This window comes from Neoarius graeffei, chromosome 15, assembly GCF_027579695.1.
Source record: "Neoarius graeffei isolate fNeoGra1 chromosome 15, fNeoGra1.pri, whole genome shotgun sequence".
NCBI classification, from domain to species: Eukaryota; Metazoa; Chordata; class Actinopteri; order Siluriformes; family Ariidae; genus Neoarius; species Neoarius graeffei.
In genome coordinates this window covers 57,013,128-57,121,071 of record NC_083583.1, presented here as the reverse complement: position 1 = coordinate 57,121,071, position 107,944 = coordinate 57,013,128, and the positions used below count along the sequence as shown (strand labels likewise).

Genomic DNA, 107,944 nt, shown 5'->3' with positions numbered 1-107,944 from the left:
GGGTATAAAAAGAGCATCTTGGAGTGGCAGCGGCTCTCAGAAGTAAAGATGGGAAGAGGATCACCAATCCCCCTAATTCTGCGCCGACAAATAGTGGCGCAATATCAGAAAGGAGTTTGACAGTGTAAATTTGCAAAGAGTTTGAACATATCATCATCTACAGTGCATAATATCATCAAAAGATTCAGAGAATCTGGAAGAATCTCTGTGCGTAAGGGTCAAGGCCGGAAAACCATACTGGGTGCCCGTGATCTTCGGGCCCTTAGACGGCACTGCATCACATACAGGCATGCTTCTGTATTGGAAATCACAAAATGGGCTCAGGAATATTTCCAGAGAACATTATCTGTGAACACAATTCACCGTGCCATCCGCCGTTGCCAGCTAAAACTCTATAGTTCAAAGAAGAAGCCGTATCTAAACATGATCCAGAAGCACAGACGTCTTCTCTGGGCCAAGGCTCATTTAAAATGGACTGTGGCAAAGTGGAAAACTGTTCTGTGGTCAGACAAATCAAAATTTGAAGTTCTTTATGGAAATCAGGGACGCCGTGTCATTCGGACTAAAGAGGAGAAGGACGACCCAAGTTGTTCTCAGCGCTCAGTTCAGAAGCCTGCATCTCTGATGGTATGGGGTTGCATTAGTGCGTGTGGCATGGGCAGCTTACACATCTGGAAAGACACCATCAATGCTGAAAGGTATATCCAGGTTCTAGAGCAACATATGCTCCCATCCAGACGACGTCTCTTTCAGGGAAAACCTTGCATTTTCCAACATGACAATGCCAAACCACATACTGCATCAATTACAGCATCATGGCTGTGTAGAAGAAGGGTCCGGGTACTGAACTGGCCAGCCTGCAGTCCAGATCTTTCACCCATAGAAAACATTTGGCGCATCATAAAACGGAAGATACGACAAAAAAGACCTAAGACAATTGAGCAACTAGAATCCTACATTAGACAAGAATGGGTTAACATTCCTATCCCTAAACTTGAGCAACTTGTCTCCTCAGTCCCCAGACGTTTACAGACTGTTGTAAAGAGAAAAGGGGATGTCTCACAGTGGTAAACATGGCCTTGTCCCAACTTTTTTGAGATGTGTTGTTGTCATGAAATTTAAAATCACCTAATTTTTCTCTTTAAATGATACATTTTCTCAGTTTAAACATTTGATATGTCATCTATGTTCTATTCTGAATAAAATATGGAATTTTGAAACTTCTACATCATTGCATTCCGTTTTTATTTACAATTTGTACTTTGTCCCAACTTTTTTGGAATCGGGGTTGTACTGTGAGTAGAGAAAAATATAATTGCAGCTTTGTTATCAAGTATTTAAAAGAACAAAAATAGCTAAAAGGGGGGCGTCGTGGTTCAGGTGGATAAGGCGCCATACCATAAATCCGGGGACCCGGGTTAGATTCCGGCCCGAGGTCGTTTCCCGATCCCTCCCCGTCTCTCTCCCCCGCTCATTTCCTGTCTTTGCACTGTCCTATCCAATAATAAAGGTGAAAAAAGCCCAAAAAAAATCTTAAAAAAAAAAATAGCTAAAAGAATATCATCTGTCGTCCCCCCCCCAAAAAAAATAACCCCTCCTATTCCACACTCCAGCCCAGCTGGTGCCAGTAATACACCTTTAAGTTGGTTTGCCAACCAGCAAAAAACCCTAAAGAAGAACAACAAAATGGTGGAGTATGTTGCTGAACCAACCGAGGACAAAACAAAAACTCTACTCAAAAACAAAACCCCAAAAATACAAAAAAAGCAACAAAATATGAAATAAAAGTATTTGATGTAAGAACGTGGCTTTTTTATTTTTCAAGAATTATCATTAAAGCATTTTTCACAAATTGCTACTGTCATTTTGCCAGTTTGTTTACATTCTAAGCAGAAATTATTTTGTCGGACGTTTGGTATAAAGTTTTTATTCATCAAATTTGCAAAAAATTAAAATGCTCTGTTTCTCAAAATCCAGTGGCTGTAGATAGAATAAAACAGTTATTCCACTCAGTTTTGTCGTACATGGCTTATAGCCATGTACAATATGGCTATAAATGTCATGTAAACAAATTGGCTCCAAACTGAGACTCCATAGTTTTGAGTCCATAGACGTCACCTGTGATAGTCAAACCCTTGCCAGTAAAACTTGTGTTCGATATTTAGGCGTTGTTCTTGACCAGTCACTATCAGGGAGCCAAATCGCTGACACTGTCATTAGCAAATCCAATGCTAAATTAAATTCCTGTATAGGCAGACCAGACAATTCAACATGGCTACCAAAAAGCTTTTAGTGTCAGCTCTAATACAGTGTCATTTTGACTATGCCAGTGCTTCTTGGTACTCTGGTATTACCAAGAAAAAGCAAGATCGTTTGGAGACTACTCAGAACAAAATAGTTCGATATCTACTCAGTGCCCCTCCTTGGACCCATATAGGTCATGTAGAGTTTGAGCAGGTCAGGATGTTGCCAGTGAGCCTTCGAGTCAAACAGCTTAAACTAAATCACATGCACAACATCATTTATGGTAATGCTCTACAATATCTAACATCTGCCTTTATTCCAAACTCTTCCCGCCATAATGCCCATTCAGGCCCCCTCTCTCTGCTTATCCCTTCTGTTAGATCTTTTGGACAGTCCTTTTTCACGTATACTGGTGCTTGCCTTTGGAATGGTTTACCTAGTCATATACAGTCTCAGTCTAACAAAAGTGCTTTCAAAAATCTAGTCCAAACCTTTTTATCTCAACAGCTTTTAGAGGAAGAACTCAACCCTTTTATTGTCATAATCTAACTAGTCCTCTGTTTTTATATTGTCTTTGTCCTGTTCATTTTTACACATGTATTTGTTTCCTCGTATTTTGCTCTAAGTACTTTTGTACAGTATTATCTTTTCATACTTATATTTATACTACTCCTGTTATTAATGTAGGGCGGCACGGTGGTGTAGTGGTTAGCGCTGTCGCCTCACAGCAAGAAGGTCCTGGGTTCGAGCCCCGTGGCCGGCGAAGGCCTTTCTGTGCGGAGTTTGCATGTTCTCCCCGTGTCCGCGTGAGTTTTCTCCGGGTGCTCCGGTTTCCCCCACAGTCCAAAGACATGCAGGTTAGGTTAACTGGTGACTCTAAATTGACCGTAGGTGTGAATGTGAGTGTGAATGGTTGTCTGTGTCTATGTGCAGCCCTGTGATGACCTGGCGACTTGTCCAGGGTGTACCCCGCCTTTCGCCCGTAGTCAGCTGGGATAGGCTCCAGCTTGCCTGCGACCCTGTAGAACAGGATAAAGCGGCTAGAGATAATGAGAGATGAGAGAGACTTATATTTATACTACTCATGTTATTAATGTAGGGCGGCACGGTGGTGTAGTGGTTAGCGCTGTCGCCTCACAGCAAGAAGGTCCTGGGTTCGAGCCCCGTGGCCGGCGAGGGCCTTTCTGTGCAGAGTTTGCATGTTCTCCCGGTGTCCGCGTGGGTTTCCTCCGGGTGCTCCGGTTTCCCCCACAGTCCAAAGACATGCAGGTTAGGTTAACTGGTGACTCTAAATTGACCGTAGGTGTGAGTGTGAATGGTTGTCTGTGTCTATGTGTCAGCCCTGTGATGACCTGGCGACTTGTCCAGGGTGTACCCCGCCTTTCGCCCATAGTCAGCTGGGATAGGCTCCAGCTTGCCTGCGACCCTGTAGAAGGATAAAGCGGCTAGAGATAATGAGATGAAATGTTATTAATGTATATCATTTTTTCTTCATATTAATTTTACAGTCTATGTGTCCCTTCATTTTGTCATTTGATTTTATGGACCACAATGGAAATAAGTGTTTTCACTTTCTTGTTTCTTGTGTTAGGTGTTGATCTGTCTGTACCAAAGGTTGAATTGACAAAGTATGATCTAGGAATGTAGACCTCTGCCAACTAAGAGATTCTGCCTCATGGATCCAGGAGAAACATCTCTGAAGAGCTGTGTCTGTGACTGTTTGCTCCCAGATCTGTGAGGCAAAATCTCTTAGGCAGCAGAGGTCTATATTCAGGTGTCTGAGGGCTCATGTACGGGATCTCCACATCAAAGGTAAGAGAAAAGTTTTTTAATTACAGTGGATATAAAAAGTATACACACCCCGTTAAAATTATAGGTTTTTCTGATGTAAAAAAATGATAAATAATTTAAACACTTTTCCTACCTTTAATGTGACCTATAACCTGTACAATTCAATTGAAAAACAAACAAATCTGTTCGGGGTAAAAAATAAAAAAATGTACAATAAGCTGGTTGTATAAGTGTGCACACCCTTAAACTAATACTTTGTTGAAGCACCTTTTGATGTAATTACAGCATTCAGTCTTTTTGGGTTCACACCTGCCATCAATTAAAATGACTCTGATTAACCCCAAATAAAGTTCAGACATTTACTCAGTTGCCTCCTCCAGTAAAAGCCAGGGTTCACACAAGCAGCAAAGGGATCTCAGTGTTGAAAGGTATCAGTCAGGAGAAGGGTACAAAAACATTTCCACAGCATTAGATATACCATAGTGGGAATGGTTGTTTGTCTCTATGTGTCAGCCCTGCGATGACGTGGCGACTTGTCCAGGGTGTACCCCGCCTCTCGCCCATAGTCAGCTGGGATAGGCTCCAGCTTGTCTGCGACCCTGCACAGGATAAGCAGCTACAGATAATCAATGGACGGATGGATAGATGTACCATGGAGCAGAGTGAAAACAGTCATCAAGAAGTGGAGAAAATATGGGACACTACCGAGAACTGGACGGCCCTCCAAAAAGACAAAATGAAAACTGGTCAGGGAGGCTGCCAAGAGGCCTACAGTAACACCGAATGAGCTGCAGGAATTTCTGGCAAGTACTGGTTATGTACTACAGTACATGTGACAACAATCTCCCATATTCTTCATATGTCTGGACTATGAGGTAGGGTCAAAGAACAACATCCAGGCCTGGCTAAATTTTGCAAAAAAAAAAAAAAAATCATCAACTCTCCCAAAAGCATGTGGGAAAATGTGTTCTGGTCTGATGAAACCAGGGTTGAACTTTTTGGCCACGATTCCAAAAGGTAAGTCTGGCGCAAGAACAACACTGCGCATTAACAAAAGAACACCATACCCACGGTGAAGCATGGTGGTGGCAGCAGCATGTTTTGGGGTTGTTTTTCTTCAGCTGGAACAGGCAAGGCAAGGTAAGGCAAGTTTATTTATATAGCGCATTTCATACACAGTGGCAGTTCAATGTGCTTTACAGAGGTAAAAGCAAAACATTAAACAATAGAAAATAAAATTACATAAAATAAATGGGGAAGAAGAGAGAAAAAAAATAAGAAGAATTAAACAATAGTAGAAATAAAATAATAAAATGAAGTAAAAGTTCAGTAAAAAACAGCAGAATAAAATAGAATAAAAGTTAAGTAAAGTTTAAAACATGCAGAGACTGTAAAAGTTCAGTAAAGTTTAAAACGTAAAGATGACGATATTTATCAGTTAGCAGAAAGCATCTGAAAACAGCTTGGTCTTTAATCTAGATTTGAAGCTGCCAACAGCAGGAGCATTTTTGATGTCCTCTGGGAGTTGGTTCCATAGCTGTACTGCATAGTAGCTAAAAGCTGCTTCACCACACTTTGTTTTAACAACAGGTTTTACCAGTAAATTTTGCTGCTGCGATCTGGTAGATCTGATTGGGTTAGGCCGCTGCAACATATCAGAGAGGTAATTGGGCCCTGTACCATTTAGAGATTTGTACACCAGCAGCAATGCTTTAAAGTCAATTCTGTAGTTTACTGAAAGCCAGTGAAGGGACCTTAGAATTGGAGTAATGTGCTCTGTTCTTTTTGTTCGTGTGAGAACCCTAGTCGCTGCATTTTGAATCACCTGAAGTCGTTTGATGATCTTTTTTGGCAGACCTGTGAAAAGGCCATTGCAGTAATCAACCCTACTAGAGATGAAGGCATGTATAAGTTTTTCCAGATCATTTTTTGACATAAGTCCTCTTAGTTTGGAAATGTTTTTTAGGTGATAAAATGCCGATTTAGTGATTGCTTTCATCTCATCTCATTATCTCTAGCCTCTTTATCCTTCTACAGGGTCGCAGGCAAGCTGGAGCCTATCCCAGCTGACTACAGGCGAAAGGCGGGGTACACCCTGGACAAGTCGCCAGGTCATCACAGGGCTGACACATAGACACAGACAACCATTCACACTCACATTCACACCTACGGTCAATTTAGAGTCACCAGTTAACCTAACCTGCATGTCTTTGGACTGTGGGGGAAACCGGAGCATCCAGAGGAAACCCACACGGACAAGAGGAGAACATGCAAACTCCGCACAGAAAGGCCCTCGCCGGCCACGGGGCTTGAACCCGGACCTTCTTGCTGTGAGGCGACAGCGCTGACCACTACACCACCGTGCCACCCAAGTATAACATGCTTTCTCTAAATGTTAACCATTGTGATGCTTGATGTGTAAAACTGTTTAGTACAAAAGCATGTTCATGGACATTTTGCTGTCACATACATTTTGAAAATCAGGTTTCAAATCATATAAATACCAAATACCCGAAAAGCGATATAATTTCCGTGAGGCACAAATTGGCATCAGGTTTATGACATCTAGCATAATGGGAGACATCTTGTGTGTTGAAGTAAAGGCTAAAGGGAGTTCCTAATACCTCTTTTGAATAACTCCCTGCTAAAATAACCTTCAGTAAGCTCAAACTAGAGGTTTATTTTAGTTTAATGGTGCACAGGGCGTCCAAAATCAAGTCTATCTTATTAGAGGCTGGAGTGGAGCCCAAATGTTATATGTAATGGAAAGGCCTAGCTGTATCTGTACAAATATTTGAATTGTGCCAGTTTGGTTGTTATAAACCTGTATTAAGTCCACTTTGATAAGTCGGTAACTAAGAAAAAAAATATACACACACACACACACACAGAGTAAGAAAAAGTGAAGAATACTTATTTGACTTGACTATTTTTCAAAGAAAAAAAATGGAGAATATTTTTCAGAACGCAGGGGGAACCCTGGATCATCTACAAAATGTAAAATTGAGCCAAGTATCAAAGCTTAAACAAACTCTTGTAGCTCTGTGGCTGCAAACCAGTGTAGCTCTGCTGCAGTCTAAAATTATAGGTTCATTAATATGTAAATATATTTCAGTACTAAAGGCTCTATTTATGTGATCATAACACAAACCAGGCCCTAGATTGCAGCTTTGTGTGTTATCAGTATATTCGCTATGAATGCTGCAGGAGCTAACGTGGGACAGAGCTGTGTAATTGTAAAAGGGCTTGGGTTTCAATGTGTACATTATCAAGTGGTGGGGGTTTTGTGACATGCAATAAAATATGCTCTGCTCATTACCCGTAACAACTGAGCGCATGCAGCTCAGCAGAGTGGCGTCTGCATAATGATTAGCTATCATATACAAGTATACTGTTGAAAAGTTGTCTTTTAGCAGATACAGTTAGGTCCATAAATATTTGGACAGAGACAACATTTTTCTAATTTTGGTTCTGTACATTACCACAATTAATTTTGAACAAAACAATTCCGATGCAGTTGAAGTTCAGACTTTCAGCTTTAATTCAGTGGGTTGAACAAAATGATTGCATAAAAATGTGAGGAACTAAAGCATTTTTTAAACACAATCCCTTCATTTCAGGGGCTCAAAAGTAATTGGACAAATTAAATAACTGTAAATAAAATGTTCATTTCTAATACTTGATTGAAAACCCTTTGCTGGCAATGACTGCCTGAAGTCTTGAACTCATGGACATCACCAGATGCTGTGTTTCCTCCTTTTTAATGCTCTGCCAGGCCTTTACTGCAGCGGTTTTCAGTTGCTGTTTGTTTGTGAGCCTTTCTGTCTGAAGTTTAGTCTTTAACAAGTGAAATGCTGCTCAATTGGGTTGAGATCAGGTGACTGACTTGGCCATTCAAGAATATTCCACTTCTTTGCTTTAATAAACTCCTGGGTTACTTTGGCTTTATGTTTTGGGTCATTGTCCATCTGTATTATGAAACACCGACCAATCAGTTTGGCTGGATTTGAGCACACAGTATGTCTCTGAATACCTCAGAATTCATCCGGCTGCTTCTGTCCTGTGTCACATCATCAATAAACACTAGTGACCCAGTGCCACTGGCAGCCATGCATGCCCAAGCCATCACACTGCCTCCACCGTGTTTTACAGATGATGTGGTATGCTTTGGATCATGAGCTGTACCACACCTTCGCCATACTTTTTTCTTTCCATCATTCTGGTAGAGGTTGATCTTGGTTTCATCTGTCCAAAGAATGTTCTTCCAGAACTGTGCTGTCTTTTTTAGATGTTTTTTAGCAAAGTCCAATCTAGCCTTTTTATTCTTGAGGCTTATGAGTGGCTTGCACCGTGCAGTGAACCCTCTGTATTTACTTTCATGCAGTCTTCTCTTTATGGTAGATTTGGATATTGATACACCTACCTCCTGGAGAGTGTTGTTCACTTGGTTGGCTGTTGTGAAGGGGTTTCTCTTCACCATGGAAATTATTCTGCGATCATCCACCACTGTTGACTTCTGTGGATGTCCAGGTCTTTTTGCATTGATGAATTCACCAGTGCTTTCTTTCTTTCTCAGGATGTACCAAACTGTAGATTTTGCCACTCCTAATATTGTAGCAATTTCTCGGATGGGTTTTTTTCTGTTTTCGCAGCTTAAGGATGGCTTGTTTCACCTGCATGGAGAGCTCCTTTGACCGCATGTTTTCTTCACAGCAAAATCTTCCAAATGCAAGCACCACACCTCAAATCAACTCCAGGCCTTTTATCTGCTTAATTGAGAATGACATAACGAAGGAATTGCCCACACCTGCCCATGAAATAGCCTTTGAGTCAATTGTCCAATTATTTTTGGTCCCTTTAAAAACAGGGTGGCACATGTTAAGGAGCTGAAACTCCTAAACCCTTCATCCAATTTTAATTTGGATACTCTCAAATGAAAGCTGAAAGTCTGGACTTTATGTCCATGTCCATTATATAACTATAACTTGAATATGTTTCAGTAAACAGGTAAAAAAAAAAAAAAATTTGTGTCAGTGTCCAAATATATATAGACCTAACTGTAGTTGTTCCAAATAAGACACCGCTTGCAAAATTTATGATTTATCTACCTTTTACTCAGGATATTTTAAAAATTAAGCTGCATGGATTTTTATCACAGGACGGCACAGTGGTGTAGTGGTTAGCACTGTCGCCTCACAGCAAGAAGGTCCGGGTTCGAGCCCCGTGGCCGGCGAGGGCCTTTCTGTGTGGAGTTTGCATGTTCTCCCCGTGTCCGTGTGGGTTTCCTCCGGGTGCTCCGGTTTCCCCCACAGTCCAAAGACATGCAGGTGAGGTTAACTAGCGACTCTAAATTGACCATAGGGGTGAATGTGAGTGTGAATGGTTGTCTGTGTCTATGTGTCAGCCCTGTGACGACCTGGCGACTTGTCCAGGGTGTACCCCGCCTTTCGCCCGTAGTCAGCTGGGATAGGCTCCAGCTTGCCTGTGACCCTGTCGGACAGGATAAGCGGCTAGAGATAATGGATGGATGGATTTTTATCATTCCAATTAAATTTAGAGGTTATTGATTGCCATTCCCTGAAGTAATCTTTTAAGGGAGAAATAGGAAGCACTGAGAACAAAGATGGCTACAAACATTTATTTTAATTCCTGTTGTTCTTCCTTGCAGTGACAGCTTTAACGTTGGCCATCTGTACCAATGTGACTGCAGATTATTCTTATGCTTGATAGAATTATTGGCGTGGAGCTGAGAGAAGTGAGGAGGAATACATACACCCATAAAAAATCTGATCAATGCCATTGCAAGGGTATGAGATCAGACAAAGAAATGTTTTTAGCCAGTTCATTTATTGGAACTGAAACCAGCAGAGATTTTTCCCAGGTTATCTTCTCTCCAGAGTACGACTTCCATTGGATTACACGTAATTATGCCGGAAGGGGGCAAAGTAATGCTGATACAAGCAAAATGTGTCATCTTTGAGGCCAAAAGTCGACCTGGTCTTTCACCTTTGTGGTAATATGTTAGTCTAGTGTGATTATTGATTATGCCTTTCCGAAGGTGGCAAGTCTCAGTCATGTTAAACCTGTAGGTGTTTTCCTAAAATGCAGCTCAATTGCTTAAATTCACGCACAAAAATAGAAATTCAAACTATATCTCTCTCGTCAGGTCACTGAAATTAACACAAGCGGATTGTTTTTGACCAAAAAGAGTTTCATGGCGCTGGCAGAACTGAAAGGTCACACCTCCTGTTGCACCACTGTGCAACTACAGCACAGGCCTCTGCATTTAGGACGATGAAAATATCATCAGAGTGAATGCAAAAATTGTTTTCTGCCCAATCAAAACGGCAATTACGCCAGCATTAACCAGCCAATTCCACTTGCATCGGAATAAAAAATAAATAAAATTACAAATGCAGTTTGGGCGGCACGGTGGTGTAGTGGTTAGCGCTGTCGCCTCACAGCAAGAAGGTCCTGGGTTCGAGCCCCGGGGCCGGCGAGGGCCTTTCTGTGTGGAGTTTGCATGTTCTCCCCATGTCCGCGTGGGTTTCCTCCGGGTGCTCCGGTTTCCCCCACAGTCCAAAGACATGCAGGTTAGGTTAACTGGTGACTCTAAATTGACCGTAGGTGTGAATGTGAGTGTGAATGGTTGTGTGTCTATGTGTCAGCCCTGTGATGACCTGGCGACTTGTCCAGGGTGTACCCCGCCTTTCGCCCGTAGTCAGCTGGGATAGGCTCCAGCTTGCCTGCGACCCTGTAGAAGGATAAAGCGGCTAGAGATAATGAGATGAGATGAGACAAATGCAGTTTTTAAAGGAATTTGACAATTCCCAATAGGCAGCATATCAAATAAAACCTGCAAATGAAAGTACACTGTAAAAAAAGAATAGTTGAGAATACTTGAAATTTCAAGGCAACCGTCTGCATTAAGAATTTTATGTTTTGCCAACGATGTGCCCATGATAATCCAAACTATGATAACACTGTTATCTTTATTAAGAATTCTTAATTGTCAATTTTCAATTCCTCATTCTGCCAACATAAATTTCTCTTTTTGCTGAACAGTGGCATTCACAGTAGTACAAAAAGGCAATTGAGGTTATCACAATTTTGGGGGGGCTTTTTTTAACCTTTATTTGGATAGGACAGTGTAGAGACAGGAAATGAGCAGGAGAGAGAGACACAGGGAGGGATCAGGAAATGACCTCAGGTCGGCCTCGAACCTGGGTCCCCAGATTTATGGTATGGCGCCTTATCCACCTGAGCCACGACAACATGAACTTCAACTGGAGAGAGAACCACATTGCCCAGCCCTTGCATTTGGGAGAGGAAACCCCGTGTCTTGGTCATTAAGAGCATGCGCTGAATAAACATCTGTGGCAATTATGTATTTTCAATTCAGATTATTCACTATTGTATATTTACACATCATTGAGGTGCACCCTATCAGTTTGATGTGGATTTTTCTGTTCGTTAATAATTATTCATATTTTCTTGTCCATTCAATTGTGAATATGGAATTACTTGAACAAAGCATAATTCTATTTTTTACAGTGTAGGATATACTTATTGGTCCTGTACTGTATGTAGTTATCTGATTAATGCTGTGTGTGGATACACTTGCATACTGGATCTTACCTGGCAGGCACGGCAGGTTTCCCCTTGTTCCCAGTCACAGTTAGTTCCACAGCGGCCAGTAAACGGTGGACTGCCACTAAGCAGAATATACAGGATCACCCCGAGGCTCCAAAGATCACAGCGCTTATCGCAGAATAAGGCTTCATCTGTAAATACTTCCACCACCTTTGGAACCATGTACTCAGCTGATCCACACTAAAGAGGAGGTGAAAAGAAAAGAAAACAAAGTCATTTTTGAAATGCAGACTTTCAACGACCTGGCTCATTTTCATGTTAAATGATAAAAAAAAAAGCTTAAAGTGTGTGTTTACGGGTGTAGTAAGTTCAGGAGTAGTTATGGTTGTACAGGCACTGTTCAACTTCACACCACTTCCCAAGTCAAAATCACAGATCTTCACAGGAGACACCTACAAAAACACAGATATCATTACCACAGCCCATCAGTCGAATCTAATCCTGAGGTTTTAAAAACTGTCATCACATCGATATTATCTAGGCAAAGCAAGGCAAGTTTATTTATATAGCGCATTTCATACACAGTGGCAGTTCAATGTGCTTTACAGAGGTAAAAGAAAAACAGTAAACAATAGAAAATAAAATTACATAAAATAAATGGGGAAGAAGAGAGAAAAAAATAATAAGAATTAAACAATAGTAGAAATAAAATAATAAAATGAAGTAAAAGTTCAGTAAAAACAGCAGAATAAAATAGAATAAAAGTTAAGTAAAGTTTAAAACATGCAGAGACTGTAAAAGTTAAGTAAAGTTTAAAACATGTAAAGATGATGATATTTATCAGTTAGCAGAAAGCATCTGAGAACAGCTTGGTCTTTAATCTAGATTTGAAGCTGCCAACAGCAGGAGCATTTTTGATGTCCTCTGGGAGTTGGTTCCATAGCTGTACTGCATAGTAGCTAAAAGCTGCTTCACCACACTTTGTTTTAACAACAGGTTTTACCAGTAAATTTTGCTGCTGCGATCTGGTAGATCTGATTGGGTTAGGCCGCTGCAACATATCAGAGAGGTAATTGGGCCCTGTACCATTTAGAGATTTGTACACCAGCAGCAATGCTTTAAAGTCAATTCTGTAGCTTACTGGAAGCCAGTGAAGGGACCTTAGCATTGGAGTAATGTGCTCTGTTCTTTTTGTTCGTGTGAGAACCCTAGCCGCTGCATTTTGAATCACCTGAAGTCGTTTGATGGTCTTTTTTGGCAGGCCTGTGAAAAGGCCATTGCAGTAGTCAACCCTACTAGAGATGAAGGCATGTATAAGTTTTTCCAGATCATTTTTTGACATAAGTCCTCTTAGTTTGGAAATGTTTTTTAGGTGATAAAATGCCGATTTAGTGATTGCTTTCATGTGACTGTCAAAGTTTAGCTCGCTGTCAATGAAAACACCAAGATTTTTAACCATATCTTTTGTTTTAATCCCCTTTGTGTCAAGAATAGTGGTAATCCTGAGTCTTTCATCTTTTTTCCCAAATAGAATTACTTCTGTTTTATCTGTGTTCAGCTGAAGAAAATTTTGTGACATCCAGTTGTTGATTTGGTCGATACACTGGTAGAGACATTCAAGGGGGGCATAATCATTAGGTGATAGAGCAAAATAAATTTGGGTGTCATCTGTATAGCAGTGATACAAAATTGAGTTGTTCTTGATAATTTGTCCAAGTGGGAGCATATAAAGGTTGAATAGTAATGGTCCAAGGATCGACCCCTGGGGGACACCACAGGTCAAGGACATTGATGTTGAGGTACAATTTCCCATGGTAACAAAGAAGCTTCTATCTTTTAAGTATGATTTTAACCAATTGATAACTTTACCAGTCAACCCAACCAAGTGTTCAAGTCGATATAGCAGTATGTTGTGATCAACAGTATCAAAAGCTGCACTGAGGTCCAGTAACACCAGGACCGATGTTTTGCCTGCATCAGTATTAAGACGTATGTCATTTATAACTTTAATCAGCGCTGTTTCAGTGCTATGATTGGCACGAAATCCTGACTGAAAGTTATCAAAACAGCTGTTTGATATCAAGAAGGCAGTTAATTGATTGAAGACAATTTTTTCAAGGATTTTCCTGATGAATGGTAGATTTGATATTGGCCTGTAGTTGTTTAATACTGAAGCATCCAGATTATTCTTTTTAAGTAGGGGCTTTACAACGGCTTTTTTCAGGGACACAGGAAAAATGCCAGTCTCTAGGGATGTATTTATGATCTGAAGCACATCTGTAATTATGAGGTGAAGAACAGACTTAAAAAAGTTGGTGGGCAGAATGTCCAATTCAGATGTTGAGGAACTGAGATTTTGTACAGTTTTCTCAAGAGTCTCGTAATCAATCAAACAAAATTCTGACATTGTGTTGAAATTGTCTATCTGTGTCACTGGTGATTGCAGCTTTTCAGTTATTTGCAACCGAGATATATTATGAGCAATATTCTGCCATATTTTATCAATTTTACCTTTGAAGAAGGATGCAAACTCATTGCATTTATTAACTGAGAGAAGTTCAGGTGCTAATTGTGGTGGGGGATTAGTTAGCTTCTCTACTGTTGAAAATAGCACACGGGCATTGTTCATATTCCTGTTGATGATGTTGGAGAAGAAAAACTGTCTTGCTTTACGAATTTCATAATTATATTTACAAAGCATCTCTTTATGGATTTGATAATGGATGTGAAGTTTAGATTTTGCGCCATTTTCTTTCAGTCTTCCTACATTCTCTCTTTAGCAATTTAACAGCTGGGTATTGCTTCCATGGTGCTTTCTGCTTGTCATTTACTCTTTTTTTTATTTTAAATGAAGCAATATCATCCATAATTTGGGTCATATTTAAATTAAAAATTTCCAGTAAGTCTTCTACAGAGTCTGACATTTTAGTTTAGATCTGAGAGAGAGCTTGCTCAAAGAGAACACGTGTTGTCGTTTATGACTCTCCTACCCATAGTCGTTGAGCTGTTCTGAATGTGAGGGGACATAGACTAAGGCGTAATTTTGGGTAGGGATGCTAGGGACATGTCCCTACCAATATTCAGCCTCTACTGTGTAATCACGATCAATAAAACCGATGTCCTAACCTGAGCAATGATTATATGGCACACAAAGGGTTAAATGTATGACACTGCTAATAATCCCCCCTCTAACGTAGATATACATTCTCTGATTAGCTACCTGTTTCTCGCTAACTTACATGGTTGGCTATCTCAGCTGTCACTCCATCTGCTGTAAAAGCAGCACACTTCTCACAGCAGTCGTGACTACCCGCCCATCAACCCCCCGTATCTCCAGGGGCGGTTTTAGGAAATCTGAGGCTCTGGGCAAAGGACAATTTGGAGGCCCCCCTCAACCCCAACCCATACATCTGTAATAATAATGAGATGATGAATCATACGTACTGACGAACAATATTTATTGTGAACACATGGAAATGATTGAAAAAAACCCCAATAAAGATCACTGAATATCTGAATATAAGCTGTGTGTGTGTGTGTGTGTGTGTGTGTGTGTGTGTGTGTGTGTGTGTGTGTGTGTGTCAGTAGAGGAGAGTGTGTGTCTGCCTGTCTGTCTATGTGCGCTGCTGTCAGTGTGCCCATCTATCAGTCTCATGGGTGGTGGTGGCTACAGTGGATGAGACCTGCACAGAAAAACAGGGAGAGAGAAAAACCAAACGTGGATTAATATACAGTGTAAGATTTAAATAAATGAAATTATTAGTTATTAATTATTATAATTTTACTTACTGTGTGCTTAAAACTTGATTTTTCTTGCTTTAGCATTGGCAAATGCAGTAATGACATCTTCCATGTCCAGTTTCCTTCTCACGGCTTGCTCAATGGATATTACCACCAGCAGCCAGTTTCACTAAGTTAGACTATGACTTTAACTTAGACAGCGGGTATAGTCGGGCTTAGCATAGACGTCTAACAAATACTGTTGCACAAAGCAGTTAAGACTCCGACTATCTTAAGTCGTACTATGCTGCAAAGGATTGTGGGTATTTTAAGACTCTTTTCAAAACAAAAAAAAATGGCGGACAGTGGTCGTTCAGTGCCGTTTAGCCACTCGGAAAATCTGGCTATATTAGAGGAATTTAATTCCTACAAAGACGTTTTATTAGGCAAATTCAGCGAAGAATGTAGCAATAAGAAAAAACATGAAGTGTGGGAAAAAATAACATCGTCTGTGAATAGCGTTAATCCATCTGCGAGATGTTGCTGCCGTGCGTAAAAACACCCCCACTGGAGGAGGGGGTTTGAAGAAACTAAAAGTAACCACCGAAATGGTCATCAACATTTATGGCGACGAGTCGCCCTTATTCTGGGGAGTGAAAGGAGAGCGGAGTAACCGGCTTCGCCAGACCCAGCAACTCCCTTAGCAACGTTGAAGCTGAGGCTCCTTCACCCTCGGAGTTGTCATCACCCAGTACCTGCGCGGATGTGACACTACACGAAGAGCCTACCAAAAGGAAAGACTGCAACTTAAATTGAAGAGACTCGCGCAGATGGAGGAGTGATGTAGTAATGTGTGTGTGTGTGTGTGTGTGAGTGTATGAGAGAGAGAGAGAAGTGATGAGTGGTGATGTAATTATATGCATAAATGAATTGATATTTCTCATCTCATCTCTCATCTCATTATCTCTAGCCGCTTTATCCTTCTACAGGGTCGCAGGCAAGCTGGAGCCTATCCCAGCTGACTACGGGCGAAAGGCGGGGTACACCCTGGACAAGTCGCCAGGTCATCACAGGGCTGACACACAGACACAGACAACCATTCACACTCACACCTACGGTCAATTTAGAGTCATCAGTTAACCTAACCTGCATGTCTTTGGACTGTGGGGGAAACCGGAGCACCTGGAGGAAACCCACGCGGACACGGGGAGAACATGCAAACTCCACACAGAAAGGCCCTCGCCGGCCCCGGGGCTCGAACCCAGGACCTTCTTGCTGTGAGGCGACAGCGCTAACCACTACACCACCGTGCCGCCCTGAATTGATATTTATATTATTTATATATATTTATAAGTAATAAAATGAATAAGCTGGCATTACACTGTTTGTTCTTTATTGAATACTTTATAGTTAGATTATAATAGCCTAAATTTGTGTATTACATACTTGCAATGTACTTCACTGCCTTAACATTTCAAGCTTTCTTGTAGTTATTGACACTGATGGCACTTATGGCTTGACTTTTTTTTTTTAAATTAAATTTTATAGCCCTTAGACCCATATTAGACTGGGGGGAGGGTGTCTTACTTTTTAAGCCTAAAATTAGACTTAAAAAATTAGTCTTAACTTTTGTGAAACTGTCTTACTTGCATTAGACTGGTCTATAAAGAAACTTAAGACCAATCTTAACCCATAGACCAGTCTAAACTACTTTAGTGAAACCGGACCACCCAATGCAGGGACCCACAGCACATCATACAAGACTCTTTGTATGTTCCATGAGGTTGAGAGGGGGAAGGATTGGAGATGTCATGTATTTTTTAGATGGTGAAAAAGACTGGTAGCCAGCTGAAAGTCCTGGGCGAACACAATTCAGTCTGTTGGCCTGTATACTCCTGTTTGCACTACCTCAATGCACTCTGTGTACTCTGTCATGTATATTTTTGGCATATTGTGTCTTGTCTGTAAATATCCTGCATATTATCTGTATATGGTGTACTGTTTATATTGTTGATAGCATACATATTTATAACGTATACTGTATATTTTCAAGATTATTATTATTATAGATATTTTTATGTATATTATAGATATTGTGTATTACAGATAGATATTATATGATAGATATTTAGATTATAGATAGATATTGTATAATACAGATATAACCCAAATTCAAAAAAAGTTGGGATGCTGTGTAAACTGTAAGTAAAAACAGAATGCGATAATTTGCAAATCATGGAAACCCTGTATTTCATTGAAAATGGTACAAAGACAACATATCAAATGTTGAAACTGAGAAATTTTATTGTTTTTTTGAAAAATATATGCTCATTTTGAATTTGATGCCAGCAAAACATTTCAAAAAAGTTGGGACAGGGGCATGTTTACCACTGTGCTGTATCACCTCAACTTTTAACAACACTGCAAACATTTGGGAACTGAGGAGACCAATTGCTGTAGTTTTGAAAGAGAAATGTTGTCCCATTCTTGCCTGATATACAATTTCAATTACCCAACAGTTTGGGGTCGCCTTTGTCGTATTTTGCGCTTCATAATGCGGCAAATGTTTTAGTCTGGACTACAGCCAGGCCAGTTTAGCACCTGGACTCTTTTACTATGGAGCCATGCAGTTTTAATATGTGCAGAAAGCGGTTTGGCATTGTCTTGCTGAAAGAAGATTGCCTTCCCTGAAAAAGATTTTGTCTGGATGGCAGCATATTGCTCTGAAACATGTATATATCATTCAGCATTAATGATGCCTTCCCAGATGCACAAGCTACCCATGTCATGTGCACCAATGCGCCCTCATGCGATCACAGATGCTGGCTTTTGAACTGTGCACTGATAAGCCGGATCATCCCTCTCCTCTTTAGCTTGGAGGTCATGGTGTCCATGATTTCTAAAAATAATTTTTACTTTTGATTTGTCAGTTCTCGGGAGCCCTTATCAAAAAGAAGTATACTTCAAGTTCATTTTGTTAAGTATACTTAAGTAAAGTTAAAATATATTTCCTTAAGTATACTTTTGTGTACTACAGTAAGTATACTGATATCAAATGTACTTACAGTATACTTGTAAGTAAACTAATCTAATACTTCTTGGGACTAAATTGGCCCACTTTTAGTTTATAAAAAGTATACTTTACGTGTTAGGATTTAAAGCCATGATTTAAGTTGGTTTTATAGCTACACGTGATTTAGGATTGTTAGACTTTATGATTTTAATATTTTAGAGCTTTTAAGATTCTTTATTTTAGACTAACCTGACCTTCCTCTTTGCTAGACATAAACATGGTGTCTTGTTTAAAATTGTTGTGAAAATATCTCGCACGCTTTGATGTGCATAAATGCTGAAATTGCTGAATCGCTGATATGAATATTATTTTGCTTATGATTGAAGGTTTCATTCACACACACATTGTAAGGTTTTATTCCTTTGTAAGGATAAAAATTGTAAGTAATTATTCTTGACTAAGAAGGCAGTAATACTTAATACTTATTCTTAATATTGTTCTGTTCTGTTCTATTTTATTATTTCAGCACAGTGGTGTAGTGGTTAGCGCTGTCGCCTCACAGCAAGAAGGTCCTGGGTTCGAGCCCCGGGGCCGGCGAGGGCCTTTCTGTGTGGAGTTTGCATGTTCTCCCCGTGTCCGCGTGGGTTTCCTCCGGGTGCTCCGGTTTCCCCCACAGTCCAAAGACATGCAGGTTAGGTTAACTGGTGACTCTAAATTGACCGTAGGTGTGAATGTGAGTGTGAATGGTTGTCTGTGTCTATGTGTCGGCCCTGTGATGACCTGGCGACTTGTCCAGGGTGTACCCCGCCTTTCGCCCGTAGTCAGCTGGGATAGGCTCCAGCTTGCCTGCGACCCTGTAGAAGGATAAAGCGGCTAGAGATAATGAGAATGAATGAGTTAGAAGGCATTGAATTCTGTGTAACTTGTAAGTTACTGTGTGACCTTCTGTCTAAGCTAGACACATTGCTCGAGACGTGTTTTGGAACATTCTATCAGAACATAAGGTTGTGCGTAAATGTTGATATCTGTTAGAACATCTGAAATGTATACAGGATATATTTTCACTTACACACATACATATTAATGTAATTAAGGAATTGGAATTAAGATGTGATTTGCTGACTTAGCACAAGATATCCACACACTCACATACGCACACACATAACACACACATCCTACACCCACCCCTCTCCGAGGTCACACCCAAACACACACACACACAATCCACACACACACACACACATTCACCCCTCTCACACACACACATACAGACATAACACAAATCTCATCTCATCTCATTATCTGTAGCCGCTTTATCCTGTTCTACAGGGTCGCAGGCAAGCTAACAAATACAGAAGATAAACAGCTTTTGGGATATTACAAAAGATTGTGTGAAATATTTTAACTTTGGCGAGAAAACTGTGAATAAACAGCAGTGAAACCGATCTCTGGTTCTCTGTTTTTTTTCGCGGTGTTTTCGCTCCAGAATTCTGCAGGTGGCACGAGGGCATTGGTCTCGAGAAGTTGACCATTCCAGCTGGGGGAACCCTTTCAATTTGGTGGCCCGTACGGGGAATACTTCCAATCAGGTAAGGGGTCTCTTTTAATTGATTAGTTGGGGGGGACTTCCGCCTGGTTGGTAGTATCAGAAAAACCCAGTTATCTATTTATAAGATTTTTGTTTGGTTATCCTTGTAATTGGTTTACGGCAGGGGTGCCCACAATATTTTGATTCGCGAGCTACTTTTAAAATGACCATGTTAATATGATCTACTCGGACTAGGTTGTTACCACTACTAGGCCTACTATGACTACTAGTACTGCTACTACTAGGACTAATAATAATAATAATAATAATAATAATAATAATAATAATAATAATAACAATAATGACACTTGTTTTGATTTATAAACATTCATATGCAATTTGTTTAATAATATGCAAACATGCATACAAAAAGGTGACTGAAATTTACATTCAAATTATGTTAAATGCATAAGCTTTGTACTCCTAAACGTATTTTTGTTCAAATCACTGTTAACTTTTATAAACCGCAAACTACTAATATGTAAACATGAAACAAGCCCACTGTAAAAAAAAAAAAAAAGGGCTATGTTTAGAAAAAAAAGTTAAATGCATCCAGACAGGCATTGTAAACCCCAAAACATTTTTGTTCACATCAGTTGACTTTTGTATAGCCTGCTAGACAGAGATTTGACATTTACAACAATTTTATATAAAAAATTTTTCCTTCTTTTATATTTTTTTCCTTCTTTCTTTTCTTTTTTTTTTTTAACCGTGGAACTTAGCAACAGCACAACTTTAATACATAGCATAGCATACTGATGTAGGCCCTAAATCAGATCTTAATCCGATGATGATCGGCACTGGAGGGAGTCAGAGAGGGCTGCATAGTCCGGACAGTAGCTGCTGGTAGCGAGCCTCAAGCAGGCCTCGAGATGATCGTCGGACAGACTGGAGCGGTATTTGGACTTAATGATCTTCATAAGCGAAAAGGCCGACTCGCACAAATAAGTGGAGCCGAACAATGCGGTTAAGGAGGTGGCACATTGCCGCATGTTCGGGTACTTCGCCTCCGTGAGTAAATTCCAAAACGGCCCATGCGCCCTGGACTTCAACTCGATGTCAGACTGCAGCATCAGCATCTCGTCTTCCACGGCAGACGTGTTCAGCTGAAACAGTGCCGCAACTTTTGAGGCGAGGGAATCCACCTCAGGATCTTCCCCGAATGGGTGGCACATGAATGTAGCTAGTGGCTCGAGCAAAGCAAAGCCTTGAAATCGCTTCTCAAACTCTCATCTCATCTCATTATCTCTAGCCGCTTTATCCTTCTACAGGGTCGCAGGCAAGCTGGAGCCTATCCCAGCTGACTACGGGCGAAAGGCGGGGTACACCCTGGACAAGTCGCCAGGTCATCACAGGGCTGACACATAGACACAGACAACCATTCACACTCACATTCACACCTACGCTCAATTTAGAGTCACCAGTTAACCTAACCTGCATGTCTTTGGACTGTGGGGGAAACCGGAGTACCCGGAGGAAACCCACGCGGACACGGGGAGAACATGCAAACTCCACACAGAAAGGCCCTCGCCGGCCACGGGGCTCGAACCCAGGACCTTCTTGCTGTGAGGCGACAGCGCTCCCTTGCATCTCCAGCTCCGAGGCGAGGTTTCGGAAGTTTCCTAAATCACGGCGCTGCATCTTTGAAACCAGCAGTTTCATTTTGCTGGTTGTCATGGTAACCTAATGTAACAATTTTTTTGACGCAGCGCTTGGCTGACATTTCGCTTCAGGGAAAAAGCAAATTTGTTTACATGTAAAAATGACCACGACGTTTTTTTTTTTATTATTTCATAACAAATATATTAATATTTACATATCAATCATGAGATATACCATCCCTGCCTTCGAGATCGACCGGTCGATCGCGATCGACGTAGTGGGCACCCAGGGCCGGGAAGATTTTTGTTTGGTTATCCTCGTAATTGGTTTACGGGAAGATTTTTTGGTTATCCTCGTAATTTGTTTACGGGAAGATTATCCTCATGAAGTGAATGAGCTGTCACGGGAAGAGCGCGCTTTATGAGTTAAACCCATAATAATTACCCACAATAATTAATCTTGAGACTGATTCCTTCGTGCAACCATTATGGGGGGTAACTGTGATAAGGAGGCATTCAGACCCGATCCTGAAGAAACTCCACGGGATTGGATGAATCGAAGTGATTTAGAATTCTACACTACTCCGTGGTTAGACAATTTAGCCGAATGGACAGAATTACAGCCTCGGTCTTTAATTTATCCTCGTGCCGGAACTTTTAAATTAAACTACCTCGCTTCGGCACATAAACAGATATATGAAGGATTTGGCAACCCAGAATGGGATTATGATTACATGACCAAAAGCTATTTAGAATGGATTAAAATGAAATCAATATGGGACGATTTTCATGGAATTAAAGAAACTAAAGAGCAAAAGAAATCAGTACCATGCCCTAAGCCTGACGAGAAAACAAAACCCGCTTTGTCTAGATCATAGGTGGCCAACCCGCGGCTCGCGAGCCGCATGCGGCTCTCACCTTCACGTCCAAGTTGGTGTTCGTTTGTGGTTTTATGTGCGTTTTCGCTTCACTGCAGTTAATTACGGTTATTTTATTAAAGCAGGGATGTGATTTTTCCGCGAATTCGCGGAATTCTGCTTTTTTCACCTCAAAACTTGAAAAAAAAAATGCTTCCGATTTTTCCCTCAAATCCACATTCGTATCCTATTCGTTCCGACTTTGTTTGAAAGATGGCAGCCTCGGATTTGCATCTTTACGCCTCGATCACGGAGGCTGCCATCTTTCAACTCTTTGTTCGAAGCAAGCGCATTCATTGGTTGTTACAGAGCGATGGGCCAATCATGTACCTCGTTTCATCTCATTGACGTAATTACGTCATTTACGCAATTCCGTCATTGAGATGAAACGAGGTACGTGATTGGCCCATTGCTCTGTAACAACCAATGAACGCACTTGTTAGATAGCTGTACGTAAGCTCGCTTCAAACAGAGTTGAAAGATGGCAGCCTCCATGATCGAGCGTAAAGATGCAAAGCGAGTGAGAGAGAGAGAGAGCGAGTGCGAGAGCGAGTGAGTGAGAGAGAGAGAGAGCGAGTGCGAGTGAGAGAGAGAGAGCGAGAGAGTGAGAGAGAGAGAGAGAGCGAGAGAGAGAGAGAGAGAGCGAGCGAGTGTGTGTGTCAGAGTTGCATGTTGACCATTAAATTGGCTTGAATTTGTTAATCATGACAAGTTTTTTCTTGTGTGTTTGCTTGCCATTTTAGTACAATTTTTAAGTCAGAAAACCCAGGAGCTTTGGGGGGCTTCCCCCCTTGTCCCCTCACCAGGGTGCTGCCCTGGACCAGCTGGGGGCCTGCAGCCCCCAGACCCCCGCTTAAAATTTTCAGATAATTTCACCAGCCCAAAATCACATCCCTGTTAAAGGTGCTTCGCTTAGTTTCATTACGGTATTTTCACATCATAACAAATGCGCAGGTGCGTGAGATGATATGCTAAATTTCAGATCTCAAAATGGCAGGGAAAAAATGCACTTCAAAAAGAAAATATGAAGATGAAAATAGGACGTTTTTAACAGAGTGGGAGGATTTATATTTTTTCGTTGAACGTTATGGCAAGCCATTCTGCCTTCTATGTCAGTCGTCATTGTCGCATTTCAAGGCTTCAAATCTTCAGCGTCACTTCAGCTCACTACATGCTAAAATCGACCAGGACTTTCCGAAAGGGAGTGAACTTCGTAAACACAAGTTAATCACGTTAAAAAGTCAATCACAAAAGCAGGTACAGCTCTTCAAAAAATTTACAAAACAATCAGAGACAGTAACACATACTGTTTGAGGAAATTAAATTAGCACTTTGTAATTTCCATTTTCCGACTGACTGTATTTATTTGAATACTTATTTATTTGAATGCAGGTCTTGTGCAGGTCATGCAATTGAGAATTCAAGCTGAATCAAAATGGCTTTTGCATTTTCGATGTTAAACAGGTAACTCCAAAATGCACTAGAATACAGGAAATTGCATCTAAGAAATCCAAAATTTTTCGGGGGAGGCCCCCCGGAACCCCCCCAATGGGGGGAATCCCCACATGTAAACAATGTCTGCCTTTGTGCCCCACCTACAATTTTCTTCACCAGTCGCCACTGTTGAAAATGACTGGCCTGTGGTCTTGGTACTGCAGTAAATGTATCATTATCATGTTGGTGTGGGGCATTGGTTAAGTTGGAGTGTGACATCAATGTGGCTGTGTGTGTGTGTCCGCGCACGCAGAAGGAAGGGTAATATTTGTGTGCCCATGTTCATGTGCTGATGTGGCTCTTTGCCGTAACACAGTAAGAATTGTGGCTCTTGGGCTCCGACTGGTTGGCCACCCCTGGTGTAGACATTCCCAGCTGGTCGGAGCAAATTACCGCTTTATCCTGCATGCCGTTCTAAGCGATCGTTATGAAGAAGTTGCATTGTTAGCTGCAGTGCCCTGCTTAGGCCCTGAAAATGATGATTATGAAGTAATTGAAATTAAGGCAGAAGAAGGTGGCAAAACCACCACAAAGCATGAGCTTAAGTTCTACTGGAAAGATACCGATAGAGCCATGAGAGAATTAAAGGACCAATTGACGCGTTATCTGCTCTCACGACAACAGGCTAGCCGTGATCTTTCACAGGTTACTAATTGTAAACAGGAGAAGGCTGAACTCACTTCAAAGTTTTTGACACGTTTTAGCGAGACGTGGACTTGCCTGGGAAATATGCAATTAGATCAACAACAAGCCAATCCGCTCTTTATTTCGACATTTTTGAATAATTGTCGTCCTGATATCCAGAAGGTTCTGAAACATCATTTAAGTGACCATAGTAATATGATCGTGAGAACCCTAGGGGAAAAAATTAGAACTATGGAGGGAGATGATATTCTGGATGGTAAGCAGGTGGCCTGCCTTTCTGTGGTCGGTGGCTACTCACAGCCCCCTGAGGACATGAATAGACAACAAAGGAATCGGAATTGGGGCACCTGCCCGCAGGACAGGGTGCCTTGGAGTAGGGTACGCCCTGGAGTGTGCTATTATTGTGGCAGAGAAGGACAGTGGGTACGTGAGTGTCGAAAGAAAAAGGCGGATGAAGACAATGCACAGCATATGTTTCCCCGTCCTCCTTCTAATCTTCAGCAGCATCAATCTTCTGATATGTTTCCTCCTCCTCCTGCTCCCCTTCCTCCTTCTAATCAGTCTGCCCCTACGGCAAACCCGTTCGCGCAGCAACGCCCCGCGTGCCCATATCAAACTTAGAGCTGCCTACAGAGCTGTGACCCCGTGATGCTACATTGTTCTTTCGACTCTTATCTAGCCAATGATTTGCCTGTCGTAGAATTGCTATAGATGGAAAGGTGCTTCCTTTTCTAATTGATACTGGTGCTACGATGTCCTCTGTGGGAGAATCCTACGAGGGTCCGATTTCTAACAAAACTGTTCGCTCTGTGGGAATTGATGGGGTCCCTTTCTCCCCCCCTTGCACTCCTCCGTTATTGGTAACCTGTCCCGCTGACACAGCACTTCGTAAACATCACTCTTTTGTGTTGATGCCACAGTGTCCTTTTAATCTAATGGGGCGGGATCTAATGAGTCTGTTACATTTATCCATTTCGTTTCAGGGATCAAAAATGATTATTTGCACTCCTGACTCTCTGCCTCCTGCCTTATCTTATCTTTCCTCACATCTGACTGTTCCAAATATCTCTGCTGTTTGCATGGCTTCTGTAAACACTGTTGTTTCTTCTACAGATCCTTCTACAGACCCTTTTAATGATCTTCCCTCCTCCCTTTGGGCTGAACACAAGGACGAGGTTGGCCTAGTTCATCGTGTCCCTTATGAAGCTAAGCTTAAACACGTGCTTCCTGTTTATGTTAGACAGTATCCTCTCTCTGAAGACAAAGCCAAAGGAATCGATGTCATCCTGCAGTCTCTTCTTGAGCAAGGCGTGGCGAGACCGTGTACCAGCTCGTACAATACACCTGTCAATCCAGTACCTAAACCTGATGGTACCTGGCGTTTCACGCAGGACTTACGTAAGATTAATGAACTGATTGTCCCTGTGGCACCCATTGTACCTGACGTTTCCTCTGTAATGTCACAAGTTCCTGTTCATCATTGCTGTTTTTCCGTTATTGATCTCTGTTCTGCCTTTTTCAGCGTTCCTGTTGAAGAAAACACACAGCCTTTGTTTGCATTTACGCACAGAGGGAAGCAGTATACTTGGACACGCCTACCGCAAGGTTTTATTGATTCTCCTGCTGTTTTCTCAGCCGTAATTCCTAACGCACTTTGTGACCTCTCCCTCCCTCAGGGCTCTGTGGTCCTGACGTACGCAGATGATCTTCTGGTATCTGCTGAATCACCAGAAATCTGCCGAGACGCCTCCTTACGCCTGCTCCAACATCTGGCGCACAAGGGCTTCAAGGTTTCCAGAACCAAGCTCCAGTTTTGCATGGACACTGTTAGGTACCTGGGTTTTGAACTTTCACAAGGTTGTCGTAAGCTGTCATCTGATCGGGTGTGGGTGATTCTAGACACAAAATGCCCTGCAACTAAACATGCACTGATGTCTTTTCTGGGTCTTATCAACTACTGCAGACAATGGATCCCTGACTGCTCTTTATATGACAAGATTCTCCGTTCTGCAATCTCTCATCACGATCCACTGCAACAGCCCTTGACCTGGACTGACACTATGATGGACGCTTATCACTCCCTCAAAAGCGCTCTCTGTTCAGCTCCGGCGCTGGGTTTACCTGACTACTCAAAGCCCTTCCATCTCTATGCCTGTGAACACCAAGGCACAGCGTCTGCTGTTTTGGCCCAGGAGCATGGGGGTGGGATGCGTCCGTGTGCGTTTTTATCCAAAACATTAGACACTGTTGCTCAAGGCTTACCTGCGTGTCTAAGGGCTGTCGCCGCCTGTGCTCTGATGGTTTTAGATGCGGAAAAATTGGTTTTGTCTCACCCACTGATTTTGCACTCATCACATCAAGTTAAACAGGTGTTGCAAAATTTACAGACCCAGCATATGACTGCACAGCGACGCTCCGGATATGAAACCATTCTCTTTTCTACTGACAATCTCGAAATTCGTGCCACATCCTCTTTCAATACTGTAGGTCACGCTCTCGCACGCCTTCTTAATTCTCAGGACGACAGTCTGGAAGACACCGATCATGATTGTCTATCTGAAATCTTGCATACTACCAGTATCAGGTCTGATCTCTCCTCCAGCCCTCTAGGGACGGGGGAAGTACTCTTTGTTGATGGCTCTTGTTCTAAACCCTCAGATGGTGTTTTCCTCTGTGGTTATTCTGTGTGTTCATTGCCTGATATTGTGCATGAGGCCTATGCTCTTCCTTTCTCTTCGGCTCAGGCAGCCGAGTTGTATGCGTTAATGCGTGCTTGTATTTTGTTTCAGGGCAAAGATGTCACAATCTGCATAGACTCTCGTTACGCCTTTGGTGTGGCTCATGATTTTGGGAAGATTTGGCAGTCTCGAGGCTTCCATGCCACGGACGGGAAGCCCATTTCACACTCTACCTTAGTACAAAATCTCATTGATTCTTGTCATCTCCCTAGGTCACTCGCCATAGAAGCGCATGCCTCGGGGAACACACCTGAAATCATGGGTAATTCTCTTGCTGATCGTAGTGCAAAACTTGCTGCTGCTTCTGGTGTCATGTCTCCTGGCCTAGATCCTTCACTATGTAATACATCTTGCCTTGCTAGTACATTGATTCCCGATTTAGATCTTCTTTCTTTACAGGCTTCAGCCTCTCCAAATGATTCTGCCTTTTGGCAGTTACAAGGCGCTTATGTTGCCTCTGATGGCCTATGGTACAGTCAGGATGGCCGCCTTTGTCTTCCATCTCATTGCCTTGCCTTCCTTGTGCGTGAATTTCAGGGCGTGACACATCGTGCACGAAGGGGGGTGAAGGGGGACATGAACAAACTTTTTTGTATAGCCAATTTAAACAGTTTGGTGGACTCAATTCTCGAGAGATGCCTCATCTGCGCTCAAAATAATCCCTCTAAAGCAGTCGCGAAACACGAGTGTTTACCCATACCTACGTCTCCATTCCTACAATGGCAAATCGACTTCACACACATGCCTCCCTGTGGGCCGTTTAAATATCTCCTGGTGATTGTGGACAAATTCTCTAAATGGGTAGAAGCCTGTCCTTGTTCTTGAGAGAACACGAAGATAGTTACTCATATTCTGGCAAAAGAAATAATACCTCGTTATGGGGTTCCAGACGCCATAGACTCAGACAAAGGTACCCCTTTCACCTCAAAAGTCACACAAGACCTTTGTAAGTATCTCTCACTAAACTGGGGTTTTCACATTCCGTACCACCCTCAATCCTCTGGTATCGTAGAACGTACTAATCGAACATTGAAAGACAAACTAACTAAGGCCATGCAGGCCACAGGTTCGAAAAATTGGGTAGACTTATTGCCAGCCACTCTGGCTGAAATTCGCATGACATCAAAACCTAGTCTAGGGGGCTACTCTCCCTACGAAATTATTTTTGGAAGACCTTTCCCTCTCCCCTGGAGAAAGGGGACTCCGGCTCTGGGTACCTCTGATTTGAAAACACATATGGATGAGTATTCTGCAGCCCTTATGGATAAGTTGCATAAAATTTGTACTAAGGTCAATAGTACAATACCATCTCCACCATCAGCACCCACACACCCCTTCCAAGTGGGAGACAAGGTGCTGGTGCGACTTTTTAAACAATTTGGACAATAGGGAGAACCTAGATATAGCGGGCCTGCAGAAATAGTCGCCATTACTCATACTGCTGTTTTAACTGACCTTTTCCCACAGTGGATCCATGCCACGCGATTGAAGAAGGCTCCATAACAAAGTTGTGTTACAATTACAAGTTTGCTATTAACGTTTTTTAGACCGAGCTGGTGATCTTTCTGCCACATTAAGCCAGAAGAGGGGGGAAAAAAATCACAGCGTTTGTTTCAAGAACCAAAAGATGTAAATATCCTATGCCTGTTGCCTTTCCCAGATGTGACAAATACTTGTTTTGTAATGTTGAGTAGCTAGTCTGATAATAATAAGAAGGAATTTGGACTTACCTGAAGTAGGCTAAATGTAAACTAACAGCATTCTAGGCTGTAGGTGAATATCTTTTAATGTTGTTATTTTTATGTATAATGTTATTTTAGTAAGCAGCAACTGTTAACTGAAATTATGAGATTCAAGATGTTAACATTGTCCTCCTGGCCTGCAGGCAATCCCTGGTGGGGTCAACAATGAAAAAACAAAAAACAATTAGCTACAGCGTTTTTTCAAAAACCGAGCAATGTTGACCAGGTAGGCCTTTGTCTACCAATGTTCATTCAGTTAGAAAACTCACAATTCGAATGTATATTGAAGCTTCAGTACACACACACACACACACACACACACACACACACACACACACATTATATATATATGCATTTACACAAAATGGAATCATTTGCTGACAGCTCAGTCCCCCCCAGTTCAAAAATCCTATCTGCGCCCCTGTGTTTATACTGTTTGTGTTGTTTATTTCAGTTATTCTATTTTTATTTATGAGTGTTTAGTCTGTTGAGTTCTTATCTAGAGTATTTATACTGTTTGTGTGGTTTATTTCAATTATTCTATTTTTATTTATGAGTGTTTAGTCTATGTCCAGTTCTTATCTAGAGTGTTTATACTGTTTTTGTATTGTTTATCTCAATTATTCTATTTTTTATTTATATTATTGCCTGTTTGCACCGTGGGTCAGAGAGGACTGTAATTTCATCTGTGCTGTATGTCAAGCATGCATAGCATATTTGACAATAAAGTTGACTTGACTTTACTTGAATGGCTTTTTGCTAAACAACTTTATTTAACTATTTGGTCAAAAAAAAAAAAAAACAATCCTGAGCAATGTAATAACATTTTTTTCAAGGAATATAGGCCTAAGGTACAATTAAGCAATGTCATTTTTAAAAGTACTCCATCCCCATATCATCAAATATCAAATCATCATAGTAAGAAATAATGTTATTACCAGTGGGAATAATGTACAATGCATCACTAACATCTTAAACTGTCAAAGTTGAGCGTAATGACTATGAAATTGAGGGAGAGGTTATGAATGTTGGATTTGGTTAAAGGTCATTCCATTTCCATTTGGCTTTAGTCATTGGAGAAGGGACACTGTATACTATGTGCTATCTAGGTAGGTAGTAGGTGCCCTATGTGCATCCCAAATGACATAAGCCAAATGAACATGGCATAATAGTGAATTGAGAGAGCGAGAGGAAAGGCACACTACATTCCCTAAGGGTTGGACAATAGGGAAGAAATATAGGAGGAATTACATAAATATAAATGAGGTTAATGAAACATCACGTCATATTGGTATTTATTGTGATCAATAATTATGTTCTAGCCTCCGTTGAGGGCCATTTGGAGGTTTTTGTCACCAAGATTCAAGATTTTTATTTGTCATACACAATAACAGACACAACGGTTTATTATTGGGTAATGAAATTCTTATTTTTCAACTGCCCGACCAAACTACACTTACCAATATAAAAAGAAATATTATATTTCATATTTATATATATATATGTAAAAAATGAAATATAAAATATAAAGTGCATATGGAATGCAAAATATAAAGGTAGAGTGAAAATGAAGATAACATTAAAAAAAAGGAGAGGCAAACAAACAATGTGCAAACATAGAGGTAGATATACTGTGCAATGTCTTGTGCAAAATTGCTAATATAGTCTGTGGTTCAAAAGCCTGATGGAAATATGGAAATATAGAGGTCGATGGTGATTATAATCCATGGTTCAAAAGCCTGATGGCCTGGGGGTAAAAACTGTTTGTCAGTCTAGTAGTCCTTGCTTTCATACTCCTGTAGCGTCTGCCAGATGGTAGGAGCGTGAATAGTCTGTGTTGTGGGTGTGTTTGGTCCCTGATGATGCTCTGTGCCCTTTTTGTGACCCGGGTGTTGTAAATGTCCTGTACTGGGGGAGGACAGCTCCACAGATGAACTGTGCCATTTTAATGACACGCTGGAGAGCCTTTCTGTCCTGAGTTGTGCAGTTCCCATACCACACAGTGATGGAATTTGTCAGGACGCTCTCCACTGTGCACCTGTAGAAGTTGCTGAGGAGTTTGGTGGACAGTCCAAATTTCCTCAGCTTCCTCAGGAAGAAGAGTCTCTGTTGAGCCTTCTTGATGGTCTGCTGTGTGTTGTGTGTCCAGGTGAGATCCTCACTGATGTGAGTTCCGAGGAATTTAAATGTTTTCACCCTCTCCACCTGTGTCCCGTTGATGTGCAGCAAGGCGTGCTGGTCTCTCCTCCTCTTCCTCGGGTCAATAATAATCTCCTTGGACTTCTCAGCATTCAAGGTGAGGTTATTTTCCTGGCACCAGGAGACCAGCTGAGCCACCTCCTCCCTGTAGGGCCTACAGTGTACAGTGTAGGCGCTCTCATCTCCGCCGGTGATCAGCCCAATGACAGTGGTGTCGTCAGCGAACTTGATGATGGAAGTGTTGCTCTGGGTGGGGGTGCAGATCTCTTCTTCGCCAGCATTTCCTGAATCTCTTCACTGTTTTTGTCGAACCAATCTTTGTTCTTCTTTTTGGTGAAACCGAGGACTTCTTCAGATGTCTGTAGAATGGCTGTTTTCAGTTGTTTCCAAAGACTTTCTGGAGAGGAATCTGTGGGGCAGCTGGATTCCTCAAACTTTGACTGTAGACCTGCCTGGAAGTCAGCTTTCACTTCAGCTGACTGGAAACTGCTAATCTTGAGTTTCCTCCTGCTGGGTCCTCTCTTCTTTGGTTTGGGTTTGAAGTGAAGTTTGAGTTTGCAGTGGACAAGGCGATGGTCAGTGTGGCATTCTGCGCTGGGCATTACTCTGGTGTGTAAGACGTCATTCAGGTCTCTCTGGTGCACTAGAACATAGTCAAAGAGGTGCCAGTGTTTGGACCGAGGATGCATCCAGGTTGTTTTTAAACTGTCTCTTTGCTGGAAGATGGTATTTGTGATAACGAGTTGTTGTTCTGTGCAGATCTCCAGCAGTAGGCGCCCATTTTCGTTGCCGTTTCCAACACCATGTTTCCCAAGAACTCCTTTCCAGGCTTCTGAATCTCGGCCCACTCTGGCATTAAAGTCACCAAGGATGATAACCTTGTCAATCAGCAGGGGTGCTTTGCAGGAGCCTGTGCAGGTTGGAAAAAAACTTGTCCTTTTTTGCTGGATCTGCTTGGAGAGTCGGGGAATACACACTAAAGAGCGTGACGTGCTGTTGGGTACTGAGTGGGAGGTGCATGGAGATGATGCGGTCAGAATGACCAGTTGGCAGAGTTTCAAGCTTGGAAGCGATGGAGTTTCTAACCATGAAGCCGACACCAGAGAGGCGTCTCTCTGTTGATGGTTTGCCTGACCAGTAGAGAGTGTATCCAGCACCGTGTTCTTTGAGGCTGCCTTCCTCTGGAAACCGGACTTCACTGAGAGCAGCGATGTCAACATCTAGACATGACAGTTCATGTGCAATAAGAGCAGAGCGACATTCTGGACAACTGCAGACAGCTGAATCAAGCATGGTTCTGATGTTCCAGCATGCAACTTTCAGGAGTGTGCAACGATTCTTCTTTGAATTTGATTTTGTTCTTGTTTTTGTTCAGCTGCTTGTGAAGATGCCTATTGACCGTGGCTAGCCAACTGAGTGGCCAGGAGACGAGCTTTTTTTAGGCCAGCTTTTCTAGGCCCCTCTCCATGTGGAGCAAGCAGTGCTATCCCTAGAAAAGGCTGCTTGGCTGTTCAGGGTGCTGCCGAGTGATGTTGTCGTCTCCGGGTCAACATCAGGCGACCAGTGTCCTGAACCACCTGTATGCAGGATTGGGATTGCGGCTTCCAGTGTCATCTTCCACCTGTTGTTTTCACCCCTTTCCCATCGCTACAGGTCTTGGAAGAGCTGGTGGTCGTGGACGTGGACACATCCTTTGGCCTGCACAATGGAGTTTTGTAGGTGAAGTACAGTGTGTGCAGAACTGGCCCCACCCTTTACACCTGGGGATCATCTGCCATAGCTTAGCAAGCTGGGACGGTGACAGCGAGGTCTTCGGGTCGTAGGTTTTATATCGGAGTGTCCTTCTCCTAGACAGGTTGCCTACCATGGCTGACGAGCCCCATCTGCCCAGAGTGACCTGGTTATACTGTGCCAGGTACCTGCAGTTGTCCTCTCCTGTCGGTTTTAATCCAGGTGACACCATGAGGAGGTCAGAGTAGGACTTGAGGTCTGCGCCACTCAGTGGATGTTTTAGATCCAGTATGGAGCTCACCCATACCAGCATCCAGTGACTATGTTGGCCCCCATTTGCCCCCACAAATATACCACAAGTAAACTTATATACCAATAGCTTACTAGTTCTATACTTGTAGACCACTTTTTAGTTTACAAAAGCATACTTCATAGTATACTGGAAATATACAATGAGTTTACTTGTTTTATACTTCTAGTCCACTTTTTAGTTTATTAAAATATACTTTGTAGTATACTGGAAATATACTATTGGTTTACTTGTTGCACACTTCTAGTCCACTTTTTAGTTTATAAAAGTATACTCAATAGCATATTGGAACTATACCATTAGTTACTGGTTATATACATCTAGTCCACTTTTTAGTTTTGAAGTATACTGCAATTACCCTTCTAGGTATACTATTAGTTTTCTAGCCCGAACCCTTACCTCATGCACACTACCAGTAGACGACTTAAGTGTTTTGTACCTTAAGTTACAATGAAGTTATAAAGGTAAGAATTCACAAAATAACAACAGACACTCAGGATTAAGAACATATTCATTTTCTTTAAAAAACTTGATTTAAAGCAAGATTGTATTAAATGCCAAAGTATAAAAACATGGAAATGACAACTGAAATTGACATCCAAGCTCTAAAGAAAAATAAATAAATTAAAAAAAATAATTATCCCAGGGCGGCACGGTGGTGTCGTGGTTAGCGCTGTCGCCTCACAGCAAGAAGGTCCTGGGTTCGAGCCCCGGGGCCGGCGAGGGCCTTTCTGTGTGGAGTTTGCATGTTCTCCCCGTGTCCGCGTGGGTTTCCTCCGGGTGCTCCGGTTTCCCCCACAGTCCAAAGACATGCAGGTTAGGTTAACTGGTGACTCTAAATTGACCGTAGGTGTGGATGTGAGTGTGAATGGTTGTCTGTGTCTGTGTGTCAGCCCTGTGATGACCTGGCGACTTGTCCAGGGTGTACCCCGCCTTTCGCCCGTAGTCAGCTGGGATAGGCTCCAGCTTGCCTGCGACCCTGTAGAAGGATAAAGCGGCTAGAGATAATGAGATGAGATGAGATAATTATCCCACTGACCTGGCGACTTGTCCAGGGTGTACCCCTGTAGTCAGCTGGGATAGGCTCCAGCTTGCCTGCAAGCCTGTAGAACAGGAAAAAGCGGCTAAAGATAATGAGATGGGATGAGATGAATTATCCCACTCAGGAGAATTAAAAAAAAAAAAAACTTATATGGAACCACAGACATACCTAAGAGTCAACAATGCTGAAGCACAACTACAGGGCAAGTACACTTAAACATAAGGCACAAATATTTTAACACTTTATTACACTTTTGTTAAGTATATTTTGATCAAAAGTTTAAGTATAAGCTTTTCAGTATAAGCCAAGTATACTTATGTATAACTTCATTAAGTACAGTATATCTCTGATAAGTAAATAAAAAGTAAACTGAAAGCATACTCTCTTATTTTTAGTTAAAAAGAAGTATATTAGAAGCACACTTAAATAAACTTCTTTTTTGTAAGGTTTTTTGACAGTTTTCCACTTTGCCTCAGTCCATCGTGAAAGACCTCAGGCGGTGTTTCTGGATATTGTTTATATCTGGTTTTAATTTGCATTTGCGGATACAGTAATGAACTGTTTTCACAGATGATGGTTTTCTGAAGTGTCCCTGAGCCCATACAGTGATTTCCACTCCAGACACATGTCTGCTTTTAATGCAGTGTCTCCTGAAGGCCTGAAGATCACAGGCATCCAATGTCAGTTTTCAGCCTTGTCTCTTGCATACAGAGATTTCTCCAGATTCTCTGAATCTTTTAATGATATTATGTACCATAGATGATGTGATCCCCAAATTCTTTGCAGTTTTACATTGAGGAACGTTATTCTTAAATTGTTGCACTATTTGCCCATGCAGTCTTTCACAGAGTGATGAATCCCTCCCCATCTTTACTTCTGAGAGACTCCGCCTCTCTGGGATGCTCTTTTTATACCCAATCATACCTGTTGCTAATTAACCAAATTAGAGGGGGTTTTTTTAGAATTACAAAACTTTTTCAGTCTTTTGTTGTCCCTGTCCCACCTTTTCTGAAATGTGTTGCTGACATCAAATTCAAAATGAGTATATATATTTTTCAAAAATCAATACAATTTCTCAGTTTCAACATTTAATATGTTGTCTTTGTACTATTTCCAATTAACTATAGGGTCCCCATGATTTGCAAGTCTTCACATTCTGTTTTTATTTATTGTTTACATAGTGTCCCAAATTTATGGAATTGGGGCTTGGTGCAAGTCCCTGAGGTGGGTGGAATACTGAAACTGGGCAGGCGGGAAATGATAGTGACGCAAACCTTTATTTTTTCTATTTGCTTGCTTTTCAGTTTCACTATTCTCATTCACTTACTCACACACATGCACACACACATATGCTCTGGTCGGGAGAGATCGCCTCTCTTTGCTCTCTTCCTCCTTTTCTATCCTCCCTCGTTACCCCGCCTCTCGCCCATAGTCAGCTGGGATAGGCTCCAGCTTGCCTGCGACCCTGTAGAACAGGATAAGTCGCTACAGATAATGCATGGATGGATATTTATTTTCATGGGTGAATGGCACAATGGTGTAGTGGTTAGCACTGTTGCCTCACAGCAAGAAGGTTCTGGGTTCGAGCCCAATGGCTGACGAGGGCCTTTCTGTATGGAGTTTTCATGTTCTCCCCGTGTCTGTGTGGGTTTGCTCCGGTTTCCCTTACAGTCCAAAAACATGCAGGTTAGGTTAATTGGTGGCTCTAAATTGACCATAGGTGTGAGTATGAATGGTTGTTTGTCTCTATGTGTCAGCTCTGTGATGACGTGGTGACTTGTCCAGGGTGTACCCTGCCTCTCACCCATAGTCAGCTGGGATAGGCTCCAGTTTGCCTGCAACCCTAAAACAGGAAAAGCAGCTACAGATAATGGATGGACTTTCATGGGTCTGAAACATCTATTTCAGCTAGCCTACAATTTAAGAGTCTGTAAATCTAAACTATGTACCCATACCAGAGATTTTCCCATTGTCTTTAATTAATGTTAACCTAAAGCAGTTGCAGAATAGACCTACAGTGCACTCAGTGAGGAAAATCTCACTTTTAATGCAACACGTGATCAAAATACATGAAAACCAGAAATGTCCCCCCGTTTTATTACAAAGATGAAAACAGTAGATGTTTTAATGATATTTTCACCACCGAACCAAAAATGTCCCCGGTTTTCTTCTCAGAAATCAAGTCAAGTTTATTTTTATAGCGTTTTTAACAATAGACATTGTCACAAAGCAGCTTTACAGAATTTTAATGACTTTAAACATGAGCTAATTTTCTCCCTAATCTATCCCCAATGAGCAAGCCTGTGGTGACGGTGGCAAGGAAAAACTCCCTCAGACGACACAAGGAAGAAACCTCGAGAGGAACCAGACTCAAAAGGGAACCCATCCTCATTTGGGTGATAACAGACAATGTGATTAACAGTTTTAACATGAAGTCTGTTTCATTGACGTTATAAACTCTTCATTGATGGAAACTTGAGTGCAAAACTGTTCATGACAACTGCAGTCCTAAAGTTAGCAAGTCAACTGTAGTCCTCAGACATTACTGTAAGAGTCCAGAGCATCTTCCAAGTATGGCTTTCAACTGTCCATATGGGGCCGTCCTCTACAGGAGTGATGTGATGAGACTTCAGCCAGATGTAGGGTACCAGGATGTCTCAGGCAGGTCCGAGGAGCAGAAGAGGTCACCATCTCAATAAGAGTTTGCTAGCATGTCAGGTGGCGTTTCACTGACTAACGAGCTTAATGTTAAACCAGCATGATGACACAGCATGCGTTCATTTTGTGAATTCACATTTCTGTCTTTGGTAACGGCATTAGGTTTTGTAAGCGTTGTGGCAATAATACAACAATGTGTTGACAGAAAATGTACTTTTAATACTTAAGTATTTTAAAAAGCAAGTACTTCAGTACTTTAAGTAAAAATTTGACTGGACAACTTTCACTTGTATCGGAGTAACATTTGACCAGTGGGATCTGTACTTTGACGTTTTATTCCAAGAGAAAGCTAGCAATAAAGTTGTCTGTGCTTTTAGAGTTAACAATAATGTTGCAAACGTACAGTACCTATGTAGTCTGGTTAGTCAAATGACTTTTTCTATGGATTTGCCCACCAAGTTGCCATCGCCTTGTCTACGGCTAATGATAACACATAGCTAGTTAACTTGGACACTGTTAGTTAGCATGTAAAAACAGAGTTATGCTAACATAAATAACATTAACTTATCTGAAGTCCTTTCAGAAATATGTTTTAGCATAATCGTGCCAAATGAACAAAATGGAGAAATATTTCTTTTCTAGTAGCGTTAGCTATGCAATATGATTCCGAGTTTGAAAAGAGTTTGCTAGCATGTCAGGTGGCGTTTCACTGACTAACAAGCTTAACATTAAACCAGCATAATGGCACAGCATGCGTTCATTTTGTGAATTCACATTTCTGTCTTTGGTAACGGCGTTAGGTTTTGTAAGCGTTGTGGCAATAATACAATGACGCGTTGACAGAAAATGTACTTTTAATCCTTAAATATTTTTAAAAGCAAGTACTTCAGTACTTTAAGTAAAAATTTGACCGGATAACTTTCACTTGTATCGGAGTAACATTTGACCAGCGCGATCTGTACTTTGACTTAAGTAATGAAGTTGGGTACTTTGTCCACCTCTGTGTATCCATAACTTACATATACACATACCTTCCCCTGTATCACTAGAGAGACACTAACTGCTGGAACCAAATTCCACCGTGGCGGCACGGTGGTGTAGTGGTTAACATGGTCGCCTCACAGCAAGAAGCTTCCGGGTTTGAACCCAGCGGCCGGCGAGGGTCTTTCTGTGTGGAGTTTGCATGTTCTCCCTGTGTCTGCGTGGGTTTGTTCCAGGTGCTCCGGTTTCCCCCACAGTCCAAAGACATGCAGTTAGGTTGACGTGGGGTGGCCTTGGGCTGAGGTGCCCTTGAGCAAGGTACCTAATCCCTGACTGCTTCCCGGGTGCTCTAGTGTGGCTGCCTACTGCTCTGGGCAGGGGTGGAGCTAAAGGGGGGGGCGGGCAGGGCCATTGCCCCTGGGCCTTGGGCCCTCCCCCTAGCCGTACAGGGCCCCACCCTTTGAGCAAGTTCTGTTCTAATATAGCCTGATTATATGCCGCAGGCCTTCTGTTTGTTTGCAATTTCACCATGGCTAGGTCCAAAGGCTATGCTCTTAAAAACTTTTTGTTAGATATAGCCTGAGTAGGCCTATATGCCGCAAGCCTTCTAATTTGTTTGTTTGCAATTTCGCCATGTGGGGGGGCCCTGATTGGTGTTTTGCCCTCAGGCCTTGTGTGCAGTTGTTCCACCTCTGGCTTTGGGTATGTGTGTGTGCGTGTGTTCACTGCTTCAGATGGGTTAAATGCAGAGGATGAATTTCACTGTGCTTGAAGTGTGCATGTGACAAATAAAGGTTTCTTCTCTTCTCTTGTGTGTGTGTGTGTCAACATATCAATAGACATAGCCAGCCAGTAAACATGATTCTGACTCTGATTCTGATTTTTATGCTGTATTCAGTGAGTGATAATTCTGTCAGATGGTGGCGGTGTGTTTAGGGCGAAGAGGACCTGTGCATTTCCTTGTTTCTTGGGGTGGACACCCCAAGTTTGTGGTGTTTTACTGCCCCCTATATCTGTTTAGAGTGTAGAGCATGAAGTCACCAGGTGGCCAAAATGCTTCCATTCCACACTGCACCTTTAAAGATGGTAAAAACCCAACCAGGGCTACGTCATGTCTGTTCAAGGGAACGAAACAAAAGAATGACTTCATTGTGACGTCATAGCGATCCAAGAACACGCAGAAACGTTGTAGTTACTGTTGCTAGGGCAGCTTTTATAAACAGTTGAGACATTCGTCATATCTGAGTACGTGTTAGCGCTCAGTGTTCTCATCTGCTTTTCATCATCTAACACGGTATCGTCTGATATTATCATAATGGCTTCGAGGTTACAGCGCAAAGTAGGGCCTCTGGATGGATGGTACACGTTTTCCAGTCGTCCCCACGCCGCTCTCAGCCTCCTCAGGCACACGGATCCTGCCATGCTGGAGTAAGAAGCCCATCTGGGTGACTGAGCTGAGTGCACTCAGTGTTTGTCGATGCCCTCTGGAGCATGTGTATAGGGTTATACAGAGACAACTGACTCTGAATGCGCTTAGCTAAGTGATAGATGTCTAACTGGTTTATGTTTTTGAAACTAATGGTAATCACTTATTTTTTCACGTGATACAGAAATGAAGGACGACCAGGCTATGGAAACATTATGTATGATCGACGTGTTGTTAGAGGAAATACCTATGCACAACATCTGCCAGTCGTGAGTATTTATACACACAGGAATCAGACTAGTGTCAGAAATGTTTACTATGGAGTCACATTACTGCCATGAAAGAAGTTTTGAAACATATACATTACCGTTCAAAAGTTTGGGGTCACCCAGACAATTCTGTGTTTTTCCATGAAAAGTCACACTTTTATTTCCCACCATAAGTTGTAAAATGAATAGAAAATCTAGTCGAGACATTTTTCTGGCCATTTTGAGCATTTAATCGACCCCACAAATGTGATGCTCCAGAAACTCAATCTGCTCAAAGGAAGGTCAGTTTTATAGCTTCTCTAAAGAGCTCAACTGTTTTCAGCTGTGCTAACATGATTGTACAAGGGTTTTCTAATCATCCATTAGCCTTCTGAGGCAATGAGCAAACACATTGTACCATTAGAACACTGGAGTGATAGTTGCTGGAAATGGGCCTCTACACCTATGGAGATATTGCACCAAAAACCAGACATTTAGTAGAATTTAGCTAGAATAGTCATTTACCACATTAGCAATGTATAGAGTGGATTTCTGATTAGTTTAAAGTGATCTTCATTGAAAAGAACAGTGCTTTTCTTTCAAAAATAAGGACATTTCAAAGTGACCCCAAACTTTTGAACGGTAGTGTATAAATCCTTACACGGATTGTACCTACAGTATGGCCGTAGCCTAGGGTGCATCAGTTGCCCTCACTTTAATAAAATCTGATGCATTTTTGTTTGGGTGTTCCTTTTCACCAATAAAGACATCCTGTAAAATTTTTTGACCATATTCAAAAGTCTTAATGGTGGCACCATGAGGTTCTTTTTTTTTTTTTTTTTGCCAAAAAACGCTTATTTTGTTTTCGCGTAAGGTTTGAATCACAATGTTGGACTCCATTTATTGATTTCTTGTGAGCCAGAGATCATGTTAAGAACCTTTGCAAGGGATTGAGAAGCATTAATGCGATTCATAATACATTTGTATTGTTTAAAAGTAGTTGAACAGTGATTCAATGAACAGCTAAAACTCAAACTGTGCTTGATAGAATATTTAGAATATGTACTAAAAATGTGTATCTAAGATATTTGGTATACTCTATAAGGTGCCATAACATTTCATGAAAAGTGATCGAAATTTTGTCATAAAAGTCATAAAATAGCAGCTTTTTCCATAACTTTGAGCTCCTGGTGCCAAAATTAAACTTTTGAGTTTTGTCAAAATATTTCACCCAGTGTGTTTTCTTACCAAAAGGAACATAAAAACAAAAATGCATCATGATCGGAGGAACTTTTCATTTTTAGGGGGCAACTGATGCACCCTACCGTAGCCAGCTATGAGGCCACCGAGGTCATTTTTAAGAGCTGAAAATACATTTGTACGGGCAGCACGGTGGTGTAGTGGTTAGCACGGTCGCCTCACAGCAAGAAGGTTCTGGGTTCTAACCCTGTGGCCGGTGAGGGCCTTTCTGTGTGGCGCTTGCTTGTTCTTCCTCCGGGTGCTCTGGTTTCCCCCACAATCCAAAGACATGTGGTTAGGTTAATATGGGACGGCCTTGGGCTGAGGTGCCCTTGAGCGCGGCATCTAACTCCCATCTGCTCCCCGGGTGCTGTTAGCATGGCTGCCCACTGCTCTGGGTATGTATGTATGTGTGTGTGCTCATTGCATTGCAGTGCAGTAGACACGTTTTTTTCATGGTAACCATCAGTGCACTTTCATGAAGCTGTTAAATTTACATTTTCGAAGCAGCTCAGTTGTAGCCTACCTTGTTTGTGATTTTAAAAATGAATCATTCGATAAGCCAAAGCAATAGAGTGGAAAGTTTCAACTTGTGTTTGCCTTGGATAACTTTGCCTTGTGATATTAGAGAGTTTAAGAGGATCTTGGTGGGATTGGGTCCTCTGCGTCTGTATCTTGCGTGTGTGGGAGAGCAAGAACAGAAAAAAACAAGAAGATAGGGCAGGCTATGAGAGTGTGCGAGTGCGACCCCCAAAAGAATGCAGTTCTAGACACTGCGAGTGCTCATTCTAGAGCGTGTGCATGGTAACCATCAGCGCACTTCCATAAAGCTGTTAAAATTTAGCCTACAGGTTTTCGAAGCAGTACAGCTTTGTTTGTGAACTTTAATAAATCATTCGGTAAGTCAAAGCAATATTTGTAAGAAGTGTTCTGACTTGATTTTGCTGTGGTGTAAAGATTAAAGGCTGACAGTGACACATGTAGAAATGATCTGGACATGGCTCTGGCCTTGTAGTAAAGGTTGAGGTTTTTATTTAAATAGGCTATAGGCCTCGATTTGGATAACTAGTGTTTTACAGACAGCACTGACTGAATTAAAGATTATTATATGGTCATTTCACCCCTCTCATTTAAATATGTCGAAAATCTTTCACAGACCTCTGTGATTTTAAAATGCTGGCTATGGCCCTGGACCAAAGCTGTCATAAGAGGGGACTGTGAGGTGCAATTTAGATGTACAACATTTCCCCAAATTGTGTTATCAGTTCAGGGATGTTTGGAATGGAATAAGCTACCCATCAATATCAGAGAGTGTCTGTCTTTTGGGACTTTTAAAGTACAACTTACAGATTGGATCTTAGACAAACAAACCTGTGAGCATCTATAATCCATGTTCAGTCTGGGCTCTCCCTTGTGCGTGTAACTGTATGTTGCACGCACAGGGGAGTTTGTTCATATGTTTATATAACCGATATTTGTGCAGTCATGTATACATATACAGTCATGTATATATATATATGTGTGTGTGTACATGATTGTACATTGTACACATTTATATGGTTTTGGCTTTTTTATTTATTGGTCTATTGTGATTTTGTGATTTTTTTTATGAACTTGTATTGTTAAGTGTTTTATATTTCTTGTTTGGGGACTACGGATGGAATTTAGCATTTTTGCTAATTCCGGTGTATTTATAGTGCATATCTCATGTATGCAGTGTTCATTTAATATGCATTGTCCTGTCTAAATAAACAAATAAATGAAATGTAATGAAATGAAAAATTAACCCCCCATCAGCATCAGTGTTGTGGCCTCAAGTCACATGACTTGGACTACAAATTTGCTTACTTTCGAGTTTGACTTTGACATTAACCTGGACTCGAGCCCAATGCCTTGGAAAGATTTAATACATTCTCAAAGCCAAAGATTTTAAATTATACATTTAAAAGTGTGGGTGGTGTCGTGGTCCGCGCTGTTGCCTCATGGTGGGCTTGGGTTCAGGCCTGATGGTCAGCAGGAGCCTTTCTGTGTGGGGTTTGTGTGTTCTCTCCGTGTCTGCGTGGGTTCCCTCTGGGTGCTCCGGTTTCTCCCACGGTCCAGGGACATGCAGGTTACGTTACCTGATGGCTCTAAATTAACCGTAGGTGTGAATGAGTGTGAATGGTTGTTTGTATCTAGTATGTACAATGGTGCTGAAAATTTGTGAACCCTTTAGAATTTTCTATATTCCTGCATAAATATAACCGAAAACATCATCAGATTTTCACACAAGTCCTAAAAGTAGATAAAAAGAACCCAGTTAAACAAATGAGACAAAAATATTATACTTGGTCATTTATTTATTGAGGAAAATGATCCAATATTACATATCTGTGAGTGGCAAAAGTATGGGAACCTTTGCTTTCAGTATCTGGTGTGACCCCCTTGTGCAGCAATAACTGCAACTAAACGTTTCCGGTACCTGTTGATCAGTCCTGCACACCGGCTTGGAGGAATTTTAGCCCATTCCTCCGTACAGAACAGCTTCAACTCTGGGATGCTGGTGGGTTTCCTCACATGAACTGCTCACTTCAGGTCCTTCCACAACATTTCCATTAGATTAAGGTCAGGACTTTGACTTGGCCATTCCAAAACATTAACTTTTATTCTTCTTTAAGCATTCTTTGGTAGAACGACTTGTGTGCTTAGGGTCGTTGTCTTGCTGCATGACCCACCTTCTCTTGAGATCCAGTTCATGGACAGATGTCCTGACATTTTCCTTTAGAATTTCACTGGTGTAATTCAGAATGGGGTGGCACAGTGGTGTAGTGGTTAGCGCTGTCGCCTCACAGCAAGAAGGTCCGGGTTTGAGCCCCGTGGCCGACGAGGGCCTTTCTGTGCGGAGTTTGCATGTTGTCCACGTGGATTTCCTCCGGGTGCTCCAGTTTCCCCCACAGTCCAAAGACATGCAGGTTAGGTTAACTGGTGACTCTAAATTGACCGTAGATGTGAGTGTGAATGGTTGTCTATGTGTCAGCCCTGTGATGACCTGGCGACTTGTCCAGGGTGTACCCCGCCTTTCGCCTGTAGTCAGCTGGGATAGGCTCCGGCTTGCCTGTGACCCTGTAGAACAGGATAAAGCGGCTAGAGATAATGAGATGAGATGAGAGAATTCAGAATTCATTGTTCCATCAATGATGGCAAGCCGTCCTGGCCCAGATGTAGCAAAACAGGCCCAAACCTTGATACTACCACCACCATGTTTCACAGATGGGATAAGGTTCTTATGCTGGAATGCAGTGTTTTCTTTTCTCCAAACATAACACTTCTCATTTAAACCAAAAAGTTCTATTTTGGTCTCATCCATCCACAAAACTTTTTTCCAATAGCCTTCTGACTTGTCCACGTGATCTTTGGAGATCTGGAGATGAGCAGCAATGTTCTTTTTGGAGAGCAGTGCCTTTCTCCTTGCAACCCTGCCATGCACACCATTGTTGTTCAGTGTTCTCCTGAGGGTGGACTCATGAACATTAACATTAGCCAATGTGAGAGAGGCCCTCAGTTGCTTAGAAGTTACCCTGGGGTCCTTTGTGACCTTGCCGACTATTACATGCCTTGCTCTCCGAGTGACTTTTGTTGGTCGACCACTCCTGGGGAGGGTAATAATGGTCTTGAATTTCCTCCATTTGTACACAATCTGTCTGACTGTGGATTGGTGGAGTCCAAACTCTTTAGAGATGGTTTTGTAACCTTTTCCAGCCTGATGAGCATCAACAACGCTTTTTCTGAGGTTCTCAGAAATCTCCTTTGTTCGTGCCATGATACACTTCCACAAACATGTGTTGTGAAGATCAGACTTTGATAGATCCCTGTTCTTTAAATAAAAGAGGGTGCCCACTCACACCTGATTGTCATCCCACTGATTGAAAACACCTGACTCTAATTTCACCTTCAAATTAACTGCTAATCCGAGAGGTTCACATACTTTTGCCACTCACAGATATGTAATATTGGATCATTTTCCTCAATAAATAAATGACCAAGTATAATATTTTTGTCTCATTTGTTTAACTGGGTTCTCTTTATCTACTTTTAGGACTTGTGTGAAAATCTGATGATGTTTTAGGTCATATTTATGCAGAAATATAGAAAATTCTAAAGGGTTCACAAACTTTCAAGCACCACTGTATCAGCCCTATGATGATCTAGTGACTTGTCCAGGGTGTACCTCGCCTCTTGCCCATAGTCAGCTGGGATAGGCTCCAGCTTGCCTTCGACCCTGCACAGGATAAGCGGTTATTGATAATGGATGGATTTAAAAGTGTGCAGTGAAGAAACTATTCTGTTTCCCAACAACCAATTAATTTTCATCCAATCAGCATTGATCTACATTTCAGAGGACAATATTGAACTAATTAGACAGCCAATCAATGTGTGCTAGACAAAAACAACGTACAAAGAGGCATTTTTATGATAGCCATGCTCCCCAGGATAGGAGCTTTTGTCTACAAATTTTGTGTTGGTACAACCCCGATTCCAAAAAAGTTGGGACAAAGTACAAATTGTAAATAAAAATGGAATGCAATAATTTACAAATCTCAAAAACTGATATTGTATTCACAATAGAACATAGACAACATATCAAATGTCGAAAGTGAGACATTTTGAAATTTCATGCCAAATTTTGGCTCATTTGAAATTTCATGACAGCAACACATCTCAAAAAAGTTGGGACAGGGGCAATAAGAGGCTGGAAAAGTTAAAGGTACAAAAAAGGAACAGCTGGAGGACCAAATTGCAACTCATTAGGTCAATTGGCAATAGGTCATTAACATGACCGAGTATAAAAAGAGCATCTTGGAGTGGCAGCGGCTCACAGAAGTAAAGATGGGAAGAGGATCACCAATCCCCCTAATTCTGCGCCGACAAATAGTGGAGCAATATCAGAAAGGAGTTCGACAGTGTAAAATTGCAAAGAGTTTGAACATATCATCATCTACAGTGCATAATATCATCAAAAGATTCAGAGAATCTGGAAGAATCTCTGTGCGTAAGGGTCAAGGCCGGAAAACCATACTGGGTGCCCGTGATCTTCGGGCCCTTAGATGGCACTGCATCACATACAGGCATGCTTCTGTATTGGAAATCACAAAATGGGCTCAGGAATATTTCCAGAGAACATTATCTGTGAACACAATTCACCGTGCCATCCGCCATTGCCAGCTAAAACTCTATAGTTCAAAGAAGAAGCCGTAGCTAAACATGATCCAGAAGCGCAGACGTCTTCTCTGGGCCAAGGCTCATTTTAAATGGACTGTGGCAAAGTGGAAAACTGTTCTGTGGTCAGACGAATCAAAATTTTGAAGTTCTTTATGGAAATCAGGGACACCGTGTCATTCGGACTAAAGAGGAGAAGGACGACCCAAGTTGTGATCAGCGCTCAGTTCAGAAGCCTGCATCTCTGATGGTATGGGGTTGCATTAGTGCGTGTGGCATGGGTAGCTTACACATCTGGAAAGACACCATCAATGCTGAAAGGTATATCCAGGTTCTAGAGCAACATATGCTCCCATCCAGACGACGTCTCTTTCAGGGAAGACCTTGCATTTTCCAGCATGACAATGCCAAACCACATACTGCATCAATTACAGCATCATGGCTGCGTAGAAGAAGGGTCCAGGTACTGAACTGGCCAGTCTGCAGTCCAGATCTTTCACCCATAGAAAACATTTGGCACATTATAAAACGGAAGATACGACAAAAAAAGACCTAAGACAGTTGAGCAACTAGAATCCTACATTAGACAAGAATGGGTTAACATTCCTATCCCTAAACTTGAGCAACTTGTCTCCTCAGTCCCCAGACATTTACAGACTGTTGTGAAAAGAAAAGGGGATGTCTCACAGTGGTAAACATGGCCTTGTCCCAACTTTTTTGAGATGTGTTGCCATGAAATTTAACATCACCTAATTTTTCTCTTTAAATGATACATTTTCTCAGTTTAAACATTTGATATGTCATCTATGTTCTATTCTGAATAAAATATGGAATTTTGAAACTTCCACATCATTGCATTCCATTTTTATTTACAATTTGTACTTTGTCCCAACTTTTTTGGAATCGGGGTTGTAGATTGCAAATCTTGTTACAAAGATCGTACCCACGGACTAAAGGTTAGAGAAGCAGCTTTGGGACTGAAAGGTTGTTGGTTCGATTCACTGGACTAGCAGGAATGACTGAAGTGCCCTTGGGCAAGGCACTTAACCCCCAACTGCTCCCCAAGCAGCCAACCGTTGTAGGTATGTCAGGGTCCTGTTGTATGCCGCTCTGGGTAAGAGCATCTGCTAAATGCCTGTAATGTAATATAATGTACTCTAGATGCCCTGCAGGGTCACTGGAAGAGAAGGGACTTGTGCCCTCTCTTGGTGATAACTGATTTTGTTTTCTGGTGCAGCAGAATATGCCACTAACATACAGTACCAGTCAAAAGTTTGGAAACACCTTCAAATTCGATGGTTTTATTTTTTTTCCTACATTGTAGAACAATACTGAACTCATCAAAACTATGAAATAACATCTGGAACATATGGAATTATATGGTAAACAAAAAAGTGTTAAAAAAACAACGTTTCATCTTTTAGATTCTTCAAAGTCGTCATTATTTACCTTGATAACAGCTTTGCACACTATTGGCATTATCTGAACCAGCTTCATGAGGTCGTCACCTGGAATGCTTCTCAATTAACAGGTGTGTCTTGTCAAAAATGGAATTTCTTGCCTTCTTAATGCATTTGACACCATCAACCAGTAAAGAGTAAATAATAAAAATACAGTTCAACAACTGTAGTAATCCATATTATGTCAAGAACCACTCAACTAAGTAAAGAGAAATAACAGTCAGTCATTACTTTAAGACACGAAGTGTCTTTTAGTTAATTAAAATAAAGAAAAAACATCGAATTTGAAGGTGTTTCCAAACTTTTGACTGGTACTGTCATTTTAGTGCTCATAGTTACAGTAACATTATCAACAAAAACAACCATTTAATTACAGTAATAAACATTCTGCACCCCCTGAACTGTCAGTCAACCTAAAATCTAGCCTAGGGCTCCAACACTGTCAGGGTCGGCCCTGTTCTTATAACAAGAAAAACATTTTGTTATTACTAGAAAAGTATTTTTAAAAATTGCTATAAAAACAACATAATTGATCTTGCTTTTACAATGTATCCTACATTGTTCAAAGTCCCTCCCACTCCAGGATCTGGTCTTCCCAGGCAGTCTCCTGTCCCAATACTACCCAGCTCTTTGAGGCACATGGGCGCAGCGCCGATCTCCATTTCTATAGCCTTTGGCCTCTTGCCTATAACTAGGGTTACAGTGGGGGGTCTAGTCCTCTGGTATATTGGAGGCCATGGCCTAACAGTTAGAGAAGAAGCTTTGGGACCAAAAGGTCACCGGTTTTAGTACCTGGACCAGCAGGAATGGTTGAATTGCCCTTGAGCAAGGCACATAAACCCCACCTGCTCCCCAGGCTGCCCTGATTATGTTGTACATCACTCTGGATAAGAGCATCTGCTAAATGCCACTAATGCAATGCATATGCAGTACTGACACAGATACTAGTAAACAATCCTACCGTACATGGTTACCAATGGTTACATACTTGGAGAAAACCACAAAGATTTTAATATCCCTGAACAGTGTATATGCGATTGACAATAGTACAGACACATTACAAAGACAGATTCTCACATCCCAGTGTTTATACAGATGCAACACATTGTTCAGACCTCTTAGACATTGATTGTTTTCCAGCAGATCAACTTGGATGACTTCATGGGGAACTTAATGGTTACAAATTACAGTGTATTAAATGACTTCAGTCTGGGTATTTTATTAAAAAATTGGATCCTTGTAATCCTTGCAGGAATCATCTTTGACACATGTTGTACTTTGGCTCTAGCAATCATAATCAACAAAAAAAATGTCTGACCAAGTTTTGCATCTGTATGAATGCTGTAATTTGGGAATACTTCCTTTATTTATGTTGATTCTATGTAATATTTATCTCATAATAATGAAGTGTTTTCTAATAAAGATGTCTTTTCATTATAATGAGATGCTAATGGGATTTTTTTCCTTGTATGATCCAACGGCAGCAAGAAGCAATGCGACGGTCAGGAAAGCGGAAAAAAGACAAGTTTCACACAAGAAGTCCTGGCATATTTGAGAACAGACAGCACATTGATGTTCAGACTGGTAGCTATTCATGAATCTCATTTGCAATGATTACTTTTTGGATGTTTTCTTTATCACTATACTCTTCATTTTCTGTTTGGCATTGTAAACAACAGTGGAAACAAACTTTTGGTTCATTGTCAGCCCTTTCTGTCATTGCTTCCAAGACAGCCAATAAATCCACTGTAGTCTTAAGAGTTTCTCTTAAGACAGAACTTTGCTTTTGGCAAGGGGTCTTAGAGATTTTGCAGACAGGGATCTCATTAGCTGTCAAACACTACAATGACCGGTCAAATAAGCTAATAGCTGTAAAAACCTCAATAAATATAACAGTATAATGATGGGCGGCACGGTGGTGTAGTGGTTAGCGCTGTCGCCTCACAACAAGAAGGTCCGGGTTCGAGCCCCGTGGCCGGCGAGGGCCTTTCTGTGCGGAGTTTGCATGTTCTCCCCGTGTCCGCGTGGGTTTCCTCCGGGTGCTCCGGTTTCCCCCACAGTCCAAAGACATGCAGGTTAGGTTAACTGGTGACTCTAAATTGACCGTAGGTGTGAATGTGAGTGTGAATGGTTGTCTGTGTCTATGTGTCAGCCCTGTGATGACCTGGCGACTTGTCCAAGGTGTACCCCGCCTTTTGCCCGTAGTCAGCTGGGATAGGCTCCAGCTTGCCTGCGACCCTGTAGAACAGGATAAAGCGGCTACAGATAATGAGATGAGATGAGATCAGCCAGATTTTTCCTATATTCTCCAATGTAAAGCTGATCCAGATTACGCTCCATGGTTTGTTGAGCAGATGTGGGATCACATGTAGCTAGGGCAAGACAAAATAAACCTTTAATTTGTGTTGGTCAAAAGTAAAATAGATTGGATTTGTTGAGCGGACATGGGCTCACATGGGGTCAAAGTAGACCTTTAAGATACTGTATATTGGTCAAAAGGTAGAAAATTTCAGAAATAAAACAAGAAGTTTCGAAGGAGTCAAACAATTCCAGAAGGTGGACCAAATGTCATGAAAATGCCACCCCTTACAGAAAAACCGCATGAACTTCACATGTATTTCACATGTGATCACGTTACCACGTGGAATACATGGTATCAGATTTTGTAACATGTTACCATGTAGAGCACATGTGGAAAACATGTTACCACATGTGTAAAACATTCCCACATGTGATTCACATAAAATTGGGCCAAAACCACGTTTCCCATGTGCAAATACTGTAACATGTTTCCCATGTGCAAAACACATTTTCCACATATTTCACATGTGAGAAATCACATGTGAAGTTCATGTGGTTTTTCTGTAAGGGACATTATTCAACAATACAGCAGATGCAAATCAAGCCTGTGGGCCGTCTTTTGAAACTAAAGAGAAAACTAGTTGCAGATCTAAGATTCTGCGTAAATATTTAAAATATGTGAATCATAATAGACCAGTTTCTTTGATCAGGTGTTTTTCAATAAGCATATGCTATCTGTGCAACTGGCTAATTCTGATTTGTGTCCTAGAATTATACTTGGAGGAGCTGAGTGATCATTTTGAGAATACCAGCGTGGAATGCCAGACAGATGCTTTTCTGGACAGGCCAGCCACACCTCTCTTTATTCCTGCCAAATCTGGCAAAGATGCAGAGACACAGATAGAAGAAGGAGAGGTATTCCTTCTTCATTCTTAATCTTATTCATTATTAATCAACATGGTGTATGGTTTTCTGCTTAATAGTTATGGCCACTTTTAAACAGGTTTGTGTATTGCCACATTCCTTACAAGTAGTTTGCACTTTACGGTTTCTCAGATACCACAATGGATACAATTACATGAAAAAGAAAACAGTACAATGAAATCATATTACAATAAGACATTACAGATGTCCCTGCAACATGCGTATGTGTTTACATCTAACAGTCTGATTTTGGATCATTGTCAGGCTAGCTGTTTTTTTTTTTTACAGCGATTCAGAAAGGATTCAATGTGATAAGAGTGTAATAAAGTTGATGTCTTTCTTGGTTACAGCTGTTTGATTTTGATCTGGAGGTGCAGCCATTGTTGCAGGTGTTAGTGGGAAAGGCCATGGAGCAGGCTTTGCTGGAAGTACTGGAGGAGGAAGAGCTGGCTTGGTTGAGGGCTCAACAGCGTGCTTTCCAGGAATTGCGTAATGCTGAATTAGTGGAAGTTCAGCGAATGGAGGAGCAGGAGAGGCGCCACAGGGAGGAGAAGGTATAATCAACTGCATCATGTCCAGCTAGAATCCTCATGTTGCCCATTTCCCATTCCCAGAAATGATGTGGTCAATCTTCAGCAGTTCTGGATAGATAATAAATAAGAAATTGAATTTACATGTTTTAAATATACCTAGCATAACTGACCAATTTTCAGTGTGTTTCGATACATAGGTATACTGTATGTCAGGGGTCTTCAATCCTATCCGCAAAGGGCCAGTGTGGCTGCAGGCTTTCATTCCAACCAAGCAGGAGCTACACCTGATTTCACTTGTTTAATCATTTCACCCTCGTCTCCAATCAACAATCAAGTGAGCCTCCAATTTGGCTGTAATGAAAGCCTGCAGCTACACCGGCCCTTTGCGGATAGGATTGAAGACCCCTGCTGTATGTTGTTCAGAACAAAGTTGATATGACATCTTTGTACAAATTGAGCACAAATTTGACCTGTATTCTTAAATGCAGGAACGGCGAATTAAGCAGCAAAGGTTGATCTTAGAGAAGGAAAGAGAAACAGCAGAGAAAATCGCTGCAAGGACATTCACTCAACGTTATCTTGCAAACCTGCTTCCCTCAGTCTATGCAAATCTGAGAGACCATGGATATTTCTATGACCCAGTGCACAGAGGTGTGTTTCTAATTTATTTTAATGCAAGTATTAGATACTAAAATGTGTTTTAAGTACAACTGTATTAAATTTGACATGAATCAGCATCTAACACTGAATGTCCCTCCATAAAGTGACATTTTGCCTTTTACAGCAAAATTCCTAAGAAGAAATGTGCAATCTAATATAGCATAGCTATTAATGTCACCAAAGTACAATGTAAATCGACTACTTCACCAAACATTTAAATAGATATAAATGATTAAATCCATAACAAATTACACAAACAACTTAAATGTGGCTGGTAAATGTGAATTAGATGGTTAATATGTCCAACTATAGTGCCATTATAGAGATGAGGAATGAGCCGATATAAACACTATGTCCGAGGGTGTTTCCACATTTGACTGACCGCCCACAAATGCACGCAAGGAGAGAGGAAACCAGTTACAAAAAAAAAAAAAAGTCAAATATCAACACAAAATGTGTATTTCAGAGTAGACAGAAAAGACATTTGCTAAGTTATTCTTGTACAATAAGGGTACGCTGACACTTGCACGATTCCGTGGCACGCATTGGCACGACTCGAGTCGTGCCAGTGCGCAAACTAGTCGTAAACTGGCGTGAAGTGTGCGTAAACCCGTCGGGACTGCGTGCCATGTCGGGACGAGAATTTTGAAATGTTCAAAATTTTGGTCACGACAAAATTTCGCGACCGGGTCGTGAACTATGCGCAAACTGTTCGTGATCTCGTCGTGAACTCGTCGGGACGATGCGGGAGGATGCGTGCCAGTGTGTGGAAGTGCGCGCCATGCCACGACTGTCACGAACTGCCACGAATAGTTCACGAACAGCTCACGTCGAGTTCACGAATTGGTGCGCGTCGCAGCGTGGCCGTGCCTTCCCACTGACACAGTCACGCATTGATGGCACGAGCAGTTCACGACTAGTTTACGCACTTCACGAACAGTTTGCGCATGGCACGAGCAGTTCACGACGAGTTCACGAGCAGTTCACGACTACTGCGCGACAGTGGCGCTCGCGTCGGTGCGGGGGTATATATAGGGCTTCCCGGACACTTCTCGCCATTCGCAATTTTTTTTCTTGCTTTTTTCTTTAATGTCTTTTATTTTCTATTCCTTCATGACTTTTTTTTTTTTTGGGGGGGGGGGGGGAGTTTCGTTTCTTTTATTTCAAAAATGGAACAACTGTGGATGCAGCTCATGAAGCTACTACCATTCTTTCTTGCCAAGGGACAGCACCAGCAGGGGACATGCAGTAATGTGACAGGTAGTCTCGCTGATCCTTTGCATCCTTCTGGGTATGATGGCCGGTTAGAGGCAGCAGCCCCTGCAGGTGTCGGTCAGTCCTCCATCCACCAGGGATCAGATCATGTGTGTCCGGATCTTCGCGGTCCACTTCTGAAATTGTGTGTGGGTATCTGATGAGGATGAGGTTGTGCATGACACAGGCGTGCCCAAGTCGGCACGACACCGTCCGAATTGCGCAAACTCGTCGTGCCAATGCGGGAAGTGCGTAAACCATGCGCAAACTATGCGTGAACTCGTCGTGCCAGTTCGTGAATGTGGACGGGCACGCATTCGTGAACTCGTCGTGAACTATGCGTGAACTAGTCGTGAACAGTGCGGGAGCCTCCCAGTTCGTGCCCCAAAATGGCACGACTTGCCACGACAAAATCGTGGCCAAAAGTCGTGCAAGTGTCAGCCTAGGGTAAGTTATGAATAACTGCTAAGTTATGTTAGCCAGACAGTTCATTCTACCACCAAAATATTGACATCCATAAATGAACTCTAATCATGCTGTGCCAAGATGCACACTTGGTCTTCCAGGGATTGAGACGCATTCATTCGATTGTCCATCAGAAAGCCACAACTTTTAATATCGTGTTCGGTTTCATATATTTGAACAATTCTAACAAAAATGCACACAAATTTGATTGTGCCAGTGCTGCCATCTCATGATGCCAGTGACATGCATCTCATTTTCTATCTAGACACTGCATTTTTCTTTAATGTAATATATACTAATTTTCTGTTCAACAGATGTTGAGACTGGATTCCTTCCCTACCTGATGGTAGAAGTCAACAATACTTTGGAAAAGAAACAGGCTGTACGAACAGTGTTTGATAGTGAGTACACATTTACCATTGTATCCGTTGTGTTCTGCATGAATTCTTTTTTATTCTATTCCACATCAAATGTGAAGTTTTCTTTAGATAGTTTACACACACACACACACACACACACTATATATATATATATATATATATATATATATATATATATATATATATAAAACACAATTCAAAGTTTTTGGATTCTACATTTGTGCTTTTGAAGTTCCAATCGAAATGACCTTACTGTAGTACAGTACTGTGCAAAAGTCTTAGGCACCCTATTTTTTTTGCATACAAACTTTGTTATAGATTTCTTTTTTATGACTTCTACATTATCAAGTCAGTACAAAAACATTTTAGATTTCCAAGCATTCATTTTCCAGCACAAAATTCAGAGGTGGCAAAAGTACTCAGATTCTGTACTTAAGTAGAAGTACAGATACTTGTGTGAAAAAATACTCTGGTAAAAGTAGAAGTACTGATTCAACTCCTTAACTTAAGTAAAAGTAAGAAAGTACAGGCTCTGAAATGTACTTAAGTACAAAAGTAAAAAGTGCTAATGAATTTTTACCATCAGTGATACACAATACCTCTTTTTATAACTCGGCAAAACGAAAAAAGTTCTAGGCACACAAAATAGAATAGTTTTCCTCTTTGGTTAACAACCTGCATGGTGCTGGTACAGAGAAAAATAAAATTACTGGACACAGTCTAGTTTTGCTGCAAGCCAAATTTCAGACAGAATAATCAAGACTGAACTGACCAGAGGTCCTGCATGAGTACCTGGATAATTTTTAACAGCTTTGGTACTCCCAATCCTATACTTAATGCACTGTATATTACTTTTAACAACATTTGTTTCGTTTGAAGCACTATATTGAAAAACTAGCAAAGTTTTGACAACCTTACTATATTCCAATAGGCAAATCAGTTTTCAGCAACAGAACTTGAAACATTATGATCAACATGGAAACTCTAAGTCTAGTCAAGTCTTTTTCCTTTTGTGAGAAATTCACTCATCTCTACCACACTACCAAAATCTTTTATTCAGCCTCAGCAGAAGCTGGTTTTCAAAGTTCTTTGAGTCAAGGTGTGCCCTTTTGGGTCTGAAAATCAGTCCTGCAGTGCTGAAAACCCTCTCACAGGCAGCCAAGGCAGGTAGGGGTGTGTTGAGCTTCAATGACAAATTGCACACTGCTGAGAAAGATTTCAGGACATCCATGTTATCAGCTGGGCAGGCCAGGTAGGACTCCAGCTGCGTGGAGTTTTCTTGAGCATTTCCCTGCTTGATGGGGGGAAAAGAAGTCCTCCTCCTCTGATGAATGGGAAGTGTCACTTGGATGCACCACAGGTTGCTCCTTTAGATGGCTTTTGATGAAGTCAAGGCCTATGGAATACAACACCAAAGGATTAAAAAAAAAATTTTCCATAAATATCACCTTTGTAATACCTAGATTAAAAAAAATCATGGAATTAGATTACAATATTTGACAATACTTTGCAATAAGGATACATACAAATCATCTCATCTCATTATCTCTAGCCGCTTTATCCTTCTACAGGGTTGCAGGCAAGCTGGAGCCTATCCCAGCTGACTACGGGCGAAAGGCGGGGTACACCCTGGACAAGTCGCCAGGTCATCACAGGACTGACACATAGACACAGACAACCATTCACACTCACACCTACGGTCAATTTAGAGTCACCAGTTAACCTAACCTGCATGTCTTTGGACTGGGGGGGAAACCGGAGCACCCGGAGGAAACCCACGCGGACACGGGGAGAACATGCAAACTCCACACAGAAAGGCCCTCACCGGCCCCGGGGCTCGAACCCAGGACCTTCTTGCTGTGAGGCGACAGCGCTAACCACTACACCACCGTGCCGCCCCATACAAATCATATACTGAAGTAATTCAGGATGTACAACCCCGATTCCAAAAAAGTTGGGACAAAGTACAAATTGTAAATAAAAACGGAATGCAGTAATTTACAAATCTCAAAAACTGATATTGTATTCACAATTGAACATAGACAACATATCAAATGTCGAAAGTGAGACATTTTGAAATTTCATGCCAAATATTGACTCATTTGAAATTTCATGACAGCAACACATCTCAAAAAAGTTGGGACAAGGGCAATAAGAGGCTGGAAAAGTTAAAGGTACAAAAAAGGAACAGCTGGAGGACCAAATTGCAACTCATTAGGTCAACTGGCAATACGTCATTAACATAACTGGGTATAAAAAGAGCATCTTGGAGTGGCAGCGGCTCTCAGAAGTAAAGATGGGAAGAGGATCACCAATCCCCCTAATTCTGCACTGACAAATAGTGGAGCAATATCAGAAAGGAGTCCGACAGTGTAAAATTGCAAAGAGTTTGAACATATCATCATCTACAGTGCATAATATCCTCAAAAGATTCAGAGAATCTGAAAGAATCTCTGTGCGTAAGGGTCAAGGCCGGAAAACCATACTGGGTGCCCGTGATCTTCGGGCCCTTAGACGCCACTGCATCACATACAGGCATGCTTCTGTATTGGAAATCACAAAATGGGCTCAGGAATATTTCCAGAGAACATTATCTGTGAACACAATTCACCGTGCCATCCGCCATTGACAGCTAAAACTCTATAGTTCAAAGAAGAAGCCGTAGCTAAACATGATCCAGAAGTGCAGGCGTCTTCTCTGGGCCAAGGCTCATTTAAAATGGACTGTGGCAAAGTGGAAAACTGTTCTGTGGTCAGACGAATCAAAATTTTGAAGTTCTTTATGGAAATCAGGGACGCCATGTCATTCGGACTAAAGAGGAGAAGGACGACCCAAGTTGTTATCAGCGCTCAGTTCAGAAGCCTGCATCTCTGATGGTATGGGGTTGCATTAGTGCGTGTGGCATGGGCAGCTTACACATCTGGAAAGACACCATCAATGCTGAAAGGTATATCCAGGTTCTAGAGCAACATATGCTCCCATCCAGACGACATCTCTTTCAAGGAAGACCTTGCATTTTCCAACATGACAATGCCAAACCACATACTGCATCAATTACAGCATCATGGCTGCGTAGAAGAAGGGTCCGGGTACTGAACTGGCCAGCCTGCAGTCCAGATCTTTCACCCATAGAAAACATTTGGCGCATCATAAAACGGAAGATACGACAAAAAAGACCTAAGACAGTTGAGCAACTAGAATCCTACATTAGACAAGAATGGGTTAACATTCCTATCCCTAAACTTGAGCAACTTGTCTCCTCAGTCCCCAGATGTTTACAGACTGTTGTAAAGAGAAAAGGGGATGTCTCACAGTGGTAAACATGGCCTTGTCCCAACTTTTTTGAGATGTGTTGCTGTCATGAAATTTAAAATCACCTAATTTTTCTCTTTAAATGATACATTTTCTCAGTTTAAACATTTGATATGTCATCTATGTTCTATTCTGAATAAAATATGGAATTTTGAAACTTCCACATCATTGCATTCCGTTTTTATTTACAATTTGTACTTTGTCCCAACTTTTTTGGAATCGGGGTTGTATCATAAATTACTGCTGCAAATGATCATGTCACTATATTTTTACATGATTAGCTCACACTTAATATGATCGTCAGCTAAGGAATATTAATTGACAGTTACTTCATATATTATATGCTATCAATTGGCTGGATTACAGTTGCATAGATGTTTATTTCAGACATTTACTGTATTTGCTCAGCCTCAGTGCTGCTTCTCATAGAACTATAAGGCTATCTTTTAATCAAACTGGTCGTTAGATGCAAACATTTACATAGAACAAGATTACATAAATAAAGTTACATAAATAAACTTTTATGTAACTGGAATCCAGCTAACTGGTTGTGTATCAATTGATGTATGAAGTAACTGAGTTTATATTCATCGACTGATAACCTATTAAGTGTGAACTATTCACATGAAGTCATAGTGACTTGATCATTTAGGCAAGGCAAGTTTATTTATATAGCGCATTTCATACACAGTGGCAGTTCAATGTGCTTTACAGAGGTAAAAGCAAAAAGTAAACAACAGAAAATAAAATTACATAAAAAAATAAATGGGGAAGAAGAGAAAAAAAATAAGAAGAATTAAACAATAGTAGAAATAAAATAATAAAATGAAGTAAAAGTTCAGTAAAAAAAACAGCAGAATAAAATAGAATAAAAGTTAAGTAAAGTTTAAAACATGCAGAGACTGTAAAAGTTAAATAAAGTTTAAAACATGTAAAGGTGATGATATTTATCAGTTAGCAGAAAGCATCTGAAAACAGCTTGGTCTTTAGTCTAGATTTGAAGCTGCCAACAGCAGGAGCATTTTTGATGTCCTCTGGGAGTTGGTTCCATAGCTGTACCAGGCACGTGCACACACAGGTCTTTAGGGGTGCTTGAGCCCCTGCCCTTTTTGCCTCTAATTAAATGTTGCCCTTTTAAAATAATAATAATCCTAATAATAAATAATACAGTCCTGTTAGAAGTTTAAAACAACGGCGGTACAAAAACTCCACGGCAATCTACCAATTTTCTTGTAATCCGGGGTGGTTGTGTGCGTTGAGCCGCCGCTTCTCTGTCCATTGCTGCTCCGTTCGAGTGAGGCTAGAGAGAGGGCGTGCGGACTGAGAGAGGGGGCGCGCGACTGAGAGAGGGGGCGCGCGGCCAGAGAGAGGGGGCGCGCGGCCAGAGAGAGGGGGCGTGCGGACTGAGAGAGGGGGCGCGCGGACAGAGAGAGGGGGCGCGCGGACAGAGAGAGAGGGAAGAAGCCACTGCACGCGCTGCCACAATGATAACAGAGGAGACGTGACAGTGAGGCAGCTTGAACATGTGAGTTATGGTCTAACAGTTTGCCCTTTCAAACTGTATGTACATGGCATTTGGGCGTTTGTAGGGCTACTGACATTTGTGCGAGTAATTTAAGTCTCTGTAGTTTAATAATCTGCTTGTTAACTGACGTGACCTGACCTGTTACTGTTCACAATCGATTGCCTCGGCCGTGCTTCGGTGTAAATGCAAGTATCATATATCGCCGGGAAGCTTACATTCTCCTCTTGTATATATAACTAGTCGTCGACCTCTTCCACAACGTGCTCAAATCAAATGTGGGTTATGTTTCAGAAAAAAACAAAAACAAAAGCTTGTGAAAAATGTACTCAGAAGCCTATGCAAAGAAGAGAGGCTCTCTGATCTCCTTCTACTCTCGATTGAAAAAGACATACCCATAAATCACAATGAGGTCATTAATATCTACAGGGACATGGCCCCCAGAAGGTTACTGCTTTAAGGCCCCTGGAATGCTAGGCTTCTACCTTATGAGAGGAAGGACTGATTTTTATCATTTTGTCCATTAGGCTATTTACTTATTTGTTCAAAGTTCAGGTTTCACTGTTCAATGTTAAATCTTTAACAATAAAAAAAGCCTAATAATGCACCAGTGTTTTATTGCTTTGCATGTCTTCCAAGCCTATGATAATGTGAGTGACAATTTTGCTGACACAAAAGAAATGGCAATTGCATATCACTTTCACCAACACAGGACACATAGCTAAGTACTTACCTTCCTATTAGTACGTTAATTTTAATTCTACATTTCCATATTTTGGAAAGGACCGGGGGAAAAAAATCATGCACTTGCTGCCCTTTTTCTGACTTTGAGCCCCTGCCCCTCTATAATCTTGTGCACGTCCCTGAGCTGTACTGCATAGTAGCTAAAAGCTGCTTCACCACACTTTGTTTTAACAACAGGTTTTACCAGTAAATTTTGCTGCTGCGATCTGGTAGATCTGATTGGGTTAGGCCACTGCAACATATCAGAGAGGTAATTGGGCCCTGTACCATTTAGAGATTTGTACACCAGCAGCAATGCTTTAAAGTCAATTCTGTAGCTTACTGGAAGCCAGTGAAGGGACCTTAGAATTGGAGTAATGCGCTCTGTTCTTTTTGTTCCTGTGAGAACCCTAGCCGCTGCATTTTGAATCACCTGAAGTCATTTGATGGTCTTTTTTGGCAGGCCTGTGAAAAGGCCATTGCAGTAATCAACCCTACTAGAGATGAAGACAATAAATTTTTCCAGATCATTTTTTGACATAAGTCCTCTTAGTTTGGAAATGTTTTTTAGGTGATAAAATGCCGATTTAGTGATTGCTTTCATGTGACTGTCAAAGTTTAGCTCGCTGTCAATGAAAACACCAAGATTTTTAACCATATCTTTTGTTTTAATCCCCTTTGTGTCAAGAATAGTGGTAATCCTGAGTCTTTCATCTTTTTCCCAAATAGAATTACTTCTGTTTTATCTGTGTTCAGTTGAAGAAAATTTTGTGACATCCAGTTGTTGATTTGGTCGATACACTGGTAGAGACATTCAAGGGGGGCATAATCATTAGGTGATAGAGCAAAATAAATTTGGGTGTCATCTGCATAGCAGTGATACAAAATTGAGTTGTTCTTGATAATTTGTCCAAGTGGGAGCATATAAAGGTTGAATAATGGTCCAAGGATCGACCCCTGGGGGACACCACAGGTCAAGGACATTGATGTTGAGGTACAATTTCCCATGGTAACAAAGAAGCTTCTATCTTTTAAGTATGATTTTAACCAATTAATAACTTTACCAGTCAACCCAACCCAGTGTTCAAGTCGATATAGCAGTATGTTGTGATCAACAGTATCAAAAGCTGCACTGAGGTCCAGTAACACCAGGACCGATGTTTTGCCTGCATCAGTATTAAGACGTATATCATTTATAACTTTAATCAGCGCTGTTTCAGTGCTATGATTGGCACAAAATCCTGACTGAAAGTTATCAAAACAGCTGTTTGACATCAAGAAGGCAGTTAATTGATTGAAGACAATTTTTTCAAGGATTTTCCCGATGAATGGTAGATTTGATATTGGCCTGTAGTTGTTTAATACTGAAGCATCCAGATTATTCTTTTTAAGTAGGGGCTTTACAACGGCTTTTTTCAGGGACACAGGAAAAATGCCAGTCTCTAGGGATGTATTTATGATCTGAAGCACATCTGTAATTATGAGGTGAAGAACAGACTTAAAAAAGTTGGTGGGCAGAATGTCCAATTCAGATGTTGAGGAACTGAGATTTTGTACAGTTCTTTCAAGAGTCTCGTAATCAATCAAACAAAATTCTGACATTGTGTTGAAATTGTCTGTCTGTGTCACTGGTGATTGCAGCTTTTCAGTTATTTGCAACTGAGATATATTACGAACAATATTCTGCCATATTTTATCAATTTTACCTTTGAAGAAGGATGCAAACTCATTGCATTTATTAACTGAGAGAAGTTCAGGTGCTAATTGTGGTGAGGGATTAGTTAGCTTCTCTACTGTTGAAAATAGCACACAGGCATTGTTCATATTCCTGTTGATGATGTTGGAGAAGAAAGACTGTCTTGCTTTACGAATTTCATAATTATATTTACAAAGCATCTCTTTATGGATTTGATAATGGATGTGAAGTTTAGATTTGCACCATTTTCTTTCAGTCTTTCTACATTCTCTCTTTAGCAATTTAACAGCTGGGTACTGCTTCCATGGTGCTTTCTGCTTGTCATTGACTCTTTTGATTTTGAATGGAGCAATATCATCCATAATTTGGGTCATATTTAAATTAAAAATTTCCAGTAAGTCGTCTACAGAGTCTGACATTTTAGTTGAGATTCGAGAGAGAGCTTGCTCAAAGAGAACACGTGTTGTCGTTTATGACTCTCCTACCCATAGTCGTTGAGCTGTTCTGAATGTGAAGGGACATAGAAACATCAGAGAAAACACAGAAATGATCAGATAAGGCCAGGTCAACAACAGTAGTAGAAACAGTAAGACCCTTTGCGATAACGAGGTCAAGGGTATGACCACGAGAGTGGGTCGGCCCCTGTACATGTTGTACTAGGTTGAAGTTGTCAGTAAGTGCAAGTAGTTCTCTGGCATAAGTGTTTTCAGGATTATCTACATGCAAGTTAAAATCCCCAGATATAATAAGACAGTCAAACTCTAAGCAAATGACTGACAACAGTTCACCAAACTCTTCCAGAAAAACTTTGGCTGAATGTCTCGGAGGCCTGTAAATAGTTAATAACAATATGTTAGGAGAGCATGTAACAAGTACACATAAGTGTTCAAAGGATGTAAAATCACCAAGTGAGGACTGTTTACATTGAAAAGAGGCTTTGAATATATTTGCGATCCCTCCACCTTTCCCTTGTCGGGTAGCACTCATGAAATTAAAATTTGGGGGAGCTGCTTCAATAAGGGTGGTAGCACTATTTGCTTGATCTAGCCATGTTTCAGTTAGAAGCAAAAAAATCAAGATTGTGTTTGCAAATAAGATCATTAATTAAAAATGACTTGTTTAATTAAATTTCATTAACTTCATGATACTTCCTATATTAATTCAGGCATTATATCATCACGAATCATGCATTAGTTTACTTAAATGTATGATTTGTAGCCTTATCGTGAAGTGCTCCCAATATTTTTATGCTAACGTGTTTTGTAAAATAATTTCTAAAACACAAAACATGATTAGCATAGGATTCTAATTTTGTTCGCAAAAATGAATCTGACTTTCACTTGTTATTGTATGACAAATAATTACCCAGTATGTTATGGATAATTCAGATTTCAAAATGTCCTGCATTATCCTCTATTAATGTAAAGGATTAAGCCAATGTTTTAACACTTACCAAGTTTTAGGACATTGTCATCACTTGTCCAGCATGTCCTGAACTTGGGGACAAGAATGGCAGCAGCAGTCAGCTCTGGATTGGCAAGCATCTGCCCGAAACGCTTTTCAAGTCCTGCTTGAAGAGCATCTACTAAAGTCACACAGAACTTGGAGGAAAGTCAAAGGTGCTGGAGCTTAGGCCAAGTTTACATTAGACCGTATCTGTCTCGTTTTCTTTGCGGATGCACTGTCCATTTACATTAAAACGCCTGGAAACGCCGGGAAACGGGAATCCGCCAGGGTCCATGTATTCAATCTAGATCGTGTCTGGTCCAGTGCTGTGTAAACATTGAGAATACGCGGATACGCTGTGCTGAGCTCTAGCTGGCGTCGTCATTGGACAACGTCACTGTGACATCCACCTTCCTGATTCGCTGGCGTTGGTCATGTGACGCGACTGCTGAAAAACGGCGCGGACTTCCACCTTGTATCACCTTTCATTAAAGAGTATAAAAGTATGAAAATACTGCAAATACTGATGCAAATACTGCCCATTGTGTAGTTATGATTGTCTTTAGGCTTGCCATCCTTCCACTTGCAAGTGGTAAGTGATATGCGCTGGGATCACACACACAGCGGCTCAGTCCCGAATCACTGCTTGTGCACTTCACTCGCGTGCTCTGTGAGCTGCGCAGGGCCGGAGTGCGCACCCTCCAGAGGGCACTCGCTGTTCAGGGCGGAGTGATTTGGAGCGCAGGATGCCTGCGGAGCCGAGCGTATCCGTGTATTGGTGTTGCTGTGTGCACGCGAATCGTGTATTGGTGTTGCTGTGTGCACACTAATCGTTTTAAAACCGTTAATCTGATGATCCGCTGATACGGTCTAATGTAAACCCCACCTTAGTCTTGAGAAGTGTTATTGTGGGCATTAGCCATCCCATCTGCACACTGGCCTCTCCCTGAAGAACATCAACTGCCTTTGCAAATGGGCTTATCGTCTTCACATATTCTGCGAGAAAAGCAGTCTCAGCAGGAGTGAACCTGTCAGAAAACAAAATTTAAAACACTTCAGTGGCTACAAAAAACGTGGAACACATGATCATGACTTATTTCTGTATATTACACACATACATTATTTATATATATAATACTTACATGGGAATTTTTAGCGCACTGCACACAGCTGTAATGGCTCCTTCTCCTTGTTCTCTCATGATCCTCACATATCTCTCCATGGCCAGAAAGAGAGAATTCCACCTTGTCTCATTTGGCCTCAAGAGCTGGAGTTTACATTTTTCTTCAATTATCCTTGCAGCTGCTGCAGATCTACTGCTTTTGTTCCATAGACTCCAGCACTTTGAAAATGCTGAATGAGAGAGTCGCTTGTAGACAGTGTTGGCATTTGCTTGTGAAACATCAGCTGTTGACACCATGTTCAGAAGCAGGCAGGCACAGCGATGATGTTTTGGCAGTTGGTATTCCAGGCCATCATCTTCATCCAACATGGTTCCAGCGTCAACAAACTCAAGATCTTCAATATTTTCCCCTTCTTCCTCTTCTTGGCTGCTCTCTGTTTCTGCTGTTTCACTCGGCCTTGTTTCCTCAAGTGGTTCCTGGTTATTATTTTCATCCAGCTCTCCGTAGATGCGAAAAGCTTTAATAAAATTAGAGCCATTATCAGTGGTTGTGCGCATGATCTTGTCACTGATATTGTACTCTGTGTGAATGTGATTCAGGGCACCAGCAAGTGCAGAAAATGTATGCGATCCTTTGAGCTGTTTGCATGCTAATGCAGCAGAGCATCTCTTCATTGTTTCAGGCTCTATCCAGTGTGCTGTGACTCCTGTGAAACTGCATCTGTGTGCTGTCCAGTAATCGGTAGTGGTAGCAATGAACTCAACCTCACTCATACTGTAGCAGCTTTCAGATTATTCTTCATTTCAACTGTTGCTTTCTCAACTTTGTTTATCATGGTACCTCGGGACATTACAACCACATCTGGTTGCAGGTGATGCACAAGAGTTTTCAAACCCTGCTGTTGGACAATACTGAGAGGGTGCAGACCTTGAACAACAAAGTTCACGATGACTTCATCCACACTTTTCTATGACACTCTCTTAGTTTCCCACAGTTTAAGTTGCTTGGAGGGGCCTTCATCTGAGGGTGACTTCCTCTTCAGAGTCGGTGCAGTGAGGTTTTGGTACCTCTCCAGGTGATTCACGTGCTTTCTCTGGCAGTGACAATACACACGTAATAGACACAGACATACACAAAAAGAGAAAAGTAGCTTAGTTGACAAAAGTACAATTGTTATATAAATGTTTATTATTGTCTTCGGGGGGAGTTGACGTGGATGACTACTACTGGCACACAGGGGACGTCAGTGTTCAGGGCTTTCAGCATGAAAGCCTTTTCAGCCAGAAAACGTATTTATTTTAACCCAAACCTATCCAAGAGGGGCTTTCTGGCAGATAGCTCTGAAGAGTAACATCTCACAAAATTGGCACGACGGCAATGAATTGAGGGTGATTGGATTTTTTTTTTTTTATCCAAGCGCTAATGTTAGCTGGCGTTAGCTATCAAAACAATGTGTTCCCATTATCATTGCTAACGTTGTAAACTCATCTCATCTCATCTCATCTCATTATCTGTAGCCGATTTATCCTGTTCTACAGGGTCGCAGGCAAGCTGGAGCCTATCCCAGCTGACTACGGGTGAAAGGCGGGGTACACCCTGGACAAGTCGCCAGGTCATCACAGGGCTGACACATAGACACAGACAACCATTCACACTCACATTCACACATTGACGTAAACTAAAATGCTAAATTAGCTAATGTTAACAACTGAAAATGCACCTTACCTGAATGTGCTTTTTCAGATTAGACAGGGAATTCTTATACACCAGAAGCTCGTGGTTTTTAGGTTGGCACAAGACACAGTGCATTCACCATGAATCACTCTTGGAGCCGACAACATCGAACAGTTCTCTGAAATAAGGCCATGGATGGGGAATGTCTTGCTTCTCTGAATCTATTCTGCTGTCTTTGGCAGACTCGGCAATGTTCCTTGGTTCACTTTCTTCCTTCATGTCGCTTCTGCTACTTTTCTCTATCTCACAAACTGTACTCTCACTTGGCGCCTTCTCTCTGTGGTTGACTTTCCCTCTCTGTGTAGTTACGCCTTTTACGTCGTCATCATCCGCGTAGGTTGAAACAAGTAACGAGCTTGTTTTGACAATGTAAAAGAGTAGAAAGTTTAAATATTTGTGTTCAAATGTAGGGAGTGAAAGTAAAAAGTTGTCAGAAAAATAAATAGTGAAGTAAAGTACAGATTACCTGAAAAATCTACTTAAGTACAGTAACGAAGTATTTGTACTTCGTTACTTCCCACCTCTGACAAAATTAAATCTCATCTCATTATCTCTAGCCGCTTTATCCTGTTCTACAGGGTCGCAGGCAAGCTGGAGCCTATCCCAGCTGACTACGGGCGAAAGGCGGGGTACACCCTGGACAAGTCGCCAGGTCATCACAGGGCTGACACATAGACACAGACAACCATTCACACTCACATTCACACCTACGGTCAATTTAGAGTCACCAGTTAACCTAACCTGCATGTCTTTGGACTGTGGGGGAAACCGGAGCACCCGGAGGAAACCCACGCGGACAACATGCAAACTCCGCACAGAAAGGCCCTCGCCGGCCACGGGGCTCAAACCCGGACCTTCTTGCTGTGAGGTGACAGCGCTAACCACTACACCACCGTGCCGCCACAAAATTAAATGTTACAGAAAAAAAAAGTTTGTATCTGAGCAGCGTATTACATAAGAGAGCACTTTTCAGATTGAAAAAGAAAACATAACGAAGGCTGCTGGGTTTTGGTGCAAAATTAAGACGCGACGGTCAAAGTGTCCAGAAGAACTGTGGCTGGTTCTGTAAGACGCGCAGTAAAACCGAGTGCAGTTTTATCATTTCATGATAAAACTGCACTCATTGTACCTGAGACTACTATTATTTTTTTAAAGCCAAATGTCATCTCACACCTAATATTGACTTTGTTTCATTTATTATGGCTTACTGCTGTTTATAGTATTTTTTTATGTTGAACCATTTAATTATTTTAAGCCAGTTTTGGTCGACAGCATTTCTTTACATGTGCCTAAGACTTTTGCACAGAACTGTACATCCTGGGTATTGAACAGAACATAACTAAGCAACCATGTGTGAACTTTTGCCAAACATGTGATGCCACATCTCACTTTTCTTTTTTGTCATAGTGCTCATCCAAGATGTGACCAACCGCACACAGGAAGACTTCTGCAAATGAGTGTCAACTACAGATGATGGTTTTCTTCTCTTAGAAAAAATTAAAATTCAGAAATAAAGCAGTAAGGCACTGACAATAGAATAAGGTCAGCGGCGAGTATTTATTTACAGTGTTGGGGAAATAGAGTGAGCTGATGAGAGGCTGGCTGGAGCAGGGCTCAAACCCAGGTCTGGACCTGGGAATAATTTAGTTAAAAAGCCCTAAATCATTTCCCATTCATTCTCTATGGTAGTGCAAACCTACTATGGATATATGTTGACCACTCTGACTTTGTGGTGCAGTTCCCATTTTTTTTTTTTTTTTTTAAGATGTGCAGTCTCTGAAAACCTTTATTCTAGACAAACTTCTGTGGAGCCAAGGGGTGGCCCATGGTAGCCACACACAAAAGTCTGGTGACCCCTCTGCACAGGACTGCATTTCAGGCAGAACATTTTTGCAGAACCATTCCTCTGCAGCCGCTGTTCCCATACAGACACATTTTAACAGCGCAACCACCACCCATTCAACCGCATGCAACCAAGTAATTCTCAGAGCCCTTCTCGCCAGCCACTACCTGCTGCCTGCACCTTGAGGAGAGAGATCTTAACAGTATAATAGCTGGTAAGGTTTTAACACATAGAAAGAAGTATCTTCACAATGTTTTAAATGTTGCTTGTTTAGTGTGTGTCTTATGGCTGGGATACATGACTCAAATGAGATGTGATCTTGTAAATTTTACTACCAGTATTTAAATCACAAGTTATAAACAGCCTCACTGTGCCAGGAAAAAGAAATATTCAGTTTCTGCAACCATGGAAAGTCAGTAGAATTGCTTTTTCCATGCATTCATTGAGATGGGGCTCGAATGTACAAGTTGGCATCCATCATATTACTGGCAGACACTCTTATCCAGAGCAACATACCTAGAGCAGTGTGGGGTTACATGTTTAGCTCAAGGGCACTCTAATCATTCCTGCTGGTCGAGGGAATTGAACCTGCAGCCTTTTGGCCCCAGAGCTGCTTCTCAAACCATTAAGCCATGGCTTCCCTCAGCAAAATGCTAATCGGATAAGTAAGGCAAAGGGATAACTTTTCTAGTACGTCCCATAGTGTTAACATTAAGCTTTTGGATGCAACATGATCTGCTGGTATAATCTAATTTTATTAATAATTTCAGAGAGATTGTACTGACTGCAGTCCTTCTTTTTTATTTATTAATTGTGGTGGCAATGTTTCTTTGTTTACCCGGCAATATGGTGGGCGCCGTGTGATAAACAGAAATCTGTGACGTCAGTGAAAGTCCTCTATATTTTGATTTTGTACCTGTCAGGCAAATAAAGAGAAAGATAACTTCCTATTTCGGTCACTGTAGTAAGAAGCCAAAGAAGAGAAGAGAGAGAGGTGAGGGAGATGCTGGATGACAGTGAGACAGTGAGACAGACAGAGACAAAGTCAGACAGTAAAGGAGAGCAACAACAACAGCAACCAGTTGAGCACTCGAGGAAGTGGACTTACAGGTACAGCACACCGCCTGCATTATGCATTTAGCTACAGTACGTCTAGGATTCTGCCTTCAACAGATGATGTGGAAGATAGTGTTGTGCATGAACGCGTTCAAAAGAACGCGTTCATTGAACACGCTCGTTTTTCCATGAACTTTGAACTGAACGCAACAACTTTGTAATGAAAGAACTTGAACGTGAATTCGTTCAAATTATGCGACATGAACGACAAACATGAAGATGAATGAAACATGAAACCTGATGAATCGAGTGGCACGTCTACTTGCAAGATATTTTACGTTCTACTACTTCACTGTCAGTCTGATGTTGTTGTCACTCACTGCCCTGAGGTGCCGCGTGTGTGCAATGCGTCATGGATAACGTAGTGTGAAGCCGGAGATAGTGGATGGCTCTATGATTTGGCTCCATACTACGTTACCCATGATGCAGCAGAGCAGAGTAGGCGTAACCCAGCATTCCCTAGCTACAGGCAGCAGACAGCGCTCACACCACAGCCGGCGCACACTCACAGCAACATGGCCAGTGAAAGTTCAAGTAGCGGCACGGAGAACACAGATGAGACGGATTCTCCTCATGGTTATTTACAGCAATTTTACACAATTTCACACAAAGACTCAGACGGTAAAAACCTTACCTTTCTGTGTAAGCTCTGTCCACCTTTCCTGAAAAAAACAAGTAAGAACATCGACAACGTCGTTCTCAAATTTGAAACAACACATTGAGTTGAAGCATCTGTCCAGTTTCAAAGCATATATGCAAGTCCTCGAGGATCAGAAGGGAAAGGGCAAGAAGATCCCCTGCCAAAATCCCAAAATCCAAGTCACACTGCCTGCAGCCTTCAAGAGTACCACTGTCTCCCAGCAGCAGGTAGATAAACTGATTATTGACTACATTGTGGAAGATTTACAACCACTAAGCAAAGTTGAGAAATCCTCGTTCATCAGACTAGTTTATTAGAAGTTACTGTAGTTGAAACTGAAAGCATTTGTTTGAAGTCACGTGTAACGTTTTGGTGCAGTGGTTGAGTCAGTGAAGAAATCAAAATATTTTGTCCTTTTTCCATATATAGTACTGTATGTACAATAACTTCCATTTTGTGTGATAGAATATAATATCTATAATATGTGAGTAGTTTTGAGCTAGAATGTAGCATATGATTTTAGTCTTTATTTTCATATCCCGCCTAAAAGTAAAATGAACTGAACTTTGAACTAGTTCAGAATTAAAACTGTGAACTATGAACGTGACCAGTTCACTTTTAACATGTTTGAACTGAACTTGAACTAGTTCAAAAAAAGTGTGAACTTGCACAACACTGGTGGAAGATACTTCTGATATATATGTCTTACGTGTAATTTAACCCTTTGCTGCCTGCCCCAAATTCCCCTATTTTCACCAATGCCTATTCAAACAAAAATAGCTTTAGGTTGGACTTCAGGATCGCCATCATGCTGTATACCATTTTAAAGCTTAATAAATAAGCTAAACAACTGCACTATGTTTGGTAGTATTTATAGACACTTATTTATGAATAATACCTTGGTCCAAATCGAACTCTTTTCTGCTTGAACGACCATCAGTTTCACTATCTACACTACCGTTCAAAAGTTTGGGGTCACCCAGACAATTTTGTGTTTTCCATGAAAAGTCACACTTTTATTTCCCACCATAAGTTGTAAAATGAATAGAAAATATAGTCAAGACATTTTTCTGGCCATTTTGAGCATTTAATCGACCCCACAAATGTGATGCTCCAGAAACTCAATCTGCTCAAAGGAAGGTCAGTTTTATAGCTTCTCTAAAGAGCTCAACTGTTTTCAGCTGTGCTAACATGATTCTACAAGGGTTTTCTAATCATCCATTAGCCTTCTGAGGCAATGAGCAAACACATTGTACCATTAGAACACTGGAGTGATAGTTGCTGGAAATGGGCCTCAATAGAGATCTTGCAGTCACGTGACCGGAAAGTACACAGCCGCCATCTTGTCGGTAAAAACACCGCTGAATACTGCTGCACTCGTGTACAGAATGGATCAATTTCAACTGACGGACTACACGGCTCATTTTTCTAATGAACAGATAACTGGATATATGTCTAAAATAAACGATCTACAGATTAGTGACCCTTATGGCTTACCGGACGTAGTTTTCACGACCGTGTCAGAGGATATTGAACTGCCAGCGGTGGAATACCCAGACGTTCTCATCTCATTATCTCTAGCCGCTTTATCCTTCTACAGGGTCGCAGGCAAGCTGGAGCCTATCCCAGCTGACTACGGGCGAAAGGCAGGGTACACCCTGGACAAGTCGCCAGGTCATCACAGGGCTGACGCATAGACACAGACAACCATTCACACTCACACCTACGGTCAATTTAGAGTCACCAGTTAACCTAACCTGCATGTCTTTGGACTGTGGGGGAAACCGGAGCACCCGGAGGAAACCCACGCGGACACGGGGAGAACATGCAAACTCCGCACAGAAAGGCCCTCGCCGGCCCTGGGGCTCGAACCCAGGACCTTCTTGCTGTGAGGCGACAGCGCTAACCACTACACCACCGTGCCGCCCGTGGCATCTTGTAAACAAGAAAATAATCCTCATTGGACGGGTAAGTCACTTAAGTAGTTCGCACTGACCAGCCGATTATAGAATAGAAAAAGGTAATTCCAGCTGTAATTCCAAATCGTCCGTCTTGTTTACCATGGATCTCGCGTTGGAGAGGTAGAGGCTTAGCAGTGGAGATTTGAGTGGCTGTTTTCTGAGCTTAGTCAACAGGCCGGCTCTGCCTGCAGCCTCACGTTTGCTTCCATTCCCGACGCCGCCTCCTTCGCTTTGCTTCCGATAACAATCCACGGAGACCCCGCTGGTCTTGCTATCTCGTCCGGAATGTTGTGCATGCAATGGAAATCGCTACAAACCGTCATTTTCTGCTGGAAACCAATGTCCAGTAAGTCCATACGGTTGTAGTGGATATTGAAGTCCGGTACAGATGAACAACACGCAAAAATACACACAATAAACATAAAAAACGTGCACAGGTAGGGAGAGCTTGTAGCTGCAGCCATTGTAGTAGAATTGTATATAGTAGGGTTTTCCAGAAGAAAAGGTAGAAGTAGAAGCAGAAGTAGAAGGCGGAAATATGGCGTTTGACCGACAAGATGGCGTCTGTCACAATCTGGATCGGCTGTGACGTCACATGCAAGTGCTCGTAGATATTGCACCAAAAACCAGACATTTGCAGCTAGAATAGTCATTAACCACATTAGCAATGTATAGAGTGGATTTCTGATTAGTTTAAAGTGATCTTCATTGAAAAGAACAGTGCTTTTCTTTCAAAAATAAGGACATTTCAAAGTGACCCAAAACTTTTGAATGGTAGTGTATTTTTGAATCTGACTGAGGTAGAAGAACAACTTTATTTTATCACACGTACACTTAAGCACAGTTAAATTCCTCTCTGCATTTAACCCATCTGAAGCAGTGAACACGCACATGCATACATAAGTGAGCAATGAGCACACACACATACCCAGAGCAGTGAGCAACTACTGTATGCTACAGCACCAAGGGAGCAGTTGGGGGTTAGGTGCCTTGCTCAAGGGAGCAGTTGGGGGTTAGGTGCCTTGCTCAAGGGCACTTCAGCCCAAGGCTGCCCCATGTTAACCTAAACCTAAGCTAGTTGCATTACTTACAAATACAAGACAGTAAAAGGCAACCAATCAAAAGAAAGGATTCATTCTTACCAGAATCTGATTAGCTATGGTACAATTAACAGTTATTCCACGAAATTGAGTCGTACATGAACTGATAGCCAACGAGGTGCATAGCACTGAATTGGCTATAACCCATGTACGATGAGATTGAGTGGAATAACTTTTATTCTATCCACATTCACTGGATTTTGAGAAACGGAGCATTTTTATTTTTTGCAAATTCAATAAATAAAAACTTTATACAAAACACCCAACAAAATAATTTCTGCTTAGAATGTAAATAAACCGGTGAAGTGACAGGAGCACTTTTGTTAAAAATGCTATAATAATAATAATTCTTGAAAAATAAAAAAAGATATGCTCTTTCCAGGGCGGCACGGTGGTGTAGTGGTTAGCGCTGTCGCCTCACAGCAAGAAGGTCCTGGGTTCGAGCCCCGGGGCCGGCGAGGGCCTTTCTGTGTGGAGTTTGCATGTTCTCCCCGTGTCCGCGTGGGTTTCCTCCGGGTGCTCCGGTTTCCCCCACAGTCCAAAGACATGCAGGTTAGGTTAACTGGTGACTCTAAATTGACCGTGAGTGTGAATGGTTGTCTGTGTCTGTGTGTCAGCCCTGTGATGACCTGGCGACTTGTCCAGGGTGTACCCCGCCTTTCGCCCGTAGTCAGCTGGGATAGGCTCCAGCTTGCCTGCGACCCTGTAGAACAGGATAAAGCGGCTAGAGATAATGAGATGAGATGCTCTTTCCATCAAATACTTTCATTCCATATTTTTGTATTTTTAGGGGATTTGTTTTCGAGTAGAGTTTTTATTTCATCCTCGGTTGGTTCAGTAACACGCTCCGCCATTTTGTTTTTCTCTACTCACAGTATATGAGCTGATAGCCAATCAGAACTTGGTCATATCCAGTTGCTCATATCCAGTGAATGTGGATAAGTATTGTAAGGCATTTTTTTTGTTGTTTTCAAGGTATTTCTATTTTGTCATAGCAACTATTATGTCATCATTCCTGGAGGAACGATATTTAAAGGGCCTGGCATCAAAGGGTTAAATTGTAATAACCTTATGAGCTTTATCACCAATTAAAATAGCATAACTTTAACAAACCTTCCAGATTTTTTTAATCAGTTGAGGGTTAAAAATATCTTATTATATAGGAGTCTTCACGGCGTACTTTGACATTGCAGTCACTGTTGCCTGCATAAGCAAATGATAAGAGTGAGTGACCAAAAATTTGACTGTTTAGCCTACAGCAATTTGACTACTTACCTTGCCCGAGATGGAGTCCACCAGGGGGCGAGGTATTGTAAATATTTTGTCAGCATGGTACTGACACTAATGTCAATTGGCGTACATCGCTTGCTTGCTAAGAGATAGTAGCAATTTGTGGTGAAATGATGTGCTAAATATTGAATAAATATGCTCATTTTTTATATATATTAAAATATATTTAAAAAAATTATTTCACCACAGGGGTGGCACGGTGGTGTAGTGGTTAGCACTGTCGCCTCACAGCAAGAAGGTCCGGGTTCGAGCCCTATGGCCGGCGAGGGCCTTTCTGTGCGGAGTTTGCATGTTCTCCCCGTGTCCGCGTGGGTTTCCTCCGGGTGCTCCGGTTTCCCCCACAGTCCAAAGACATGCAGGTTAGGTTAACTGGTGACTCTAAATTGAGCGTAGGTGTGAATGTGAGTGTGAATGGTTGTCTGTGTCTATGTGTCAGCCCTGTGATGACCTGGTGACTTGTCCAGGGTGTACCCCGCCTTTTGCCCGTAGTCAGCTGGGATAGGCTCCAGCTTGCCTGCGACCCTGTAGAACAGGATAAAGCGGCTAGAGATAATGAGATGGGATGAGACCTTGCCCGGGATGGAGTCCACCAGGGGATGAGGTATTGTAAATATTTTGTCAGCATGGTACTGACACTAATGTCAATTGGCGTGCATCGCTTGCTTGGTAAGAGATAGTAGCAATTTGTGGTGAAATGATATGCTAAATATTGAATAAATATGCTCATTTTTTATATATATTAAAATATATTTTAAAAATAATTTCACCACAGGGGCGGCACGGTGGTGTAGTGGTTAGCACTGTCGCCTCACAGTAAGAAGGTCCTGGGTTCGAGCCCTGTGGCCGGCGAGGGCCTTTCTGTGTGGAGTTTGCATGTTCTCCCCGTGTCCGCATGGGTTTCCTCCGGGTGCTCCGGTTTCCCCCACAGTCCAAAGACATGCAGGTTAGGTTAACTGGTGACTCTAAATTGAGCGTAGGTGTGAATGTGAGTGTGAATGGTTGTCTGTGTCTATGTGTCAGCCCTGTGATGACCTGGCGACTTGTCCAGGGTGTACCCCACCTTTCGCCCGTAGTCAGCTGGGATAGGCTCCAGCTTGCCTGCGACCCTGTAGAAGGATAAAGCGGCTAGAGATAATGAGATGAGATGAGATGAGATATGTGAAAGCATGAAAACCAGTGACGTGAAATAATTTATATCTGTCACAGATCTGACTTAAATGGTGTGTTGATCAGGGTCTGTCTGAATCTGTACAGTTGATGGTCTGACAGAAGAGCTTTACTACTAAGCTACTGATATCATCAATAGCTAATTATTATTATTATTATTATTATTATGACAAACATTTTTTTGATGTCTGGGAAACATAAGTTTTCCTCAGGACTATATTAGTACCAGAGTAGGCTTTCAGAAAGTCACTTGAAGTCTGACTACAGTATTAATCACATGAATATTTTTCCCACTCTTTGATCTATGGAACACTTCTCCTACCCACAACCCCCCTGCTTACACACACACACACACACACTGTATTTTTCCATTTCACCTGCTCCTTTCACCCTTCTCACCCCTTCTCTTTCTCTCTCTCTCTCTCTCTCACACACACACACACACACACACTGTATTTTTCCATTTCACCTGCTCCTTTCACCCTTCTCACCCCTTCTCTCTCTCTCTCTCTCTCTCTCTCTCTCTCACTCACACACACACACACACACACACACACAGTCCACAGGCTCGCAAAGTCGCAAAGTAGATAAGGATCAAAGAGATGTGAAAAAACTGTTGTCTCCTTGGCCTTTTGAACTATTTGACTGAAGTTCAGAAATTTGAGAACAGCAGCAGCAAGATTTTTAACAAGCCAATTCTTTTTGAGTCAGGTTATTAAATGTATTGTGATAAATACCTGAAATACCAGTATTTGTTTCACAAGCATCTTGTTAAAGTATCTTAAAATAATCCTAAAATTATATTTTTCTTTGAGGTCAAGATGCAGAAGAAACTAGTGTTCTTCCCAGGGAAAATCTGTGTTGTGTTTTGCAAGGGACCATTCAGATTTCTCCTCCAGGAGCTGTGTGAAGAAGCCAGAGAGATGGGTTGAGGATGATCCCACTCTGCAGGACAAGTCTGCGCCCATGAGGCAGGTCATTTTGTGGCAGCAGGCTCTGGCTGTGGTTGGTCAGAGAGGAGGGAATACCTCAGACAGGATGGAGGTAGACTGAGCTGCATCCCAGGGACACGTATGTACAAGCTGCAGCAGTACCGGCAGAAGAGGCAGCAATCTACCACTGCTTCTACATCCATACCTGCTGAACATGCCTCAAGGGCCCTGGCTAAATGTATAAGTAAGTGATTTTGTTCATATTTTTTGATACGCTAACTGGCCACTTATTAGGAACATGCATCCACCTGCTGTTTTATGCAGTTATCTAATCAGCCAATCCTTTGACAGCCAAATAATGCATAAAATCATGTAGATAAAAATCAAGATCTTCAGTTAATGTTCACTTCAAACATCAGAATGGGAAAAATTGTGATCTCTGTGACTTTCACTGTGGCATGGGCTTTGGTGCCAGATAGACTGGTTTGAATATATCAGAAACTGCTGATCTCCTGGGGTTTTCACACACAACAATCTCTAGTTTAGACAGAATGGTGCCAAAAAAAAAAAAAAAACATCGAGCAAATGACAGTTCTGTGGGTGGAAACACCTTGTTGATAAGAGAGGTCAGAGGAAAATGACCAGATTGGTTTGAACTGCCAGGAAGGATATAGCAACTCATATAATCACTCTTTGCAACCATGGTGAGCAGAAAAGCATCTCAGCAGAGGAGCACATTGGGTTCCACTCCTGCAGCCAAGCACAGGAATCAAGAATAATTCAAGGAATCAAGAACAAGTTCCTATTAAAGTGGCCAGTGAGTGTATGTATGATTTAGAAACAGTGTTTTAAATTTTCCTCATATACATCCATCCATTATCTGTAGCCATTTATCCTGTGCAGGGTCGCGGGCAAGCTGGAGCCTATCCCAGCTGACTACGGGCGAAAGGCAGGGTACACCCTGGACAAGTTGCCAGGTCATCACAGGGCTGACTCATAGACACAAACAACCATTCACACTCACATCTACGGTCAATTTAGAGTCACCAATTAGGCTAACCTGCATGTATTTGGACTGTCGGGGAAAATGGAGCACCCGGAGCAAACCCATGCAGACATGGGGAGAACATGCAAACTCCACACAGAAAGGCCCCCATCAGCTGCTGGGCTCGAACCCAGAACCTTCTTGCTGTGAGGCAGCAGTGCTAACCACTACACCACCGTGCTGCCTCAAATATACATGTGACAAATGCTTTTAAGTCATTCCAAACAGGGCAAACTAATTCTTTTTGTGCGACCCTGTAGAAGGATAAAGCGGCTAGAAATAATGAGATGAGATAATGAGACACTCTAATTCTTGTCTGTACCACAGTGATGGATGAGGATGAAGAACTGAAGAGGGCAGTGTTGCGCATCTCACCCTCTAAGCTACAAATACAGAGCTGTAAGTACTCTGTTATTACACTGACCAAAGGTCAGAATCGATGATGACTAGCTCTACTTTGTAACTGAAGTCACCCCTATTTATTTATCTGTGTCTGTGTGTAACCAGTTGCTGCACCACCAGCAGCAGAACAGAAGGGAGACAAAACTTGTCTTGCCTGTAGACAGCCCAAGTCTCAATATGAGACTGATGGGTCCTCCATCCACTTTTTTATATCAGCAAGGGTCTGTGCACTGTTTCTATTGCTCAAAGAAGGTGTATCAAAGTTACGTTGCTAAGGGACTCTTTAACACTGCCCTTTGAAGAATCTGTGGGGACAGAATTCTTCCAGCAGGAGCTGGATTCCACCAAGAAACAGCTAGAGGAGGAGATGGAGAAAAAGAGGAAACGAGCAGACTCCCAACAAGCAGGCCGTCTCTGTAGCTTCTGCCACATGGATCTGAAAAAACTAATTTTACATTTACAGCTGCAAGAAATTTTTAAACCCCAAGAATTTTTAATGCTTTCCATGCATATATCTCACATTTGATAATACCTCAGTGTTTTGTGGAATTTGAAATAAAATAAAATGAAATATAAACACACACACACACACACATGGGCGCCGCCAGGGGGGGAAAGGTTAGAACAATTCTAGGGGCCCAGCACTGCCATGGGGCCCTTTAAGGGGCTGATAATATGATTTTAATAAGACTTTTGAAATAACAACAATGCAATATTCCATCCGGTAAAATGAGCTAATTGAACAAGGTTGTCTATTTCTTGAGTTCTTCAACATATTGTCATTTAACCCTCCCCCTTTTGCGAAATGGTACGGTCCAGTTCTGGTAGAAGCGCGATGCGTTAAATCTGTGTGCTGATCAGTGCAACGCTACTTGCTGCTGTGTCGCGGTGCAGCAGCCAGCCAGCCAGCAGTGGAGTGCGTACAGTCTATGATCGCTAAATATGAAGAGTGGCTGTCAAAAACGTAAAGAAAGGCAGCTGAAAGCTGAGAGGAACCGGAGAGGCAGGCAACTGGTCACTCAGTTTTTCCCAAAGAAAGGTAGCTATCGCTCACATGTGTGTTCAAAATATTAGCGAATGGTAAATGAACAGTATGAACGTGGTTGGATTAGCCTATCAAGAGAACACTTTTACAGTTTGTACAGTGACATTTTTTCCATTTTAATAACTGAACTGACTGGTGTGATAAACAAGATGAAATATTACATTATGCTGGTGCTAATAACTAGTGCTAATAACCAGTTTCATAACTAATGGGGTGCCCTAAATATGCACAGATTCAGCCTCAGGGGGACCTCCGCCCTACCAAACCACTGAACCCCCCTTTGGAGAAGGAGGTAAGCAGCAATACAACCCATAAATGCTTTAGGGATTGCTGCTTTTGTTGAAAGTTGGGGGGCCCAAAATTCTAATCTTTCATGGGGCCCAAAATTTCTGGCGGTGCCCCTACACACACACACACACACACACAGTACCCTCCACAATTATTGGCAACGATCATGGACACAGTGTAACTGAAACATGCGTTTCCCATTTAAATTGTACATTTTTGAGTTGATTGGCGTGTGTAGGAACTTTCAAGCTGTAATCCATGACTTCCTGATTAACTGAGGAACAAATATGAGGTGACACAGAGACCCTTAGTCATCCAGCAACATGGGAAAGATAAGAGAACACACAAACCAAATGAGGGAGAAGTGTGATGACCTTCATAAGTCAGGGAATGTTTATTAAAAAAAAAAAGCTACTCACCTGAAAATGTCCATTTTTACTGTTGGGGCAATAATAAAAAAGTGGACACCAACTGTTACAAACTTGCCTGGAAAAGGACCCAAGTTTATTTGCCCCTATGTACAGTGAGGAGGAGGGTAAGAGAAGGGGAAAAAATCCCCAAGGATCACTGTTGGTGAATTACAAGAAAAAGTACAATCTTAGGGTTTCCAAGCCTCCAAAACCACCATCAGACTCCGCCTCCATGCCAACAGATTATTTGGAAAGTATGCCAGAAAAAAAGCCTTTTCTGTCAGTTAACCACAAATGTAAGCACCTGAAGTTTGCAAAATGCTACAACTTTGACTGGAACCGTGTTCTGTGGTCTAATGTAACAAGAAATGGAGCTTTTTGGCATTAAAAAAAACCCACTCGGGGTGGGTTTCGTGTAAAAAGAAGGATGACTATAATGAAAAGAACCCGATCCCAACCGTAAAATATTGTGGAGATTCTGTGATGTTTTTGGGCTGTTTTTCCTCCAAATGCCCTGGAAACCATGTTAGGGTCCATGGCATCATGGGGTCCGTGAAATACCAGGACATTTTAAATCAGAATCTGGCTGCCTCTGCCAGGAAACTAAAACTGGGTCGTCACTGGATCTTCCAGCAGAACAATGATCCAAAGCATATGTCCAAATCAACACTAAAATGGTTTGCTGAGCACAGAATCAAGCTTCTGCCATGGCCATCTCAGTCCCCTGAGCTGAACCCCATTGAAACCCTGCGGGCTGAGCTGAAGAGGAGAGAGCACAAGAGAGGGCTGAGGACCCTGGATGATCTGGAGAGATTGTGCAAAGAGGAATGGTCTCAGATGCCCTGCTCTGTATCTCCAACTTTATAAAATATTAAAGGAGGGACTCAGTGCAGTTTTACTAGCAAAGGTATGTTGTCCAAAGTATTAGATGCAGGCGTGTACAGAGCAGACAGTACAGTACAGTACAGAGCAGGACAAAGTGTAGAGAAAGGACTGACAGATTTTTATATCAGTATTTAGAAAGATCCAACTGACAGAATTCATAGCACATTTTTTGTTGATAGTTTAGATGTAGTGTAATAAACGTGCAGACTTGAGTACATGTGTAGCGGGTGTAACGTGTGGGTGGAGCACAGAAGACGGCAGGACAGAGATCAGGATAAATATCGTCTTTTATTGCCGCACTTTTCAGTCGGGCACTCAACAAGTAACACTCGGAGATTCCCACACACACACACTCCGTAATCTCCTCTCGGCAAGCTCCCCTCCGCTCTCACTCTCCCTCCTTAAATAGGGCGCGGTTTACTGGGGAGAACACACACAAAACACAGGTTAATTACACTCAGGTGTAGCGATTCTGCCACTTACCTTCCCCAACTCCGCCCTCCTGTCACAGACCGGCGCTTGACCACGCCCCCTGTACTGCCCTCCTTGAGTGTGTCTAACCCAATTCAACAGTCAGCCTAACTCCATTCATGAAAACGCGAAGTCAGGAAGTAGCCTCCAAGCTCCAGTTTTAATGAACAATGAGTAAAACTGAAATCATACAAAATAAGTATTCAGTATTAAGTTTTAAGAGAATGCAATAAAACAAGTGAAAGTCTAAGAATGTCCTTGAATCATCTCTTTGTTGGCTTAGCTTGGCATGGTAGAATTCTCATGGAACAGCATGGTGAATGTATCTTACATAATATCAAGTAATCAAGGAAAAAAATATGGAGGTCTATCATCAAAATCATAATCTTCAACGTGTACCTAGTATTTGTACTTACAGACGATGCGTTCTAAGGGCGTAAACTTAAAAGATGACAACAGATGGTAAATCAGAGCACAACATCAGTAGGAAAGGTCCCGTGAATATGGTCGGTCCGGTCACCATGGTTACACAAACAAATGCTATGAATTATTATTGCTGCACAGCCAAAAAAGGGCCACTAGATGGCACCAAAATGCCTTTAACCTAAATCTAAGTAACTAAAACTGCAAGGGACAGAACACTCCCCGCCTGGCATCTGTAAGATGTCATTATCAACTTGACTTTAAAAAAAAGGATATGCTTATTCTTCTTTCTCCATCAGCAGGATGATCTCTGACACAGGACGAAGAAAATTCTTAACAGTCCCTTCCTTTGTCAGTTTCAGCTCCACTTTACGGACTCTGTCATCTTGACCAGGAAAAACTGCTGTGATGATTGCCATGGGCCAAGTGTTGCGCGCGGCTTGGGCATCTCGTAGCAGGACCAGATCACCCACTTGAATGTTGCGCCGCTCATCTTGCCACTTCCTTCGAGGTTGCAGAGTTTGGAGATACTCTGCCCTCCACCTGTTCCAGAATCTGTTGGCCATATTCTGTACTTGCATCCACTGCCGTTTGTAGAGGTTTTTCTCTGCAAAGTCACCAGGTGGTGCCAATAAGGCACCCTTTTGAGTGAGTAACATAGAAGGGGTCAGGAGGTATGGTTGGTCTGGGTCAGTTTGGATAGGGACAAGCGGCCTCGCATTCATAATGGCGGACACTTCTGCCATCAAGGTGCACAGGACCTCGTGAGTCAGGGCTGCCCCCGGGTGCATGAGCATGGCGTCCAAGACTCTCCGGGCCACTCCTATCATGCGCTCCCAAGCCCCTCCCATGTGGGAGGCATGGGGGGGATTGAAATGCCACATACAGCCCTCTTGACTGATGTACGTTTGAACACTGGTCTCTTGCATCGTAAATCCTAGCTCTTTGTTTGCACCAATGAAATTAGTGCCGCAGTCGGAGTGAAGTGTCTTTGCTGGTCCCCGAATGGCAAAAAATCTCCTCATTGCATTTATACAGCTTGAACTGTCCATAGATTCAATTACTTCGATATGAACAGCGCGGGTCCCCATGCAGGTGAACAACACGGCCCATCGTTTGCTCTGAGCCTGTCCCCCTCTGGTTCGGCGGGCAGTCACATTCCAAGGGCCGAAAACATCAAATCCAACATGGCTGAATGGTGGTGCAACACAGAGACGTTCTTTAGGCAGATCTGCCATCTTCTGCTTCTCTGTGCTGCCACGAAGCTTTTTGCAGGTGATGCACTTATGTAGTACACTGCTTATGCACCTCTTCCCACCTACTAGCCACAGTCCTGCTGCATGTACGGCTCCCTCCGTAAAGAGACGCCCTTGGTGACTGACCTTCTCATGATGATGGCGAATCAAAAGTAGGGAGATGTGATGGCCACCAGGTAAGATAAGCGGACGTTTCTCATCATTACCCATCTCTGCATTGGCCAGTCTGCCACCAACTCTCAGCGTGCCTTCTTCATCCAAGAAAGGATTCAACTTTGAGAGTGGACTGCTTTTAGACACCACACCACCTTGAGACAGTGCTTTTATCTCCTCAGGATAAGCTGCACCTTGCACAGACTGAATGATGGTTTTGTTTGCTTGCAACAGCACTTCAGCTGTATGGCTCTGACTACAGTGATGCCATCCTTTGCATTTTGCATCTTTCTCGGCAGAGGCGGACTTGAAAGAACGGGCAACATGAATGAGAGATGCAACAGCTCTAAGGAGCGTGGTCCATTTTGAGAATCTCTCAAAGTGTTCAGGCCTAAACTGCTTCAGACTTGTTCAAGTAGCATATGTAGCTGCCTCGGGACGGATCTCAACATCATGGTGTGGGTCAATCAGCTGAAACGTGTCTGGAGATGCTGTGCTTAAGTCAGTCTGCTTACACAGAAAGGCTGGTCCTGTCAACCAGGAAGTGCATGTCAGTCGCGATGCTGGCACTGATCTTGAGGCGTAGTCTGCCGGGTTATGCTCAGTAGACACATAATGCCACTGCTCTGGACTGGTGAATTGTCTTATCCGTTGCACTCTGTTGTGCACATACACATAAAAGCGTTTAGTTTCATTGTAAATGTAACCTAGGACAACTTTACTGTCACAGAAGAAGTGTACGGCATCTGGCTCAAAGTCAATCTCATCCACAATGAGTTCAGCCATCTCGACAGCGAGAACTGCGGCACACAATTCAAGTCGTGGTACTGTAATGTCTACCTGAGGGGCTAACTTGGCCTTTCCTAGGATAAATCCAAGCTGGCAGGTCCCATCCTCACTGATGGTCTTGAGGTAGGCCACAGCACCAATTGCTTTGGTGGATGCATCTGAAAATATGCAGATCTCTTTTCTTTTTGCTTTTGACAGGGACTGCGGTGTATAGGCGCGAGGGACGTGGAGTTTCTCTAGGTCCTTTAGTGAGTGACGCCATGTCTCCCACTCTGCCCTTTTGTGTTCAGGCAGAGGCGAGTCCCATTCAATGCTGTCCACTGAAAGTTCTCTGAGCAAAAGTCGTCCGTAGAGGGTCACAGGTGCAGCAAAGCCAAGGGGATCATATAGGCTGTTCACAGTAGACAGTACGCCACGTCTTGTGTATGGCCTGTCGTCGTCTGACACCTGAAAGCTGAATGTGTCTGTAGTAATCTCCCATGTAAGCCCAAGGCTCCGCTGTGTGTGTGGTGTGTCTCCCTCAAAATCAAGGTCCTTTATGTCTTTAGCATGATCCTCTTTGGGGAAGGCCTTCAAGACATTAGGGCTGTTGGAGGCAATTTTGTGTAGCCTCAGGTTGGACTCCGACAGCAGGGCCTGTGCTTCCTGAAGAAGACTAATGGCTTCGGCTTCTGTGGGCAGTGAGACGAGCCCATCATCCACATAGAAATTCCGTTCTATGAAATGCCTGGCAGCAGTGCCATATACCTGTTCGTGCTCTTGCGCAGCCCGTCTCAGTCCATACGTCGCCACGGCAGGAGAGGGCGTGTTGCCGAAGACGTGGACTTTCATACGGTACTCTATTATGTCTTTTGTGGTGTCATTGTCACGATGCCATAAGAACCTGAGATAATCTCTGTGGTCGTCTCTCACCAAGAAGCAGTGAAACATCTGTTGGATGTCTGCTGTTATGGCTACTAGCTCCTTCCTGAAACGGATCAAGACACCCAACAGGCTGTTATTCAAGTCTGGCCCTGTAAGCAGAACATCGTTCAGAGAAACACCGAGGTGTTGTGCACTGGAGTCAAAAACTATCCTGATTTGGTCAGGCTTCTTGGGGTGGTAAACTCCAAATGTCGGAAGGTACCAACATTCCTGATGCTCTTCAAGCAGTGGCGCGACCTCAGCATGGTTGTTTTTGAGTATTTTCTCCATGAAGCCTATGAATTGTTCCTTCATCAACGGTTTCCTCTCCAAAGTGCGATGCAGAGAAGAGAGACGACTGAGAGCCTGGGCCTTATTGTTGGGAAGGCGTGGCCGTGGATGCCTGAATGGCAAGGTGCCACCCAGCTGTTGGCCTCATCTTTGTACATGTGTTCGTCCATAATTCTCAGAAATTTCTTGTCTTCTATTGAGAGAGCAAGTTTGTTGTCGTCCTTAGTTTTGTGAAAAACCAGACTTCCTAATGCTTTTTCTTTTGCTTTTCCTGTCTGTGTGTGAGAGATATCTTTGATTTGTATGTGGCCAGGGCATGGAGTGAATAATGAGGGGCGTCCATTTTCTAGCACGTTAGTCTTTGCACAGTAGACCTGCGGCTCATGTGCATTTCCCAGGCACATCTCGCCAACCAAGACCCAGCCCAGGTCTAGCCTTTGGGCAAACGGTGCGTCGTTCGGCCCATTGATGTGTTGTCTGACTTTGTGTGCTCTGAGCACATCTCTGCCTAACAGCAGGAGGATACGAGCATTTGGATCCAGCTCTGGAATCTGTGAAGCAATGGACCTTAAGTGTGGATGCTGCAGGGCCATTTTTGGCGTAGGTATTTCAGCTCTGTTATCAGGTATCTCATTGCATTCAATCAAAGTGGGGAGTGAGAAGCTGTTTCCACTGTTAACTGGTGCTATGCAAAAGCCATCAGCTCTTCTGCCGCATGTTTCCACTACACCAGCGCAGGTCTTCAAAGAGTATGGAGCTTCAGTGTCGAAGACACCAAAGAGATCGAAGAAGTCTGACCTTGCCAATGACCTGTTGCTCTGATCATCGAGCATGGCATACATTCTTGCTGCCATTTCAGGTTTCCCGTGTGGATATACTTTGACAAGACAGATCTTGGCGCATGACCGTCCAGCGCGGCCTTCTCCACAAACCTCCATGCAGTACGTGTTGGCGGTGGTCGGTTGCTCATCTCCCTCCCCGCCGTCCTGTACGGCTGGCTCGGCGGCCTTTGCTGACCAGGGGGGTGGGCCTGGGTGTAGAGCACTGATATGATTCTCGCTATCACACTCCACACACTTCAGAACAGCTTTGCACTGCTTTGCTAGATGTGAGTCTGAGGCACAACACTTAAAGCATATGCCTTGCTCCTTTAAAAGGGCCTTTCTTTCCTCCAGTGTTTTCAGTCTGAAGCCTCTACATTTCTTAAGGGGGTGTGGCTTATTGTGGATAGGGCAGTGCTTACCCACGTCGGGTTTCTGGCTGCTGTCAGCTTCGTGATCAGTAGTGGACTTTACATCAGTCTTATTTACTGCCACAGGTGTTTTGTACTTTATTTTTGCTGCTGGCCTGTCATGCTGATTGAAACTGGTGCTGGTTAGAGCAAAGCTTGGGTCATTTCTTATTTTTGCATTAAGGCAGACAAATTCAGTGAAGTAGGAGAAAGGTGGAAAAGTAACATTATGCTCTCTTTTGAATTTAGAGCCTTGGTAGATCCACTTTTCTTGTAGCCCGAAAGGCAGTTTCTCTACAATGGGGTTAGTGCCACGGGCTGTGTCTAACACTGTGAGCCCAGGTAGGTACCCATCTTCCTTTGCAGAGAGCAGTTCCATTAAAAGATCACCTAACTCTCTTAATTTGCTGTGATCCCTACTGGAAATTTTGGGAAAGCTGTCTAACTTCTCAAGAAGAGCCTGCTCAATAACCTCTGGAGAGCAATAGACTTCGTTAAGTCGTGTCCAGACCATCTGCAACGCCGCAGCAGGATTTCCTATGTGGGCAGATCTAAGCCTTCTGACGTACTTGGAGGATTCTTTACCAAGCCATTTTGTCAGCAGATCTAATTCTTCACTGGCAGACAGGTCCAAGTCATGGATGGCATTTAAGAAAGATGACCTCCAAGCCCTGTATGTGTCTGGATTATCATCAAATTGCTTTAGACCTGTGCTGATGATTTCCCTGTGTGCTAAATATCTAGCCATATTTAACATATCATCAGGTGGGCGTGGCGGTGCAGGCATGTAGGGAGAGTAGGGAAATGTAGGAGTTCCCTGTGGGATGCCAGGTTTTGTTTTGTAATGCGGTTGTTCTCTGTCGATAGTCACAGGCTTTGCAGGACTAGGAGTTTGTGTGTGTGAGTGAGAGTGCATAGGCTGCTGTGGCAAGTTAGGACTAGGGGTGTAACCTGCGTTGAGCGTTGGCTGTCAAGCTCCTATGTGTGTTGAAGGTGCAGGCGCCTGATGACTATTACTGACAGGCTGTGGGTTCTGTGTTGGTACTGGTAACGAGTTTACATAGTCTCTTGTGCGCTCATCCGCACTTTCTAAGGAGAGAAGCTCTCTTATGTCACCATGATGATCTTGGCTTATCAAGGGGTCTGGGGACTCCTCATTTGCAAATTCTCCTGCCGCTTCTAGCATTTCAGCCACTGCCACAGCAGCGGCAGCCTCTTTTTCGAGAGTAAGAGCTTCTAGGTTTGCTTCCAATTTTGCTTTATCTATTTTCATTTCAGCCATTTTCTCTGCATATGCTGCGCGGGCTTTAGCTGCTTCTGCCTTGGCACGGGCTATTACTGCCAGAGATGATTTGGATGCTCTTGTAGAGCCAGAGCGTTGAGAATGCTTGTCTGACATACCTCTGTTGTTGTAGGCTGTTTACCCCTTTGAGAGACGTCTTTTTACTGTACTGCCCTCCTTGAGTGTGTCTAACCCAATTCAACAGTCAGCCTAACTCCATTCATGAAAACGCGAAGTCAGGAAGTAGCCTCCAAGCTCCAGTTTTAATGAACAATGAGTAAAACTGAAATCATACAAAATAAGTATTCAGTATTAAGTTTTAAGAGAATGCAATAAAACAAGTGAAAGTCTAAGAACGTCCTTGAATCATCTCTTTGTTGGCTTAGCTTGGCATGGTAGAATTCTCATGGAACAGCATGGTGAATGTATCTTACATAATATCAAGTAATCAAGGAAAAAAATATGGAGGTCTATCATCAAAATCATAATCTTCAAAGTGTACCTAGTATTTGTACTTACAGACGATGCGTTCTAAGAGCGTAAACTTAAAAGATGACAACAGATGGTAAATCAGAGCACAACATCAGTAGGAAAGGTCCCGTGAATATGGTCGGTCCGGTCACCATGGTTACACAAACAAATGCTATGAATTATTATTGCTGCACAGCCAAAAAAGGGCCACTAGATGGCACCAAAATGCCTTTAACCTAAATCTAAGTAACTAAAACTGCAAGGGACAGAACACCCCCGCTGCCACATACCCCCACCGCCCGACTCAGGCCGGGCGCCCGTCCGGCCCGCAGCCGACTCCCCCCCGATAGGAGAGGAAGTCTGCCACGACCACCTGCGCCCCCAGCCTGTGGACCACCTTTGAGTTGAAAGGTTGGAGCGCCAGATACCAACGGGTGATCCGCGCGTTGGCATCCTTCATGCGGTGGAGCCACTGGAGGGGCGCGTGGTCCGAACAGAGGGTGAAAGAGCGCCCCAGCAGGTAGTAACGGAGGGCGAGGACTGCCCACTTGATCGCCAGGCACTCCTTCTCGATTGTGCTGTAGCGCCCCTCACGCACTGACAGCTTTCGGCTGATGTATAATACTGGGCGGTCCTCTCCCCCCACCTGCTGGGACAAAACGGCCCCCAGCCCTCTGTCCGACGCATCCGTCTGTAACAAAAAAGGGAGAGAGAAGTCAGGGGAGTGCAAAAGTGGCCCCCCACACAGTGCAGCCTTTACCTCAGAGAAAGCCCGCTGGCACTGCTCCGTCCACTGGACCGGATCTGGCACCCCCTTTTTAGTGAGGTCAGTCAGCGGGCTGGTGACGTCCGAATAATTAGGTATAAACCTACGATAATAGCCAGCCAGCCCCAGGAACTGTCTCACCCCCTTTTTGGTCTTGGGCCTCGGGCAGGCCGCAATCACTGCTGTCTTATTAATTTGGGGACGCACCTGCCCGTTATCCAAGTGGAAGCCCAGATACCGTACTTCCACCCGCCCAATCGCACACTTCTTTGGGTTGGCAGTGAGCCCCGCCCGCCTCAGCGACCTAAGGACGGCCCTCAGGTGTTGCAGGTGCCGCTGCCAGTCATTACTATAAATGATGATGTCATCTAAGTAAGCGGCCGCATAGGTGGCGTGGGGCCGGAGGACCCGGTCCATCAGCCGCTGAAATGTAGCGGGCGCCCCAAACAGCCCAAACGGAAGTGTGACGAACTGGTGTAAGCCGAACGGTGTGGAGAAGGCCGTTTTTTCCCGGGATAATGGAGTCAAGGGGATCTGCCAATATCCCTTCGTCAAATCCAGTGTCGAGTAAAAGCGAGCCGTGCCTAGTCGATCGAGCAGCTCATCAATACGAGGCATTGGGTACGCGTCGAATTTAGACACCGCGTTGACTTTTCTATAGTCCACACAGAACCAGACCGAGCCGTTGGCCTTGGGAACCAAGACCACCGGGCTGCTCCAGTCACTGTGGGACTCCTCGACGATGCCCATTTCGAGCATGGCCTGAAGTTCTTCCCGAACCACCTTTTTTTGTGTTCGGGTAATCTATAAGGACGGCTACGCACTACCACCCCCGGGGGCGTCTCTTTGTGGTGTTCTATGAGGTTGGTGCGACCGGGCAGGGGCGAGAACACATCCGAAAACTCGGCCTGCAACTGGGCGACCTCCGTGAGTTGGGTCGGGGAGAGGTGGTCTCCACAGGGGACCGGAGAGGTGCGAGATGCCAATGACCCTTTTTGGACCTCCGGCCCCAGCTCCGCCTTCTCTGGAACTACCAACACCAACGCCACGGGGACCTCCTCGTTCCAGAGTTTCAGCAGATTGAGGTGGTAGATCTGTAGCGCCCCCTCCCTGTCTGTTCGCCTAACCTCATAGTCGACGTCCCCGACTCGCCGTGTGACCTCAAAGGGCCCTTGCCACTTGGCGATTAATTTGGAGCTCGACGTGGGCAACAGGACGAGTACCTTATCTCCCGGAGTGAACTCTCTAAGGCGCGTGCCCTTGTTGTACAGGCGGGTTTGCCGTTCCTGGGCCTGCCGCAAATTCTCCTGAGTTAGGTGGGTGAGCGTGTGGAGTTTTGCGCGCAGATCCATAACGTACTGAATTTCGTTTTTGCTCTGTGAAGGTCCCTCCTCCCAATTTTCCCGCAGTACATCTAAGATGCCGTGCGGCTTACGCCCATACAATAATTCAAACGGGGAGAACCCCGTGGAGGCTTGGGGGACCTCTCGCACTGCAAATAACAAGGGTTCGAGCCACTTATCCCAGTTACGTGCGTCCTCACTTACAAATTTTTTGATAATATTCTTGAGGGTGCGATTGAACCGTTCAACTAAACCGTCCGTCTGTGGGTGATACACGCTGGTGTGGATCGGCTTAATACCCAGTAGCCCATACAGTTCGCTCAGTGTTCGTGACATAAACGAGGTGCCTTGGTCAGTCAGAATCTCGGGATTCCAACCCGGGAGATGATGTGGAAGAGGGCCTCTGCAATACTACGTGCAGAGATATTGCGGAGAGGCACCGCTTCCGGGTATCGCGTTGCATAGTCCACCAGAACCAATATAAAGCGGTACCCTCGTGTTGACCGATCTAATGGCCCGACGAGATCCATCCCAATTCTTTCAAACGGGGTCTCGATTAATGGTAGGGGGCGCAAGGGCGCTTTTGGAATGGCCGCTGGATTTACTAATTGGCATTCGCGGCACGCCGTACACCACTTACGGACGTCGCCGCGAATCCCCGGCCAATAGAATCGGGCCATTATCCGGGCAAGTGTCTTATCCTGCCCGAGGTGTCCCGCCATGGGATTAAAGTGAGCCGCCTGGAATATCAATTCCCGGCGGCTCTTTGGAATTAACAACTGGGTGACTCGCTCCTTCGTCTGAGTGTCCTGCGTCACTCGGTATAACCTATCCTTCAAAATGGAAAAATAGGGGAAGGACGGGGTGGCGTTTGGCTGGAGCGTTTGACCATCGATTACTCTCACTTGGTCAAACGCGTGTCGCAGAGTCTCGTCTCGTGATTGTTCCAGTGGGAAATCCGCGAGGGATTCCCCAATAGAAAGAGGAGGGGCTGGGGGCTCCTCACTCTGTCGCGGAGATGACGTAGACGGCTCTGCGACCGCAGCTCCAGCCACAGCGACACCGGGACCCTCCCCTGACAACTGGCAGGACCCACTCTTTACTAGGCGTGCCATCAACCCCCGAAATCCCGGCCAATCAGTCCCCAAGATCAAAGAGTGGGTAAAGCGTGGATTAACCGCCGCCTTCACTATCGTTTTTTCCCCTCTGAAATGTATGTGGACCGACACCAACGGGTAGCTGTGAATATCCCCGTGCACACACAACACTTTCACCCCTTGTGCTCCCCCCAATGCCTCGTCTTGCACCAGGCTTTGGCGGATCGAGGTCTGATTGCAACCCGAATCCACCAATGCCTGATATGTCGCCCCTTGTACACTTACCGGTATGCGATACGCTCCGGCCTGATCGAGGGCAGCCTCTGGCGCGTCGGGGATCCGCACCACCGCCCCCACCTCCATCACTGCACACTGTTGCTGCAGGTGGCCCGGTTCCCTGCAGCGCCAGCAAACCGGCCCGGGCCTCCCCTCTGCAGCTGTGTTTTGAGGGTCACTCACCTGAGGGGGGGGAGAGACAGACACAGAAGGGAGAAACAGGAGGGCACCACGGGTGCGGCGGGCCGGCTGGGGTGGAGCCGGCCCCCGCCTCCGTGGTGGGGGAATGGGGTGAGGACGGGACACGGGAGGAGGGGGAAGAGAGAGAGAGAGAGAGAAGAAGAGAGAGAAGACGATGTCATCCGTTGTCCTGCCACCGGGACAGCCGCCAGATGATCCTCCGCCAGTCCTACGGCCTGATCCAGCGACGCCGGGCGGTGGCACTGGACCCACTCCGCGGTTCCGGCGGGTAGGCGGGCGATGAACTGTTCCAGCGCCACCTGGTCGATGATTCCCTCGGCGTCGCGATCTTTGGCCCTCAGCCACCGCCAGCAGGCGTCCCGGAGCTGCTGGCCGAACGCGAACGGGCTGACGACTTCCTCCATCCGCAGCACGCAGAAGCGCTGGCGCTGCTGCTCCGGCGTGCGCCCCACGCGCTGGAGGACAGCCCGGCGAAGGTCGGCGTAGGCCAGCCGGTGGTCGGCAGGGAGCTGTAGTGCGGCTAACTGCGCCTCTCCCGTCAGGAGGGGGAGGAGGCGCGCCGCACGCTGCTCCATCGGCCACCCCGAGGCTTCGGCGACCTGCTCGAACAACGCGATGAAAGCCTCGGGGTCGTCCTGCAGGCCCATCTTGGTCAAGGTGAGGGGAGATGGGTCCGTGGCCGGGGCGCTGGTGGACCCCGCCGACGCGAGGAGGCACCGGAACGCCTCTCGGTCTTCCTGTTGAGCCAGCACCAGGGCTTCGAAGCGTCGCTCCTGCTCCTTCCGGAGCGTTACGAGTGCCTGGTGCTGGCTCTGCTGAGCCGTGGCGAGGGCGTGGACCAAGTCCGCGAACGGGGAGGATTCCATGGGGCTGCAGGACAGGTGCTCCACCTTCCTGGGTTTCAGCACCACTGTAGCGGGTGTACGTGTGGGTGGAGCACAGAAGACGGCAGGACAGAGATCAGGATAAATATCGTCTTTTATTGCCGCACTTTTCAGTCGGGCACTCAACAAGTAACACTCGGAGATTCCCACACACACACACTCCGTAATCTCCTCTCGGCAAGCTCCCCTCCGCTCTCACTCTCCCTCCTTAAATAGGGCGCGGTTTACTGGTGAGAACACACACAAAACACAGGTTAATTACACTCAGGTGTAGCGATTCTGCCACTTACCTTCCCCAACTCCGCCCTCCTGTCACAGACCGGCGCTTGACCATGCCCCCGCTGCCACAACATGTTTGTGCCAACAGTCCAAAATCCACAGTCATGTAACATGCAGGAGGTGTTTTTTATATATACACAGATATCAGACTAATGTAGAGATTGAATGCATTAAAGAGAAAATATACTGAGGAGTCAATGATGATTCCAGACAGAATGAAGCAGAGCTCATTTTTCCCTCAGCATACTTTCCTACTATATAAACAGTATAATGTAATGTCCTGCTGAATTGCTCAATCTAGACCTGCAACATTATATAAACAATATATGAACTGTGGCACTTAAAAGTGCCTGGAAGCAGATACAGGAGCGTGAAAAAAAGTGCTGTTTTATTTTTTTATTGTGGAGGAGAAGGGTGCAGGGAAAGGGGAATGGGTACACTACCGTTCAAAAGTTTGGGGTCACTTTGAAATGTCCTTATTTTTGAAAGAAAAGCACTGTTCTTTTCAATGAAGATCACTTTAAACTAATCAGAAATCCACTCTATACATTGCTAATGTGGTAAATGACTATTCTAGCTGCAAATATCTGGTTTTTGGTGCAATATCTCCATAGGTGTATAGAGGCCCATTTCCAGCAACTATCACTCCAGTGTTCTAATGGTACAATGTGTTTGCTCATTGCCTCAGAAGGCTAATGGATGATTAGAAAACCCTTGTACAATCATGTTAGCACAGCTGAAAACAGTTTAGCTCTTTAGAGAAGCTATAAAACTGACCTTCCTTTGAGCAGATTGAGTTTCTGGAGCATCACATTTGTGGGGTCGATTAAATGCTCAAAATGGCCAGAAAAATGTCTTGACTCTATTTTCTATTCATTTTACAACTTATGGTGGTAAATAAAAGTGTGACTTCTCATCTCATTATCTCTAGCCGCTTTATCCTTCTACAGGGTCGCAGGCAAGCTGGAGCCTATCCCAGCTGACTACGGGCGAAAGGCAGGGTACACCCTGGACAAGTCGCCAGGTCATCACAGGGCTGACACATAGACACAGACAACCATTCACACTCACATTCACACCTACGGTCAATTTAGAGTCACCAGTTAACCTAACCTGCATGTCTTTGGGGGAAACCGGAGCACCCGGAGGAAACCCACGCGGACACGGGGAGAACATGCAAACTCCACACAGAAAGGCCCTCGCCGGCCCCGGGGCTCGAACCCAGGACCTTCTTGCTGTGAGGCGACAGCGCTAACCACTACACCACCGTGCCGCCCAAAGTGTGACTTTTCATGGAAAACACAAAATTGTTTGGGTGACCCCAAACTTTTGAACGGTACTGTACAAATCTTGGTCCACGGAGATGAGTTCAGGGCAGGGTGGAGGAGCCATGGTGTGGTCGGTCTGGAATGCTATGTCTTCGTGGTGGGGAGTGAAATCCGTCTGGGGTGGAGTCTGCTAGCAGAAACATGAAGCAAGTCAGAAATAGCATTCAGATGAGTGTGAATTACTTGGTGGAAGATGCACCACCATTTATACTCTCCCAGCTCCCCGTGGAAAATGGAAGAACAAATAATGTACAATATATAAGGAAATCTTCCCTCTTGTATGTTTACCATAACTTGTACTCTTTATTATCTTATATTTTAGGGACTACAAACTGAGATGTGAGGGACCCGTACAGCTTGGACCCATACAACTAAGAACACAAGCAAAGAACTGTGTTCTTAGTTAATTTTGACAGAAGTTTTACATGTTCTATGACAATATTATAATCATAGCATATTGCATTTTGTAAAGCAGTCCTATGAACTGGCGGCACGGTGGTGTAGTGGTTAGCGCTGTCGCCTTACAGCAAGAAGGTCCTGGGTTCGAGCCCCGGGGCCGGCGAGGGCCTTTCTGTGCGGAGTTTGCATGTTCTCCGCGTGGGTTTCCTCCGGGTGCTCCGGTTTCCCCCACAGTCCAAAGACATGCAGGTTAGGTTAACTGGTGACTCTAAATTGACTGTAGGTGTGAACGTGAGTGTGAATGGTTGTCTGTGTCTATGTGTCAGCCCTGTGATGACCTGGCGACTTGTCCAGGGTGTACCCCGCCTTTCGCCCATAGTCAGCTGGTATAGGCTCCAGCTTGCCTGCGACCCTGTAGAAGGATAAAGCGGCTAGAGATAATGAGATGAGATGAGATGAGTCCTATGAACTGACTAAAATAGTTTTGTCCTAAAACCAAATAATTCATTCACTGACAAAAAATTGTACTCTAAAAGTTCAACCCTAGGTAGAATAAAATCACCACACTTGTAGATTTCATTTGCATAAAATATGTGTCATTGTCCTTTAACGAAACACTCATTTGTTTTTGGTTGGAAAACATTAGAGTTACATTATTCAGTGTTTTATTAAATGTCTTCACTTATTAAGTTTACTCATTTGTTGTGCACACTTGATTTAAATTTTCTGTAAGCAGGATATAATGTTAATACTCTTTCTGGCATGAGAATTAATATAGAGGACCAATTAATAGCTTATTAAAATTATAATACCAAATTAAAATGATAATACCAAGATAATCAGACTATAGTTTCATGTGCTACATAAAATAATTTATCGAACTGATTCAGTGACCTGAATTCATGCTGGACCTGCTCACTGGGTGTGAGAGGAGTTGGAATTTCTGAAGAGGTAGCCTGCCCAGTTTGACCTGTTAAATTTCTTGTAATGGTATGCATCAGCAGGAGTCATGCCAGAATTTTTTTTTTCCTGGTGCTATGGGTTGCTTGACTTTTCAGTGAGGGTGCTCTGAAATGTAAAGTTACTCATTAATGTGCTGGTCTCCACAGTTTACCTCTACCAAAGGAGATTATGCTTTCGGTTTGTTTGTCTGACTGCAGGATTACGCAAAAACTGCTGGGCCAATTTCCATTAAACTTGGTGGAAAGATGTAGCATGGACCAAGAAAGAACCCATTAAATTTTGAAGCTGATCCAACTCACAGGGCGGCTCGATTAATTTAGTTTAGCTTTTTAGACATTTGGCCTCCCCGAGTGCCCTTATAATTCCTACTGCAACATCCCCAACACATGTACACACATGCGTGCATGAGTAGAACCTGCTCTGTGACGGTTGCAATGCCATTCTGTGTTAAACACAAGGTGATATATTCAGCTCATGGGGTATAAATATAAGGTTCACAAGCCAACCTACATAAGCACACCTATGAATATAAAATTTGACACAATTAAGCCATGGCAAGGGCTGTCACACAAGCAGCAAGAACCAGACAGAGGTTTGTGGACATTTCAGCCTCAGATTCTGAGATCACAAACTCATGCTGCCAGTTACCAACAGTTCAACTAATGAATCTACAGTATTCCACGCCATAGATTTAATGTTATATGAATGAGCATCGCATAGAGATATGAAGAGTGCATCGTGTGGGGTTGTAGATTTAAGAAAAATTACAAAAACAAGAATATTAGTAGTGACATTGGTGTATTCACCATGCTTACATGTGTATAAATTGCCGATCAAACAGTGTAATTTCAGCCCCAAAACAAATAAAAATACTCTGAATACTCTGGGCCAGGCTAGCAAATTTTTCAGCAAAAATCACAAAAATGTCAACCTGTTAACTTGGTTAATATTAATTAGGCCTAATATGATGTGCTTATGCATTTGTTCTTGCTCATTTTGACTGCATGTATTTGACTTTCTACCACACCTGATCGAGGCATGTTGACGGTTTCTGGACTTTTCTCGTGTACATGGGAATAATATAAAGTGGAGCCATCTGTTTTCATTAGAAAGCAGCAGCAGCATTCCATTTTTAAAATGTCCAATGTTGTAGGTCCCTACAACACCACGAACAACAACTACACCTTTGAAGACTACTGACACAAATATTCCAGGAGCTACATCCACAGCTGAAGCCTCGTCCTTGTATAGACATTACCTGGTGGTAGTACTATAAATTCTGGAATGTGCGTATACCTGTACTAGGATTTCACAGTTAAATCGCTAACCATTATACATATATCTACATGTATATACAGCAGTGAAAAGTTACTAAGTAAATGACAAACATCCATCTATCCATTATCCGTAACTGCTTATACTGTGCAGGGTTGTGGGCAAGCTGGAGCCTACCCCAGCTGACTATGGGCGAGAGGCAGGGTACATCCTGGACCAGTTGCCAGATTATCGCAGGGCTGACACACAAACAGCAATTCACACATTCACACCTACAGTCAATTTAGAGCCACCAATTAACCTAACCTGCATGTCTTTGGACTGTGGGGGAAACCGGAGCACCTGAAGGAAACCCGTGCAGACACAGGGAGAACATGCAAACTCCACACAGAAAGGCCCCCATTGGCCACTGGACTTGAATGCAGAACCTTCTTGCTGTGAGGCGAGAGTGCTAACCACTACACCACTGTGTCGCCCAAACTACAAACATATCCCTTGATTATTCCTATAACGAGTGTAGTGGGTGGAATACTGAAGTGCAGACAGGCAGTCTTTTATTCTTTACTATTTTGCTTTTCAGCTTAACCCATTGACGCCTGAAACGCCTGCAAAAAAAGTCTGCAAATGCCTAAGCCAGTTTTTAGAAAAGGTCCCCATCTGCCTGAGGGTTTTCTGAAATAAAAATAATTAATTGAAAATGCAGATGAAAAATTCAATATCTCAGCCTCTGAAGCACATAAAGACATGAAATAAGTTGCATTTAAAAGATAAAATTCTCTGCTTTTATTGGATCATGCTCATTCAGCATTAACACTAACACATTTTTATAAAAAAAAAACAAATCTGGCATGCGTCTTGAAAATAATGACAAATCAACAATGCTGCGTTATGCAGCAACCAGCATTTGGGGCAATGTTGCGTTATGCAACAACCGGCGCTAGGGGCAATGTTGCGCAATGCAGCATCCGGCGTCAATGGGTTAACTGTCCCAAGTTCATTTGCACACACCCACACACATGCTCTGGTCAGGAGAGACCTCGCCTCATTCTCTCCTTTTCTCTGCTCCATCATCACTGAAACAGACACACACAAAACATTAATTAACAACAGGTGTGATCACTTTGCCACGCACCTTCCCTGGCCCCGCCCTCGATTCACAAACCGACGCTTAACTACGCTGCCACATACCCCCACCGCCCAACTCAGGCTGAGGAGCTGTCCGGCCTGGAGCAGCCTCCCCCCAATGGGACAGAAAGTCCACCACCACCGTCTGTGCCCCTGGCCTGTGGCCCACCTTGAATTTGAAAGGCTGGAGGGCTAGATACTAGGGTGCATCAGTTGCCCCCTAAAAATGAAAAGTTCCTCCGATCATGATGCATTTTTGTTTTTATGTTCCTTTTGGTAAGAAAACACACTGGGTGAAATATTTTGACAAAATTCAAAAATTTAATGGTGGCACCAGGAGCTCAAAGTTATGGAAAAAGCTGCTATTTTATGACTTTTATGACAAAATTTCGATCACTCTTCATGAAACATTATGGCACCTTATAGAGTATACCAAATATCTTAGATACACATTTTTAGTACATATTCTAAATATATTATCAAGTACAGTTTTAGTTTTAGCTGTTCATTGAATCATTGTTCAACTACTTTTAAACAATACAAATGTATTATGAATCGCATTAATGCTTCTCAATCCCTTGCAAAGGTTCTTAAAGGAAAAGGCAACTTTTGTACAAAACCAGGTGTGTAATAGGAGAAAAACATATACGTAATCAATTCCGTTAATTATTTCCATTATATATCGAACATGAAAAAATATTTTTAACTTTGAAATCATGAATTGACACAGAGGAGTCGAAGTTGGAGGAGTCAGCCATTTTGAGATTGTGGGCAACTATAAACCAATCAGAATCTTTCGTTAATGCGCCTCCCTCTGATCTGTGACATCACTGGGCCCATGAAAACTGTTTACAAGCAGATCACTGTGATTAGGAGTCCCGGCGGGTGGCTTGTATTCGATTCGTTTATATCCCGACCTTGTCAGCTGTCAGATTTATGTTCATGGACCCGGTAAGCTGGTAAATAATATTTATTTTTTTCTTTACCAAATTCTAACAGAAAACAAGAGTGCCTGAAAGGGAAAACCGAGCCGAGCCGCTTCACGCATGCGCAGTAGGCTTGGTAGGACAAATCCAAATAGGAGTCATTCAGGATTCAGCCATGTTTTTGCTCCGTGTTTTTACTCAACCAACGTTATACAGTATTATGAGCTTTAAGTTGCATAAATAAAACCATTTGGTGAAACTTTGAAGAAGCGATTGTACTGGTTTTTTACCTTATTACCATGAAGCACTGAAGAGTTCTTTTCAGTGGTGGGCCGCATGACATCACGCAGTAGATCAATATGGCGGAACGCATCTTCGCTGAGCTCAGCGCAAGCCCATATTATTAAAAGTTAAAAGATACTGTTATGCGGTCTGTTCTTTCTCTATAAATTCCATGATCGATTACTTTATATATTTATCTGTCTATTTGTGGTGATTTTGTACAAAAGTTTCCTTTTCCTTTAACATGATCTCTGGGTCACAAGAAATCAATAAATGGAGTCCAACATTGTGATTCAAACCTTACGCGAAAACATAAAATAAGCGTTTTTTGGCAAAAAATGAACCTCATGGTGCCACCATTAGACTTTTGAATATGGTCAAAAAATTTTACAGGATGTCTTTATTGGTGAAAAGGAACACCCAAACAAAAATGCATCAGATTTTATGAAAGTGAGGGCAACTGATGCACCCTACTAGATACCAATGGGTGATCCGCACATTGGCATCTTTTATGCGGTGGAGCCACTGGAGTGGTGCATGACCCGAACAGAGGGTGAAAGGGTGCCCAGCAGGTAGTACCAGAGGGTGAGGACTGCCTACTTGATGGCCAGGCACTCTTTCTCGATGATGCTGTACTTACTTTCTCGCATCAAGAGCTTGTGGCTGATGTACAGCACCAGACATTCCTCGCCCTCCACCTCCTGGGATAGAACGGCCCCCAGCCCTCTGTCCAATGCATCTGTCTGTACAATAAAAGGGAGAGAGAAGTCAGGGGAGTGTAAAAGTGGCCCCCCACACAGTGCAGCTTTTACCTTGGTGAAGGCCTGTTGGCACTGCTGCGTCCACTGGACCAGATCTGGTGCTCCCTTTTTAGTGAGCTCACTCATCGGGCTGGTGACATCTGAATAGTTAGGTATGAACCTGCGATAGTAACCAGCCAGCCTCAGGAACTGTCTCACCTTCTTTTTGGTCTTAGGACAACGGCTGTGGTCTTGTCAATTTGGGGACGCACCTGCCCATGACCCAAGTGGAAACCCAGATACTGTACTTCTGCCCGCCCAATCGCACACTTTTTGTGGCTACTGCCTCATAGAGATGAAGTGAGGCAGTAGCCACTATGTCATCATGTTGTAAGAATGAGTGTAACAATAGCACACTGCGCATGCACATAAGCATTACAATCACCAGAACGGCAAATCGTGATCTTGCGATACAAACAGTTGATCTTGCATTATCAAAGGTACACAAGAACAAGTACAGAACATTCTTTGCTTTTGGAAAAGTATTCTCATTATACATAGATAATGTCGTTATAGTTTGTTGAAATTTATCTTTATTAAATATATTATTATTCCAGGGGCGGCATGGTGGTGTAGTGGTTAGCGCTGTCGCCTCACAACAAGAAGGTCCGGGTTTGAGCCCCGTGGCTGATGAGGGCCTTTCTGTGTGGAGTTTGCATGTTCTCCCCGTGTCTGCGTGGGTTTCCTCCGGGTGCTCTGGTTTCCCCCACAGTCCAAAGACATGCAGGTTAATTCATGAACATCCCTGTGTACATATAAAACCTTCAACACTTGTGCTCTCCCCAATGGCTCACCTTGAACCAGGCTTTGGTGGATTGAGGTCTGATTACAGTCAGAATCCACCAACACATGATATGTATCCCTTTGAATACTCAACGGTATGCAATATGCTCTGGCCCAATTGAGGGCGGTCTCTGGTGCATCAGGAATCTGGACCATGGCTCCCGCCTCCATCGCAGAGCGCTGGCCATGGAGATGCCTGGGTTCCCTGCAGCACCAGCATACTGGCCCAGGCTTCACCTCTGCACCGACATTTTGGGGATCACTCACCTGAGGGGGAGAAGACACAGAAGGGACAGGAGAGAGGGGGACACCATGAGCGTGGTGAGCTGGCTGCAGGAGAGCTAACCCCCATTTCCATGGTGGGGGAATGGGGTGGGGACGGAAAGAGGAGAAAGAGGGAGAAGGGAGGGAGAGAGAAGAGGCAGGTTAGCCGCCTGCCACTCGAAACGCTGCCAAATGGTCCTCTGCCAACTTCATCGCTTGATCCAACAATGCCAGGTGGAGGCAATGGACCCACTCCGTTGTCCCTTCTAGCAGCCGCGTGATGAACTGCTCCAATGCCATCAAAACGATGATCCACTTGGCGTCGTGGTCTTCCGCCATCAGGCACCACTGGCAGGCATGCCGGAGCTGTTGGCCAAAGGTGAACAGCTGGCCGACTTCCTCCAGTGTCAGCATGCGGAAGCGCTGACCATGTTATTCTGGGGAGTGGCCGATACACTGTAGGATGGCTCGCTTCAAATCGGCATAGTTGAGCCGACTGTTTGCGGGGAGCTGTTACACAGTGAGCTGGGCTTCTCTGGACAGGAACGCCAGTAGAAGAGCCACACGTTGCTTGACAGGCCACCCCCATGCCTCTGCTGCTTGCTCAAACAGTGATGAAGGCTTCATGGTCATCGTGCAGCCCCATCTTCATGAGAAGGATGTGGGGAGGGTCCACAACAGTGGCAATTGAGGACTCTGCCGATGTGAGCAGGTGCTGAAACACCTGGCGATCTTCCTGTTGGGCCAGCAGCAAGGTTTCAAAGTGCTGCTCTTGTTCCTTTCAGAGGGTGATCAGCACTTGGTGCTGGCTCTGTTGGGTGGCAACAAGGGCATGGATGAGATCCTTGAGTGGGTGGGCTCCATGGGGGGTTCTCGTCAGTATTCCCACCTTTTGGCACCACTGTAATATGTCCCTGAGATGGGTGGAATACTGAAGCATGGACAGGTGGAAAACAATGTCAAACACAATCTTATATTTTTTACTATTTTGCTTTTCAGCTTAACTGTCCCAAGTTTGTTTGCACATACACCCCCCCACACACACACGCTCTGGTTGGGAGAGACTTTGCCTCTTCACTCTCTCCCTCCTTTTCTTTGTTCCATCATCATTGAAAAACACACACACACCATTAATTGACAACAGGTGTGATCACTTTGCCACTCACCTTCCCTGGCCCCACCCTCAATTCACAAACCGATGCTTGACCACACCCCCTTAATATTAAGCCACTCCTGAACTGGAGACAACATCAGATGTGTCTTATACCTGGGCTAAGGAGAGAAAGAACTGGACTGTTGCTCAGTGGTACAAAGCCCTCTTTTCAGATGAAAGTAAATTTTACATTTCATTTGGAAATCAAGGTCCTAGAGTCTGGAGGAAAAATGGAGAGGCACAGAATCCAAGGTGTTTGAAGTTCAGTGTGAAGTTTCCACAGTCTGTAATGATTTGGGGTGCCATGTCATCTGCTGGTGTTGGTCCACTGTGTTCTATCAATTCCAAAGTCAATGCAGCCATCTACCAGGAGATTTTATAGCACTTCATGCTTCCATCTGTGACAAAGTTTATGGAGATGCTGATTTCCTTTTCCAGCAGGGCTTAGCACCTGCCCACAGGGCCAAAACTACTAATCTGTTTTAAGGCGGTGGGCAAGTGCTGTCCTTGACCACCATGCAATGGCATAGTAAGGTGTCTCCTTCCCTCCGCTAGCCTGGGGTGATGCCTTGAGCAAGCACTAGCAACCCCTTATTCCCCCTGGTCAGGGTTATGACTGAAGACTGAACTCAGCAGACTGTGTGGAGGAGACCACCACCTGGTGGTTCAGTGGGTAGGAAGACGGACCCAGCAAAGTATTTGTGGAGCGCGACCAGGGTACAGTGCAAAACAGAGAACACTGTTGGCCATCCACTGCATCCCTACCTAGCTCTTGATTCTGTCTTGCCCCTGGACCCAGTTAGGTTGGGAAAAGAGAGGGAGGGTTGACGGCTGCACAACTCTCCCTCACTCTAATCCATGTCACGTGCAAGTTATGACTTCAAATTCAAGTCCTGTCCTGTGGCAATGGGCAAGTGGTGAAGCAGCAGGTGTGGAAACACTGGAAGCTGTAGTCACAAACCTGCACACAGGTATCCCAGGGCATAAGGTTGCTCTCTGCTGGAATGAAGCAGCAGCAGAGTTTCGCAGCCCCCTGGGTGTGTGAGCAGCCCTGTTTAGGATTTGCTCTGCTCACCTCCATGGAGGAAAGGGCTAGAAAAGGTGCTCCAAACATAGCCTGCTTCACCTCACCCTGGCCAGCACACCGCGGCTGGCAGGGATCCCACTCAGCAGTTGAAATACAACAAATAAGAAAATAAATAAGATAATCAAGGTACTCAACCTTGGCACATGGAACATGCACACTCTACTGGATAACATCAAAGCAGACAGGCCAGAGAGAAGAACTACACTTGTCGCCAGGGAACTAGCTTGCTACAAGGTGGGCATAGCTGCCCTCAGTGAAACACATCTACCGGACAAAGCCCAGCTCATGGAACATGGTGGTGGTTATACCTTCTTCTGGACTGGTCATAGCAGCACTGAATGCTGAGAAACAAGCATTGGATTTGCTGTAAAGTCCCACCTCATCCAGAAACTTACCAAATTTCCAAAGGGCATCAACAATCACCTGAGGACATTTCAGCTCCCACTTGGAGGCAAGAAGAACGCAACGTTGATTAGTGCTTATGCTTCCACAATAACTAACTCAGAGGACATCAAGGATAAAGTCTATGAAGAACTTGATGCCATCATCGCAGCAGTCCCACAGTCAGAGAAGCTCTTTGTTTTTGGAGACTTCAATGCCAGAGTGGGATGCGATCACCAGATCTGGGAAGGGATCATATGAAGACACGGCATTGGCAAGTGTAACAGCAATAGCTTACTACTCCTCAGAATGTGCACTGCTCATGATCTTATCATTAACAACACTCTATTTCGATTCCCTACTTATAACAAGGCATCTTGGATGCACCCTCGTTCCAGTCATTGGCATCTGATTGATTATATTATCACCGGGAAGAGGGACAGGCAGGACATGAGAGTGACAAAATCCATGTGTGGCGTCGACTGCTGGACTGATCATCATCTCATTGTATCCAAGTGCAAACTTTGCATTCTGTCCACTCAAAGACCCCAAGACCAGAAAACTGCAAAGCGAATCAACATCTCCATGCTGAAGAACAGCAAAATTGCAGAGGAATTCGCCAGTGACCTGAATAGCAGGTTGTCTGATATATCTTTAGATCAGGACAACATTGAAGACCCACTGGCCCACTGACAGCCTTTAGAGATGCAGTCTACTCTTCCACACTTGAACATCTCGGACCAACTACCCGCAAAAACGAAGATTGGTTTGATGAGAATGACAACCTTACAGTCAGAAAAACATCAACTGTTCAGAGCTCACCAGAATGATCCCTCTTCACAAGCAAAGAAAGATGTCTTTGCCAGCCTAAGGCGAAAAGTTCAGAAGAAGCTCCGTGAGATGCGGGATGCCTGGCTCAGCATGAAGGCCGACGAAATCCAGGGCTATGCAGATAGAATCGCTTGCTGTCATGGCTATGATGCCCTGAAGGCATGGCCCCCAGCTGTCTGGATCTTCTCCCCTCCTCAGTGCAGATGGGACCCAGCTACTGACAGAGAAGAAGCAGATCTTGGAGTGGTGGGCTGAAAATTCCAACCACGTCCTCAACCATCCTGCTCTCCTCAACAACTGTCAACAACGAGTCCATTGCATGCCTCCCACAGATGGAAATCAACACGGACCTCGATAACCTCCCCACAGAAGATTAAGTCAGAAAGGCCATCAAGCAGCTCTCCTGTGGCAAAGCACCAGGATCAGATGCTATCCCTGCTGAAGTTTGCAAAGCAGGAAGTCCAGCTATGATGCAGAAACTGACTGAGCTCTTTCAGTCCATGTGGAATGCAGGACAGGTCCCACAATAGCTTAAAGCATATACGCAGAGCCATGGCCTCACTTTCATTTATAAATGCCTTGAGACCTCAAGAATGGCACAGGAATAGTTTTAAGCATTAACAATAAATCTAATATAGTAATTTTTATGATTGAAGTGATTTATATAGGTAGTGGTCTGAGCGAATGACCTTGACGTCCATAACGTCACAACAGGAAGTCTATCGGTCTCATCGCCACTTCCGCTATACTAAAACACAGAGCTAACTGCAACTCCGAGCCTCCATTTTGAGCTAATTTATCGCCATGCCACGTAGATGTGTTGCTGGTCGATGCAGCAATGCGACAGAAGGTGGATTTACGTTGCATTCATGGTCCAAGAATGTTCAAACTGCAAAGATTTGGATGCGTTTTGCGAGTTGTTCACGGACACATTGGGTGCCTATGAAGTGGTCTCTCCTCTGCTCTGCACATTTTACTGGGGACTCGTATGAGACCTCTGATCTGTTGAGGAGCGTTGGCTATAAGCCTGTATTGAAAGAGGGTGCAGCACCAACAATTAAAGAAAAAGAAAACTACAAGAAAAGGAAAGTATTTTATTTATTTATTTATTTTTAAAGGAAAGTGAGTTCAGTTGCACCAATCCTCCCAGAGTGAGCCGAGGGTTGTTGTTAAAACCTGGGATGGAATGGTATGGGACATATTGCTTGGGCAGTGACCTCCCTGCAGTTGTTGCTAAAACCGGTGGCATCCTGTTCCGTCCTGGGTTTTAGTAATTGCCTGAGCCCAGCAGTAATGGTGGACTACACAGTATGAAGAAAAGTGAATGAGTGGAGCAGCCGTCTTATTTCTAAACTGGATATTGCTGCCATCTCTCCCTTACCTGGAAGAAGTGAATGAACGGAGAACTGAATGAACAACTGAAAGTAGATTGTTTCAAAAACAATCAGCCTTCAAGAAGCAAGAACACAGACGGGTAAGCGCCAACTTTCATTTGGATACAAAACAACAAAAACAGTATGTTGTTTACCTGCATTTAGATTAATCCATGTAACTTGTATTGTATGTTTAAGTTACCGGTATAAGATTATTTAATTTGCTTCAGAATGTGATTGTCTCAGTTCATCTGATTATTTAATTAGCCTTTTACATTTTATCAGTGAAAATGCATGCATGTACATGTATGTTGCATAAGTTATAACACCTATCCTGTTTTAATGAGAGTCAACCCACAATTAGTGAAGTCAAATCAGTCTTAGTTGAGCAAGTCGGTAACGGTACTTCTTTCATCATAAATTTTTATTGATATGACTTTGGTCTATAGCTGTAAAAGGCCTCGGCCTTAAAACCGATTACCGCTGTGACATCACGCACTCAGGCCTGACTGGCTCAATGGGGCAGCTTGAATGCCAACTTTGTGGTCGATTTTAACTCTCAAAAATATATATTTTTATATTCCCATTTATGCAGCATACAAGAGTCAAGGATGGAAATACTATCCACTCAGAATTTTTTTTAAAAATAAAGGCTCTGCGTATTTCCTTTAAGGATGCTAATATAGTCTACATCTACAAGAGGAAAGGAGACCGCCAGTTGTGTGATAACCACCATGGCATCTCCCTCCTGTCCATAGCGGGAAAGATACTAGCTTGTGTCATGCTCAACTGCCTTCTCCAACACCTTGAGCAGGGCCTCCTCCCTGAAAGCCAGTTCAGCTTCTGTGCTGAACAGGGAACAGTGGACATGATATTTGCTGCATGCCAGCTCCAGGAAAAGTGCCAAGAGCAACACAGTGACCTATTCATGACTTTTGTTGATCTGACAAAGGCCTTCAATACGGTCAGTAGAGAGGGCCTATGGAAGATAATGGAGAAGTTTGGCTGTCCCAGCAAGTTCATCACAATAGTGTGGCAATTCCACGATAGCATATGGATAGCATCCATCATATGATGGATGAAGGAGATGAGCTGGAGGCAATCCCAGTAGCAAACGTCATGAAGTAGGGCTGTGTTCTTGCCCCGACACTCTTTAACATGGTCTTCTCTGCCATGCTGACAGATGCCTTCCAAGATCGTTAGGATGGGATACGCCACAGATACAAGACTGACGGTGGTTTGTGCAACCTCAGGCACCTGCAGGCCATCATCAAGGTGAAGAAGACTGTTATCCGAGACTTTCTGTTCACTGATGACTGCGCCCTCGATGCCTGTACAGAGCAGAAGATGCAGCACAAAATGGACTGCTTTTCACAAGCCTGCAACAACTTCTGTCTCACCATCAGCAACCAAAAGAATGAGGTAATGTACCAGCCTGCACATGGAAGGCCCTAACAAGAATCACATATTACAGTGAATGGGCAGAACATTAAGGCAGCTGACAAATTCATTTACCTGGGCAGCACCCTTTCCCAAGTAGTGAACAACAGGATTGCAAAGGCCAGCACCACTTTCAGGAGACTTTGTGAGAAGGTCTGTGTAGAAATAGTTAAGGTGGGGGAGGAGCATAGAAGCACGGCAGGCCAGAACTGAGTTTGCAAAAACCCTTTTTATTTTAGCTTTTCAGCTTTTACTTATTCTCCCACATACACACACAAGTGTTCTCGTTCAGGGAGAGCTCCCTTCGTCTGCTCTCCCTCTCCTCTTATAGGGCACGGTCACTGGGGAAGACACACAAACACAGGTTAATTCCCGTCAGGTGCAGTGATTCTGCCACTTACCTTCCCTGACTCCGCCCTCCATTCACAGACCGACGCTTGACCACACCCCCGCTGCCACATACCCCCACCGCCCGACTCAGGCCTGGGAGCCGTCCGGCCTGCAGCTGACCCCCCCCCCTTGACGGGAGAGGAAATCCGCCACGACCATCTGTGCCTGTGGACCACCTCGAACTTAAACGGCTGGAGTGCCAGATACCAATGGGTGATCCGCGCGTTGGCATCCTTCATGCGGTGGAGCCACTGCAGGGGCGCATGGTCCGACCAGAGGGTGAAAGGGCGCCCCAGCAGGTAGTAGCGGAGGGCAAGGACCACCCACTTGATGGCAAGGCATTCCTTCTCTATGGTGCTGTACCTGCCCTCGCACACCGACAGCTTGCAGCTGATGTACAGCACTGGATGGTCCTCCCCCTCCACCTCCTGGGACAGAACAGTCCCCAGCCCTCTGTACGATGCATCCGTCTGCAAAACAAAGGGGAGAGAAAAGTCAGGGGAGTGTAACAGTGGCCCCCCACACAGTGCAGCCTTTACCTTAGAGAAAGCCCGCTGGCATTGCTCCGTCCACTGGACCAGATCTGGTGCCCCCTTTTAAGTGAGATCAGTCAGCGGGCTGGTGATGTCCGAATAATTAGGTATAAACCTACGATAGTAGCCAGCCAGCCCCAGGAACTGTCTCACCCCCTTTTTGGTCTTGGGCCTCGGGCAGGCCGCAATCACTGCTGTCTTATTGATTTGGGGACGCACCTGCCCATTGCCCAAGTGGAAGCCCAGATACTGTACTTCCACCCGCCCAATCGCACACTTCTTTGGGTTGGCTGTGAGACCCACTCGCCTCAGCGACTTAAGGATGGCCCTTAGGTGTTCTAGGTGCCACAGCCAGTCATTACTATAAATAATAATGTCGTCCAGGTATGCGGCCGCATAGGTGGTGTGGGGGCGGAGGACCCTATCCATAAGCCGCTGGAACGTAGCGGGCGCCCCAAACAGCCCAAAAGGAAGTGTGACGAACTGGTGTAAGCCAAACGGTGTGGAAAAGGCCATTTTCTCTCGGGATAGCGGAGTCAAGGGGATCTGCCAATATCCCTTTGTCAAATCCAGTGTCGAATAAAAATGAGCCATGCCTAGTCGATCGAGCAACTCGTCAATACAAGGCATTGGGTATGCATCAAATTTAGACACCGTGTTGACTTTTCTATAGTCCAAACAGAACCGGACAGACCCGTCGGCCTTGGGAACCAAGACCACC

The 107,944-nt window shown here is 43.4% G+C and overlaps 1 long non-coding RNA gene and 1 pseudogene across 1 annotated transcript; one reads left to right on the top strand and one right to left on the bottom strand.

The window, feature by feature from the left end:
* Window positions 1-39,322: 39,322 nt before the first annotated feature.
* Window positions 39,323-75,820, top strand: LOC132899030 (radial spoke head protein 3 homolog B-like; annotated as a pseudogene).
* A 4,223-nt stretch (window positions 75,821-80,043) lies between these two features.
* LOC132898922 (uncharacterized) lies at window positions 80,044-80,767 on the bottom strand. The gene is made up of 2 exons (XR_009656601.1): window positions 80,662-80,767; window positions 80,044-80,425 (listed from the first exon to the last, which is right to left on the bottom strand). It is a non-coding gene; the product is annotated as an uncharacterized LOC132898922 (long non-coding RNA).
* Window positions 80,768-107,944: the final 27,177 nt, after the last annotated feature.